At 52.4% G+C, this 141,248-nt stretch overlaps 1 protein-coding gene and 1 pseudogene across 4 annotated transcripts; one reads left to right on the top strand and one right to left on the bottom strand.

The window, feature by feature from the left end:
- Positions 1-57,181: 57,181 nt before the first annotated feature.
- Positions 57,182-57,878, bottom strand: LOC307109328 (small ribosomal subunit protein uS15-like; annotated as a pseudogene). The gene is made up of 2 exons: positions 57,584-57,878; positions 57,182-57,370 (listed from the first exon to the last, which is right to left on the bottom strand). The product of its transcript is annotated as a small ribosomal subunit protein uS15-like (transcript).
- Positions 57,879-69,469: 11,591 nt separating this feature from the next.
- Positions 69,470-120,912, top strand: CD82 (CD82 molecule). Of its 3 annotated transcripts, XM_079787927.1 has the most exons (11): positions 69,470-69,598; positions 91,705-91,772; positions 96,819-96,945; positions 97,104-97,185; positions 101,698-101,770; positions 106,928-107,052; positions 107,174-107,248; positions 116,266-116,367; positions 118,938-119,159; positions 119,428-119,511; positions 120,039-120,912. In XM_079787927.1, the coding sequence occupies exons 4-11, from the start codon at positions 97,123-97,125 to the stop codon at positions 120,114-120,116; spliced, it is 822 nt and encodes a 273-aa protein (XP_079644053.1). In that variant the 5' UTR covers positions 69,470-69,598; positions 91,705-91,772; positions 96,819-96,945; positions 97,104-97,122; the 3' UTR covers positions 120,117-120,912. The 3 variants fall into 3 exon arrangements, with proteins under 3 accessions (XP_079644053.1, XP_079644054.1, XP_079644055.1); XM_079787928.1 differs by lacking the exon at positions 96,819-96,945 and having other exon boundaries at positions 69,476-69,598; XM_079787929.1 differs by lacking the exons at positions 91,705-91,772; positions 96,819-96,945 and having other exon boundaries at positions 69,537-69,598.
- Positions 120,913-141,248: the final 20,336 nt, after the last annotated feature.

The raw sequence follows: 141,248 nt of genomic DNA on the forward strand, positions 1-141,248 counted from the left end.
AATGGCAGAGTGTGTGGATTCAAACCCAGGTCTGTGGACATCAGAGCCTGGGCTCTCAACCACTTGAAGAAAGAGATTGTGGCCTGGCCAGTGTGGCTCAGCGGCTGAGCATCAACCTATGAACCAGGAGGTCACAGTTCGATTCTCAGTCAGGACACATGCCTGGGTTGCAGGCTCCATCCCCTGTAGGAGGTGTGCAGGAGGCATCTGATCAATGATTCTCTCTTAACATTGATTTTTCTATCTCTCTCTACCTCTCCCTTCCTCTCTGAAATCAATAAAAATATATTATTTTTTTTAAAAAAGAGCTTGTGGTAGGCTGACTGAGGACCCCCCGAAGTTGTCCATGGCCTAATCCCCAGAACCTGTGAATATGCTGCCTTCCATGGCAAAGGGGAGCTTGCAGAATCATTAAATAAGGATCTGGAGATGGGGAGGTTATTCTGGATTATCGGGGTGGGCCTTGTTACAAGAGTCTTTCTAAGAGAGAAGGATGTTCGGACAGAGGCAGAGGTCAGACAGGGGAGAAGGTGCTACACCCCTGGCTTAGAGGATGGAGGAAGGAGGAGCCGCTGGAAGCTGGTGAAGGCAAGGAAACAGATTCTCCCCAAAAGGCAGCAGCCCTCCGACACCTTGTTAGCCCAGTGAGGCTGACTTTGGACTGCTGATCTCCAGAAATGTAAGAAAATAAGTAGATTTATGTTGTTTTAAGGCACCAAGTTTGTGGCCATTTGTTATGGCAGCAGTAGGAAACTCTATGGAGCCACAAAAAGATTTATAGTAGCCTTCCCCCCTCCCCCGCCCCTGCTCTTCTTCGAGGGGAGATAATTTCCAAGAATCCCAGAGAATGCCTGAAACTGAAGATAATAGCGAACCCTATATATACTGTTTTTTCTTATACATACATACCTATGATAAAGTTTAATTTATAAATTAGGCACCAGCGGAGAGTAACAGCAATAACTAACAGCTCAGGCTCTCTGTGCCAGAGATGGGCTCTAGGAAGTGGCCTTGGCTTGAATCCATGATACTTATCTCTTCCTACAACTTTCCATGGGGTCATGGTTGGAGGAAGTGTACCAAGGAATAGTTAACATGATGGACATCTTCTGTGATCCCATTGCCTTGTTCTCACATCTGTGAAAATAGCCTATTTGTCAGGTGGCACTCCCATCTGCTCTGCCATGCACAGAAGCACCAAGGCCTGGCCAACCCCTCTTCATCCTTCAAAACAAAGCTGGCTGACTGCAGCATGGCATCCAGAATTGCATGCTGGGTTGAGAAAACGGATGCAATCCACACAAAGACTGTAGTTTAGTTCATAGGATTGTACCAATGTTAATTTCTCAGTGGTAGGAAGTGGAGCATGGTTATGTAAGGTTAACAGGAGAAGCTGGAGGAAGAGTATATAGAAACTCTCTGTACTACCTTTACAATCCTATCTAATAAAGATGGAATATGCAAATTATCGTTACACCGTGAAGTGTAACGACCAACCACGTAACAACAGGATCACGGATCAGCAGGAGGGTGGGGCAGTGAGCTACAAGCGGGTGGCAGAGAGCTACAGGAGGGGGCAGGGCAGCAAGCTATGGGGGGGGGGGGGCAGGGGGAGCTACAGGAGGGCAGGGCAGTGGGCAGAGAGCTACTGGAGGGCGGCCACGAGCTACTGGCAAGCTACTGGTGCATGGATTTGTGCGCGGGGCTATTAGTTTTTCTATAATTGTAAAACTATTTCAAAATTAAGTTTATTTAAAATAAGACAATTACCATGAGTGGAAGCTCCCGAAGTGAGTAGGTGTTCCTTCCAGGTACCCCTGCGTTCTTTCCCCCCTCTTCCCCCCCCCCGCGCCCCCCCCCCCCCCCGATACCATGACCTTTCCCTTTGGACTAGAAGCTCATGGGCCTTATTGCATTTCTGTACTCATCACAGAGCATGTACAATGCACCAGTCACTATGTTAAACACTTGATATGCTTTCCATATAGTAACTCCTTTAATCTTCACAGCAACCCTGAAGAGTTCCAGCAGTCTGGCTTCAGAATTTACATCTGAAACCCTCTGGCATATGCCCTGAGGGCTGGGCATATCTTTGGCATCAGGTTAGCATCCCAGCTCTGGCACCTGCCAGCTGTGTGACCCTGGGCAGGTTACTCAACCTCTCTGAGCTCACTTCCCTCATTTGTGAAATGAAGAGAAGAATGGAAACTATTTTCCAAGGAGGAAATGAGACATGTAAAGCGCTTAACATGGTGCCATACACACAGCAACCATGGTGATGCTGGTCAGTGGTAACCCTGGGGATAATGATAAAGGCAGTAAATGGTAACTATGTGATGATACATATGATGGGAATGATGATGATGATGATGATGGTGATGATGATTTAGTGCATGCTGCCTGGGTGAACAATGCAGGAGGAAAAGGGAACTCTTACCAGTTTCTGGAAGAATCCAGACATGATAACCTGGGTGTCAGAGGAAGAGTAAATGGCAGCATCAGGTAAGGGAGCATCAGTCCAGAGGCCAGAGAGGAAAATGGGAGAGAGGAGCCCAGTTGCAAGGGCCAGCGGAGAGTGGGGTAGAGAAAATGACCCCACGCAGAGACCAGACACAGACACAGACAGAGACCTTCCGCTTCTTCCAGAAGGTGGACGTTCCCACCACGGCCTCTGGCGCTGCTCTGAGCCTGGGAAACACCGAGCAAATCAGGCAGAGGCCCTGGGCAACCCTGCCTCTCCCCCTGCTAGAAGGGCTTGGTCTGTTTTTTGTTCCACAATTAGAAACGGGCTCTTGTCCCTGTCTGAGCAGGGAGCTTTTGTGTGACAGGAGGAGGAAGAGCCAGGCGACTCCAGAGAGGAGCCCCCCAATGCTACATGCTCTGTGTTTCCCCCACTGCGCCCGCCAGAGCCCAGGCGGGCGGGCGTGGGGGACTTGGAAGCCCTCGCCACCCAGTGAGCAAGGCCCCAGAGTCCCAGCCCCACCCCCAGAGGTGGCGGCTGTCAGCGCAAGGAGCAGAGCATTCCGAGGCACAAGAATAGCCCGACCACAAGACAGGGAGGCGCTGTCTCTGAAGCACGGCCCTCCTCCCAGGAGCAGAATAGACCACATGTTGGGAGGCCCCGAGGTTTCCTGGAACTGCTAGGAGCAGAGGCCGTACCCAGGTAGACCAGTTTCCCTTGCAGCGTCCCGATGCCCTGTTCACAGGTGGGCGCATTCATGAAGGGGCCCAGGTCTGTGCTTGCTCCGGTTCCGTTAGAGACACCCTCCCCTGCAGCTGATGTAGGTGACAAGAAAGTGCCCTTCATGTGACCACCCATCCGAACAAAGTCCACACTTTTCTTGTATGTGAGACCCTGGGCCACAAGTAAGTGTTGACAGAGCCTGGATCCCACTGTGAACCACAGACACAGACACAGACACAGCTCTGTCCCACATCCTCGTGCATTTCATTGTTCCGTGTTAAATACCAAGCAAGCGCCTTTGTGTCTGGAGGGAGTGGGATGACAGACAGGACAGGCCCTTGCTCTCACGGGGTTTACATCTAGGAGGGAGAAGAGAAAATGAACCAGGAAGTGAAGGAAGATAGCAGATGCTTTCAGGTACTGGTAAGTGGTACAAAGACCGTAAACATGTTTACAAAGACCATACACGTGGTTATGGGATGGAGATACCTGGGCCTGGGCGCGTGGGGCAGGTGCTTCAGTCTGGTGGTTTGGGAAGCTGCTTGGAGGAGGTGACAGTGGCGTGGAGTCCTCAGAGGTGATAAACAGGCAGCTATGCAAACATCTGGGTGAACAGTGTTTCGAGCACAAAACTCATCAAACTGAGCAAGCAGGGAAGGGCAGAGTGGCCGGAACAGAGTGTGAGCAGGCGAAAGTACCAGATGGACTTGGTGGGATAGCAATGGCTGGGTTGCCTAGATGTGGAGCATTATAAGTCATGTCTGTGTGTGTGTGTGGGGGGGTGGGGGGACCTGGAGTAGATTCTAAATGGACTAGGAAGCCACTAGCAAGCTGTAAAGAGGCATGATGTGATCTGGCTTTTTAAAAAATATATTTTTATTTTTATTGATTTCAGAGAGGAAGGGAGAGAGAGAGAGATAGAAACATCAATGATGAGAGAGAATCAAAGATTGTCTGCCTCCTGCACGTCCCCTACTGGGGATTGAGCCCGCAACCCAGGCATGTGCTCTTGACCAGAATTGAACCTGAGACCCTGCAGTCCACAGGCCGACGCTCTATCCACTGAGCCAAACCAGCTAGAGCCTGGCTTTTGTTTTCAAGCGCCCACTCGAGCAGTGGGAGGCAAGTGGGTTGCAGGGTGGCAGTGGGAAGAAGCAGGGAGATCTGGCAGGTGTGTTTCAGTTCAAGCCAGAGAGGATGGGGGCTTGGACAGGAGAGAGAGCAGTGGGCAGAGTCAGGCTGTATCCTGGAAGGTTGCGCTGCCGGGAGCTGCTGATGTACGATGTGATGGAAAGTAGAGGATGAAGATCTGAGGCCTGAGCAGCTGGACGAATGATGATGTCCACTTGCTGCAGGGGTTGGGGTCAGAGAGTGCCACCTTCAACAGCAAGCGGATGTCAGGGGGTTGGGCAGAACTCACGTTCTCACAGAGTTCAGGAAGGTGTTCCGGGGTCACGGAGCTGCTGCAAGGTGGTGGGGAGATTGTGGGAGGAATCAGATCTCAATTCAAACACAACGACTCCTTTTTTACCCACTACTTTGTAGACAAAATGTTTTTCACTGAATCAGAAAAACAGAACAACAGTTTAGCCTGGTAGTTAAGGCTGTAGCCGCTGACACCCATGCTCATAGCAACGTGATTCACAGTAGCCAAAGGGGGAAACAACCCAGATGTCCACCAACAGATGAATGGGTAAACGAAAGGAAGTACCAGTCCCCCACAAAGAGGAGTGAAATTCTACGCTACAACCTAGATGGACCATGAAGCTAAATGAAACCAGCCAAATATTTGTCCCCAGAAGGACAAATAGTATATGATTCCGCTTATATGAGGTACCTAAAATAGGCAAACTCATAAAGACAGACAGGAGAATTGATGTAATAAGGGACTGGGGGAAAGAGAAGGGGAGTTATTTAATGGGTCTAGACCAGTGGTCGGCAAACTCATTAGTCAACAGAGCCAAATATCAACAGTACCACGATGGAAACTTCTTTTGAGAGCCAAATTTTTTAAACTTAAACTTCTTCTAATGCCACTTCTTCAAAATAGACTCAACCAGGCCGTGGTATTTTGTGAAAGAGCCACACTCAAGGGGCCAAAGAGCTGCATGTGGCTCATGAGCCGCAGTTTGCCGACCATGGGTCTAGACATTTTGTTTGGGATGATAAAAGTTTGAATGTAGACAGTGGTGATGGTTACACCTGATCGTCTGGGTACTTGGCCCCAGGTCCAGGCAGGTCTGCATCCCTAAGAGTGTTCCCAGGTGGAGTCTCACCCAAGTTCACTTCCACCTAGAAGGGTCTTGTCTGAGTCAGCTCGAGCTGCCATAACAGAATACCATAGGCTGGGTGACTGAAACAGTAGACGTTTTTCTGATAGTTCCAGAGACTGGAAGTCCAAGATCAGGTGCTGTTCAACTCTGTTCCTGGTGAGAGCGCTCTCACTGGCTTGCAGACATCGCTTTGTCCTCACAGGGCTCTCTGGTGTCTCCTCTTACAAGAACACTGATCCTATCGAACCAGGGCTCCACCCTTATGACCTTATTTAACCTCAATTGCTTCCTTACTCTAAATACAGCCACACTGGGATTTGGGGGTTCCCACATATGAATTTAGGGGCTGGGAGACACAGTTCAATACATAGCAGGCCTCAACCTCAGTGTGGCCTAACTCAATATGTCCTCCTGATCTCAAATCAGCATCTCCTTACTTCTCTGTTGCACTGGTGGCCCCCTCTTAAAGATAAATAAGGTACATGAGTATATTAAATGCTCTAAGAAGTCCTGCAGCGGAGAGCATCTTGGATTTGTTTAACTCACTGATTCCCAAGAAAAATTCATCACAAAATTCTTGAGTCTAGTAAATACCCTGAAGAACCAGTGTCCCATGAAACCCACATTAGGGACTTGATCTGGGATATTTAAAGCTGCTCGTTCTTGGGAAGTCACTGAAGGACCTGGGGGCAGGGAGCCTGTAAAAGAGGACCCATGGTCATGGTCTCCATATCTCTGAACAGCTGTCACTGGCAGAGGAGGCTGTTTTATACAATGCCCGCCTGTCCCCAACAATGCCTGCCTTACACACCGAGCCCTTCTAACTTACTGGTGAAACTATGAGTTGGGTCAGCTTATTTCTTTCCACCATTTTAGCAACAGGTGCCTCAAATCTTAAAAAGGTGTGCATCCTTTGCTCCAGCAATTCCACTTCCGAAATTTTATCCGAAGGAAATAATGGCACAAACGCACAAAGAGAGAAGACAGACATTCATCAGCTGTTGCTTGTTATCTCGAAAACGGGATATCTGAATTGCCAGGATTCAGGACTGGTCAACAAAATTGCAGCACACCCCCTACCAGCCACTGAACACGTGACATGGTAAGGAAAACACATAGGAAGACATGGTGGGGAGCAGGCTACAAAACAGAATATGAACCCACTTTTATTAAAATATCTGTATTAGTGCTTCTTCAACTAGCTACGCTGAAGGACCCCTTTTCGGTTGGTTTCCAATCTGTTCTAAGTCGGTGCTTTTGTGAAACACAGTGAATAAAAATGTGGTGGCCAGGTCAGATTGCTGTACACGTCTCTAAAGGCTTACTCTCCTTTTCCATACTTATCTCTTCCTGCCCCAGGAGCACACAGTACCCAGACCACACTTGGAATTGCCTTGCTTTGTATCTTATACAAAAGCCTGGGGAGAAATGCAATACTGGGTCAAGACTGTTTTTCTCTAAATACTGAGTTAGGGGTAATAATTCATTTTTTCTTCTTATCTGTACTTCAGCATCGCGACGATGACTGCATTCTTGAGCAATACGATAGAGCTGCAAGTGTCCGAGGTGGGGCTGGATGAGCAGTGAATAAGGAGGTTGTACAGGCTGTTCTGGCGCCGGGTGGGAAGCTGGGAGCAGAAGGCCAGGGCGGCTGCCTGTGTAGGAGGAGACAGCGGTGGGTCAGCAGTTTTCTGCAGGAGGCAGAGCCGGCAGAGGCAGAAGGCTCTGGTTGTCTTCGGAGTCTAGAGCATCGTCCCCGGCCCCCATCCCTGCTGTCCCCAACACTCCATCTCCATCCCTGGGCACTGAACTCTCTGGCCATCCTTTCCCTGGCCAGGCAGGCCTCGCCCTGGGAAACACAGAGCAGCATGCGTGTGCATCACCTGCACTGCACCCCGCTGCCAGGCCAGCGCCAACACCCCAGACATCACGTCAGCGCATCCCCACCGGAGGCTGAGCCGTGGAGGAGGCAGCCTGAATTCAGGCCCCTGCCAAGGCCCCAGGCACCGTCTGCTGGCTCCTCAGCTCCGGCTCCTCCGGGTAGTTTTCCCAGGGACCTCCACCCTGCTGGCTGCCAGCCCCGGAGGAGGGAAGGAAGGCAGGGGCAGCACAGTTGTGGTTAGCGTGGGGGGGGGGGGGAGGGTGGGAAAAGCTCTCTCCCCACCATTCCTGCCGGGTATAGGCAGTGCCGTCCCCTAAGACAGGAATGTGGCTTTGTTGTTGTTGTTTCCTAAAGAGAAGAAAGGGCAGCGATGAGTTTCCAGACGCCAAGGATCCGGAAGAATGTAAACCGCTGCTGGGATGACAAGGCCTTCGCCTCCCTTAGTACCCAGGCCCCAAGGATGCCTGAGGGCCAGGGGGACCTCGGCAAACAAAGTTGCCACTCATTCTGGCCTCAAAACGGAGGGCAGGGTGACCTTGAGTGACTGCTGGCCTCTTGGGGCCTCCTCAAGGTCGGGCACATCATGACAGACAGGGCACAGATCTGAGAATTAAGATGCTTTCAGAGTTCGCACCAACTCTGTTTTGCAGGTGAGGAACCTGAGGCTCAGAGCAAGGCAGTGGTTGGATTGCCCAAGGCCACAGAGCTGGGGAGTGGCAGGCCAGGCTGACTCGGAGATGTCCCTCTCTCAGACAGGATGCTGTGTGTCTGAAGACAGTCAAGCCAGTAAGTCTCATTCTGGTTTGCACCCACATCCCCATCCAGACACCCTGGGCCCATCAGGGGCTCTAACACCTGGCATGTAGCTGGTGCTTCTTCCTAGCCTCCAGCCCTGTTGTCAGGTGCCGGGAAGCCAGTCGTCAATGTGCCCATTGTAATAATTTAGGACGTTTCCATCCCAGAAAGATTAGCATTTTCAGAGTGGACTCTGGGGAACCCCAAATCTTCAAGGCCCGAAGGAATAACTGCCTAAGAGTGGAATTTCGGACACGGTGGCAGGCCTGTAATTGTGGGGTCCTTCCCGGGGTTCTTCAGATTGTCCTCTACCATGTGTCTATCCAGCCCTCCCCGCACTGGCCGGCCTTGAGCTGGATCAGGAAACCTGGATTCTTCCCTGAGATCTGACTCCCACTAGCAGTGAGACATTGGATATCTCCTACCATCTCTGAGCCGCTGGAAACCAAGGAGGGTGTACGAGAAAGTGGCCCAGAGTTCATCTGTTCCAGAATCACACGTGAGGGATGTGACAATTGCAGGTGCCTGTGCCCCACCCAGCCCTAATGGACGAGCCTGTCTGGAGGGTGGCCGCTGGGAATCTGCCTTTAGAACAGGTTCCTCAAGGGATTCTAACAGCCACTGAGGTTTGACAATCACTGGCATAGAGGATGTCCAAGGTCAGTTTCAGGCTCTGCATGTGACCCTAAGGTGGGTAAGCATTGTGTCTCTCTGCCTGCCTCCCGACCTCTACCCCACTTTAGCAGCAGGACAGTGGTGGGTGACAGCAGGCGCCTGGGTGGAGCAGGAGCTCTGTGCTGGGCCTCCAGGCTGGATCTCTGCTCCAGGGCTGGCTGGGCCCGGCCCCAAGTCCAGAAGGCCATGTGGGCTGCAGCCTGGGTGGAGCCATTGCTTCAGCCCACATTGTCCTCCTGGTCTGCTCTAGACCCTTCCCTGCACCACAGCTCTGACCAGGGGCGCCTGCCATCCCCGCTCTGCAGAGCTTGCCATAGGCCTGGGTCTCTCTTGCCCACACTTAGCGCTGCTAAGCCAACCCCGTCCTCCTTCAGAGGTGCTTCTGGATGATGTTGGGGACAAGGGCCAGGTATGGGACTAGGAGCCAGATAAGGGTGAGAGGCTGAGGCTGGGCCAACCCATCTGTCCTAAACCTGGGAAAACAAGTGGAATCCAGAGTGCTGGCTGGATTACTGGAGTAACCTAGAATTTAAATCAAATTCTTGGAAAGACATCAGCAACAAGTGAAGTGAGGGGGGAAAAAAACCCCACACTTTATAAAAGAGGATTTATAGAGTGATCCCATATTTTATATATGTGCATTTCAATCAGCAGTATATGTGTGAATCTACATATTCATATGGACCCAGAGTTGGGCCCAAATTGGCCGTAAGGCATGGTCTTCCACAAGCCTTTCCTAACTTCAGACACCGGGGGTCTTCAGGGCTCCCTTCACTTCAGACCAGCTAGTTACAAACTCAGAGGCCCCTGTGGATTCCCTCAGGTTTGATAATTCACTAGAAACAGTAACAGAACATAGGAAAGCTCTGTAATGATAATTTCTGTTTTATTACGGCAAAAGGACACAAATTAGGAGAGACATGGTGCTAAGCCTGGGAGAGTTCCAGACACAAAGCACCCGGTTCCCAGGACCACATTCCCCTTTGACATGTGGCAAAGAGTACTACCAACCAGGAATTTCAACAGAGCCTAGGTGTCCAACGTTTTTAATGAGGCTTCATTACATAGACATGATTGATTGAGCTCAGTCACCATGCCCCTCCCCTTCCCAGAGGTGGGACTAATATCATGGGGCTCAAAGCCCCAACCTTCTAATCCCATGACTGGTTTTTCAGATGTGGCCAGCCGCCATCCTGAGCCATCCTGTTAGCATAACCTATCAGGTGTGGTCCCAGGAGACATCAGGAATATTAAGGGGACTTTTATTACTCTGAAAATTCCAAGGACTTAGAGATTGCCTCCCAGGAACTGGTGACTTAGGCCGGCCTCATGCTTTCTTACACAAAATGTATATGACATAGAAAAAGGAATGGAAGGAAAGCCCTCAAAATTTGAATAGGGGTTCTCTCAGGATGCTGAAGTTCAGGTTGTGGCAGACATCATGTGACAGGTTCACCAGAACCCACCTCTCTTTTCCTGACACAGTTAGACTACATTTCCCAGCCTCCCTTGCAGTCCGATGTGGCCATGTGATGAGATTCTGGCCAATGAAATGTGAGCAGAAATAATGCTTGCCATTTCCAAGCCTAACCCATAAAACCCACTTCACAATCTTTACTCTCTTGTTTCCCCAACCACTGGTTAGAGACAAAGCCCCCCGAGCCCTAGAGGATGATGGAGCCACAAGATACAAGGATTCTGAGTCCCTGAATCATCAAGAGAAAGGCTATGCAGCAAATATTGTCACTAGAGCAATGAGCAGAAATAACTATTGCATGAGCAGAAATAATCTAGTATATTAAGCCACTGAAATTTGGAGGTTGTTTATTAACAACAGGTGGTCTGTCCTAATGAGTGCATTGGCAATGTTCTTTCCCCCCTTATGCTAATTTTCTTAACATTCTATAATAAATACTTATTATTTTTGTAAAAAGAAAGCAAACATCAAAGTTATTCTTTTTAATGACAACATACAAAAAAATTAAATTAGATGGTTAGAGAGGAGGGTGCCTGAATAATTTAAAAATGCTTTTGAAGAAAATTTTAATAGAAACATTTGATAGCACAGGAAAAATCTTTGTTCTTCTGGATCCCTGAAATCCAAAGGGTTCCTCCTTCTCCCAAAGACCCACCAGCAAGCCTTGAAGTAGCTTTTCTCATTGATCCTTGCCAGGGTTAAGGACATGCTCCTCCAAGGGATCTGTTCCCAGCCTGCTACTTGAGTGGCATTCCCTAAAGCTACTTCTACTCCTACCCAGTGTTCTCTGCTTGGGTCACTGTCTTGCTCAGCAACCCCGCTGGCAGGTGCCTTAGCGATTATAAAGTCTTAGCCTCCATCATACATTGTATGTGGTTAGACTGAGGCCCAGGGATCCAGAAGGGAACTAGGCTAGGACCCAGGCTTCTCTTCTTCCACAGTGTTTCATCCAAGGTGAGTCCTTGGGTGTAGACAACAGTTTGAGCTCCATAGGCCTTCTCACCAACCTCATTGCCTTGACATTTTCACCACGAGGGTGTTTCCTTGTCTTCTGCTGAATCTGCTGTGGTTTCACAGAGTAGCCAGACCCATGTCTGGGGCCAGTTCCCACCCTCCACCCCTACAACCAAACAGGACTTCTCCAGGGCCTGGGCCCCTGAAGGTCTATTTCCTGGGGATATATGTTCAGGTCACTTCTAAAGACACCTTGCTAAGGACCCCTGTTTCCCATTTTTCATCTATGAGGTGGCTTGTCCTAGACATACTTTTTATTATCAACAAACACAGGATCTGTATTAGTTAAGGTTCTCCAGAGAAACAGAACCAGTAAAGTGTGTGTGTGGAGAGGGGGGAGGGAGGGAGGGAGAGAGAGAGAGAGAGAGAGAGAGAGAGAGAGAGAGAGAGAGAGAGAGAGGAAATTGACTCAAGATTATGGGGGTTGAGAAATTCAAAATCTGCAGGGTTGGTCAGCAAGCGAGACCTAGGGACTAGCCAAGTCCGAAGGCCATCTGCTAGCAGAATTTCCTCTCGTTTGGGTGGGGTTAGTCTTTTGTTTATTCAGGCCTTTAACTGATTGGATGAGGCCCACCCATATTTAGAGGGCTATCTGCTTTACCCAAAGTCCACTGATTTAAGTGTTAATGTCATCCAAAAGCACCTTTACAGAAACATCAGGAATAATATTTGACCAAATATCTGGGCACCGTGGCCAATCAAGTTGACACATACTAGTAACTATCACAAGATCCTTGAAAGCCCAGCCTTTAGGTTAGTTTTTCTTGACAATAAGCCCTCATACCCCAGGAGAGCTCAGGCCATGGTAACCATATGAAGCAGCCACCTGCTGAGCACTACAATTTAATCCTCACAGCATCCGAATAATCATTGCCACCACCACCACCATCATCACCATCCTCCCCACTTTACAGAGCAAGTGCCCAAAGTTTAGAGAAGCTTAGAGACTCATGCACGATTACATAGCTGGGAATGAGAGGAAGCTGGATTTGAACTCAGATATGGAACTTAAATCCATGTACTTTCCATTATGCCAATCTGTCTCTCTTCAAGCAAACACAAAAATCATTTCCAACAAGGCATGGCACTGCTCTGGGCATTAATAGGTATTAACTCATTAAATTCCTACAGTAGCCCTATGACATCAGTACCTCTAGCACCCCATTTATCAAAGGAGAAAAATGTAGCACAGTGAAGTGGGGCAGTAGGCACTGCAGAGTGCTGAGGTCTGATCCCGGCAGTCTGACCCCAGGGCCCACAGCTGACCTCTGCCTCATCCTGCCTCTCTGTGGTACCCCTCTGTCCTCCATCCCACATAGACTTTTTCTTCCTAAAAAATGTTTTAGCCCTAGCTGGTTTGGCTCAGTGGATAAAGTGTTGGCCTGTGGACTGAAGAGTCCCGGGTATTTTTTCCAGTCAAGGGCACATGCCTGGGTTGCGGGCTCGATCCCCATTAGGGGGTGTGCAGGAGACAGCCAATCAATGATTCTCTCTCATCCTTGATGTCTCTCTCTCTCTCTCTCCCTCTCCCTTCCTCTCTGAAATCAATAAAAATATATTTTAAACAAAGAATTAAAAATATATATACTTGGTGAATATCATTTTTTATTAAATTTATTGGGGCAACATTGGCTAATAAGATCATAGATGTCAAGTGTACATGTCTATGGTACATGATCTGTACATTGCATTGTGGAAAGAAATTTCATGGAAAAGAAGAATCTAGAAATTGTTAAGCTCCAGCTCTCTGCATCCCCCTGAACTCTGAGCCCGAGTCTCTGAAACATGTGCTTGTTGGTCACTGTGGCACCAGCTCCGTGGGGATCTGCCTGTTGTCCCCTGTCGGTTCCCTATCCTCAGAGTCTACATGCTGACCCCTCATGGAACAGTGTCCCCCACTCTGCCAATTTCCCCCAGACAATTAAAGGTGACTAAGAGTAACCATGTTTTGAGAGCCAATGCTGGGCCAAGTGTGGGGTTAGGTTTATGTGCATGGACTTCTGGAGCCCCAGCAGTGCTGTGAGGCAGGCACCGTATCATTCCCATTACACAGATGAGGCGACTGAGGCACAGAGCCATCAGGTGATGTGGTCAAGGCTGTGCATCTACCAAGTGTGGCCCACTTCAGGTCTGACTGGCTTGACAGCTGGAGCTGGTCCGGGTGCTAGCCGGTCAGTATTTTAGGAGACATCGACTGAGGTCCCACTAGGAACCTGGCCTCAGCACGTGCAGGGAACCCAGATACGGGTGAGATGTAGGCCCTGCCCTCCTCTGGCTCACTGTCTGGCCAGGCAGCACAAAAATATCTTTCCTGACAAGCACCCCGCTCTCCGGACCCCACGTTGCAATCCCTGGCCGGCCTTCACCTTCCCACTCTGTAGTCTAGCCTCCCAGCCTCCAGGCTGCTGCCCAGTGCCAAGGCCTGGCCTCCCCGGAGGGTGGTGGCATCTGGTTCTGCTTTGCCTGGGAAAACAGCTCCGTTTACAAATATTTGGACTGTGGAGCTTCTCTCCCCACTCAGCCTCACTTGGGCCTCAAGATGAAGCCTTCCTGTAAGGGACCTGACTGAGAGGAGGCTCCAAGCCGGGAAAGGGAGGCCTCTGTTTAAGTCATCATTTTCCTTCACGGACACTGCACTCCCAAGCTCCCCTGGAGCAGGGCTGCCAGTGGTCTGGAGCCCTGAGGCGGGCAGTGTGTCCAGATAACAGGGCTAAAGTGACAGCACGCCATGCTGAGACCTCGGGCCCTGCCTGTGACACCTCAACAGTAGCCTTCTACTCCTCTTTCCTATAACTCCCCTCCTGGGTTTCCCCTGTACTCCCCTCCCCCCCCCCCCCCCCCCCCCCCGCGCCCTCCAGTCCTGGCAGCCGTGCTAGCCTTTCTGGAGCGCTGTGGCCTGGAAAGCAAGTGACCTGGGAACAAGGCTCTGGCTGTACGGAGACCAGGATGGTTCTTCCAGGGGGAAGTGCCAGGTATTGCGAGGGCAGGAGTCCCAGCCAAGAAGTCTCCTCTGAGGACCCACAGACGAGGCAGAGCAGTTCCACGTTGCCAAGAGACATGATTCATTCACTTGCCAATTACTGAGTTCCTACTCAGTGCCAGCTCTGAGCTAAGACCTGGGGTACCTCAATTCCTCCTCCTAGGACCTCCCTGCCTAGTGGGAAAATGGAGGGAAATCACACTGATGGGTAGGAATTAAAAACTAAGGGAAGTGTTGAGAAGAGCTGGATTCTATGAGGCTTGAAATGAAAAATCAGATGGGAGTCCTGGGAGGACTCCCTGGAGGAGGTGATGCTCAACTGTGTTCTGTCATACGAGTAGGAGTTCACCAAGAGAGGGGGCAGAGGAGTAAAGATCCCAGGTTTGGATGAGCAGGGAGTTTGGGAGGAAAGGAATGAAGTCCCAGTCAGTGGGAGGACAGAGATGAGGGGGCAGGTCATGGGGGATGGGCTGGAAATCCTGGAGGAGAGGCCGATCAGGCCGGGCCTGAAAAGCATGTTAAAGGTCTGTGTCCTGGCCACTGAGGGCCAACCCGTGTCTTCCGTGTGCCTATGGGCCACTTGCCTAATGGCCAGAGTGTCTAATGCCCGTCCCTCCCTGGAATCGTTGGCATGCATATAGACTTTTTATTACCGTACTTTCCAGCATATAAGACGACTGGGTGTATAAGATTTTCCTGGGTTAAAAAGTCGTTTTATACGCCGGAAAATATGGTATATTGGACTATATTGATGGGATTAGATATAATGGATTAGATATATTGGACTACCGTATTTTCTGGCGTATAAAACGACTTTTTAACCCAGGAAAATCTTATACACCCAATCATTTTATAAGCCAGAAAATACGGTATTTCTTTTACTCCTCTTTGTCTATTCTTTTGGTATTTTTTTAAAGTAATGTTAACTTATTGAGTAACAAAAATTGCTGAAAAAGAGTAAAATGTTTCCACAACAGTTTTTAAAATCCTATAATTTATAAAAGTTTACTTACAAAGCTACCATTGGGTCTAACATTTAAGAGCAGGCAGACTCGGGTTCGAATCTCAGGTCTGTCCTTCATAATCTGAGTGTCACTTCCCCTCTCCGAAATTCTTTTCTCGTCTGGAAAATGGGAAAGTATCTATTTCACAGTGTCACTGATGAATTAACGAAGCTAATGATATGAGCAAATGGTGAGCACATTGTGTCCCATTAACGATAGTAATCCTTGTTGTCATTATATTCATGAACTTTTCATTTCCTCTCACCAAAAACCTGCTCCGTCCTCTGTGTTTCTCCTCTTAGACCACAGCCTCGCCGTTTGTCTAGTATTGTTCAAGCTAAAATCCCAGGAGTCGCCTTTGACACTTCACTTTCTTTTCTCCCAAGGGCTGACCCATGTCCAGATGGTACCACATCCTAAATCTGTCCCTTAAGGGCCGTGTCTCTGCATTTCCACCACTTCCTCTCCTTCCAATTCTCCATCATCACACCCTTGGCTCACTGCACTGCTTCCTGAGTGGTCTCCCACTTGCCCCTGTCCCCCAACACCCCACTTCATTCTCCACACAATGGCCTAGTAACCCCCAGATCCTCACAGCTCTGGCTCTTAACATTCAGGTATAATTTAATTTCATCTCCTCAGAAAAGAATCCTGACTAACTGTCCTAAGTCACTCCTCCCCGCCTCTCACTTTCTATCCCTTTATACAGCATTTCTCACCATTTGAAATTATTTTATTCATTCGTTTGTTTACTTGTTAGTGTCTAGAATGTAAGATTTTTTTAGGGTAAAATCTCATTTATCACTATATCCTCAGCACCTAGTAAGGGCTCGGTAAATATTTATTTGTTCAGTGAAGGAATTAATATCAATACTGTTCATACAAAATTAATTTGGAAATGCCTCAAATGTCACCTCCTCTCTGAAGCCGTCTCTGATTTCCCAGGGCACTTTGTGCCTGGTGACAGATAGACATACAGACGCTGGCCAGCTGACCGGTGGTTGAACTGGTTTTAGGTGAGTTGGTCCAGAGCTGCTGAGAGGAGCTGTAGGGTTTTTCTGAGAGAATAGCTCAGCCCTGTTGCCTTAGAGGCCTGGAAACCCCGCCCAGGAACAGGCTGGCCCCTGGGTCAGGGAGCAAGAGGTCAGGATCAAAAACCAGCGACAATTTTCAAAAGAGGAAGAAAACTTGGCCCATCAACCACAACGTAATGAGATGAGAGAGCCACCCAGAGACTATTTTCATTTGGAAAAATGAGATCTTCCAGGGCTTGGTCGTAACATGTCAGTGTCAGCTTGCTGCCCCGTAACTCATCTCCGCGCCCTGTCCTTGGAACCTGCCCACATGGCTCTGCTCGGCCGGTCCAGTGTCCTCAGGCTGCCTAGAAAGCTGGGAGTCCATGACCTCCTGGGCTGGGGGCCGGGTCGAAGGAAATGCAAAAAAGAGAAGGCAAACCCTGTGGTGAATCTGAACTTGGGAATCAGAGGTTATTCTGCAGCTTAGTCTAAAGAGCAGATTTGTACTGAGTTAACCCATAATGCTCTATTCACTATGGGCAATGGACTCTGGAGTCATTGGATTCTATCAACTATAAGCTGTATGACCATGGGCAACTCACTTAACTTTTCTGGGCCTCAGTTTCTCTACGTGTAAAATGGGGCTAATAATACCCACCTCAAAGGAATGCCTTGAAGATTAAATGAGAGAATGTGTGTGCGTGTGTGTGTGTGTGTTTAGGACAGTGTCTAGCACACAGTTAGTACTCTGTCAGTGTCCGCTTTTATTATTATACTTTATCCACACTGATTGATTTTCTGCAGTACAACATCAGAGTTCAACATAACCAAGTTGCACTTCAAGGAATTGAAGATTCATTTTACCTCATTGTCAATTCAAAAGTCAGTACTGTTGGATTCTTGTCAACTAACCTCAAAGTTTTCTGTCCTAATGTAGATTGTGAGAAAGAAAACATCCTATATAATAAAAGGGTAATATGCAAATTGACCTTAAAGGTGGAATGACCAGAACAACCGCTCGACCAGTTACTATGAGGCACACTGACCACCTCTCTGTCTCTTTCCCCGGCCGGCAGGCTCTGATCGCCCAATGGTGAATGGAAAACTGGGGGTGGGTGGGAGATGCGGGTGGCTCCAGGCCAAGGCCCCTGCCCCACCAGTCACCCCACACACAGAGGGCAACCTGCGGCGGAGGCGGGGCCAGTGAGCAGGCAGAATGGCCAACCTCTTGGTTCCTACCCCTCCCTCCCCCCCCCCCCCCCCCCCCCCGGCCAGCAGGCTCTGGTCACCCGATGGGGAACAGGAAACTGGGGTGGGGGTGGGAGGGGGTGGGGCGTGGCTGGCTGTGGGCAGCCGGGAAAGATGACCCTGATCACAGGCTAGGCCTAGGGACTGTACCCAAGCATGAATTTTGGGCACTGGGCCTCTAGTACTTGATATGATAGGCCAGCCAGGACTAAGCCACACTGTGCCTCCAACCTCTCTCACCCCATTTTTGTTTTTAGAGAATCACCTTTCTGAAGCATAGATCTGGGAGGCTGGAAAGAGAAGATAACGAATGAAAAAAACTGTTATAAAAAATAAGACAGCTTGCTATAGTGCCTAGTTACAAAAAGTATACAAAAATCAGTAGCTTTCTTATACAGCAACAATAACCAGTACAATGGAGACAAAGAGCCTGTTTACCAAGGCAACAATAATAACAATGACAACGAATAAAATATTGGGAGTAAATTTGACAAGAAATGTGCAGGTTCACATGAAAAAATATATCTCTACATGTAGCATAGAGAGAAAGACTCGAATAAATAGATATGTATCTTGTTCTTATCTAGAAGGATTCAAAATTATTCAATTGTCAATTCTCCTAAAATGTATTGAAAATTTCAACCCAATTTCAATCAAAATTCCAGTGTGATTATTTTTGAAGATTGTCAGAGTTTTCTAAGTTTTATCTGGAAGAATGTATAGGAGAGAATAAAAATCTGGGGCAAAAAAAAAAAAATGAGAAAAGAGGGAGAAGTTCTACTAGCAGATTATTGAAACCTAAAGATAGAATAATATAGATGCTTTGATATGGGATCAAAAATAGGCAGATCAATATAATAGAGAAGAAAGTTCAACTTAATACGGCAACCTAGTAACTAGAAGACACGCTTCTAGTCATGTATTATTTAATAGATGATGTGGGCAACTGGCTGGCCATTTGGGGGCAGGGGGAGGGTGAAGAGATGGATTCAAGTTTCTCTCACCAGAATAAACTCCAGATGGAATAAAATCCAAATGTAAAAACCCAAACCATAAAAATATTAGAAAAAAAACTATGGAAGAATATTTTATAAGGATAAAGCCTTTCTAAGTGGCAAATGAGACCCAGAAGCCATAATGGAAAAGATAGGCAGTTTGAGGTTTTACAGATTTTATAGTAAAATACATTGCAGATAAAGTTGAAAGACAAGCTTCACTTGGGGAAAAATATGACAGAGATACATTTACTATTCATAAGATAGAAATAGCTGCTACACATCAGTGAGGGGGGAAAGCAAGGAATATGAACAGCATTCAAAAAGATGATCAACTTCTCTAGTAATAAAAGAATTGAAAACTACAATGAAATGTATCCCCCACCTCCCCGCCCCATCATATTGACAGTTTTCAAAGATCAGATACTCAAAGCTGGCGAAGAGGTTGGAAAATAGGCATTTTCATACACTGCTGCTAGAAGTATAAATGGTTCAAGCTTTTTGGAAAGAAATTTGACAACATCAATCAACATTTTAAATGTGCAAAATGTGTAGAATACATTTCTATTCGTTCGGGGGTCTTTTATACATCTCTTCATGTGAACAAAATTGTGGTGTAATGGATGCTGTGCTGGATGACCCAGATCCTCCTTCAGCTACGAAGAGGGTTGACAGCTGAGAGCTCAGAGCTGAGTACCACGCCATGTCAAGGATTGCACCCCCGGGACTGTTTCTTGGCAGAAAAGAAACATCTTGCCCAAAGGGCAGCCTGAATCCAATGAATGGTTAATGGAGGTCTATAAACACCTAAGCCTCTTGCCCCACTTTGGGGTAACCACAGGTTCCAGAACTCCCTGTGGGATTGGCCGAGGCTCTTGTTGTGTCTGCAGTGCAGCCCAACTTCTTTCTGTGCCCAAACATGCTCCCTTCTCTGCCTGGCAGATGTTGAGGCTGAGAGCATCTTCCAGTAAACCTTCCACAAGCAAGTGTCTGTTTCAGAGTCTGGTTCCCAGGGAATCGGACCTGTGATATTTGGTGCTATGAGTGATCCAAGAAGACAGACTTCAAAGTGGGGTTTTGGAGCTGGATTATCTGCTGCCAGACTGACACTGAGGGCCCCCTCACTGTTGGTATGTGGAGCACTGATCATCATGAGAACACTGTAGCCGTGAAGTTACTAGTCTTTGACTGGTGGTGAACTGGGAGGGCTTGTGCGTAGAAGAGAACAGATGGTTTGGACCATGTAACAAGAGTTTGGTAAGTATGGGGAAAGTAGTCATTCTAGGAACAATGGAATCAAAAGAATGTAGCAATAGATGCTTTGGAGATAGACAAGGAAAGGCTAAGGGTGTTTAACCATCAAGGAAAGGCTAATTGTGAAAGCCAGAAGGTCTCTTTTGTAGTTTGAAAAGAGACTCTAATCTCTGGAGGCCAGGAGGCAAGAACAACTGAACATCAGGTGCAGGACTGACTAGCTCCAGGAAAACAGCTTCTATGAAAGGGCAGAGTTTTGTAAAGGAGTAGGGGCTATGACAAGGGGCTATCTGGATCGATACACTTGAAAATCGTCTGTCCCCAGATGACCTTGGATCTTTGGGCGCTGCTTGAAGGCAATGCAGAGGCGTCTGACTTACAAGGCAATATACTGTATATCTCCCTTACGATGTGCCCCTACCTTCTCTCCTGCCTGTCAGACCAATAACTGGGATTCATTCACAGCATAACTTAGGTGGAGAGGTACATGGCAGGTAATGGAGGAAAGGTACTCTACTCGGAAGTTATAGCCAACCAGAGTTGGTTAAGAGAAAATGACATCCAATCAACCAGGGTATTTCTTAAATTAGGAATGAATGATCAGGAGTCTGAGAGTCGCCACCCTAATAAAAAGCCGCAATTCTTTGACCAGTTTCTGATCCTGAGTCAGTTTTTAGACCTAGACCCCTCTGGTTGGAGAAGAGGCTGGGTCTCCAGGAGGAAGGAGCCTGCAGCACTGTGGCAGGTGAACTTAATAAGGATTTCTCCAGCCCGGTTTACTTGGATAACTGGACACTGGGGAAAGGATAGTCCTAAACATTTTGAGGGCCATTAGACCCAGGGCGTGCGTTGACATCGATACCGAAAGCATTATCATGGGCTTTCTGTTAGAATGGAGACATGTGGGAGCCAGGCCAGCCCAGTGGGTCTATTTGGTCTATGGACTTATTCAGATCATTTGCCCAAAACCCCAAATTTATCACTGGAATGTCTTTACTTAGAAGTTGGCAAAACGCATTGGTTGCTTAGCATGTGGAGTGCGATCCAAGTGTAAACTTTGGAAACTGCTTCCCTCGCCCCAGCAAAAGCAGTAAATAAAAAACAGTATTGTATCCCAGAGTTGGGGTGAGGGATGGAGAATGGCAGCAATCAGTGCCACTCTTAAAGTTCCAAAGGATGCATAAAAGGTGGTCGCCGTCATGTTTCCATTTAATTCATCAGTCTGGCCCCTATAAAAGCCAGGCAGAATCTGGAGGAGGACAAGAGACCCCTTCAAACTTAAGTAGTAGCCTCTCTTGTAGCTACTGTGTCTGATGCGGTTTCTTTGTTGGAGCAGATTAATATGGTCTCCAGGTATAGTATATATGACCAGCCCTTTCACCAGAGAGACCTACAGCCATTTACTTGGGTAACTGAACACTGAATGTGTTTTTCCCCACATCTAGCAGACAGGAGGATCAGAAACAGTTTGCATTCACTTGGAAGGAACAACAGTGCACATTTACTGTCATGCCCCAGGGCTATGTTAATTCTCCCACCCTCTGTCACAATATCATCTGAAGGTAACGGACAATGCAGACATTCTACAGAACATTGCATTAGTCTACTGTGCTGATGACATCATTTTAATCAGACTAGATGAACAAGAAGTAGCAAATATACTGGAAGCCTTGGGGCAACATGTGCTCAAGAGGTGGGAGGTAGTTGTAGAAGGTTCACGAGCCACATTAATAAATTTTGGGGGTCCAGTTTGGTCATGATCTAGAGCATTCCAAGAAACTCCCTCTGACTTTGATTCCTCCTGCCTTCTTATAAGGACCCTTGTGATTATCTTGAGCCCACCTCAATAATCCAGGGACATCTCCCCATCTTAAAATCCTTAAGTTAACCACTTCTTCAATTTCCCCTTTGCCAAGTAAGGTAACCTATTCACAGGCTCTGGGGGACTGAAATGTGGACAACAACTTTGAGGGGGAGAGCATCATTCTGTCTTCCACAGTGGTAACTCTGACAGCCACAGTGATCAAGACAGCAACACATGAACTGTAGGGTCTTATAGTTCTTTCACACACTATGCTTTGAAACCTGGTATGCTTGTCCGCCAGTCTTGGCTAGGACAGAGAGCAGAGCAAAGCCATGTTAATTTAGAGCCATCCAAAGGCTAATAGCTTGGTGAGAGCTGAGGTTTGATAATGGTGGTCACGCTGGGCAGGGATATTAGCCCTGGGTCGCTGCACAGGTGGGGGATGGAGAGGGTGCAACGCAGAAGCTGACAGGATAGCACTGTTGTGTTGGTAAGACAGCACCAATGGTCAGCCTTCAAGCAGGGTCCATAGTGGACCCAGCCACCTTGCCAGCACAGTGAGAATGCAGGAGAAACTGCTGCTTCTGAGAGCCAGAACTGCAGAGCCTAGCTCCATGGTCGGCAAACTGCGGCTCGCGAGCCACATGCGGCTCTTTGGCTCCTTGAGTGTGGCTCTTCCACAAAATACCACGGCCTGTGCGAGTCTATTTTGAAGAAGTGGCATTAGAAGAAGTTTAAGTTTAAAAAATTTGGCTCTCAAAAGAAATCTCAATCTTTATACTGTTGATATTTGGCTCTGTTGACTAATGAGTTTGCCGACCACTGGCCTAGCTCGTCTCTCAGGGCCTCACTCCATAGCTGGAAGACGAGGTGATAATATGAATTCTCCCTCGTGAGCATCCATGAATGATGGGCATAAAGGGCATCATCACCTGGTGCAGGCACATAGTATGTGCTCAGGGAATGCTGAGGCAGTGGCAGCCATCTGTCCACTTCCAGAATGCAGTCATTTCTGGCAAACAGCAGTCAATCCAGGGACTACATTTCCTAGACCCCCTTGCATCTGAGTGTGGTCATGTTACTGGTTCTAATAGATGGAATATAGGCAAAAGTGATTGTTCCTCCCACACTGGGCCCATACAATCCCTCCCCGCGGGCCTCTACACTCTCTCTTCCTTGTCTCTTAGTCTGCTGACTGAAATGTTAATGACCTTTGATCATAGAGGGTGAAGCTGGCAGAGACTCCATCCGCCTTGGGTCCATGATAATATACAGTGAGCATCTCCCTGGGGCCTGCTGCCATGTAGACTTTACATAGATGAAAAATGAACATCTACATGTTAAACCAACCACTAAGCTCTCAGGACTTAAATCTGTCTGTAAAATCAACCAACCTGACCTTCCCTGATCCAGTTGTCGATGGTTACTCTGGTTATGCTGAAAATGCAACCCAAGGAACAAAACTGTCATGAAGTTCAGAGAAAAAAAATCAACAAATCTGAAAATAGAAGGATGGGACCGTGCATTTATAATAACCCTCAGGTGCCAGGACTGACCCTGGGGGCACAGTTTGGGGGCATGCAGGCTAGGTGCTGTACCTGGGACAAATGGACTCATTCAACACGGCAGCTCCAAATCATTCACTTCCCTTGGTTTTTATCACTGATTCCTAGGAGACAGGTACCAAGTTTACGTCCATCTTTACAGAGGAGCCTCTGTAAAATCCTCACGGAGATGTTCTGTGGTTTGCTTACACTTGCACAGCCGGAGAGCAGGAGGGCTGGGATTCGAGTCCAGGGTACCTGATGCCAAACCATGCTCTCAGCCCTGGGCCAGCCTCCCTCCACAATAGGCTGGTGGGAGCTAAGTGGATTGCAGACTCAGGAGATTCTTAGTTTCAATGATGAACAATTGCCCAGGAGGTGGATAAAGCCATCATATTAAGATGCTTATAATCAGATTTGTATATCAGCAAGGAAGGTCCTCAGGAGAGGGCTCTAATTTATTATTCCGGGGCCAAGAAGTCTTCCAAAATTTGGGTTAGGAGACAGAAAGAGCAGTGGCCTGGCCTGTTCCCCCCTCTCACTTCTTCTGTCTGGCCAACATCATCATGTTTCTGGCATTTTTTATTCTTGGCTCTTTATCTCAAACAAAACAAGGAGGCTTATTTACTATATTTCAGATTTAGAGATTTATGGGTTCACTGTCAAAAAATCTTACGGGGATTAGGACAAGAGTGAACTCTCATTACAAATGTCAATATCTTTGGGTCCCAGAGGCCCCAAGGTCCATCTAAAAGAGTCTGTGTTTCATAAGCAAGTGTCAATAATGTGGCATATTCCTACCTGTATCCATTATCTATTGCCACAATAATGCTGGGTTACAGCCACAGAGGCTTGGATGCATACAATGAGAAATGTGTGTTTGGCTCAAGGGTCTGTAGGGTTCTGCTGACCTGGGCGGGGCTTGGCTGTCCTGGGCTGGACCCGCTCCTGCATCTGCAGCCAGTCATGGGGTGTCTGGGCAGCTCCATGCCGGTGGATCTGCATACATGTCTGGAGCTGGCTGGCTCTCCACTGATCCGGGATGGCTTCGTCTGAGCTGCCCGGGCTGACTCAGCTCTGCGGCACAGGTCGCATCTTCCCACAGGGGGTCCTCGTCTTCTGGCAGGTGCAGAGGAGCAAGAGACAGGAAGTGGGAACATGCAAGTGCTTTTGGAAGCAGGTGCTGGCGTCATGTCTGCTAACAGATATGACATTGGTCAAAGCAAGTCACAGTCAGAGAGGAAGGGCACAAAAGGTAGAGGGCGAGCATGTAGGGAGGGTCAAGAACTTGGCAGTGGGGGGAGGAAGAGGAAGCGTCACTGCCACCCATCTACCACAACACCTATCACTACTGTGCATTCAACACGTTCACCACGAGCCACGTCTTGCGCCAGGCTCTGTAGTCCTGTCATCCTGACCCTGATTTAGGGCCTCAGAGAGGTGCGGCAACTTGCCCAGAGTCCCACAACTAGTGAACCGCAGAGATGAGATTAGAATTCCAGGCCTGCGGACAGCGGTAAGTGATCTGTCCACACCAGCACATGGTTTGGATATACACTGAGTGGCCAGATTATTATGATCTCTGAACACATAATAATCTGGCCACTCAGTATATATATACTTATATTAGAGGCCCGGTGCATGAATTCGTGCATGGGTGGGGTCTGGCCAGCCTGGCCAGGGGGAGGGGACATGGGCGGTTGGCCGGCCTGGCTGCTGGTCGAACTCCTGGTCGAGGGGACAATTTGCATATTAGCCTTTTATTATATAGGATATACACTGAGTGGCCTGATTATTATGTGTTCAGAGATCATAATAATCTGGCCACTCAGTATAAATACTTTAATGCTAATTTTTAAGATGATCAGACCACAACTGCTTAAATTTCTAACTTAAGCAGAGCATCAGTGTAGGAGTTGGAGCCTTTGTTGGTTTGTTAGTGCGAATATAAAATTTCAATATGAGATGATTACACTCCAATAACAAGAATAACAGTAACAGTAATAAATAACTTAGCAAGGACGTATTACGTGACAAACACTGCACTAAGAACTTTCCATATATTACACCTCATTTAGGCCCCACAATTACCTTATATACAGGTATTATTTCTCCCTAGTTTTTACAGAGCAGCGAGGAGAAGCAGATCCGGGCTCCAACACAAGTAGGTGATGTCAGAACTTACGCTTCTAACCATCTTGCTGAATGGCTCCCTTTCTCTGTTATTAAGTAGAATTGAACGTGCTTGGGGCTCACTTTGGGGACAGTGAGCCTTGGCCCCCGGAGCCTCTCCCTCTCCGCTTTTGCAGCGCCCCTCTTCATCTCAGGTGGTTGATCTGCCCGGGGAAGGGGTGAGGGCCTGGGCGGAGGGGGAGTCTCCAGAGCTGCAGCCCCGAAATGGTGCTGAGAGGGCAGGCGGGGTGGGGGTGTTCCTGCACTCGCAGTGAGCAGACGCTGGCTACAGGGACCCGGCTTCCTGGCAGTGTAGACTCCAAGATGGATGGCCGTGGCCTTCAGGGCTGAACAACCTCTTCTCAGGCCTTTGATGCTGAAAGCAGAACAAATGTGAGCCGGCCGCCCGGCCACAGCTGCCTCTCATTAGAGCCTGCTTCCTCCAGCCCAGGACAAGGTGGACCCGCGAGGTAAGCCGGGGCAAACGCCAGATGTGTCCGCCACAGCTGGCTGCAAAACCTTGCTCTTGACTTCTCGCCCCCAGACCTACTTCCCTGCCCCCCCCCCGCCCCGTGCCCCCGTCCCACCCAACCTCCCCTTGGTTCTTCAAGTGAGAGTCTGAAGTCTGGATGGGTCTCCTCTCCCTGCTACAACCGCTTTCCATCACACATCCAATCCATCAGCAAAGCCCATCAGCTCTACTTTCAAGATATGTCTTCTGTCTAACCAATCTCTCCATCTGCGCTGACATCCCCAGGCACAGGCTATCGCTCCTGGACAATTGCAGTAGCCTCCTGTTTTGCTTTGAAATTTTCATAAATTTTGAATTTATACGTTGGAGTTCGAAGTGGGATCTTATTTGGAAATAGGGTCATTGCAGATGTAATTCATTATGATGAGGCCATTGTGGAGTAGGGTGAGCCCCAATCCAATAGGGCTGGTGTCCCTATAGAAAGGGAAAATTCGGACACAGACATGCGCACGGGGAGAAGGCCATGTGAAGGTCAGGGTGAAGCGTCCATAAGCCAGGAATGCCAAAGATGCCTGCAAAGCACCGGAAGCTCGGGAAAAGGCACCAAGTAGATCGTCCCTCACAGGATCTGCATTCCCCAGCCTCCAGAACTGTGAGACGATGAATTTCTATTGTCCAAGCCGCCCAGCCTGTGGTTCATTGCTGCTGCAGCCCCAGCAAAGGAATATACCTCTGATCCCGATTCTCTGCTTTCTCTCTTGCCTCTCTCCCCTCCCATGCACATTACACTCCACAGAAAAAGGGCATTTTAGAAGTCAAGTCTGGACCGTGTAATTTTCCTGCATTGAACTACGCAATAGCTTGCCATGCCCTGCAAGGCCCTGGAAGACCCGGCCCTGTTGAGTTCTCTGACTTCCTCTCTTCAGCTCTCTCCCCAGACCACTACACGTCACTCACACCAGCCTTGGTGTCAGTCATGCCGAGTCCTTCCAGCTGAGGGCCTTTGCACATGCTATGCTTCTCACCCCTCCCCCAAGCCTTTGCATGGTCACCTTGTCCAAAGAGCTATGGAGACACAGACACCAATGACGTCACTATGATGGGGAGGAAGACACCCATAGAGAAAGGGGAGGGGCAGGCAAGGAAACTGATGGAAGGCTCAGGGGTCTGAGCCCAGCTCTGGGAGTGGAGGTTAGTTCTCCAGGGATTTGGTTTGTTCTCCAGGGATGTTCAAGTTTTGATGTGAAGACCCAGACTCTCATCCTGATTTTTCTCTAGGGACTTGTGTAGCCTTTGATGGGTCTCTGGTATCATGTTGTGGGCCTCAGTTTACCCATCTGTAAAATGGATCTGTACATGACCTCATTTAATGATCCTGACAGCAGTGTAAGGGACATGCTATCTTGACAATAGGTGCTATTGGTATCCTCATTTGTTAGAGGGGAAACTGAGGCTGAAGCCAATGAAACAACTTGCCCAAGATCACCCACCATGAGGAATGGCAGAGCTGAGGGATTTAAACCAGAGTCTCCCCGGCTCCAGAATGCACATCTTTGGTCTTGGTGCTACAGTGCCAAGAGCTGGGCCCTGAGTATCCACATCTGTAAAATGGGCAGGTGTCGGTGCACGCACTGTTCTGAGGGGTCCAATGCATCCACCTGGTGTAATTCCATGAGCCTTTCCAAAAGGTGAAGTCCATCTAGATTTAGTGCGAGGTGGAAAAGCACCCACCAAGCGCACACACCACAGGTAACGTGCACGTAAAACATACCATGCGCCCTCTGCTGTGCAGCTCAAGCAGGAAGAAACCCCAAAGCTACACAAGCCACACCCTGTGGGCTCTCCCCAAAGCCAGTGGCCACTGCTTTAGAGGAGAGGGAGACAGCACTGGGGTAACCTGTTCCCATGAGGACTTCATGTTTTCAACTTTATAGCAGCTCTGTGTTTTTAAAAAACGAGTCTAAGCAAGATCACACAATCGAAGTGCTTGGAGCAAAGTTTTAGTCTACTGTACATCAATTGCTTGCCAGCACTGCATATTATAAATGGGAGTCCCCCGATACAGCTGACCTGTCACCTGAGAATGGCAGCTGTGACGCCCTGGCCAGCCTGTGTAGGGTGCCAGGCTCTGGGCTGACACTCACACACCTGCTTCTGGTTGACCCTCAGACAACCTTCTGAGGTAGACGCAACATTCCTGTACTCATTCTACAGGAAGGGAAACTGAGCTGCAGCACCCGGATCAGGGAGCCCACGCTGTCCATCACACCAGGACCATGGCAGGCTGATAAGTGACACCTTAGTTAATAGATTTTTCTACAACTTTCTCAACCCTTTGACACTCCCCATCTTTCACTTGTGCCTTTAAATAGTCGCTAGCTATTGTCCCCAGGGATGCGGCACAATCAGCCTTGAAAGAACAGAAATTCTGAGATTTCATAATTCGCTGAGATTTAGGTGATTAGTTATGCAATTTGGGAAGAGGGTTTGTTTCGGGAAAGGCAGAGTTTGGGGGAGGTAGCAGGAGGCTTTGACTCAGAATCGGGGCTCTGCCAGCATTGGGCGGAATCTGGAGGTGAGAATAACAGTCCCCTATACATTGGGAGATGGACAGGCAGACGGAGCAGGGAAACCTGCCCAGGGAAACGGAGGCAGGCCTGGAGCGCAGCCCTTTGTCCCCAGGTATGACAATGGCCCCAGGAGGACCTGTGCCAAGATCCCCTGAGCTAGATGTGCGGGGTCTCCCATGGCCCCAGAGTGGGGTGGACAGCCTCTAGGTGGGTGTCTAGAGACACCACCCCACTGCCTCTGTGGGACTCAAGTTGGCTAAACGACAGAACACAGACAGACGGTGGCCCCAAGTGGGTCCCATTGGGAAGTGTTGTGAACCCCAAGTATCAAGAGCTGCAAGGAGAGGCCCTCGGAGGCCCAGCTGCCTCCTCGGGCACCAGCCTGAGGAAGTGACCTCTGAGGGCCACATTGAAGGGATGGAAGGACGGGGCAGTGGCCCCCAGCGGGGTCATCCTGCCTCAGCAAAAGCCTGGAAATCGCGTTGCTGTGAGTGTCTGCCTGGATGTGACGACGTTTTATTGCATCAGCAGAATGAGGCTTCTGAACACAAATGAAAGTTCGTGGCAGAAAAATAGAGAGTTGACACGTATTTGCACACCTGAGCCTATCACCTGTAACCTGTATACCTGTGCTATTGTTGCCCTCACACGGTGAGTTGGCTCCTGCTAGAATGTCCAGTTCCCTGTGCTCACATGTGCGTGCACTCTCAGGAATGTCTCCCTGACTGTGTGGTAGGCAGGACATGGCTCCCCAAATAGGCCCCTGTCCTAATTTCCAGGACCTGTGATATGTGGCGAGATGGGAGAATGAAGGCTCGTCTGGCAAAGGGCACCTCCCAAATTCCAGTCCCCACCGGGCAGGGCCTTCTTCGTGTTCTCTGAGGCAGGACCAGTTGCCCGAACCCTGGGCCAGAGCGGGAGCGCCCTGACTGTGATGGCTCAGATGTGGGCTGGGCAGGAAAGGGGCCGGGCAGGGGCCTCCTGAAGGGAGCAGAGTGTGTCACACCTCGTAAAACCATGGCACCGAGTGCAGAGAGGGACTGCCCCCGGCGCTTTCATCTCCCGTCAATAAAGTGTTATCAGCGCTGAGCTGGGTTTTCAGCTCTTAATTCCAGATGTGGCCCGAGGCCCATCCCCAGCTCAGGGCGATGCTGGGCCGGGTGAAGGAGAGGGACAAAAGGCCTTGAGGGACTGTGTCCTGGGGTCCCAGGAGCCTGGCCAGTGGTGGAATGTCCTGATGCAGAGATTCCTGCCCCGTGAGATGCTGGTGCCTCAAGAGTCTGTCTGTCCCCACTGAGATGTGGGCGCAGACACACCCTGGACTGGGTGCTAGGAGGCTGGGACCCCAGGGCTGTCCTTGATCTGAACCGTGAGATTGGGATAGGCAGTTTCCTTGTTGGGCCTCAATAGTCTTGGCAAAATGAAGCTTTGCTCCAGTTCCTTTGTTCTTTAGTGCCCATGCAGTAAGCCCACAGTGCAGCTGACTCCTGTCTGGTCTTGGCGATGCAGATGGACAAAGAGCCGGGCTCTCTACTCTTGTAACGTACCCATCCTGGGGGGAAGCAGCAGTAAATCCCAGGTAAACACATAAAGGAGCAACAAACCCAAACCGTGAGAAAGGCTGTGCAAGAAAGGAAGTAGGACGATATGACAGAGGACGGACACCTCGGGGAAGGGTCTTGGTGGGAAAGGTGGTCAGGACACCGTCTCTGAAGAGGGGATGCTTGAGTGGAGCCCGGTGGGAAGATGTAGAGGAAGAGCATTCCAGGCAGAAGAGACAGGGAATGCCAAGTCTCCGAGTGGGAACAAGCTTGGAGCCTCAGAACAGAAAAGCCACTGTTGCCGGCATGGAGTGAGAGGGAGAGGGCAGGAGGGGAGGACAGTCCCATAGTCAGGGGTCCAAGTTCCTAATCTTGATTAGGGCCTGGCCAGGTCCATGACAGAGAAATCTAGAGGTATGTAGTCCGGGGCTGGTGTGGCTCTACACTGTCACGTCCCCAGCTCGTCCACGTTGCTGCTGCTCTACATTCTCAGCATGTGACGCACTCCTCATTGTCCATGTGGCTGCTTGAGCTCCAGACATCAAGTCCACCTTCCAGTTATACAGAAAGAGGGAGAAAAACAAACGAGAGCAGACCATTTCCTGTTCTGGGCACTGGGCACTAGTCGAACACAGCATTTCTGCTTACGTCTTGTTAGCAGGAATGCTGGGAAGTGTGTTCTGTATTTCAGGTGGTTACATGCCCCACTAAGAGCCGGAGTTTATATTACTCAGGAGGAAGAGGAAAATGGGTATTGAGGTAAACAAGTGACAATTCTACCACCTGCCTACAACGTAGGGCGTTCTCATCCAGAGCCCCCCCTGCTGGTTCCATAACTCATACCCACATCCAGTGATAAACGAATCCCGAATCCCTCTCCCCATAAACCTAGTCTTCCCCATCTCAGGAACTGGCACTATCCTTCCTCTCTCTCTCTCTCTCTCTCTCTCTCTCTCTCTCTCTCTCTCTCTCTCTCTCTTCCTGCCACATTGGACTACTTTCAAAGTCACCAAACACTCCAAGTTCCTTCCTGTCGCCGGGCCTTTGCACATGCAGTTTCCTCTGCAGGAGTGCTTCTCTCATGGTTAAATCCTGCGTAAGAGGGCCCTCTTACCACCCTACCCTCGATGCCATTATTTGCTCCCATGCACCTGTATGTCTCACACATAACATGTTTATCACAATTAATCAGTTGTTCCATGTCTGCTCTCCTGCCAGAACATCCACTCCTGGGGCAGGGAATGTAGCACATTTACAGTGTGTGTGTGTGTGTGGCGGGGGGGGGGGGGGGGGGGTTGGATTCCAATAAACATTGGTTCAATGAGTGCATTCAACTTCTCTGTCAATCCCTGAGCCCAGCCCTGCACCAGCGGATGCTGCTCAATCCTGAAAAGGGACACACGCAAACATCTGGGAGTTGAGAAACTATGTGTTAATGGTGGGGCTCCGTTTGTATGGGCTGCTCACTGCGTAATAAACCTTATGTCTCCTTAAAGGGGCCTTAATGGTTTCATGAAGTGCTGGGTCAGCCACAGGATTAGACCTCACTTGAGACCTCCAACAGAGAATTTCAGAAGGCAAGAGAGGGAGGGGTGGTCAAGGGCCTGGGAGGGGGAGCAGGGGTCTCAGCAGGGTTTGTGGGAAGCCAGGGTGGTCTACAGTGAGCTCCCAGAGGCAGGCAGCATCTGGGAGACCAGAAGCCCGACCGCAAACAAGATGTCTTTTTAGGCCTCTTTTAAGGAGCAAGTCTCTTGAGCTCTTAGAGTATTTTTCACTGAAATGTATATGTGATCAGAGTGGTAAAGATGGGCTTCGGATCAGGGGCCCAGCTGTGGACTCACCCATGCACCACCTGATTGCAACAGTGGGCATGTTGCTTCCACTCTCTGGGCCTGCCTCAGTTTCTCCATCTGTGAAAAGGGGGTGATTGAATGAATATCCTTGCAATTAGCTCTCATGTTGACAAAACTATGAGCTCTTGACTATCTCTGAAAAAACCGTACAAGATGTATTTAGGTGTGAAATCTATTAGTCAGGTTAGGCTAGGCTGTGCTGTGATGACTGATAAACCCTGACGCCTCAGCAGCTTAGCACATAAAGTCTGCTGTGTGTTAGCTGCATCATCTGTAACACGTGGCCAGCAAGGACCTGGGGCAAGGGAGAAAAAGTCTAGGAAGGGGCGCTGCTGGCTCTCACTGCCTCTGCCTGGAAGGGACACCCAAAATTTCCATTCATAGTCCACTGGCTGAAGGAGCCCTATGGCCCCACCCCAGCTGCAAGGGAGTCTGGGAGATGGGAGGAGCACTTGGAATATTTGGTGGTCCCAACTGCCTCTGACATTCCGTGACGTCATGGTGGGGTGATGAGCCTTTGTTGCAACACGTAGGCATTGAGCACCTTCCCGATGCTCCCCGAAGCTGGGCTTCATTCCCTGAACTGTGCTTTGCTCCCATTCTCATGCCAGCTGACACTCAGAGACCCTGACCTCTCATCCATACCTGCCACTCCTCAGCTGAGCATCCAGCTCCTCAGAAACATCTGGAATCCCAGTGGGAGACCTGGAGCTGGCCACAGATGGTGCCTCGCCAATTCTGGGGCATCCTTGGTATGACTAAGGGGACATCTGTTCTCCCTTTGGAGCATGGTCCAAGTGAGTGAAAAAGGAGAGTGGTTGTTCAACTGGAGAGAAACATTTGAAATATTTAACTTGCTATGCCTGTCATTCATTCTTCCACCACACAGCCCATCCACCCATCCAGTCAGTTACCCAAGAGCCATTTCACACCAGACACTGGATGACACTTTGGAGGGTAGTGTCCCTAAAATATGCCAAGTACCACTGAGGGCACAAAAGCACAGTAGAGAGGACTTTTCTTCGGGAACAAGGCTAACTGGCTCGCTGAGACTCATAACAAGAAAGTAACCGTAACGATGATGAGATGTGGAGACCACAGCGGTAGCTGCCATTTCCTGAGTGGTTGTGTGCCAGGCACTGGGGCACTGTGAGGAGTGCTCAGGGATGGTGGTGGCATGAACCAGTCCTCCCATGTGACTGAGGCATTGTTCCTCGTGGCATCACCTCCAAGCCTGGTTCCAGCACTCATCTGCTTGAATGAGCCACATGTGGTTTCCGTTGCTTGCCACCAGGAGCTCTGAGTAGTTAGTGTCAACCAGCAGGGAAATGCCCCAGCACACATGGGGAGGAATCCAACAGTCTTCAAAGGTGCCATCTTTTCTTTCCCCTCTGCCTCTGCCTGGGTCCAAAGCCGCACCATCTCCCCCGGGATTATTAAGACGGCCACCCACGTGGTCTCCCTGGCGGCTCCTCACATCCTGCACACAGCCACCAGAAGGTGCAATCTAACATGGACACTGACCCACCCTCGCCCTCAAAGTGGACATGTGGCCACTAAGGACAAAGAACCCCGCCTCCACCAGGCCTTCCAGGCCCCTCGGATCCGCCACCACTTGCCTGTGGCCTCAGCCCCAGTCCCTGCCTTCTCTTGGCCACCTCTGGACTGTACCATCGACCCCCAGCCTCAGAGCCTGTATTCACACTGTCCTGCCCAGCAAGTAGTTGTTGAATGCTGAGCCCTGTGCTGGTCTTACAGCATCCACAGTCTCTGGTAGATATCAAGCTCCCTGCAAATGGTTATTGAAGGGACTGAACTAAAATTAGATGGGCCCTGGAGTGTCATCTCATTCAGAGGTCTCAAGAAGGTGGCCATGGGCTGGATGCAATCAGCATGGTTTAACATTTTAGTGAACTAGCTGCCAGCATTTTTAAAAGGGGGAATTCCACGTAGAAATGAATCCCACTTTCTGACTTCTCTTTAACCAGCAGAAGAGCAGCCCTCGCCCCCTTCCCGGGACCAATTCTGACCATCATCCGGTTGGCTGGAGCTGAGTGGTGGCCACTTCTTACAAACACTGAATGCTCTCTATTTTCTTTGCTTTTCTTTTTCTTTTCTTTCTTTCTTTTTCTTTTTTTTTTTTTTACAACTCCTACCAAGCCCACTCCCTTCATTTATGCAAAATCTGTCCTGGGCCCCTGTAGGCACCAACATTTTCAGCCCCTGATCAGTTTGAGACCTTATTTCACTGGTGGACATAGATGCCCTGCGAGGGGCGGGTGCGCCACTGCATTTAGTGGCAAAGCTGCGGCAGGAGCCAAGGCCCCTGGGTGCTTGCTTGGCTCCACCATCTGCCTCATGTTCTCCACGCATCCTTCCCGGTACATAGAATCGGCCCTGCGCACACCCCACACATGCTTGGAATCTCCGTTTTGGATTTGCCTTAAGCTCCTTTTGCTACAAGGTTGGGATGTTTTAGAGCCTCCTAAGTCTACACGGGCTCTTCCCATTACCACCCCCAACAAGGCCCCCGGTGCCCCTGAGCTGGGCGTCCAGAGCCGCATCCATCACGGACACTGGGCTGTCAGCACGGCCACGCGCCCCCCTCAAAGGCCTGGATCCAGAACGGATTTATCCCAGGGGGACCTTGTTATGCTTTTATGTCTTCAGTTCATTAGATTTTCTGTCAGCAGCATAAATCAGGGCTGGACCCTCTTCTCACACACGCGCGGATGGGAAGACACCAGGAACAGATAGAAAACGCACAGAGGGCTCAATGCGGCACACTGGTGACTTTACCCCCCTATATTAATTCCTTTGTTTTATAACCAAAAATATATCTCAGGGAGATCCTTTAGAGGGTCGGGGTGGAGGAGGGGAGAATGAATGGGGAAACTGAGGCTGAAATTATTGCTTTCCCCATAATCCTACCAGATTGCCCCTATTTTTCCCCAATGCCATATTCAAAAATTCTTTCCTTTTAGGGTGTGCTTGAAGATTGATTTAGTAAAGATTAAATTTCTTAGCTGCTGACAGACAATCTGGACAAGATGAGTATACACTTGATTTTCTTATATTGAATTTTAAAATATCTGAAAACTATCCCCTTTTATTCTGCTCTAGCGTGACTAAGGAGAGTTATCTTTAAAATTTAACAGAACTATCACATTAAACCGTCAGTAGCTCCCCACTGCAATAATTTCGAAATCCAAACTCCCTACCAGGGTCTTGCAGACCCCCTGTGGTCTGGTCCCTTCCTTCTCTCTCACCTCACCTTACACAATCTTTGCAGTATACATTGCAAAAATGCTTTTCTCTCGTTCACTTATTCATTCATTCGTTAGCCAAATGTTTAATGAGCACTGGCTGGTGCCAGCTACTTTGAGAAGCCCTGAATGTGCAGTAGAAAACAGAGAAATTTCCTGCCTTTACAGAGGTTACATTTTAGTGCAGGAAAGGCAATATTACAAATAAACATACATGTCAAGTTGCGACAAGTATATTAAAAGAAAGCAGAGATAAGGGCTAGAGAGGGAAAGGGAGCTGTTTCAGATGGGGTGGCCCAAGGAGATCTCTTTGAAGCCTTGTCTTTTGGGCAGAGACCAGAGTGAAATGAGGGAGTGAATCACTGGGGTAAAGGGAGGAGGAAGGGTCCTCCAGGGAGAGATAACAGCGAGTGCCAAGGCCCTGTGGTGGGAGTGTGCAAGGTGTGTTCAAGCAAGGGCAAAAAGGCTCCTATGTCAGGCAAAGGCTGGGATTCGAGTGAAGTTGGAAGAGGTGGCCAGAAGCCAACTCATTCAGGGCCCCTGGGCCATGACAGGGACTCTGGATATATCTGTGTGTGGGAGAAGCTCTGGGTATTTCATGGGGAAGTGACATGCTCATCTGTATGTTTTCAAAGGATCGCTCTCTGTGCTATTCTCCCGTGGGATAGACCATGACAGTGCCCGAGTGGGTCCTGGAGCTATGCAGGTGGAGCCTGAGCTGGGGCAGGAGAGGCTGGAGAGGGAGGTGCGGGTGGAGGTTTGTGGCAGCAGGAGACTGAAGACTCCAGCTTCATGCCTTGGGTGTTTGTTTGGGGCACTCACATCACACCTCTGCTACATTTTTGTAGTATTGTCACCTCCATTGAGCCATTCCACTCTCCAGAAACCCCCATGGGCCTGGAACCTCATCTCACACTCTGACTCTACCTCCCGCATAGTTCTGTGCATCTGAAAGGGTATTCGGTCCACACCAGCATGAAGTTGGACTAGACGGAAGAAATGCCTTTCTAAGAATAGAAGATGAAAGAGAAGAACTTTTGTTCCTCATAGTCCCAAATTCAGTCCCATGTCAGGGCTTTTGAAGCAGCTACTGCTTTAGAACGTGGGCCTCCCTCCCCCTAGCACCATGGTCGGCAAACTGCAGCTCGCGAGCCACATGCGGCTCTTTGGCCCCTTGAGTGTGGCTCTTCCACAAAATACCATAGCCTGGGCGGATCTATTTTGAAGAAGTGGCATTAGAAGTTTAAGTTTAAAAAAATTGGCTCTCAAAAGAAATTTCAATCGTTGTACTGTTGATATTTGGCTTTGTTGACTAATGAGTTTGCCGACCACTGCCCTAGCACCTTCACCCAGAGCCTCAGCCCCATCCTCCTTTAGAGTAGGGGTGTGCTCCCTCCCCATATTCATATGTTGAAGCCCTAACCCCCAATGTAATTTATCTGAAGACTAGTGTCCCAGTGCACAGATTCGTGCACATTGAAAGGAAATTAATTAGAAGAAATATTTTAATATCGATAATCTCCCTTTCGCTATAATAGAAGGGTCAACCAAATTCACGATCAATAATGACAGATCAAAACACACGCATGCAATTGGCGCCAGCGAGAGCTTTATATGTATTACGCATGTGCAAGTCAACTTAGCACATTATATATAATAAACTTGCTTAATTAGACCTGCTTTCTGATTTAGCTAAACGTTTTCCAGCCCAGTGAAGCACCCCAACTTCTCTTTCAAGTAATTGTCAGCAACATAGCAGTAAATATCAACATGAAGCAGATTATTATTGTAGATCATGCAGGGAGAACAAAGGGTAAAATATTTAACTGTAGCATTGTTTGACTATATTCTGTGCAGTGAGAAAACCTGAAGTCATTTTCAAGGCCCACCATTTCTTACTTGTTTTCAGTCGGGTCAAGTTTCTAATCTTTCTAAATCTCCATTGTCTTGTTAATGAAAAGAAAATAAGATTCTACTGAGTCTCCTATGTACCTACTCCAGGACTTCTGTGAGGATCAAATGAGATGAGGCATGGGAAAATGCTTCACAAACATTTGGTTGAAGTGTAAAATGTTTGCACCTGGCTATAAAGTAAGTTGTGTTCCTGGGCTGAAGAAAATCCAAGGCTAGCCACTAGGCAGAGGAAGCCGGGTATTGCTACATGACATCATTACCCAGTGCCCACAGTGACCGTTTCTCTGCTGGGCTGGGCTGTGGACCACATTTTGCACCATGGGGTCTTGGCAGTGTTGGCTGAGATTTAGTGGGGTGGTGGTGGGGCCTGTGTCCCATTTGGGGGAAGCCAAATGTTGGTTTGTTGGTGCCAGGTCCATGGTGCTGTTTCTTTTTAAATGGCCAGTGCGCATTATGGCAGCTCCCGCATTGACCATCATAGCTATCAGTTGGATGGTCGGACGGACACTTAGGCTTTTATATATATTGATAGGGTTTTTAGGAAGTAATTAAGGTTAAATGAAGCCATAAGGATGGTTTCCTAATCTGGTAGGATAAGTGGCCTTTTAGGAAAGGAGAGAACTCTGTCTCCCCACTCATGTGCACACAAACCATGTGAGGTCACAGGGAGAAGGTGGCTGTCTGCAAGCCAGGAAGAGAGCTCTCACCAGGAACCAAGTGGCCAACATCTTGATCTTGGACTTCTGAGCCTCTAGAAGTGTGAGAAATACATGTCTGTTGTTTAGCCACATTTTCTCTGTGTTCCACACGGGCTCTTCTTGCCCACTCTACTTTGGAGACATTGTTTTAGAACTCAATCTTTGTTCTTCAGGAAGGCATCCTCTGATCTACAACTCATTTGTTCGTTCATTCATTCATTCATTCATTTACTGAACAAATATTCATAAAGGACCTACCAAGGACCAAGTATAAGTAGACATGGTTCTGTTCGTGAAGGCACCAATCCAGTCTTGGCAGGCCTTCCTGTAATGCACTTTCCTCTGTAATTCGCTGTAATTAATTAAGTGTTTAATTACCTGTTTACAAGACATCTGCCTTTCCTACCAGATGACACAGGCTGTGAGGACAGAGGTTGTGAGGACAGAAACCATGACTGGCCTCATTCACTGTTGCATCTTCAGTGCTTGGTGCATAGTAGGCACTCAGTAATTAGTGAATGGGTGCGTGATGAATGATGAGTGATGAATGAATGAATGAATGAATGAACAAAAAGTGAATGACTGAGTTTACTCCCTCTTTTCCTCAGGTCAGTCCTGCCATGGAGAAATGTTAACGTTGTTCAGGGGCAGGCAGACTGGTCAGAGTGGAGCAAGGGGGAGAGATTTGCGAGCAGGGCCAGGTTAGCAGTGGTTTTATTACATCCCATTAAGCATATGGTCATGATTATAATAAGCGCATGAGTTATGGCGAGTGACATATGTTCCTTAAAATAAGAGAGAGAGGAGGAGGAGGAGAAAAAGAAGCACAGCAAGCCCCCAGAAGCTGCCTGCTGGCTGGGCAGAAAAGAGGGCCTGAGAGTAGGCCTGCTCTGCCCCCTGCTATTTAACCCCTTCCCATCCTGGGTGGGTCAGGCTGGGAGAGAGGGATATTCGGAGACCAGTCAGGGCCTGGGCATCCTCAAGAGGATCTTGCGCACTTGTCTGAGCACCACCAGAGGATAGGGATGTGGTCAGCTCCATTTGATGGGGGGGTGTGTAAAGGTTAGGAGGACCAAGGGGATACAGGAGGAAGGAGAAAGAAAGGAAAAATTAAAGGAAGGAAGGAGGAAGCGAGTGAGGGAGGGGAGGAGGAGCCTGAAGGTTCTCAATGTTCATTCATTCATTCATTCATTCAACAACTGGCATCTCTTTGGCACAAAGCATGGTGTAGCAGGTAAGCCCCAGGCTAGGGTCAGGACACCGGGTTTGCTCCCTAGTCTTGGCCATGCACATCCTGTGTGGCCTTGGGTGAGTCTCTTTCCTTCTCTGTGTCTCATTTGCAAAAAGAAGTGTTCACTCAAGTCTCTCCTGGCTCTGATTTTGTGGGGGCTGCAAGTCTCAGGATAAGGAGCCCAGAGACGCCTATCTCCTGCCCCAGCCTCAGGAAGGTCTGCACCCAGCCCTCAGCTGGACAGGGCCTAAGAGATCATCTAATCACCTTCCTTCTCACCCATTTTACAGGTGTGGAAATGGAGGCCTGGGGGTCTGTGCTGCCTAACGATGAACTCTCCAGGTCTCCTTCACGTCCTTTCCTTCCTCCTCCTCGCCCCAAGGTCAAAGGGGATTCTAACCAGAGAGTCAAAGACGTGAATATCTTCAGCCCATCGTCTGCGACAGACAAAATCCCCACATCTGGGCAGCAGCAGCAGACAAGGCCCCTGTCCTGGGAAGCTTCACCTCCCCCGGCAGCCAGGCCGTGGCTCTCGGCTCCAGGAGCAGGCATCGCGACTGCGATGGAGGGTGTGGGAGCTGGACCGCAGACCCTCGGGTGTCAGAAATGCCAGGCCCCCTCTCTGAAAATGTGCCCAGGAGCCAGATCACCTGGAGACTTGCTCCTGGACTCATTGAAGTGATTTCACACCCTCTTTCCAGACGAGGAGATGTGGTTTGCTCAAACTCTCCCAGCAGCAGGTGGCAGAGCCGGGCCGAGATCCAGGTCTGCCTGGCTCCAAAGCCCACGCGCGGGTCCCCCTCCGTAAGGCCTCTACCTCTGCTCAGTAGAGGCCTGGCCTCGACTCCGCCATTGTGACCGCGGGCAAGTCACGTCACTTCCATAACTCTCGCCTTCCTCAGCTGGATGTGACCACACTCAGAGGCCGACAGGAGGGGCGTCAGGGCATCGCGGACACAGAGCCGGTGCACAGGGTTCGGCGCTGTACTGAATGAGGGCTTCCTAGCCTTTTCCCCAAGGAAGGTGGCTTTTACTATCCTGTGCTTTGACAGATCTTGTCTCTTGAACAAACTCTGTTTTGAAAGTAATAATGAACCTGTCTCCCTGTTCTTCTGCCTCGAATGTGCCTGTGGCCGTCCTCTGAGGTGGCAGTCATGATCGCACTGGGCCGTGGGAATTCCAGTCGCCTTCAGACCGGCTCTGTCCGTCCGGCCGGGATTCCCTGAGAGGGGCTGTACGGGCCTCAGAACTGCGGGGACTGTGGGATGACACCCACCACTATCACCTCTCTCTGGATCCCGGGTAGAGAGCCTCTGGGAGGTTGACTGTGAGGGTAAACGCAGTCACACGCCTTCTGGGCCCGCACAGTCCCAGGAAGTTTCCCTGGGCTACTCCCCAGGCTCTTTGCTTGTCCTCCCTCTGCACGGGAGGAGCTGAGACTGGAGACATCAACAGCTCCCCGAGGTCACGGGCTGGGATGTGGAGAGACTGGGCTGAAGCCCTGTGTCATTCCAAAATGACCCCTCTGAACCCAAAATGACCCTCTGAACGACTAGTAAGTCCCCTCCCCAGGCCTGAGAGATTGGGCAGGGGGCCTGAGGCAGCGTGTGCCCGCCTGCAGGACTTCCCAGTTCAGCCGCGGGCATGGACATGACCTCATCAGCCCAGACCCGCAGGGCAGCCACGCAAAGGCTCCCCCAGGCCTCGTGTGCTTGGCCAAAGGCTGGCCACTGGTACCCGCAGCAGAGCCAGGCAGCCAGGGAAGCCCTGAGCTGAAGGGCTCCCCTCTCCGTGCCTCAGTTTCCCCCGCTGCAGAACGCAGGCACTAATGTTTCAAAGGGCTGCTGTCAGGCTGCCAAGGGATGGGAGAGGCCCAGGCGCCCGGCGGGCGTGGCCTGTGACTAAGATGCATCGCCCTCAGCTGCAGGCCTTCTCTGCGCTGCCAGGTGGGGACGGGAGAGGAAGCCGGAGGAGGATCGCATTCTGGGGGCCTGTCCTGAGAACGGGGGCCGCCCCGCAGAGTGATGGCCACAGGGGGACAAACCTGAAGATAAATAAGAACAGTCCGCGTGAGCCGGGGCTCATCTTAACACTAAGCAGAGAGGCCTGGGGCTGGACTTGAAAGCCCGTGGCCGAGATGGATGGGCTGCTGCCGAGGCGGGGGCAGCTGGGCGTGGGGGATGAGTGATGGGGTGCCGGGGCGCTCAGTCACCGCCAGCCAGAGATGCCGGCCTCTGTCCGGCCGCCAGGACATATGCGGGGGCCTGCCCCTCCCGCCACCCTGCCCGAGGATTTATGGCTTCGTTAAGGCCCGGAGAGGGGCTGAGGCCAGGCCTGCGGTGGGAGAGTTTGATGTCAGCTGGCTGCCCCGCTGGATTTCCGCCCTGCGCAATAGAGGGGAAGCCGGGCCAGGCCCCACGGGGCTGCGGTGGCTCAGGGTCACGCACAGAGGGGGCGTCAGGCCTGGCCTCCTTCCTCTGTTGTCTGGCCCCTGAGGACTTCTGGGTAGAGCGCCTCCAGGCGACTCCCTCAGTGGCCCATCCTCAGCCAACGCATGTCCCGGGCTTCTCCAGCCTCCTTGCCTTTTACCCACGCAGGTTCCTCTGCCTGGAGTGCAGGAGCCTGTAAAAGTGCCACCCATCTTTGCAGCCTTGGCATCTGTGCCACCTGCTCTATGGGGCTTTCTCCTCAGGATCCTGCCCCACTCCTCGCCTTACCAACCTCGTTCCACAGTCATTCGGTATGTCCCCATAACCATGCGCTTGAGGGCAGGCAGCCCATTTTTCTCCATCTTGACAACTCCCAGAATTTACTCCATGATGTTAACCAAACTGCCATTTGTTGGGTTTTCCTGCATGCCAGCAGCTGAGCGATGTGTTTTACTGTTTCGCTAGTTACTGTTTTCATCCGTGTTACAGGCATGGGAACGCGGCTCAGAGCCTCGTTAGTCAGGAGGCAAATGGAGTCACCTGGTTCCAGAGCACAAGTGCTCGGCTGTTCAGCTAAGCGGCGCCCGGGAGAAAGAATCAGCAAACGCCAGGCAAGTTTCCTCTTTTTGCTCTGAGCCTACCACCCAGTGCCCACCCTCTGCGTTTGAACCGTAATGTGGCGTCACACATATTCTCCCATTTGACCCCCATAGCAATCCTGTGAGGTCAGTGGTACTGTGATCATCTCATTTTACACGCTGAAAAAAAAGTGAGGTCCGGAGAGGGGTCATGCCTCGCAGGCTCCCAGCCAGTGGGCGCTGAGCCAGGGATATACACGTTCTGCCCTCTCCCCACCACCCCTCGGCGAGTCCCACACCTCCTCCCTCCCAGGCCCGTCCCAGCTCAGGAGGGCCACACCTGGCGATTGCCAAGACTCTGCAGGTGGACTCTTGGCCTCTCCACTGGGGGATCAGAGGAGCTCCCCAAAGCCCAGGCCCTCACTCACAACCCCACTCTGGGAGGGGTCTGTCCCTTTGGTAGAATAAAGCCCCTGGCAGCCAGCCAGCCTCTCCCGAGCCCAGGGTGGTCCCAAGGGGCCCTGCCCTCCTGCCCACCTACAGCCCTCTGTGCTGGGGTTGGAGGTACCCACCACATTCCCCTTCCTGTCCAGGCCTGCGGCTCCAGAGTCAGCACAGCTGTTAGGAAGCAGCCTTCTCCCACCACCTCGGCGTCCCTGTGGGGGCTCCGAGCGCTGCAAGTGGGGGTGTGGATGACGGCCCATCGAGGCAGTCTGGGAGAAGCTGGAGCAAGGCCAGCTGGTCCCCTCTCCAGCTTTCTCCCTTGGTCCTCCAGCTCCCCAGCCTTGCTGCTTGCTGGCTCTCTTAACTGCCTATTTCGGGTCCAGACATTTAATGAGTTGGGATTCTCAACACCTGACTCAAAAGATCAGTCAAGCCCCACCGCTTCACTCACCATTTGGAAGGGGGGGGGGGGGGGCTTCGAGGAGGAAACTGATATTTCTGCAACCTCTTCAGGCCTGGAGTGAGATTAGAACCTGATCCTGCAAAGATTTTCTGCCTCTGTCATTCATTCATTCATTCATTCACCCATTCACCTACTGAGTGCAAGGCACTGTTTGTTGAGCACATACTACATGCGAGGCACTGTTCTAAGCATGGAGACACCCTCGCGAACAAGACAGGCAAATGTTTTGTTTTCATGGCGCAACAGTCCAGTGGGAAAGACAGACATCAAAGAGATCACAAGAGAATAATGAATGCATGCTGGGATAAATTACTTCCCTCACAGCTCTGCTCAAGTGTCACCTTCTCAGAGACTTTCCTTGGCCCCCCAAATCTAAAATGCCACCCATTTCATTTCCACCCCTTTCTTTTCTTTTCTTTTTTTAAATACTTCATTGATTTCAGAGAGGAAGGGTCAGGGAGAGAGAGATAGAAATATCAATGATGAGAGAATCATTGATCAGCTGCCTCCTGCACGCCCCCGACCTGGGCATGTGCCCTGACCAGGAATCAAATGGTGACCTCCTGGCGATGCTCAACCACGGAGCCACGCCAGCCAGGCTCCATCCCCTTTCTTGATACTGGATAGCAGTATGAGTATTTGGTATTGAATTGTGCATTTCTCGGTTTATTTTCTCTCTCTCCCACTAGAATGTAAGCACCACGAAAGCGGAGATGATGACTGTTTTGTGCTCAATCTCCAGCCCCTGGCAGGCGGTAAATGCTTAGTAAATACCTGTAGAATGAGGAAGGAAGGAAGGAAGGAAGGAAGGAAGGAAGGAAGGAAGGAAGGAAGGAAGGAAGAGGGATAATAGCACGTGCAGAGCGCAGGATGCCAATGAGAACCGATAAGACCCCGTGGCTGCCTCAAGGGCACATTGAAGGTGACCCATTTTCCAGGGAGTCTTGGGTGGCACCACAGAGGGCTCTGGGTCTCTGAGTTAAATCCTGGACCTGAGTGATCTTGGGCAAAGACTTAACCTCACTTACCTGCAGTTTCTTCATCAGTAAAGTGGAAATGAGAACAGCATCTACTTCGTGGGGTTACTGTGAGGACACAAGGAATGACAGCTGTGAGTTCTTTAGGTGGTGGGGGCTTAATACATGCTGGCTATTGGGAAATTAGCCATGGAAAATTAGGCTAAGGCGTTTAGGACTTTAAAGAAGTGGTTCCTGGTTAGCTTTGATCTGGGAATGATGGGGTACAAAGTGGGAAGAACTAGTTCATTCTCAGCCTCTGCCTCAAACAAATCATCCGCCTCCCAGCCTCAGTGTCCCCATCTGTTCAAGGAGGCGTCCGCCAGCTTCTCTCAACAGCTGAGGGTCCCTCCCCCAGCCCATCCCAAGCCAAGCTCCCTGCTCTCCGAGGCCTTCACTCCCCATCTGAGATCTCAGGCCCGCGCACAGCCAGGCCTTCACCTCCTGCACAAATACTTTGCACCTTCCCCCAGCCCAGATGTCCTGGAGTCTTGCCTCTCTGGCTCTCTCTGGGCCTGCCCTCTGTCCCCACCGGCTCCTAGCCAGAAAGTGAGGACCCCTTTCCATGCCCCCAGCACCTGTTGCAGGGACTGGTCGGCCCTGAAAAGCCCCCACATTCCCAGCTCTCACCCATCCATGCCCTTGGCAGCAGGAGGTCACCCCCAAACTTTCAGTAATTAATCTGAGGGGGGCTGACTCCCAAGGAGGGTTGGGGGCTTCTCTAATCTTAGAAAGGACTCTATTTCTAAGAGAACGCCCCCACCTCCTACTGTAGGGGAGACATGCCCCAGGTAAGCACGCGCACACACACACACACACACACACACACACACACACACACACACTGTGAAGCTTTCCCTGGAGACAGGGAGGAGTTTCAGAAACCCAGGACAGTGGGAAGGGGGTCGCTGAGGGGGCAGGCTCTGGCAGTGGGCCCAGAACTGTGGTTTCAGATGCTGCCTCAGCCTTGGGGCTGGAGGGAAGCTGGGGAGGGAGGAGGGATAAGAGGAAGCGCTGAGTCTGCAGCTGAGCCAGGAAGAAACATTTCCCAGGGCAGAGGCGGTCCTGGGACGTACACCAGGGCGAGGTGACCTGGGTCTCCTACTTCGGGGGCTCTGGGGAAGTCACTGCCCTTCTCTCGGCCTATTCCTGCCTCTGCAAAACGGTGGTTCCCGGTGGCAGGTAGCATGGAGCCAGGCACAGAGCAGGCCCCTCGGGACTGAAGCTACACCTTGCTGGGCCTTCATCTCCTCATCCTGGAAATGGGGATGACGACCTTACCTCGCAGAACTGCCACGAGGTGGAGAAACGTGTATGGAGGGCGTGTGCTGCAGTGCCTGGGAAACACACCCCTTCCCAGGGAGCCAGGCCCCTCAGTAGGGCCATTGCTCACGGATCTGTCCCTCATAGCACTGAGCCCCTGTTCTTGCCTATGTATTTATGTGATGGTTCGGTGAATGCCCTTCTTCCCCGCTAGATTATAAACCTTTTGAAGGCAGGGACCTGGATGTGGCACATAGTAGGGGCTTCTATTCAATCCAGTCAGGAAGCCAGAACTCAGGCAGGTATTTCAACAGAGGGGACTTAGTGCAGGGAACTCCTTCTGTGGGGGTTGGAATTGCTGACTGGCCTGAATGGTATTAGGGGGCAACTCAGAGACCAGCAGCAGCAGGAAGCTTCCACATCTCCAGGACTAGAGGGAACAGGGAGGGCGTGATGACATCAGAGCCCAGGGGCCAAGGTCAGTGGGGACCCTGGAACCAGAGTCAGGCGGGGACCTGGGCTGAGGGCCTGTCCCCAGGACCTGGACCCAAGGCGGTGGCCTAGTCATTGCCCAGATCCCACCAAAAGAGGGGGTGGATAACTCCCCTGGCCCCTCCCATTGGCCAAGGCTGACAGGAAGCTGGTTGGCAAAGGGTCCTGGGAGATGCGGTTTGGCAGGTGTCAGCCCTAGGACGCAGAGTAGGACAAAGGAAGAACAGGGGACAGATCTGAGTTGAACAGACACATGGGAGGCCCAAGCCTCAATTTATTATCCATTCACAAGTGCATATACATCTAGTATTCACTAGGCACTGGGCACTGTTCTAAGATTTTCCCTGAGACACACTTAGTGAATAAGCATGTGTTTAAAGAATAAACAGCAGGCACTCAATAAATGCTGCCCATCCTTGTTGATGGTGCTGCGGTTGTCAGACTTGCTGGGATTCTGGAATTTTCCTGTGGACACTCCAGGACCTCCACCCGGGCCCTGGCCTCCCGGGACCCACGCCCCAGGCTCTCCTGGGCAGAGAGGAAGGGCAAGGGGTGCTGGCCCTGGAGCCCGAGCCCCTGTGGACACCCCCCCCCCCCCCCCCCCCCCCCGCCCGCATCTCAGCATCTCAGCCCCGGCTCCACGGGGAGCCCTGCGGCCTTTCCCTGCCTGTCAGTCAAACCCAGCGCTTGGAAGTTCAAGCGTGGCCAAAAGGAAGCAGATTTCAAAACACACCTCTGCTCGCTGCTTCCCTCCCACCCCCTCGTGGCCTCTGCTCCAGGCTCCCCGGGGGCTCCCCTGCCCTGGCCTGTCCCAGGCAGAGCTGAAACCAGACGGTTCTGAGGCTGAGGTGAGGGTGGAGGGGGAGGGGGAGGGGGAGGGGATGGCTGTGGAGAGGGAGGGAGGGAGAGGTACCAGCCAGTGTTCACTGGGTCCGTGCCTCTCCGGGGACTGCTCCTGGGGGTGGAGGAGGAATCTGGGTCAGATCAGGGCCACAGCTGTCCCTTCTCCAGTGAGGAGGGGTCCTGGGGGTGGCAGGGAAAGGGGCCGGACCCCTCAAAGTCTAAGGGGCTGAGGGTCTTGTTATCACTCTGTCCCTGCACTAGCACAAGCCTCGGCTTCTAGAAGATTCTCCAAAGCGTCTGTTGAATAAATGAGAAGTCAATTCCCACCAAGGAGAAGCTGGCCTAACTTTGACACTGAAGGTAAAAGCAGGGATAGGGCTGGAGGGACTCCTGGCTGCCCCACAAGAACCAGAGCCCAGGCCACCTCTGTCGTCTGTCCGCTTCCTCCCACTCTCTCTCTCAGCAGTGGGGTTTGGGTCTGCGTCCCGACTCTGTACCTTCTGGCTGGGTGACACCGGACAGGCCGGTGGCCTCGGCAAGCCTCGCTTTCCCACCTGTGGTACCGGAGACCAGCCCCCTCCACAGTGGCTGAAGGAGGCCCCGCAGGCAATGACCTTGGGGAGCTGGGGAATGAGCCAGAAGGTCAAGGCGGACCTTGAGGGGGGAGTCTGCCCTTCCTGGTTGGCTGGTTCGCGTTTGACTGTTTCTTCTCCCCAGCACTCCCGCCCTGCTCAAAGCCCAACCACGAAAGCGGGGACAGGCAGGCCCACACTGTTCACTTCATGGCAGGGTTGTTTTCCATTTGGAAAAACTCTCTCTCCACGAGGTGCCTGAAATTTTGAAGAAGTGCGTTAACAGATCGATGATGTCTTTATTGTCAGGACACTTCCTGAATGAGAAATAAAAGGCTCTGCTGAAGTCAATACAGTGACATGGGGCGGGACGGTTCCTTTCCCGGGATGAAAGCCCTGCTTTGGTGGCTCGCTCGGAGGGGGTGGGGCCAAACGTTCTGAAGCTCAGAAGATTCCTCTGAACACTCAGGAGCCCAGCTTCCCTCCGGCCCCTGGATGCCCACGGTGTGCCCACCTCTGGCCCTTGCCTACTCCATCCTCCCCTGTTCTGTGAACTGGGAGAAGACAAACTCAGCCCTTGCCCGCCCCCCCCCCCCCCCGCCCCTGCAGAGTGCCACTTCCCTTCTCCAGGCCCTGCCAGCCCGCACCCTCAGCTTCATGGTCCCAGTGCCCCCACCCCACCCCCACCTTGTTGATCTTTTTGAGTCTGAAGTCTATGATTCATTAGAAGAGGCAGATGGCAGGGTGGACTGGAAACGTCTGGGCTTGAGTCGCTGTAGTCTCTTCGCTGCTGTGTGACCTTGAGTAAGCGACTTTACCTCTCTGAGCTTCGGTTAGTTCCCTCAGCAGCGATAGAAACACCGACACAGGGCCTGGTAGCTTCTGCTGCTACCGAGTCACTTCCCTGGTCTTGTTATCACGGGGGAAGAAGCAGGTTGCGGGGAGAAGAAGCCTATGGGATATTGGCAGCAGAAGGAAACAAACGAAGGGGATGGTGACACCTACTATGTGTCAAGCATACAGTTTTACAGACTCAGAGAGGTCAAATTACTTGCCCAAGGTCACACAGCTAACAGATTCAGATCCATACCTGGGTCCCTCAGGTTCCCAGCTCACGCTGAGTTGACTCCACCCTTGAGAATTCCTCCCCCAAAGCTGTCACAGAGTGAGTCTGCACTGGTGGGGGCTCCAAGAGTGGGGGAAGGAGGGAGGGAGGGAGGTGGGATCCAGGCAGAGGCTCCCACAGCAGCGGCCCTCCCTCCGGCAGCCGCTGCGTGTGTGATGGGGAATCTGCGCCCCTGTCAGTCATGTTCTGGGCGGTCCTGCTTTCCCCAGGGACGTCCCAAGTGTCCTGGGAACACCTTGTTGACTCCCACACCCGAATGAGGTCTGCCTCCCAGGGTCCCAGTGTTTCTGACTCCATTTCTTATCTCCTATAGATGGATTTGCCTTTACATCCCAACCCCCTGCCACTCTGAGCTTCTGTGTTCCATTTCTCTCTGCCACCTTGGTCCCCACGAGGACCCCAGAACAGGAAGCTGGGGACAGCCAAGTTCACAGGCCCACTTCCCCTGCACTGTTGTCAGGGACACTGGGAGGGACTCCCATGATTTGGGACTCCCGGGGCGGGGGGGGGGGGGGGGGGGGGAGGGGGGGAGGAGCGAGGAGGGGGTTGGCTGGATGGGGAGGAAAGCCGCAGTCACCCCTGACTGGTCACAGGGTCTGGGCGCAGGGAGGGGACCCTCGGGCCAAAGTTGCACCGCAGCCAAGGACAAGGGAGGCTCAGATCTCAGGCTCTGCAGCACCTTCTCTCACCGCAGGCAGCCTGGGAAGAAGCCAAGGTATCAGATCCCTTTGCTACGAGTCCCTCCCACTGCTGTGCTCTTTGAATGAACGGCTGCCCCTCCCTGCGCCTGGTTCTTCCTACGTGAGCCCCCTCCCTCCCCACCCTTTCTCTAGTTTCAATGTCCGAATCTTTCCGCTGAAATAGGACTACCTCCTGATGCTCTCCCCTCAGGCAGCCCCCGCTCGTCTGCAGTGAGACGCCAGCTACCCCAAGGAGGGCAGGCCCTGCGTGCTGCGTGCGCTCCCTTCCTCCTGAGCCATCCTCCCAGCTCCGCTGAGGAGGCGGCCTGGGCCTCTGGGCAACGGCCAGCCCTGGGGACAAACGGGCTCCACTGCACCAGCCAGCGGCCTCAGGCCCGTGTCCTGGGGCGCGCAGCGATGACCAGCCTGGTCCATGGGGCTGCTGGGGGGACATAACCTGAGCTGCCATGGCCCGAGCCACCCCTCCTCATGCCCAGCCATGCCCAGGGCTGAGCAAGCGCCAAAAGACCAGCCTTTGGTTTCAGACCCAGTCGCTGAGTCTCTGGGTGGCCCCGGGGGACACGACTCTACCTCTTTGTGACTTGATTTCCCCAGCTGAGCAATGACAGTGTCCCTCCCCTCCACCCCACCCATCTCTCTCATGGCCCAGACACTCCAAGGAGCCTGCAGGAGAGGGTTTCAATGGCTGTTGCCTGGGCAGGGGTGGTGGGGGGTGAGTTGAGGGGGTGGGGAGGAGAATAGTCAGCCGGCCTGGCTTGGAGGCCCAAGGAGGGTGAGGAGGTGGGGAGGAGGCCATGGGGCAGCCCCGCCCACTGCAGGCACATGTGCAGTCGCATCTGGAAGAGCCGGGCCCCACCCACACACATGGTCCTGCAGCCAGACCTCCAGCACGCCCCCACCCCGCTGGCTGCCTTCCCTGCCACCCCCGGATTTGTACCCATAATCTGCATATTTAGCAGTTCACCACATTGCAGGCCAAACCATAAATCCTCCTCCTCCTCCTCCTCCGGGGGCTGGGAAAGAGCTCCCCATGCCCTGCAGCACCCCGAGGCCTGGCTTCTGAGAGCCCGCTCCCCAAGCCTCCCGGCGGGCAGGGGTGTCGGCTCTGTCCTCAGGTGTCCCCCGGCTTCCAGGGGCTGAGCCAGGCAGCTTAGAAGTCAGAGTAATAAAATAATTGGGGGAGAAATACAAGGGAATAAGAACAATTTCCTTTGACCTGCAGGACGCTCCGTGAGATGACCTGGGCAGCACCTTTCTCCCCGTCGTGCAGAGGGGTCACCTGAGGCTCAGGTCAGTCCCCCGTCATTCAGGGTCCACTCAGCAGCAAAGCCAGGCGAGGCTGCCGGGTCTCAAAGGCCTGGCCAAGGCAAGTGAAGTGCTAGCCCTCGAGTCTGGAAGCAGCTGGAAACTATGGGCGGGTCATAGCGTGCGGAGCCCACACATGGCCTCCAATCCCAGCTCTGCCCAGCCAGTGGTGTGGCCAGGGTCCTGGGCTTGACCCTCTGACACAGGTTCCATCCCCCCTCGCTCCTGGGCCCTCTCTAGCCTCCTGATTCAGCCCCCAGCCTCCGCCTTCCCTGCCCCAGCCCCACAGAGGCAGGGTCTTCACTGTCCCTGATTCTCTTCAATGCAATGCAAATGGACAGCCTTAGAACGCTGCTACCAAGAAGCATGCACAGCAGACATCCTGGTGCCCTTAAGCCGTCCTTGAACCTGATCTCTACGCTGACATGCCAGCCATTCGCTGTTCTGAGCTCCCTCCGTGTAAGGACCGGCCGCTCAGTGAGCACCCTGACCTAGCCCTTCGGAGAGGGAGGAAGGCGATGAAGATGCTGAAGACGGTCCGTGAGCAGTAGAGGCTGTGCTCCATCCAGAGATGTCGGATTCAGGGCCTGAGGGGAGGAAGGAATCCTCTCGCTTTCTGCTTAAGCGGCTCCTGCAGCTCAGTCCACGTGTGGCCTGACCTCTCCCCATCCCAAAGGGCGTGCCCACTCCCAATTTTCACACCCACCGCCTCCTCTGTCCTCTGTCCGGAGGTATCTACTACTCACCGTGGAGATCTACCAACAGGTGACTCCTCCATAGCCTGGCTGTGTGCCATAGGCCGGTCTCTCCCCAGCAGCACCCGGTGCTCGGCCGGGCGGGACATGGGGTTCCAGGTCTTCTCTTCTCTCTTCTACTCATTCCTCTAACAAGCGCCTCATGCCAGGCACTGTTCTGATGAGGGAGATGAAGTCACTTTAAAAATGCCTCAGGCGTATCCTCTCCAGCCCAGGTTTCCCCTGCCCACCCCGCTTCAGTGGCCACTCCTGGGTGAGATAGAAATGTAGAACAAAGATGGAAAACCCACGCCTGGAATCAGAAGACCAAGGTGTAGGCGCTCACCTTGGCATTAACTTGTGTGACCTTGAACGAGTCACTGGACTTTTGGGGGTCAGCTTGCCCAGCTGTCACCTGGGGGGCCCGGACTCCAGCCAGCAGGCAGCCTCGGTCACTCGGGCCCCTCCTTCCTAATTTTTGTCCTGTTCACCAACTCCCCTAACTTTATTAACTGGATATTATTCTTTAAATAAATGTACTTCCCCCAGTGAAATAAATTTGTTTTAAAAGGAAATTTTAAATCGCTTCCACAAATGAAAAACCCAGTATCACTTGCCATCAGAAATAAAAGGTAACCAGAAAAATAAATACAAGGAAGACAAAATCGTGTAATAGCTTCAGTTGGAAACTGTTCCCTGCCAAAGGCTGCCGTCCCAGCGCCCTGCTCTCCTTCCACTCATTCATCTACTCAACGTTCCCCGAGCTCCTTCCCTGGGCCAGGCATGGTTCTGGTTCTGGAGATAAGGAAGTTGAAAAGAAATAGACAACGTTCCTACCTGTTGGAGCTCATGCCCTGGTGGAGAGGGACAGAAAAGAAGTAAAATAAGCACAGTATGGGAGAGGCACATGCTACGGAAGAAAAGAAAAGCAAATGGAGAAGGGGCCATGACCTTACCCAAAATGGCCAGGGAAGGTGTTGATGTGAGTTTGAGCAAAATTCTGAAGGAAGCAAAGGCATGAGCTACGTGAATGGCTAAGAAAAGAGCATTGGGTCAGAGAAAAAAAGCACGTGCAAAGGCCCTGGGGCAGGAGGAGTGTGTTCATGTGTCTGAGAAATCTTGAGGAGCCCAAGGTGTAGTGAACTGGGGGATTGTTGCTCAGCGGGGCCTCCAGGGCTAAAGAAGTCAAAGAAATCAAAGCTTTGAGCTTAGCCCCCGGGGCTGCCCTCAAAGTAGGGAGGCAGACCCCAAAGTCCTCTTTCCAGAAGAATCCAGGCTGGGGGAGGGATTGAGGGAGAGGCCCAGAGCTGGGACCAGGGTGAGGCAAGTTGGTGTCCAGGGCACGGAACTGAATGGAGGAGGCACTCCTGGGAGGGTGGGCACTCGCACACACAGAGAAGCACCTCCTTACATTTTGCTTCCGGGTGTCTGGCTTGCCTCCCCCCCAGTCCTGGCCCTGATCTGGTATCCCACCGTCTAGCTTCACCTAAGGCAGGAGGAACCTACCCACCCCTCACCCTTCCCCGAAGCTCAATGCCTCAGGCTGGCAGAGCTGACACGGCTCATGAACAGTGTGCTGCCTCCTACCCTCTGTGTGATCTGAGGCCAGCTCCGCCCCTCTCAGAGCCTCAGTTTCCCCATCTGTGAAAGTGAAACTACATTAAACTGCCACAGCATCAGGATCACTTGGGACTCATGCAGGGGTGGGGTGGGGGAGCCCTACTTCTTTCAGGTCTCCACTCCACACCTACAAATCAGAATCTCAGGGGGAGGGGCCCAGAAATCTATTTCAAGTTCATGGGCCATTTGCTCTGTGAGCTACTTAGAGCCTTCCAGCTCTGACTGTCTTTGGGTTTGTATACCCCAATTTGGAGAAAAATGCCATTGGTGGGTTCATTCATTCATGTATCCTTCCAAGCAAGCAACACATATTTCTTGAGCGGTGACGGAGGGCCAGGACGTATTCTAGGTTCACAATCCTGTACTCTCAAGGTGCACACACTGGTGGTGGTGGTGGTGGGGGGGCGGGGGAGTGAGACATAGGAAACAGGGCAGGATGGTTTAGATGACAAGAGCTGTGAGGAAAAGACACTGGGGAATGAGACTGGAGGAGGGGCAGGGCTACCTTAGGGTCCTATAAGGATGCCCCCTTGAGAAGAGACATTTGAGCTGGCACCTGGATGACATCTTCAAGGAAAAGGTGCTCCAGGCAGCGCGAACGGCCAGTGCAAGGGTCCTGGGGCAGGAGCAAACCTGGTGCGTGTGAGCAATAGATAGAAGGCCAGTGCAGCAGGAACAGGGTGAGTAGGGAAGAGGAGGAGGTGACAGGGATAGAGAAGAACAGGGGACAGGGCGTGCAGGGTGAACCTGGACACAGTGTTCAGCAGGTTGTAGCAGGATGGGATCTTCTTCAACAGGTGACTCTGATACTGGCTGAGAACAAACTGGAAGGCACAGTAGAATCAGGGAGGCAGCCCCAGATGTTCAATTGAGACGGTCTGGTGGCTGAGCTGGAGGTAACTAAATACTAGCCTGCCTGCTAGCTATGCAGAACACAGGTAATTCCTGCTGTGTCCACAAGATGGCAGAATTCCAGTGAGTACAGGGGAAGCCAGACACCGGGTCAGGCAGGGCGGCCTGTGGGACCGATGGGCGGTACAGTTCCAGGGGGCACCCCTCATGCTGCATTCCACGTGAACAGTGACCACTGGGGGTGTACAGTGCACGGTCTGGCCTGGAGTCTGAATTCTGCTTTGCCTGGTGGTGCTAACCAGTAAGTGGGACTGAGGCAGGCCTAACGTGGCCCCCTGTCCACAGCAACCAGCACCTCTGAAAAGCCCAGACTTAAGTTGGCCTGGCCTGGCTGAAGCCTGTCTCTGCTACATACCAACTGTGCGATCTGGACATGCTGCTTACTCTCTCTGTGCTTCAGCTTCTTCCCCTGTCAAATGGGGCCGGTAATAGCCCCACCCCCCACCCCCCCACCCCCCTCATAGTGTTGCTGGGCAGATTACATCAGCTAATATGCAAAAAGTGCTTGGGATAGGGCCTAGGTCATTGTTAGCTCTCATCACATGCGAGCTTTTTCGTGTAGTGAGAACTCCTTTCTTTGGCAAGTGAGCTGAGAAAGGGTTCAGCGAGTGGGTCGAGAAGGTCCCCATGACCTGGGAGGCCTGGAGCAGATGGTGATGGCTGAGCAGACACTGGACAAGCAGAGGAGAGGGAAGGAGTGGACTCTTGATTTGCATGGAGGCAGGGTCAGGGAGGAACAGCAGCAGCAGCAAAGGTGGGTGTTTGTGGGAGGGTCGAAGGAGCTGGTACCTGGAAGTGAGAGTGTGGTGAGGTGGTGTGGGAGGGGAGAGGCTGGGCAGACTGAAGACCCTTGAATGCTGAGAAGAGAAGCTGTGATTTCTCTCACTCAGAGCCCCTGGGAAAAAATAATAAAATGATTTAACAATAGCATATGTTGTACATAGTCTCTCATTTAATATCCCAAACAAACCTGTTGTTATCAACAACTATTATTACCTCTGTTAGGGATGAATCCCAGGCTGGGGAATTTTTCATTTCAGTTCCACTCAGAGAGGCAGAATCGGTGAGGGGGGGAGGTCTGAGAATGCCCTGACCTTCTCCAGCAAAGGCAGGGGAAAGGCCAACTTAAACACAAACAGAGAAACAAGAAAGCAAGTCCAATGCTTTTCAACGATCAGATAGGGTCCTGTCAGAGCATTATGGCCCCCACTTGGCAGATGAGGAAACTGAGGCCCGGGGGGGGGGGGGGGGAATGGACTCTTCGGTGTTCCCAGCTGGATCTAGAACCCACACCTAAGACTCCACTGCCCATGTGGTCTGCTATGGTGAGGCTTTGCACACCTCTCCCAGTGCCTCCTGCTGAATGCAGCCCCCCTCTCCACCACCCCCCCTCCACCCATCTGCTGGGTCAGCACCATCCTCAGGTATCACCTGCCCCTCCATAGGCTTGGCGGCTTGGCGGCTTGGCTGCTTGGCGGCTTGGCGGCTTGGCGCAGTGTGCAGGCCTGGACGTGCCCACTTTTAGGGACAAGTGCGACACCTTGTGGAAACGTTTGAGCATGGCATCCTGTTAAATGTTACGGGCGTTTTCCTGGAAGGTGCCTGGACACATTCACTCCCTTGCTTCCTTCCTCTGGGTGAATATTTATTGAAGGCCTACCATGTGCCAGGCACAGTCTAAGGCGTTATAAACACAGAACTAAATGTGATCCTTTCCCTAAAGGAACTTTCAGCATAGGAGAGGCATTTCCCTCAAGAAGCTTGCAGCATACAATATTGTTGTATTATGTGACAATCATTGCAATCACCATTATCAGCCACTATCATCAATGTCACCAGTGATGTCATCCATGTCACCACAACTCATCACCATTCTCACCATTACTGTTACCATCTACTATCACCATCCTCATACGACCACTCCCATACCCATTGCCTTATCATCACCATCTTTAACACTGCCACCACCATCCGTGTCACTATTAACAACATCCATTTATGTAGTTCTTCTTTAACGTCATTAATCAGGGGTTTGTCGTTTTCCTCATATAGATTTTATACGTGTTTTTTAGATTTATACCTACATATTTCATTTTGGGGGATGCTAATGGAAATGGTATTGTGTTTTTAATTTCAAATTCCACTTGTTCATTGCTGGTATATAGAAAAGCAACTGACTTCTGTATAGTAATCTTGTATCCTACAACCTATAATTACCTAACAGTTCTAGGAGGTATTTTCATTATTACCCCTCATTTTCTACATAAATGATCGTGTCAACTATGAACAAAGACAGTTTCATTTCTTCCTTATCAATCTGCATACATTTTATTTCCTTTTCTTGTCTTATCGCATTAGCTAGGACTTCCAAAACGGTGTTGAAAAGGAGTGGTGAGAGGGGACATCCTTGCCTTGTACCTGACCTTAGTAAGAAAGTTTCAAATTTCTTACCATTAAGTACAATGTTAGCTGTAGTTTGTGTGCGTGTGCATGCGTGTGTGAGTGTACGTTTGTTAGGTATTCTTTATGAGGTTGGGGAAGTTCCCCTCTATTCCTAGTTTACTGAGAGTTTTTGTCATGCATGAGTGTTGGTTCTTCTTCCTCAGAAATCCAGGCTGGTGGATACTTTTTCTGTCAATTGCTTTTCTGCATCTGTTGATATGATCATGTGATTTTTCTGTTTTCAGCTTATTAATGTGATGGATTACATTAATTGACTTTTGAAAGTTGAACCAGACTTACAGGCCTAGGATAAATCCCACTTGGTCACACTGTATAATTCTTTTTATACATTGCTGGATTTGATTTGCAAATATTTTATTAAGGATTTTTACATCTAGGTTCATGGAGACTATTGGTCTGTAGCTTCCTTATCTTTTCTGTAATGTCTTTGGTTTTGGTGTCACAGTAATGCTGGCCCCCTAGAATGAGTTAGGAATGATTCCCTCTACTTCTACCTCCTTTTACTTTTATTTATGGTGAAATTTAGAACCCACATACACATGTATATGAAAACGTGTATGTCCACCATAAGGACAATATTAAAAACAAATGTCTGTCTACCCAAGCCAGGAATTGTGACCTTGGGATAGTTACTCAGCCTCTTTCTTCTTTTTCCTCATTTTTAAGCTAGCATTAATCATCACAAGCATATTGAACCTCAGGCCTATTTCAAATATCAAATAAATTACAGCATGTTAAAGGTTTAGCACAGTCTCAGGGCATGGGAAGGACCCGTTAATATCAGGTATCACTATGACCAGGTCTTTCATTTTATATATAGAAGTATATGTCTCAGCCTAAAAATCGAATCCATGCCTGAAGTGTTACACAGTGAATTTTGCTTAATGAGGGACTACATTCTTCTGTGTCTACATGGCAAAAATAACGCGTTCCTAACCCACCCCAAGTTCCCAACCAAGTCCCCAATTATTATTTAAACATAAAGTGGCTAAAACACCAATCGCCTAATTACTCAACCCCGAATGGACTCATTGGTGTGCCTGCTTGTCCGCTGGGCACACACTGTGTGGACACAATGGATCAGGGGCTCCTTGGCGGGTGAAGGTTGTCAGTCCACCACTCACCATTTCTCTAGGTTTTTAAAAAACATGTCATGCTCAGGAAATGTGGTAATGCACTTCAGAACCAACAGCACGTTTATGTGTCCTTTACGTTTTTATTCATAAAAATATGTGTGTGTGTGTGTGCCATAGATGGAGGCACATGCGTGGCGCAGTGAACAGCTTTACCCATACTTTTTTTTTCTTTTCTTTTTTTCTAGTTAAACAATGACTTTATTGCTTGAGTACGTAGACATTTTATGCAACCAAGACAGAGGTTGTGGATGGACTTGTGTTTCCAATGAGGGGGGAGGACTCGTTTGGTCTTGTAATATTGAGCCAACTGGTAAATACAACTGGTGAGTAATATAGCCCTCGATCAGAATCAGATGGAATTAGCATTCTTATCCTTTCTGGTCATCTCAAGATGCTTTTGAATAGTAACCACTTTTTTTTTTTTCTCAAATATATTTTTTACTGATTTCAGAGAGGAAGGGAGAGAGACAGATAGAAACATCAATGATGAGAGTCATTGATCGGTTGCCTCCTGCACGCCCCACACTGGGGATTAAGCCTGCAACCCCGGGCATGTGCCCTTGACCAGAATCAAACCCTGGACCCTTCAATCTGCAAGCCGACGCTCTATTCACTGAGCCTAACCAGCTAGGGCTGCCTTCTTAAATAAATGGCAGAGATCCTCAGGAAGATCAGGCACAAGTCCTTTGGACTTCAGAATTCTCAAGATCTTATTGCGTGTTACAAAACATCCTTGTTCGATGCCCTGTGAGTCTCCCGGGATCACAGTAGTTTCTGAGGGAGTCGGACCCTTCTTGGCCAGTTTGTAGGCCTGCTCCTTCTCCTCATCAGATGTCCACTTCAGCCAGGTGGGGGCGCTGCAGCGGGGAGGCAGGGCCCCCTGAGACAGGCCCTTCCTGGGAGCACGCCCGTGCCCCATGGTAGCAGCAGAAATGAGCTCCATTCATGTCTTTCATCACCAAACGTTTCTATTCATAGACTAGAGGCCCGGTGCATGAAATTCGTGCACGGAGGGGGGTTGTCCCTCAGCCCAGCCTGTACCCTCTCCAATCTGGGATCCCTCTCACAATCCAGGACTGCTGGCTCCCAACTGCTTGCCTGCTTGCCTTCCTGATAGCCCCTAACCGCTTCTGCCTGCCAGCCTGATCACCCCCTAACCACTCTGCTGCCAACCTGTTTGCCCCCAACTTCCCTCCTCTGCCGGCCTGGTCACCCCTAACTGCCCTCTCCTGCAGGGTTGATCACCTCCAACGGCCCTCCCTTGCAGGCCTGGTCCCTCTCAACTGCCCTCCCTTGCAGGCCTGGTCCCTCACAACTGCCCTCCCTTGCAGGCCGGGTGCCTCCCAACTGCCCTCTCCTGCTGGCCATCTTGTGGTGGCCATCTTGTGTCCACATGGGGGCAGGATCTTTGACCACATGGGGGCAGCTATATTGTGTGTTGGAGTGATGGTCAATCTGCATATTACTCTTTTATTAGATAGGATTCGGTTTTCTGGGTCTCTTGGCTCACCCTCTTTCTCCACAGGCTTTTCCTCTTTCGTGGAAAACGTTCCCAATGAATAATGTGAGGAGGCGGGAGAGGCGGCACAGGGCCCATCACGCAGCACAGATGATGGGCATGGATCCCCGGGGAGACCCACTGAGGCGCAGCGACGCTGGGTCCACCCACAGCTTGGCCGCGCTCCTGCCATTCTTCTGCTGACTCACGCGAGCAGGCTTTGTGTCCCTTAGAGTGAGTTTGGGGTAAAGATGGCTAAAGTCACGGTGTGTACCCTTTCTTCAGAAGAAATCTTGTTCCCATGTAAACAGAACGGCTGGGAGCGGAGCTGCGGGAAGAGGGCTGGAGCCTGCAGGCCCTCCCCATGGGACCCCCACGCTGGACTCCGGGCGCGCACCCCGCCATGTCAAGGTGTCCATGGCCATCACGCTTCCTGGGAAGCGCGCCGAGCCGGGTTGTTTCCATGTTTCCAGCATCGCACCGGTGGCCCAAGGCCCCGGACTCCGTTTTATGCTCACGTGTCGGAGCTTCCCTCAGCTGGGCCTTTTATGGGCACGGCTCCCCTTTCCCTTTACGTCACGGCCCCCACGTGCAGGTGATAGTGACGTTCTTCCCGTTTCCTCTCACTGTGACTGCTGACAAGGGTCGCCATCGATAGAGGTGCCCTGGATGCTCACTGCACCACCTGGGATGCGTGCGGTGGCCTCCTCCCTGGCCTCCTGTCGTCTAGGCTTGCCTCTCTCAGGCCTGTTCTCAGCAGCAGCCTGAGGAACCTGTTAAAACACAGTCAGATCATCCCGTTTCCCTGCTCAAATCCTTCCCTCTGACTAAAGCCCAAGCCCGTCAGGCCCTCCCTCATGGGGCCTGTGACACCTCTCTGGCCTCCTTTCCTATTACTTTCCCTGCATGCAACCTGTTCCGACCTAGCTCAGCCTCAGGGCCTTTGCACGTGCAACCCCTGTGCCTGGGATGCCCTGTGCCCAGGTATCCTCAAGGGCTCGTTCAGGTCTCTGCTCACATGTCATCTCAGGCTTCCCTGACCTGTTACATGAAACAGCTTTCCTCTTCCAGAAATTCCCTACCCTTTACTCCGCTTCACTCTTCCAATCCACTTACTGCCACCCACCATGTTATATATTATTACTAGAGGCCCAGTGAACGAATTCATGTATGTGGGGAGGGCCTCTCTCAGCCCGGCCTGTACCCTCTCACAGTCCGGGACCCCTTGGGGGATGTCCAGCTGCTGGCTTAGGCCCGCTCCCCACAAGCCGGCAGTCAGACATCCCCTGAGGGGTCCTTAGCGCTGCCACAGAGGCAGGAGAGGCTCTCACCACCACCGCTGCACTCACCAGTCATGAGTCTGGCTTCTGGCTGAGCAGTGCTCCCCCTGTGGGAGTGCACTGACCACCAGGGGGCAGCTCCTGCATTGAGTGTCTGCCCCCTGGTGGTCAGTGCACATCATAGCAACTGGTCATTGTGGTCGTTTGGCAATTTGCATATTAGCCTTTTATTATATAGGATTGTCCATCCTTCACCGGAAGGTAAGAAGCTTCAAGAAGGCAGGGCCCTTGACTGTTTTGCTTTCAACTGTCTCCTCAGTGTGAGAATATTGTCCAGTACACAGAAAGCACTCAACAAGTAATTGTGGGATGAAGGAATGGATTCTAGTCAGATGAGAGTATTAAGCATGATTTCTTGCATTATGTTGTTTTGTAACTGGCGTAGGTGGTAATTCTGCTACCTGGAATGTAGCTAGCAGTGCTGGAGCGGCTGGTGGTAGAATGTCCTTTTGTTCCCAATGATCCACTCCCCATCCCTGTAAGAAGACTAGATAGTCCTGCCCATTGTCATGTGATTGATTAACATGAGAGAGGACACTTCTCTGTCCACTGAGGTGGAGCTCAGCTCTGTAACTTGCCTTAACCAATAGAATGTGGGCAAAAGGGACAGATGCCACAGCTGAGCAGAAGCTTTGAGAGCCATCAAGGGGCTTGGACATTCTTTTTCCTTCTCCCATAAGAAAAGCATATCCCAAATGGGGGCCAATTTTTCATCTTGAATCTAGGAATAAGAAAGACATAAGGAAGGAGAAGACTCTCATCTCACTCATAGCAATCTTTAGTGGTCATTTAACATAAATGAGAAATAACTCTTTGTTCTAAGTCAATGAGATTGTCAGGGTTCTTTGTTACTGCAGCATAACCTCACAAAAACTGACTAATACAGGGCTAAATGGTAGCAGTGGAGAAGTAGTTAAAATAGGTGACCTCTGAAGTCCCTTCCAGGCCCTTATCCTCAACCCTACGGCTCATTCTCAGTAAATGGGACATGAGTCCTGAAAAAGGAGGCATTTTGGGGAGACAGTAGAGCCTATTTATTGCGTTTTGAATTAGACAGTCCTGTCTTGCTCCAAGCTTTGCCACTTGTCAGCCATGAGATCTTATTCAAATTATTTATAAACTCACTGAGCCTTAGTTTCCCACTCCATAAAATGGGGAGGGTAATTTTTCCCACCGCAAGGGGTCAGTGTGAGCATCAGATGAGACAGTGCCCAGCACGCATGTAGCACACACTCCAGCAGTAGGAGCTGTGGTAGACATCTGTCATATTCAAGCTGCCTTGTGTCTTTTAAATAGTAAGTCTTTCCAGATTTGACAAAATTCCTACGTTACAAGTTCTACCACCCAAAGTGCACATGGGAACTCCAACTCCCAGCCTTCCGGCAGCCAGCCCTTTCGGCAAGTGGCCTAGGCTCCTCCAGTCAGACCCTCCGTGCAAGGCTTGTATCGGAGGGAACAGCCCTGCCAGGAGCTCCATGTTTTGTGGTGGTGGCAGAGGTGACCTCCTGGTGGTGGCCTGCCAGGGGTTCCTGGGGGAAATGGGTGTCAGATGGAGGAGGGTGAAGACAGTTGTCTCATTAGGCCAGTTCTGCAGTAATTTGAGACCTTATTCTTGGAAACTGAGCTTTATCCTGACTCTCCAGCAACCCCAACCTTCCTCCCTGCCTCCACCTCCCAATAGCTCAGGGGGCTTTGCAAATGCCTTTTAGTACATTTTTTCTGCATAACCACCAGATTACACTTCCTATGTTTATAATGCCGACTAGACTTAATATTATCTCATCACCATTGTTAAATAAGAGTCATTGGGTCCTTGAGGCCTCCAGACACCCAGGGGGACTGTCGGCTGGCTAGCATTGGCTTGTAAATCCCATACCCCGAGTTTCCTTGGGTGGGGAATCTGCCGTTAGAACCTGCTAAGGAGACCTAATTTCATGTCTACCTTCGCCTGGCCCTCCTGCTACCAGAACCGGGTGGGGACCTTCCCCCTCCCTCCAGCCTTCCTTCTCTCCCCTAGTCTCTCTAGGCTTCTCTTGACTGGCTGCACTGAGTGCTGTGGACACCAGAGGGCGACAAATACCCACTTTGAAGAGAACAGTATGGCGAGTAACGTTTATTTTTTCCACTCTATTTCTGTTGGTGAAAGTAATGACTTGGAGACAACAAACTAGTCTGTCTTAGAGCCCTAACATAGCAAATGTTGTATGTGCATTGCCTGCAGCGTGGTGGAGAGTAGGAACCAAAAGAATGTGGGGTCCCTGTTTTCCTGCGAAGGTCTGTTTGGCATTGCCCCTACTTAGAAAGCTCGCCAATTCAACCAGCATCTGCTGACACCAGGACTGCAAACTCATTGCCCGCAGGGACCAGGCAGGTCACCAAAATGAGAAAAGCAGGTTGGGTGGGCAATAGGGAGTGGTGGGGACTGTGGCCAGCTGGAGGGTGTATATTACGACTGAAGGGGGCACCCACACTCAGCTCCAGCCAGCTGCTGCTCCATGAGAATACACATCAGGCTGTTTGGATTTGTCTGTTTTTCAAAATAAGTTCTACATCTCAATGTTCATTTGAAATTTCCCAATTTTGAAATGCTGGTGACAAATTCAAAACTTTTCAACTCAGTTCTCTGCGTTCTCACCTGTACAGTGAGGAGAATGTCCACACCACGTGTGTTGGGCCACAGGCGTGCACTTGATAGCCCTGGCCTAATTAGGGAAGGATTTCAGCCTGGTTTTGTGCAGCTACACCCAGTGGCAGGTGCAAGGGCTCCCATGCCTGGTCCCCCTTATTTCTTTTTCTTTTTTGTTATTTTCTTCTTTTATTTTTGTTGTTGTTTTTCCTCACCCAAATATATTTTTACATTGATTTTAGGGAAAGTGGAAGGGAGAGGGAAAGACAGAGAGAAACATCGATGTGAGAGAAACTGGTTGCCTCCTGCACAAGCCCTGACCAGGGCCCGGGCTGGGGAGAAGTCTGTACCTTGGGATTGAACTGACCAGAACTGAACTTGGGACCTTTTGGTCCACAGGCTGACCCTCTATCCACTGAGCCAACCGGCTAGGGCGCCTAATCCCCTTCCTGCTGCATCTCCTCGTCCATCTCAGGCACTGAGGAGTATTTTGAGACACAGAGAAAGGGGTGTCCAGAGGAGGCGTCTCTGCTTTCTGTCCCAACAATTCTTCCCTGTGGGAATGAGAGTCATGGTAGGTCAATGAGAAAATAATAGAATTTCTTTATTTTTAAAAATATATTGAATATTTTAAGTAATTTTTAAAAATTTGTCTCTTTCCATGTTGTTTTTATGTATGGTTCGGAATATGCAAAATGGCTAGCAAATTGGTACATACTAGTACATCTCAATTATAAGTAAATAAACTAACATATATTGGGGTGTGGGATCATCACTGTTCGGGGTGCCCAACCCCTGCTAGAGTTAAGCTGATATCCCAAAGTGGAAAACAACAGGTATTACCAGAAATTATGGATGGGGAGACGTCATTTAATAGTTTCAACTATTACCCTAGTGCCACAGTTGTTGTTTTTAAAAGCTTCTTAATATGTAAAGCGCAACAAAATGCTAATTATCCAGATAGTTAAAAATACACAAAGACATTTTTAAAACATCTGGTGCATGGGAACAGCTTATTTTAAAAATGATAACTCCTGCCCTGGCCAGTTTGGCTCAGTGGATAGAGCGTCGGCCTGCAGACTGAAAGGTCCCAGGTTCGATTCCGATCAAGGGCATGTACCTTGGTTCCAGGGATGTGCAGGAGGCAGCTGATCGATGTTACTCTCTCGTCGGTGTTTCTGACTCTCTATCCCTCTCCCTTCCTCTCTGTAAAAAAATCAATAAAATATATATTTTTTTAAATGGTAACTCCTATTGTTATTGTTGTCATCACTACTGCTATTGTGACATGGCAGGGCAACACTGCACAGGCTTATGGGTCAGCGTCCCCACTGCGCCAAAAGCCCCCTGAGGCCAGGGCGGGTGGGATTAACCCCTGGACCTTCAGATGTAGCAGGGGCAGGTGGGAATGATGACCTTCCTTCAGTGACTGAGACTGAAGGAATCAATGGCTCAGTCTCTCTGGTGTGAACTTGGGTCACATCCCAGCTACAACCCAGCTATAATGGGTTCAGAGTTCAGATCCTCCTTCAGTCCTTGGGAGAAGACAGTAAAAGTCATGGTCCTGCTGAGCCCGTTCAAATGCAGAAAAAGACTCCTTAGAAACAGACTTAAGCTTGAGGAACTGCTATTAACCACTTCCTGGCCAGAGACTCAGCAAGAGGACAAAATGTGGGGCAGACTTTTCCCCTGGGGGCCAACATTCTTTTTCTCTCCCCTGAAGGAGCAGGGTCCCTTCTAGGCCCTAAGGGAGGGGGTGGCGTAGGGGGCTCGTTGATCAATGAGAGCCTTTGGGGATGGACCATGTGGCTCACTGTTGGGTGCTCAGAATCTGGGTACCCGTGTCCTGCCCAGCTCGGGCCTTTCTCATGGGGCTCGGTTTCTGCAACAAAACTGGGTTGGCCATCAACTTTCATTTCTCTTCCCTCCATCACTTACTATTTGTGACCTTGGGCAAGTTACGTACCTTCTCGGTGTCTCTATTTCCACATCTGGGAAATTCACCGCCTCATAGGGTCCTTGTTATAAGGACCAAATGAGTGCTATTTAAATTGATAACTTTAAATAAATAAATAAACTTATAACTTTTAAGGAAACAGTGCAGGATGAGAGGAAGAAGGTGCTAACTCTACTCGGAGGAAGGACTCTGAAGAAGGAAGATCCTAAATAACCCAAGTACTGAAGACTCGTTGTCTGCCGTGGGACTTAGGCATTCATGCACGAATGGTTATGTGAGAAATATTGTCTACTTCCCTTCTTTAAATCAGCTTCATTCATATGTACCACAGCCTTTTCTATCCACTCACCCATCAGTGGACCCTGGGGCTCCTTCCACATCGTGGCTATTGTAAATAATGCTGCAATGAACAGAGTGGTGCATACCATTCTTTTGAATTAGTGTTTTGAGTTCCTTCGGATAAATCCCCAGAAGTGGAATCAGCTTACTTCGGACTCTCGGTTCCCATCAGAGGAATTTCTACTCCAGTCCTTCTAACAACCTACTTGGGAGAGGGTGTATTTTCTTGACTGAGGCCCCGGCCAGCAAGAAAAGGTGCAACAATAGTGTCCGTCCTACAAGGTCTTCTTAAACTTTGCCACATCACCCCCCCATCCAGAGAGGGAGTATGTCCTCTCCCCTTGAACTGGGTGGGCCTCGGTGACTGCCTCCACGAATAGAATGCGAAAGAAGCAATGCTACATGATTAAAGTCTAGGTCAGAAAAGGCTACGAGCTTCTACCTTCTTCTCTGCTTGCTCTTGAAACCCAGCTGTCTTGCAATGAGGAAGCCCACGTCGCGTGCAGAGAGGCCTCACGGAGAGGAACTGAGGCCTTGGTCCCCAGCTCTGGCTCAGCACCAGCTTGCTAGCCATCTTAGAAATGGATTCTCAAGCTCCAGCTGAACCAGCTGACATTGCACAGAGCAGAGATAAGCCCTTCCCACCGAATCACCCTAAATTGCAGATTTATGGGCTAAACGATTGGGTGGTTTGTTACCGAGCAATAGGAAACAGATGCAGCACTCTTCCTGCCCCCCTGCCTCCCTCCCTGCGGGCGCCATGAGACCCTGACAGCCATGTTCTTGCCCACAAGAACCTCAGGTCCCCTGCTCCGCAGCTCCTGTGCCACACTTGGTGTGGGGGATCCTCTGAGAAGCTGGGAACCCCATGGACATATCCTTCTGAGGTCTTGCCATCCTACCATCTCCCCTGCCTCCAAGTTGGCCATTTGATATCTTCTCTCAGGGCTTCTAGAGTGGTTCTTCTTGGCCCTTTCCCCACCTCCAGGACTCCCAGCTTCACTTCTGGATGGACTGGAGAATTTCACAAGCGATGCCAGTAGTCTCTCACTAGAGGGGGCTCTGCTCTCTGCCGGCAAAATGCCCAGGTGAGCCATGGCAAAGCATGACTCCTGCTGGAAAGAGGAAATGCTGGGACAACCAGCCCGATTGGATGTCAGTAAAGAACTCACACATCTACTCAGTGACTGTCCCTTAAGCTTCCAATGTGTGTGAGCATTGTGCTAGGTGCTGGGGAGACAAGGACAAATGGCAGTGCCACCCATAGACCTGTGTCCACTCAGCGTCTGCACCCCACCCCATCCCTCTCCTCAATCATGCTTTAGGTATAGAAAACCCTGGAAATCTCTGCCTAGAGAACCCAACACCAGTCTTAGGGCTTACACAAGCACTTTCCCCAGGATCATCCTTCTGAGGGTACAATGTGGCCCTGTGTGCACCCCTAGAAAGTTGACCAAGTACAAACTATAGGCAAGACAGGTGGACAGTTTGGCCACATGGGCTGGGATGTTTATATGCTTGGGTCCTAGGCCACTTGTAACATAGGACAGACATGGGGCTAGGAGGAGAACCAAGATGGGTGGGCTGAGAGCTGGGGTGAGGGCTGACCCACCCCACACTGTCAGTTCCTGCAGAGAATTCCAAGAGTCCAAGAATTCTAAATCTGAACATGGCCTTCTTGGTCATTATCCTATATAATAAAAGCCTAATATGCTAAGTGTCTGACCATTCATTCGGCCAGTCACTATGATGCACACTGACCACCAGGGGGCAGATGCTCCAATGGGTAGGTTAGCTTGCTGCTGGGGTCCGGCTGATTGGGACTGGGTGAGATGGGCCCTCCCGCCATCTCTCCCCGGCCCTGATCGTGCACCGGTGGGGTCCCTCAGCCTGGCCTGCACCCTCTCGCAATCTGGGACCCTTCGGGGGATGTCGGAGAGCCAGTTTCAGCCTGATCCCCACAGGCCAGGCAGAGGGACCCCACCGGTGCACGAATCCATGCACCAGGCCTCTAGTAAAGAATATTTCTCAAGACAGGAGAATAAACATGTTTTATTTTCCAGTCTGTTAAAGGTTTATATGTAAGGTATGTGGGCCTTAATTTGCACTATTAACATGTTAGGGTAGTTCATGTTAGGGAATGGGACCAGTGCCCCAGTGGGGGCGGGTGGCAGGAGTATGGCAGAAATTCCAGAAGCTGCCTGTAGACTGCCCTTCATGTTGCCGCAGCTGCTCCCATCTCTAATCTGGAGTGACAGAAGCAGGAATGAGTAGCAGCTGGGACTAATGTGATCAGATGTCTGTATGGAGGAGGGAGGGGCCAATGGGATCCAGCTGTTTTGCCAACGGCCAATCACCATCACCAACACACCCAGTTTGAGGGGCGGGGACATGAGCACAGTAGAAGAGGAGGGCATTTTATGCCCATTTTGCATGGGTTGGCTGCGAACCCAGCCCAAGACGGAACAGGAAAGTGGTTCTCAGTGTGTCCCTGAACCAGGAGCATCGACATCATCTGGGAGCGGGTCAGGCTCTTGGCCTCTGGCAGGGTAGATGGTGTCCCTCCGTGGGAAGAACAATTTATTATGGAGATTCTATGAAGAAGACTTTTATTGGGAAAATAACATTTGTTGGGCATGTGCAGTGTCCAAGTGTGGGCTAACGCTTCATGAACACTATCGGAGTTGATCCTCAACAGACACTCTCAACATTGGTATTATTACCCCTTTAAGGGCTTATCACAGAAAAGTGAAGTGCTGTGGATGAAAAGAGACTCTACAGAAAGTAACCTCACAGGGTGATCTGATCATAAATTCCTAACTGGCAGGTCATGGTGGGTAGTCACCTGCCAGGCATATAACTTTTTTTAGTAAAAGGTTTATTTTTGCCTTAAGCAAGCTCTGTCCAATGTTCTTGTGCTTCTAAATATACACATCTTTGAAATAATCATAACCATCTTCAAGAGGGCACATAATCTTGTTAACTATACCTTGTAATCCAATCCCCACCTTGCTCTCATCTCACCTTCCTGTAACCTTTCTTACTTCCCACGTAATTTCAAGTGCATAATGGAAACTGCTAACCTGTCCTTTGAAACATTTAAGATCTTGCTTCCCCGAAATTGTCGTCAGTTTTGGCTCATATCATCTCAGAAAAATTCTCTACAGGTTTGGACCTGCCTTGGCTACAAGGTTCCCAGGAGGCTTTCTGGTCTGTATTGTCCGACCACCCTAACTTCTTCTCAAACTTGAGCGGGATTCAAAATCTCCCGAGACCTTGTTAAAACAAATTGTGAGGCTCCTCCGCCAGAATTTCTCATTCAGTAGGGCTGGGATGGGGCCCCAAAACACACATGCCTAGCAAGTTCCCAGGTGCTGCTGCGGTGCAAGGACCATTCTTTGGGAAGGACCATGCTGGCTGAGATCCAGTTTCCTCCTCCACCCATGCAGCATGACGTCCACAGGAGATTCCAATGAGATAATGGGAATGAAAGAGCTTTGTCTACTGCGCAAGTAAATGGTCCTGGTCAGTAACCTGCCAGGGCGGGGGGTGGGGGTGGGGGACCTTCCTGAGGCTGGTCCCTGGGGTCTGAGAATGCAGAGGGCTGGAATGCAGGTGGGGGCACCACAGCCATCTGGAGATCTTTTGCAGCCCATCTTAATTCTGGGCCATTTCTTCTCAAGGGAGAAAGTCACCTTCTGAGGTCTCTGGTCGACGCGACAACCCCTCCTGCCATCCCCCCGCCCCCCTCATCAACCCACGCCTCCTCCCTCACCTCAGTCAGCCTATTGGGCATTGCCCCAACATCTGGCTGGGCCAGGCCACTTCCCCAGGGGCCAGCCAGTCCAGGCAAGCTGGGGCAGCATCAAGCCTATGATTCAGGGCTTGGGGCTGGATCCCTCTCACACCTCCACGACTTCCCTTCCCTCAGCTTCAGGTTGCTCTTGGGTAAAATGGGCGCAATATCGGCATAGAGTTGTGCAAATTCAAGAGCCAGTAGTTTTTACAGCGCTTGGCATAGAGCCCGGCCCCTGGCGAGAGTTCTGTCGGTGGTAGCTGTTAGTATTTTCAAAAAGTGCTTGGGCCCCAAGCCGCCTCCTGATAGAGGTTCGGACTTGGAACGCAAACCGCTCCCACACCGTTCACCGGTCACACCCGGATACACCCGCCCTGGGAGGCCAGCGTGGGGGCCGGAGGCTCGCCCGCCCGCCGGGTTTGGGTTGGCAGGGAAGGACAGAATTTGGTAGGCGCTGCGGAAGGGAGGGGCGTGGCCTCCTCCTAGCGGGCGGGGGCCAGGGTAAGACTGGGAAGGCCGAGGAGGGACAGGCCCTTAGGTAGCTCCGTGAGTGGGGCTTCCCACCCTGCAAGGCTCGAGCGCGGAGCCCCGCCAGGCGGGGAGTCAGGCTTCATCCCGGCGGGCCTGGAAGCTGGAGAGGCACAGAGGACCGCGCTGCGGGGGCGGGCCCGGGGGCGGGCCTCAGCCTCTGCGTGCTGGGGGCGGGGCTTGGCGGTGTAGATTGGGCGGCCGCAGCGAGGCGGGGCAAGGGGCGGGGCAAGGGGCGGGGCCCCGCCCCCAGCAGGGTCCAGGGCGGAGCTGGCCGGTTCGGAGTCGGGGAGGACATGGTGGGCGGAGCCTGATCTGGCTCGCAGCCCGGCTACAACCCAGCAGCGCCCGGGGGCGGGGCCGGCGAACCGGCGTCTGGAAGGCAGGGGGCGTGTCCGGGGCGTGTCCTTGGCGGGGGCGGGGCTTGGCCGAGGCTTCTGCTTTCTCCGAGGACCGCGGGGAGTGGGTGAGCCCTTCTTGCACAGTCGGACGCTGACAGGGTTGCGATCGCGCGACTCCAGGCTTGCTGCGCCGAACAGAAAGCAGAACCAGCAGGTGAGAAGGGGCAGGGGGCCCGGGGGTGCTGGCCGGTAGCAAAGTTAGTTTTTCGCCGCCCCTTCCAGAGCGCGCTTGGGCAGCTTTCTCGGAACAAGTGACAGGTCGGGCCACGAAGGCAGCTGGTGGGTGAGAAGAAGCTGAAGTTCCGGAGTCCTGAACCCCAGTTCTCCAGCTCCGCCATGCACCAGCTGTGTGTCCTTCGGCACATGCCTCCCCTGGGCTCTAGACCTCTCGGGTTCCAGGAAAAGGAGATTGAACCAGCCGAACTTCATGGTCCCGTTGCCCTTTCTCACTAAAACCCCGGAAGGTGAGGGCTGGCAGGTGAGAGCCAAGTGCAGTTCAGCCGCAGACATTCAAATCGCGTTGCTCAGACCGCAGTTTTCTGCCTGAGCAAAGCAACGTCTTCGGGAGCGTGAAGCGAATTGCTTCAAAGGCCACACTAGTTACTCAGATGGGGCTTGAACCCACAAGCCCAGAGGGAATGGAGCTTTCAGTCTCTTCCCCCCCCCCCCCCCCACCCAACTCTGAGAGCCCTGTATGACTTTGGGCCAGAAACTCAAGGGGGTTTTTGTCCACCTCCAAGGGCTTATTTCCCAGGTGAGTTGGCCTGGGGGGCCCAGGGCAAAAAGCAGGGGACAAGTTGTCATCCGGTGAATGGGAAAGATAAGGGGAAACCCGGCCAAACTTTGGATCCAGATTAAGCCCAGGGCCTGGGGTTCTTGCTGCATGCCCAGGGTTAGGTTAGTTCCTGGTTCTGGAGGTTTCTGTCCTTGGTGGTTGTGGGTCCCCTGTGCCAGGGACGTGGTAGTTGGGCAGCCTAAATCAGTGGTCAGGGGCTTGGGCTTTGGGACCAAACTGACTTGGATTGCTCTTCCCTGTAAGCTTCGGTTTCCTCATCTGTAAAATGGGGGTAATGACAGTACCCAATGGTAGTAGCGAGGACTTAATGGAATAATGTGAAAACAGTGCTTAGCAAGGCGCCAGGCTCTCGGTGAGGCCACGCTACATGCCATCAGCTGCTCTGATGTGGATGGGCAGGTGGTGGACTGGCTTCCTGCCTGGGAATGAGCTAGGATTTGGAGGGTCAGAGACTGGCTGCATCCCCTTCTGACCCTGTGTGAGCCAGAAATTGCCACCTGCCACCAGCATCACGTTGTCCATTTCAGGATTGAGGTTCAGATTGTCATCTGAACCAAAGAGCGGCTGAGTTTTCTGTAATATTGCTTGAGGTTGGTTGGGTGTCCAGTTAAATAAGCACAAAAATGTGTTCTGAACACCTACTATCTAGGAGGTGTTGTTTCGGAGGTGAACTAGCCCGACCTGGTCTCTGCCCTCACTTTGAGCTGCTGACAGTGAGGACTCCCCATCCCCACCACGGTCCTTCGGGAGAGGGTAACTCGGATCCAGGGTTCCAGGCCAGATGAGATTTCATGGGTCTGTACTGCTCTGGTGGCTGGAATCCAGCTCTTCTACTGCACACTGGGCTTGGGCGGAGGTATGGGGTAGTGTGGGCACCTGTTATCTGTCTGATCAGAGATGGGCACCGGAGGAGATTGGGAATGCTGTATGCCGGCTGCCAGCATCTCCTGGGGAGATGAGCCCTACACTTTAGAACCAGCTGGGAAATACAATGGGAAGGGTCTGATTGAAGGCTGCATCAAATGGAGGAGGGAGGGAGGGAGGGAGGGAGGGAGGGAGGGAGGGAGGGAGGGAGGGAGAGAGAGAGAGAGAGAGAGAAAGAGAAAGTATGGGGTAGATGTGGTGCTTAGAGGTGAGACACTGGAGAAAGCAGGGCAGGAAATGAGGGCACTTCTTAGCGTTGGTGAGACTTGAGCAGGACTTTCTACCTGGGCTCCCAAGTCCAGATTGGGCTGGAATCAACTTGGGGCTCCAGACTCCCCTCTCCAAGCATTGGACATAAGATTGGAGTTTGGTTGGTGGGGAGGGAGAGGTCAGTAGGTGGTGCCTGTCGGGGGAGATGCTTAGTAAGCATCGCCTGGAAAGTCCTATGCACCACTCTCTTCCCCACATGAATGACCAACAGTGACATCCTCAGTTGCTTCCAGTCTGGGGAGGAACTTAGACAAGGATCCCAGTGCTTCTGCAGGAGATAAATGAAAAAGGTCTAGAGGGATCGTTAGGAAAGCTTCTTGGAAGAGGTGGAGTTTGGGTGGGCCTGACGGATTGGGGGTGGGGGGTGGTTCAGCAGCCACAAGGAAGGCAGTGCTTGGGGCAGCGGAAAATGTCTAGTCAGAGGCACGGAGGTCAGAGTGTTCAGAGAGATTTAAAGAAACTTCTGGGCTGATCAGTCCAGCTGAAGAGTTGGGACTGTGCAGGGATGTGAAGGGGGAACGGTAGGTTGGGTCAACTCGTGGAGGGCCTTGAATGCCAAGGTGAGATATTTGGATTGGATTTGTAGAAAGTGGGAGCCACTGGAGGCTTGTGAGCACGGGAGTGACACCGTCAGAGTGGCACTTCAGGAAAGGCGGGCTGCCAGACATGCCGGAGCGGGTGACCCAGCGGTTAAGGGATAAGGAACTGATGGCTGTGGTGACAGGGAAAGGAGGGGTCTGGGGAGGTGTGGGGATATCTGCAGCTGGGGGTTAGAAAAGGCACCACCAGAGGAGTGGGAGGGACCCGGGTGACATGGGAGAAGTGAGAGTGTCCCTGTGTTTCTTTCTGTTCTCCGCCCAGGCTAGATGACGGTGCATAGCAGGGGCTCAGAAGGTGCTGGACGGGGTGGGCGGGGGAGGTGCTGGGAGGGTGATGGGTGCTACAGAGTGATAGGGAGGAGCCACCCAAGGAGGCCCCGCGTTTGCCATGATGGGAGGCACCTGGGCCAAGTGGCAGAGCTTCAGCCAGTCAGCAGTCAGGGTAGACGGGGAGAAATGCCTGTGGTTCTCCCCCTCATAGCCCTAGCCCAGGGAGGGCCCGGGCCAGAGGTTAGCCAGTGGGGGCACCAGTTTCCTGTGTGGGGGGGTGGATTTGGGTTCCTCCAGGCTCCTCGGAAGTTTCTGCCATGTGGGGCAGTCCCCTCTCTCTTGAGGCCTCAGACTTTTAAGCCACGGAATGGAAGCTTCTCCTCCCCATTTACCCTCCACCCCCAACCCTGGGCCCAACCCATTTTCCCTGAGGACCAGACAGGCCCTCCTGGCACGGGGCCGAGCAGACCCAAGCCTTGAGCGCTCCTTTGGATTTGGAGCTTCTGGGGTCAGCTGGCACCCCCTGGTTTTGGCTTGGCCTTGACCCCCTGCTCCAAACTGTTCTACCCACTCCCTCCACCCCCGGGGGAAGATCAGAGGGGGCGGTTATGATGTCATCAAGTGCATCAAACCCTCAGGAGTTGACTCTGGGGGAGGCAGGAGGGAGGGAAGAGTCTGGGCCCCTTCTTGGAACAAGGCAGGGGTCAGGGGTGAAGAGCTGGTTTCATCTCTGTAGGAAATGCCCTGCCCACCACTTCCGCTCCTCCAAGCCTCAATCCAAGGAGCCAGGAGGGAAGCCCAGAGGTAAACATAAGTGTGTGGGACGTGTGGCTTCCCTCTTCCCTTCGCCCCGATGCTGCCTGTGAGGAGGAGGCCAGCCACAGACCCAGTTGGTGTCTGGGTTTCTGGCTGGTTCCTGCCTCACCCCTGGGGTTCCCCCTACACCGTGGTTTTCCTGTCCGAAGCTGATTCACTCTGTGCTGACATGGAGAAGCAGCTGAGGGGAGGGAAGAGGCCTGTACTCTGGGTCATGAAGTTCATTCCAAGTCCTCAGTTTACAGGCTGTGTGACCTTCTATAAGTACCTTCTCCTCTCTAGGCTTCCCTTCTGCTCTGCTAATGGCCTGTCTACTTGGCTCTCAGAGGGTTCTATAGCCAGGATCTGTCCTTTGTAAAATAGGGTACAGACGCACACGTACACAGCACAGGCTCTCAATACAGAGTGGAAGTGGGTGGCTCCTTTCAGATGTACAATAATCAGTCCCCCCTCCTCACCCTTGCTTATTCCTCCACTAGAAGCACCCTCACCTACCTCCCATCTGGCTGCCGCTTAGGTTCATGGGGTAGCCTGGTTGTGAAGAATTGGACTTGGAGCCACAATCGTGACCCTGCTCGTTCCTCGCTATGTGACTCTGTCTGAGCCTCAGTTTCTGAGTCTGAGAATTGGGGATAATAATGGTAACTCCCTCACAGGGGAACACGAGAAAAAAAACAAAAACGTGTCCATGAAGCTTAGCAGCTTTATACCTAGCACTCAGCGAGAACTCCATCAGGGAGAGCTGTTGTGCTTCCCTGCCCCTGGCCCATCTTTCAAAGCTCGGGCCAGGCTGCTTCTGGAGTCTGCAGGATCATCGCCTGGAGCACCCACCTATGGTACGGGCCCTCTGTGCTCTCCAACATGTGTCTGTGCCACACGGCACTAGTTATATCCCGCTGTGTGGTGCCGCCTGGCTGTGTGGTGCCGCCTGGCTCTTCCTGGTGGTGTCTGGGACTCCCCAACATGACTCTACGCTTCCTGAGGGGAAGTAGGTCTGAACGTCAGTGGCCGACTTTCCCCAACCCACTTCCTCTGTGCTTCTGTACACCCAGTACTCTGCGCTTTGCTGCTGTGTTTTGGCATACTGAGTGAAGCCCCCAGGCCGGGACTGCCCTGCCCGTCTCTGTATCCTTGACTTCTGGCTCAAGGCCTGGCACACAGCAGGCAGTCGGGAAATGATGGTTGGATGAATAAGTGATTCTCCTTGGGGCAGCCCAGCAGGACCCAGCTCGGTGCCAGATCCTTGGCAAAGGCGAAGCCTGGAAGCAGGGTCTGAGTGCCCCTGCCTTGCCCTTCAGGCCTGCCCTCCCCGTTCCTGGAACCTGGGTCCAGGGAGGCGGGAATGGTCTGCTGGCCTGGGGTTGCTCAGTTGGCATTTCAGTTTCCCTTGTGAGGCCTGGCCTTTGGCCTCCTGAGAGGGGAACAACCAGACTTCCTCCAGCCTCAGCCTGTTGAGGGGTCACTCTGGTCCTTAGTGAACCCTGACTCAGCCGGAGAAGGCACCTTCAACTCAGCAGTCATTTGCGGAAGGTGCTTCTGCCCTGTGAGGGCACGGGCTCAGGGTTGGGGGAATGGGAGGCCCATTCCTCCAAGAAGTCCACCCCTGATATTATCCCTCCAGACCACCAAGTGGGACGCTCTGGGAAGCACCTCCCCTCTCCCCTGTCTTCTTTCCCGGTAGTGGGGGCTCCTGCCCCTTTTTTGGGCACCACCCCTGGCTTTCCCTCCTGTGTGAAGGGTGATCCGGGGTGGAAGTTGTTGAGGATCTAGACCTGGGCTCACAGAGCCAATGCAGAGAAGTAGACGGAGTGCTGGAGGCCGGGCTGGAGGAAGCCTGGCTTCAGATCTGGCCTGGGGTCCAAGCTGGCCTTGGCCCAGGAGAGTGGGGAAGGAACCATGGCAATGCCACGGACTCTGGAACCAAGCGGCCTATGAATGATCCCCGCCTCTGCTATTTAGCTGCGGGGCGTGACTTTCGGCAAGTGTTTTAACCTTTCTGTGCCTCAGTCTCGGCATCTAGAATGGAGATGGTAATATACTGGCCTCAGAGCGCTGCTTGAGAACGGTGTGAATTCATGTACGTGAATCATTTATGAAGTGTGCCTGGCACAGAGTAAGTGCTATATGGGTACAAGCTGGTTTTGGTAGGCTGGCTATTATTAATAGGAAGCAGGATTTAAGTCTCTGGGGGGCAGAAAACCTTGGAGAATAGCTTGCGTCTGGAGATCAGGAGAGCTGGGTTCTCATCCCAGCTCATCCTTCACTTGCCATGTGACCTTGGACAAGTTACAGCCCTTCTTGGGCTACAAAATTATAACGATTATGCTGCACGTGGTGTTTGTAAGCGAGGCCCATGCGATGTCACAGTGGCCATCTGCAGGGTTTTATTCTCGAAGGGACTTCTGGGTGCTTGGCCCATTCTGCAGTCATTCTGTAGATGGGCAGGTCCTGGCACTACCGTGGAGACACCACAGGCACAGAATGGCAGAGCTGTCCCAACCCCCACGACTGTACTCCACAAGTAGATGAATCCACTTAAATATGCACATACCTGTGAAATTATAGAGATCAGATTACAGACCTTTATTTTATTTTTTTACTTTCCCCTATTTTCTGAATCTTCTGTAGTGAGTCCATATTATTTTTATGCTTAAGAAAGAAGACACAATAAAGCTATCAAAAATCATTATTATACAGAGTTAAACAAAAATGTCTTATATGAACTTGGGCTCACATTGAGCTTTTTGTTGTTAGTAAAGCATATGTGTTTTCAAAAATGAATATCAGTTTGTCAATCTGCAAAAGACAGAGGGAATGTCTATGGAAGGAGTGGCCTTGGCCACGGGCCTCAGATCCTGGGAGATAAGAGTCTGATATGGACGGGAGTTTCACCAGTTTCCATTGTGGTGGACACGCCCCGAGTGCTGCTTGGTGTTTAGACAACTTTTCAACAAGCTTTTCAACCGTCCTTGACACCAACAGACTTAATTTCCTCACGTCAAAATTGCGGGAAATAATAATACTTAATTCAGGGAGGTGCTATGAGGGTTAAAGAAGCTTAAATATGTTGCGGTTTTCGAAGGAACCCCCTTTTTCTTCCGGAATTTGGAAGCAAGCAAAAAGAAAACTGTTGACAAAGATGGAGTGCCAAACGTCAGCGTCATCACTGAGAAGGCCAGCCGGAGAACGTGGCTGTAGATCCGGGACCCAGAGGGCTTGCTAGCCATCTTCCCTGGCACTGGCAGGGTTACCCGTCCGTCCGGTCCCAGGCGGCGCTGGACAGGTGCCAGCCTCGCTGCAGAAGCAGGTGGCAGCGGCAGAGAGGAGCTCAGGTGATGGAACGCTCCAGCAGGCAGCTGGGCTCTGCCGGAGGCGGGCCCACTGAGCATGCCCAGTGTGCCTTCCAGACGAACCAATCCGATAAGCCACTGTTGGTCCTGGCACGAAGGAGGCGGGGCGAGGCCAGAGGTGTTCTCCCAGTAGAGGTTTCTGGTCAAGGAAAAAATATGTGTTCCCCCTCATAAATATAAGGCACTTTGAACGATGCCGGGTATGCAATGGGCACTCGGTAAGTGTTCATTTGTCGCTGCTGATAATGATAACAAAGAGTAATTCTACTACTGCGGTTGCAAAAATCACTCTCCCACTCACTGTCTTAGGAGATGGAATATTAGAATGTTGTTGCAATGGGACCTGATGAGACATCCTGAATAGAGGAAATAGAAACTCATGGGGAGTGAGGCGCCTTGGTCTGTAGGAGGTTCTGTGGCAAGGGAATGAGTGGGTAGGCCTTAGGTCACTTGGTCATATAGGCAGCTGACCTCCCTGACCTCTGGCCTCTCTGAATATGCAGCAGAAATGTAACTGGGGCAGGAAGGATGTGTCGTCTACGCCCCCCCCCCCAAAAAAAAGCTTCTCAGGTTCCCTTTTTCTCTGTCCCACACCTTGTCATGGAATGGAAGGAGTGGCTTTAACAAATGCTCCAGATATGGCAGGGTCCAGCAGAGGATTTTTGTTTTGTTTTGTTTTGTTTTGTTTTGCCAGGAGACTGTATAACATGGTATCATGTTTATCAAACTTTGTGCATATCAGAAATCCCCACAAGGGGCAGAGGGGTGCAAGCTGCACGTAGGGAACCACTGGGGTTGTACTTACAGCTTGGGCTTCTTTCTGGCTTCTTAGGACTTGCCATTGGCCAGACCTTGGTATGGCCCAGCTCTTCCTCCCACCATCTGCTCACCTTTGGGCAGGTTTTGCAGTCTCTCAGAGCTTGGGTCCGTTACGGTGAAATGGAGAATGATAGTGGTACCTCTCTTGTGGGCTTGCATGAGGATTAAATGAGACAATTAGTGCGGGGCAACAGCTCCGAATGCATCCTCCCTCCAAGCCAAAAGCTAACGAGATTGATAATGATGAGCAAAGGCTGCTCCTGCCACTCCTTTGGGGAAATGGCACAGAGTGAGGCCCTGATCTGGAGGGGAGATTCCCCAGGCTGTTGGGAGCTCTGGGGGTCCGGAGGGCCTTGGGTCTCTGCCGGCTTGGTCCTTGATCAGAATGTTCGAGCCCCATCCTCAACCTGGGTGCTCTTGGCTTAGAGTTGAAGGCCAAGTTGGGTGCTTGTGACTAGACTCACAGGATTGTGGTTTTGTGGGTAGCTCTATGGTTCATTGAGTGAACCCACCTACCAAGTCTGATCCCATGGAAAACATCCAGTTTTTGCTTACATACCTCAAGGCTTGGAGAGTTCACTACCTTTTCTCTCTGGACAGATCTAACTCTTTAAAAATATGGTATAGGATTTAAGCAAACCCACCCTCCCTTCGCTTCCACTCGTTGATCCTGATCATTCTTGTTGGGACCATATGGGATGTGGGATACTCTCTGAGAGGACTAAGTCTCTCTTGTAATCAAGGCCACCCCAGGCCAGTGAATCTGATGTACAAAAGAGATGTTTCTGTTAAAAAAAAAAAGTCATCTCCATAGGAACGAAATGGGCACTTAAAGAATAACTTTCTAATTATTGAAGAAATGGTTTCTGTGGAGAAATTTGCTGGGTGAAGAACAGATGCCGAGAAGGAAATAACCGTTCAGAGATAAGTAGTGTGAACACACACACACACACACACACACACACACACACACACACACACACGATTGGGAGCATACCACATGAACTACTTCCTGTGCTGTGGCATATCAGTTAACATTGTAAGGGAGGATTTTTCCACATTATTTAATCCTCTCCCACGGCATGGTTCTCTGTCCACAGCGTTGTGCCACATGGACCTACTGTGACCCAGTTTAGTGCTCCCCTGCTGTTGCACGTGTAGGCCAGTTTGCATTTTTTATTACTGTCCACATTGCTACAGCGATCACCTAGTCCAGACATACACTCTGTGCTCAACAACCATGGAGTGAATTCCTCCAAGTGGCTTTCTAGTCAGGTGACTAGAAACTGCCCATAAAAAGGTCTGGCCCTCAGACCTTTTTAAACTCAAGGTCTGAGGGCCAGATTCTCAGGGAAAAGCCCTTTCCCTGACACCCACCAGAATGTACCCCCAAATTTAGCTCCAGTCCCCCTGTGGGGAGGGACAGACAGACAGTGCCCCTCATTGCTAGTTAGCAGGCCCACAGAAACGAGACAAGCTCTTGCTGTGTGTGTGTGTGTGTGTGTGTGTGTGTGTGTGTGTGTGTGTGTGAAAGACAGACAGATATGGGGGAGCTTTTTCGCCTCAACTGTAATCTGACTTTTGACCCCCTCTTCAAGAGCCAGTGGTGTCATTAACTAATTATGGGCTCTCTTTACTGTTTAATGACCTCTCTCCATGGTGACTCCTTCCCCGGCAGCCTTCCGGGAGCCAGGGAATGGGGAGCTGAGGCTGTGGGAGGAAGTTTCTCTGGAGTAGGAGTGGGTCATGGATCATGGGGGTGCAGTGCCTCTCACACTGACAGATGCCAGTCTCCTGGAGCATTTGTTGAAGCACAGGTTGTACCCTCAGGTTTTCTGATTGTGTTGGTCTTGGGCGGGGTGGGGGGGGGGGGGCGCCAGCAGGCAACCTGAGAATGTGCATAGCTAACATGCTCCCAGGAGCTGCTGCTGGTCTGGGCACCACACTTTGAGAACCAATGGAGTAGTGGAATGGGGCGCGTGGGGGCAGTGTGGTGAGTTTCAGCTCCTGGTGCTGCTGACAGCAGGAACCTTGCCCTATTTGGTAAAGCCTCATGTGAGGCCTGAACTCACCTTCCCCTACCCCCACCTCATCACCCTCCACCAGTGTGCACTCTGTATATATTTGTGGGCAGGAGGATAAGATGATTATCACTGTCCCTATTTTGCAGAAAGGAAAACTGAGGCTCTGGCAGGGGACCTGATGTGTCCAAGGGTGTGCCCTCAAAGCCAGCAGGAGCACTGATACAGGACCCCTGGCCTTGTCTCCTCCCTGCGCCCTCCCCTCCCCTCCCCAACTCTGGGCTTATTCTGCGCGGGTCCAGGGGAGGAACAGGGGTACCTTCCTTGAACACTGTGCTTCCCCAGGGGACCCCAAGTGAGGGGGCTGGGAAGGCAGGTCTCCTACACTGTCTCCGAGCCTGGGTCTTGCTCTACTTTTTATCTCCCTTCCCCCGCTGCTAGCCATTCAGTAATGTGATCTTCTTCCAAGATCTGGTGTCCTCCTGCCAGTTTATGTTCCCAGTTATAGTTCTGGCCAAGTTTTCCCGGAGGACGGAAAGTTGCTCCTGCCAAGCCTGGGAGCGCCTGGCAGGCAGAGCCGAGGGCGAGGAGAGAACCCTCATCTGTGGAGCATCTAATGTGTGCCAGATCCTGCACTGGGCACTTTGCAGCCACGATGTCAGGTCAGCCTCCCACCAGACCCCCAAGTAGAGGTTATTATCAGTCTCCATTTACTGATGAGGAAACTGAGGGTCCTGGAGCTGAAACTACTTATAAAAGGGGCAGAACTGGGCTTTCAATCCCACACTCCAAGGCAGGGTCCCTGGTCCAGAGTGGCAGCCAATCTTGGACCGAAGGAGCTGGGATGTGGGGAGGCCACCACCCATGCAAAGAGGGTCAGCCCCAGGGGCAGGGCTCCCTGGGATTTGGGGTCTTACAGTGGGACAGCCCTGGCCCAGCCATCAGGAGACCCAGTAAAACCAAGCTCTGCTGCCGTGTGACTGTGTGACTGTGGGCAAGTCACTCCCATGCTTGAGGCCTCCAAATCCTCATTTCTCATAATGATACCTTATGCTTTATAGCTTTTAGCAGTGGACATTTTCTCACATTCTTAGTCCTAAAAGCCTCCCAGCACCTTGTGAAATAGGCAGGGAGGGTGTTATTACCGAGCCCATTTTATAGATGATGACAGAGGCTATGTATGAGTGAGATGCCCAGGATCCTACAGCTAAGGAGGTGCTGGAGCCAGGATTTAAACCATGTTTTCTTTGCTCTCCATCCTGAGCTTGGTCCCTCACCCCACCCTGCCCCCTAACTGAGGAGGGAGAAATCTGGGCTCCTCTCTATTCTCAACCACAGGATTAGGGATCCCAGAGCTCTTATGTGAGCTGGGGAATGGGGGGAAATGTTGGGTGCAAGGGGCCCAGATTTCCAGGAAAGGGTATCCTGAGATTCTTGCTCTGGACCAGGAACCTGGGGAGGCAAGATCGGGTGGTCCAGGCTGTCCCTGTTCCCAGCTCCTGCCCAGACCTGGGCATTTGAGACCCCTGTTGGTGGGGGGAAGTGGGGTTCAGCCCCTCTCCCCCGCTCCCACCTCAGCCCCTGGCTTCCCCTGGAACCTGTACCTGCCCTCCAAATGCAGAATTTTCCAGACTCAGACATCGGTGCCCAGGCCTTGTGGTTCTGCCTGAATGCCCTCACCTCCTCCCCATCTCCTGACTGGACTGAGTCTCCCTCATTCTTCCAGGCCCAGCTCCAGCCACCTTCTTCCCCCGAGAGAGCCTTGGTACTCCGGCCAAGCCAACGCAACTCTCTCTGGTCTGTCCCACAGGTGAATTGGCTCACTGGGTTAGTAACTCCCCAGTGAGGCTGTGAGAGCAAGGGCTGTGGCTGCTGTGGCTGCTGTGGCTGCTGTGGCTTCAAGGCCCCTGTGGGGTCTCCCAGGCTGGCAGAACTCGGAGCACTGGGTCTGCATGGTCTGTGGACAGCTGATGACTTCAGGGTCAGCCTCAGACCTGTGACTCCCATATTTTGTGACCCTGAGTGAGTCACTTATCTTCTCTGACTCTTGGTTTCCTTCTCCTGAAAATGAAGTTATGTGCCTCACTGACCTCTCGGAAGGTTTGCGTAAGACAAAGCACGCAAAATACTACGGCTGAGATGGGTGGGTTCCAGGAGCTCAGGAAGTGGCCACCCCTCCTCGTCCCTGCAGTCAGCTTCATTCCACCGCCACCCACCGAACCCCCTTGAGAGGGGCGACTGCTTGGGCCTGGTCTAAGGCCTGAACTCTATCTGCTCTAGCTAGGGGTGTTCTCGTCCAATAATGGGGGAAGGATTGGGCAGAGGCACAGAATCAGCTCCAAGCAGGCTGTGCAAGTTCCAAGCTGTGACCTTGGGCACAGTACCTCCCTGAGCCCCAGTTGCCAGATCTGTGGGACGGGGTCATATATGTCCTGTGTTCTCAGGATCACACGGGGCTCCCTGGTGGACTTGCATGAGTCCGAGGGGGCATCCAGGAGTACGAGTGGGCTCTGCGTGCCCCTCCCAGGAGCCTGGAGGCTGGCAGAAGTGGCTCATTTACATATCCATTTTCCTGCTGCAAAGCAAACAGTCTACTTTCCCTCTGGACACCCGGAGGCTCACCAGGCTGTTGTGCTCTTGGCTTTGGACCCTGCAGTGCTGGGCCCTCCCCCTGGGAAAACAGCTTGTCTGATCTTTATCCTGTGCAGCCTGGGGACCCAGGCCTGAGGCCCTGCCTGACTCTCTGAGACCAAGGTGTTGTCACCACAGGTCCCTGTGCTAACCCCTGGAACCCTATGCCAGACCACATCCTAGAGCACCAAGCACATTTTCTTTGCATTTTTAAAAAAAATATATTTTTATTGACTTCAGAGAGGAAGGGAGAAGGGGAGAGAGAAACATTAATGATGAGAGAGAATCATTGATCGGCTGCCTCCTGCACGCCTCCCACTGTGGATTGAGCCAGCAACCCAGGCGTGTGCCCTGACTGGGAATTGAACCATGACCTCCTGGTTCATAGGTCGATGCTCAACCACTGAGCCACACCGGCAGGCTCCATTTCTGTCTGTCTGTCTGTCTGTACACCCCCTCCTCCCAACTGACTATGGCCCAGAATCTCTCACGGTGATAATAATCACCCTACTTCCCTATTTTGAGCTAGAGCGTTTTTTTCTCCTCAAACCTCACACCTCCCTGAAAGGAAAGAATGAACTGTTGTTATCCCAGAGAGGGAAGGTCCTGGAGCTGACCTGTTTGCCCAGGGTCACAGCTGAAAGGGGCTTTCCACCCCAAACTCCAAGGCAGAGTCCCCTGGTCCAGAGTGGCAGTGGGGGTCTTGGACCAAAGGAGCTGGGATGTGGGGGAGGCATCCAAGGCCCACAGCTGGGCCTCATGACCTCTCCACCCCCCACCCCCACCCCAACTCTCAGCAGGTGCTCACATTCTTGGCTAAATGTCTTGGGGGGGGGGGGGGATGCCCTTGAAGAGTAGGAAATGGATTGAGAGGAAGTGAGGGTGGCAGAGACCTAGATCTCCAGGGTGGAGGGTCCTAGATGCTCACTCTGCTTTGGGGGCTGGCACAGGGACCACCCCCATTGCACAGATGGGGAAGCTGAGGTTTAGGGAAGGGGCGTGATGACGAGGTAGACCTGGCTGGGCAGGGCCCCTTTCTTCTTTCCTCCCCAGGGCCCTGAGGGCTCCATTTCGGGGGATTTCATGGGGCGCTTGGGACCTCGGTGCTCATTTCAGCGTGGCTGCTGCTGGCTGAGGGCAAGTCCCTCTCCCTGCTTCAGCTCCCTTGGTGCCTGTGAATGACTGCAGTAGCCCGTGGGAAAGACCCAGCCTTCTCTGGAATCTCCGTGGGGGAGGGGGTCTCCTTCCAAGGCACTGCCCAGTGCTCACAGGATCTGGGCGAGGCCAGGGCTGAGAAGAATGGGCTGGGGAGGGGCTGGGCCACTATTGATGGCTGGTGGGGGAAGGGTGTTGTGGGTAAGACCAGAGGGTCCTGATCCCTCAAGGAGGCCGCTTCTCTTGGCTACAGAAGAGGATGAGAGAGAGCATTTGGGGTGGTCTGGGAGGCGGACCTGGGCTGGGCTGGTTCCCAGGGTGGGGCTTTGCCTGGGTCAGCAGGGCTGCATTCCTGAGCAGGTTTTGCCTCGGGCTTCCCTGGGGGCTTTCCATGGAGACCAAAGGGCCTGGATGCATGAGGTTCCTGCACCTGGGATCCGTCTCTCCCTGCCCTTCTTCCTGTCATTCTGTTTGTCTTTGTCTCTTTGTCATATTCTCTTATCTCTTTGTCTCTGCCTCACTCACTCACTCCTTGCCATCTCCCCCTCTCTTTTTACCTCCCACCAATGCCCTCACCCCCCTCAGTTTCCCTCTGGATCTAGAGCGTCTCAGGAGGGTCTAGCAGGCTGAGGCCCGAGGCCAGGCCCAGCTCCCCAGAATCCCAGAGGACCCGAGAGCCCAGGGCTGTCTCTCCTGGGACAGGGAGCCCCGACAGGCTGTGCTGGTCTGTTATCCCTTTCCTGCACCAACTGCCCGGTGTCTGGTTAAATGGCCATCACCCTGCCTGGGACTTGGGGTTTGGGCTTTATGTGCCGTGTGGATGCTGTGGCCTTTCATCCTATGCTCAGAGGGCCTGGGACCCTGCAGTTGACTGCAAGTGGATTCCTCTGGGCCACTCCTCCCTGGAGCGGCTGCCCGCCATGGGAGGGTGGCTAGGCTGGAGCCGCGCCTGTGTGCTGGGTGAGGTTGCCCTGGACGCTGCATGTTCAGAGAGGCTCTCGGGATGTGAGAGGGAGAGACTTGAGAGATGGTCTCGGAAACAAGGAGAGTCAGGGCAGAGGGGAAGACTCAGAGGAAGCCACTCACAGAGGCAGGGCCATATACAGAAGGGAAGGGACAGGTGAGAGGGAAGACCGAAGGACAGATGGGTGAGCCTCTGGAGAGCCCCGCCCTGCCCTCTCCTTATCTGGGTCTCAGCCAGGAAGACTACACCCACCCACCTTCAGGCTCTTAGAGTTAGAGTTGTCCCCATATTTTCTGTGTTTTTACCCAAGGACCCACAGGTAAGCAGCACATACAGTATGTTTACCGTGTCTCACTCATGCTCTCCCTCTCCCCCCCCTCTCTCCCCCCATCAGGTACCCCTAAAGCCAAAGTGGGGTGTGAACTGTAGCCTTGGGAGGTAGGAAGTATTAGCCCATTTTGTAGATAAAGGAACCGAGGCTTAGAAAAGCTATGTGACAATTAGAGGAGGACAGAGCCAGTGTTTGAACCCACATCCGTCTGATGCCCACCTTAAGTACTCATGCTGAGAGGGTTAGGGCTGCCAGATAGGGCTCTGTGAGGGTCTGCGCAGGAGAATATTCTGGGAAGGCTGCTTGAAGGAGGGCGCATCTCAGCAGACCTGTCTTTTCCTTCCTGAGCCCAGTGCCTGGGGAATTGTGACTGAATTACCAGCCTGCTGCTATGTGGGGTCCCTGATTAGTGTCCCCCTCCCTCTTCCTAACTACCCTGCTGAGAGCCCACACCCAACACCCAGCCTCCGTCTCTGAGGAACCCCAGTTCTGGCCCAGATGTTAACCCTTTGTTAGCCGCCTGCTCCCAGCCGGCCAGGCTCGTGGGTGGGTGTGCAAGCTGGCCCCTGGTGCCGAGTGCAGCCACAGGATGTCTTCAGTTGGTTAGGCTTAGAGGCTGAGCTGTGAAAGCCAGTGAACGTAGGCTGGGCCTTGGTCAGGTTATTTTAGTTCCTATCATTTATAACTTTCTGCCGGCAGCACAGCATGACGGGAAAGCACAGGGGCTCTGCGTTAGATGTTGGGCTTCAACCCCCAGCTCCATCGGCTGTAACCTTGGCCTCGGGCCTCAGTCCCTGATTCTCGGTATCTTCAACTGTAAAATGCTTACCTCATAGGGTCATTAAAGGGAGAGCTGGAGGCTGGGTGGGATGGCCATGCTACTTTATGATGACGTTGGTGTATAATTGCTTGTTTTCATGTCTGTGCTCCTCCGCTGGGCACTCCCGGGGTCAGAGATAGGTCTCATTCATCCGTCCCCTGTGTCCAGCTCGGGGACCACCCAGAGTGGGGATTCAGTGAATGCGAACTCTGAGCAGAGGACGTCCACTCGGGACCCCCTGGGAGGGCTGCCCCTCAGACCGTCCGTCCGTGGGAAGCAGTATTACAAAACAGGGAGGCCCTGGGGCTCCAAAGTCAGAGAGTCTGGAGTGCAGAGCTCAGCTAGGCCACTGTCTCCATGTGACCAGGACAAGTGCCACCTGCCGGAGCCCAGAGGTCCTGCTGATAAAACGGGGACGATGAAGCCATGCTCTTCACCTGGCGGCAGGGAGTGGGGTTAAATGAGATAAGATGTGGGACACAGGCTCCCATGGGGGTGCTTTCCTCTGTCTTTGTTTCACTCACCAGTTCTCCCTCTGTTTCAAGTTCTCGGGCGATGGCAACCTGTTGGGGCAGTTTATAGGAACCTGAGTGTGTCACACATCTCAAGGGGCAGCATATTCTCCCCCTGACGTGGGAGGAGGGGGCTCTGTCTAACATGAGCTCTCCCCAGAGTCCCCTGTCTCTGTCACACGCACATTCTGCGGGTTGGCAGCTGATTATGCCATCTTCTTGGGCAAGCCTTGATATCCCCATTTTACAGATGAGGCTCAGAGTAGGTAGGCAGCTTGTTAAAGGTCACCCAGCTCTACGAGATGGTAGTGGAATTAGGTCTCTCTCAATGCCAAGTCCATAGTATGTGACCTGGTTCACTGTTCTGCCTCCCTCTGTGGCCTGTAGAGCCTCCCTGGGAATCTGGGTTGCAGGGCCCCTGGAATCTGGGACTCCTGGAAAGTCTTTAATCTTATCTAAATTTCCCTTCCAGTTAGGGCCTCCCAACCGATATGCCCAAATGGGTTACAGATGTGTTGAGATTCCCCTTCGCCCTTGGCCGGTCCCCTAAGACCAGGCATAGTTCTGCCTCTCCACCCCAGTGCACTGAACAAATATGTATACTTCTCTCTGTGTGTCACGATGTGAAACCGGTTGGGAAGTACTGATGGCTCTAACCACTGCCCTCCCTGCCCCACCCTACACACTGAACACACACTTTCCCCCTAAGGGTAGGGATTTGTGGTCCTCTCTGGGCCACAGTCTCTTCATCTGAGAAATGGGGACCGATGTAGGTGATGTCGAAGGCCTTTCTGGCACTGTGATCTGAGTGTGTGAGCCTTAGAACCCAGTGCTGGGAGGGAGCAGGGTCTGCATGGGGTCCAAGCAGCCTGCTAAGAAGACCAAAATCATCAAGAAAGGGAGCCACGGAGAAGGAGAGGCCACAGGCAATGACTCTGCCTCATCTTGAGTCTTTAATGCATGAGGGACAGATGGGGAGGCTGAAAGGCTCCACGTGTGTGCTCTTCCCCGCGCTGCCAGAGGGGACCCCTTCTTTTTTTTTTTTTTATTTTGTCAGTGGGTGGGACCAGTGTGTGTAAAGGAAAAAAAATGGCTAAACCGACTTCAGGAACTGTGAGGAGAAAGTTATCCTGCAGTCCGGCGTTGACCTGGGAAAAAGAGTGCTTAGTCAGAGAGGGACAGGTTTAGGATTGTAAGGAGGTGGCGAGATTGAGACACGTGGAGAGAAACGATCCGCTGGGTTGAAAGAGTCAGAAGGAAGAGAAAGGGGTTTGAGAGGGCAAAGAGGGCTTCCAGAGGAGTAAAGCAAGCGGGGAGAGCGAGAGGGTGGGTGGGGAGGGGAAAGCCTGTTCGTAGGGATCTCAAACGCTTTCCAATCCGGTGGCAAAAGGTTAAGCCTACTGGTTAGAAGAAAGCGACGAGATTCCCACGTGTCCTGGTACGGCAGGGTTCGAGAAGTGTTCTGAGCAGGCCAATCGACTCAGAACCATGCCCGCGAGCAGAGCCAGAGCAGGAGTCAGAAGCTCGGGGCTAGGTTACCACTGAGCAGAGCCAGATCAGGAGTCAGAAGCTCAGGGCTAGGTTCGAGGATAGTCCATGCTCACCCAGGGTTCAGCAGCATGATGAAAGATGAAACAGAGGGCCGGAGACCATGGGATACCAGGACACAGGCTTTATTGGAGATCACCCTGCCGGCCGCCTTCCAGAGGGAAAAAGGGAAGAGAGAGAGAGAGAGAGAGAGAGAGAGAGAGAGAGAGAGAGAGAGAAAAGGGGGACCCCTTCTTGATGCTGAAGGCTCTCCAGTCTCATTGCTTGGGTTTCAGAGCAAAGCATGCTGGGAAGGGCCACATCTGTCAGCCTCATCAGGCACACTGAAGGAACACCCTGGCCAGGTTTGGTGGGGCTGATCTTTTCCTTCCTGACAGGAAGCTAAGAGTCAGGCCTCAGAGCTGGGGGAGGGCAGGAGGGCAGGTGGGCAAACAGAGGTATGGAAGGGGAGGGTAGGCAGACCCCACCATCTACCTCATTCCCACAGGCAGCCGGTCGGAAACTCTGAGCAGAGGACGTCCACGGAGACGTCTTTAGAGAGAGAGGGAGAGAGAGGGTAACATCGATGAGGGAGAACCATCTATCAGCTGCCTCTTGCATGCCCCCCACTGGGGCTCAAGCCCACAACCCAGGTATGTGCTCTGACCAGGAATCGAACCAGCAACCTCTCAGTGCATGGGACAATGCTCAATCAACTGAGCCACACAAGCTGGGGCCAGACCTGATTTTTAATCAGGGTTTGGTCACTTACTTGTGTGACCTTAGGCAAGCCACTGAACCTCTGAGTCTCAGTTTTGTCCTCTGTTAAATGGGGGCAATAATATCTCAAGGGTAGGGTGTTAGATTAAATGGGGGACAGTGGGAATGGCATGATACAAACTGTAAAGTGCTGTCCCTCCGGTGCCACAGTCTGGCCAGGGGTGGCTGCTGCCTACATTCCTGTGGTACCCTTGGCCTTCCCCCAAATGCCAGGGTCAGTTCCAGCTCCAGGGTGTTAAGCCCTCAGGAGAATGGGAGCCTATTTCACACGTGGATGGAATCATATGGCAGGAGCCGCTCCTCATGGAGCCTCGAGTTCTGCATCAGGAAGAAGAAAGGAGGCCTTGGGGCTCAGAAATCCCATGATTCCTGGGAGGGTCTGGTCTGCATATGTTTCTTCCAAGCCATGATGGCAGCGGTGGTGGGATTTGCTCACTTGTATTGAGCAACTGACAGTTTTCCCAAAGCTCTTTACACACCTTATCTCAGTCCCCCAACCATCCTACGAGAGGGTCCTGCTAGTGTCCCTGTGTCAGAGATGAGATGTTGGGCTCTGGGAGGTTTAATAACTCCCTTGCTCAAGGTCACAACCCAGCTAGTAGGAAGCAAGAGCTGGGATTCAAACCCAGGTCTTGGAGGAAACTTGAGATCCTAATCACACCGGTGGCCTCACGATTTTTCTGTTTCCCAGAGTAACAGCCTTTTACTTTTGTTTTTCTTTTGTTTTGTTTTAACAAGAACAAAAAACACCCAAACAAACCAAGATCAGAGGTTGAAAAATAAGAGAGTGAAGAGTTCAAAAAGCCAGTCCCTGGAGTCAGCCGTGTTTTCAGGAAACGCATCACCTGTCACATGTGAAAACAAATACAGCCACCTGTGGCCAGCCTCTGCAGGGGTGATCGAGACAAAGTCCAGGCACCGGAGGGCTGGGTGGGCAGGAACGGGCTTGCAGGTGGAGTGCCCGCGGATAGGGCTTCCAAGCAGAGCAGCCAGGCCAGGCTCTCTCGCTCCACTTTCTGCCCAAGGAAGCAGTCTGAGCTCCCACGGGGTCAGTTGTCCAACTCACCAGACTGGCTGGACCTCCAGGCCTGAGACAGGCCCCTGGGCACAGCCCGAGGCTCGGAGCCAGAGGCCCCTCCCCTGTGAGGGCAGAGGCCCTGTTTAGCTTCACCCCCACCCCCTTGCCTCAGAGCAGCGGCAGTCACCCTCTGACCCGGAGCCCTCCAGGCCGGGCACACAGCTGGAGGCTGGTCAAGACTGTCGGTGGAAACTAGCAACTTCCGGAGACTCATCATCATCGTCGTAATTGGTAGCATTTATTTGACATTTCCTGGGTGCCAGGCACTTTACAGATACTAATTCATGTAAGTCTCATCATAACCCATTATTAAGTCCATTTTATAGGTGGGAAAGCTGAGGCACAATGGCGAAGTGGTTGCCCAAGGCCACACGGCTGGTAAGATGCAGCCGATTTGGCATTTCAGGGAGGGAGAGGAGGAGTGGGCTAGGGTGCCAGCACGGTCTGAGCCCTCCTGGGTGCCAGCCTGATAGCAGGTCACCGTCACAGCAGTGTGGGTGGGCGGGTTTGGTGTCCCCATTCGCTGATAAGGAGGTAGCTCTGCAGTGTCTCCCAGGGCTAGGTGGCTGATATGTGGCAGGTCCCGGGAGGGAACCGAGGGTCACTGCGTGGCTGAGTTCAGTTCGGAGACCTTCCGATGCCGAAGGCCTGGTGAGCTGGGACAGGGCCGCGGGTGGAGGGAGAAGAGCTCTGGACCCAGACTCGCCCAGGCCTCCATCACGTGCTCAGCCCTGATTTTCCTGTGTGACCTGCAGGCTCTTGCTCCCTCCGGGCCCCTCTGAAAAATGCACTGATCTCAAAGGTCTTCGCCCCGCAGAGCGGACATTGCTCTGGAGTTGGTGACTCAGGGGGGATGTGCCTCCTGAGGAAGTCGAGGATGGAGCAGAGGTGCCCGGAGCTTTGTGGGAACTCTCCCTGGCCAGGCCCTGCTGCACCGGGATCCCAGGCCTGCCTGCATCCCGCTCGCAGCAGAGGCACCGGGCCGTGCTGCGGATGGGGCCTACGGCAGTGGGTCTCCCACGTTAGAGTCCCCAGGAAAGCTTTAAAAAATCCTGATGCCAGGGCTGTTCCCCGGACCAATTATATCAGCATCTCTGGGAGGGGTCCAGGCACCGGCCAGCCTCAGCGCTCCCAGGGTAATTCCTGTGTGCAGCCATGATTGAGGGCGCTGCTCCACACGAAAGGGAGACAAAGGGGAAGTAAGCACCTCCTGGCTCTCCCTGCTTATGGCCCCCTGGCCAGATGACAGCATCTGCCTGCCCCACTGTGTGTGTCTTTCTTGGGGGACAGTTCACAGCTCCCATTGGCTTTTCTGACCCAAAGGAGATGAAAATCCCACTCTTATGGGAAGCAACCCCCTCCCCACGAGCCAGCCACGCCATTTCTAAGGACCAGAAGCCTCCAGTTGCAGGATCAATGTCGGTTTGTCTTATCTTCTCTAAGAAACCTTTCCTGGCCTCTCCAGCCTGCCCCCGCCCCCCCCCCCCCTTCCAAGTACTTGCTATGTACTGGGCACTGTCCTAGGCTCTGGGGTATCGGGTGAATAAGACAGACTCAGCCCCTCCCCGTAAGGAGCCATACTCTAATGGGGGCTGCAGACACAGTAGTGAACTAAGAGGACAAATGCAGTGAACAGGGCGTGTGACAGGGCCACGTGTCAAAGCTGCCGCTCTGTATAGTCACTGGGGGAGTTCCCCCAAGGTTTTGATGACTTGGTGGGTTAGGGATGGGGGGCAGGCATTGCCATATTTTGGTTCTAATGTGCAGCTGGAGGTGAGGCCCAGTGAGTAGATCAGGTGTTCAGGGAAGGCCTCTGGGAGGAGGGAGCTCAGCCTACAAGGAGGTTAGGAGCCAGCCTGGGGTTTTGGGGGAGGAGTGGTCTTGGGAGACGAGGCCGGTCAAGGGCCTGCGGTGGACAAGGGCCTGTTCTACTGGAACAACAGGAAAGCACGGCCTTTATGGCCTGAGGAATGAACATGTGTGTGTGGGAAGGGGGAGGTGCTGAGGACAGAGGTGGGCAGGGGACACCAGGCAGGGCTCCGGAGGCCACATAGAGCATGGATGTTATAGCAAACCTGTCGGCTGTATCACCATTGTAGGGCTGCAGGGCTGCAGGGTTGGGGAGCAGCAAGATCTGGCCTACATTTTGCAAAGCCCTTCCTGGGGTATGGATAACGGATTGGGAAGGGTAGGAGTGGAACCCGTGACCAGCCAGGGAACAGTACAGGTCCACGGGGAGGTGAGGCGTGGGGCCAGGAGGGGCCCTGGATTGGGCTGTGGGAGGAGGGGAGGAGGCAGAGACCTGCCTGAGGCTCTCAGGTGCTCAGCTGGAGGATAGAAGGGCCATCTTGTCCCCTCCCCTGAATCCTGCGTACTTAGAATCCTGGAGTACTGCCCCTCCTCCCCGCAGGGACCTCAAGACCTCAAGAGCTAGGATATGTTCCACATGGTGTTAAGGGCTATTAAGTGAACAATGGTTTTAAATCAGTGGTGTTTATAGCCAGTGTGGAGTCCTTAACAGCCTAATATATGGTGACTCTTGGAGAGAACTGTTCCTTCCCAAACTTGGTGACAGCAAAACTTTTTGTTCTTAACAGGAATCTCCTAGGACTCGTATTTGGAGGAACTACTCCAGAAACACTGCTCTGGTCCTGTCATTTGACAGGTGAGGAGGGTGGGGTGGGCGTGGGAGGGTAGGAGGGTGGGAGTGGGGACAGTCACCTGTGCTAGGTTTCCTACTGAGTGACCCGTCAGAGCAGGCCTCCGCCCGCACCTCCTAACTCTGGGCCTTGAGGTACAATGCTGCAGGCCCCACCCAGTGTCCCCAAGGCTAGGTGGGGACATCCAAGTTCTAGGGTCAGGGTGGAAGGCTCCTCCTCCTCCTCAGCTGAGGGACAAACCAAACCTCCTCCTCTACAGGTGCAGGGAGCCTTGGGAATGGGTCTGACTTTCAGAGCTGGCCCTGGGTGCTCACCCTACACAACCCCCACTCATCCCTTTGGTGAGGACAAAAGAGGCCTGAAAATAGAGTCTCAGCTGACCCAGGGGCAGTGGGTCTCAACCCCCTTCAGGTGGCTGAGTACTTGAAAGTCCTGGTATTTGATGTGGAAGTTCTTCCCCCTCCCCTTCACCTCTCCATCCATCCATCCCTTCATCCATCCCTCCATTCTTCCATCCATCCATCCATCCATCCATCCATCCCTCTATCCATTCCTCCATCTATCCATCCCTCTGTCTATTCCTCCATCCTCCTAGCTCTCGATCCACCCATGCTCCAGTTGGCAATATTTTTTGGGAGCCTACTTTGTTCTCATAAATAATACATAGTCTTTCCCCTCAAGGTACCACAACCCATAGGGGAGATCGATAAGCGAGTAGAAAATTACTGGACAGCATTCTGAGTTGGAATAGTAGCCTCCATTTATTGAAAGCCTACCAGATACTTTACCCACATCGTCTGAGCAAATCTGCCAAATAGATTTCATTTTCCTCTTTTCACAGATGAGTCAGGTGAGGCTCAGAGAGGTGAATGTCTTTGTCAAAGTCACACAGCTAGGAGGTGATAGGATCCCATTCAAACCCAGGCAGTCTGATGCCAGAGCCTGTTCTGGGAACCGCTCCAGCATCCAGTGCTGCTGGAAGGGAGCAGAGAGGGAGCATCCCTAACCAACGTGTGCTGGCACCCGGGGAGGGGTGGCCGTGGCAGTGGTGATCGGACTGGCTGGAGTAGGGGGGCTCCTGGAGGAGGTGGATGTCTGAGGTGAGACTGAAGGATGAGAGGAATTAATAATATATTAGCATAATAATTTCACTGTACAAACTGGTTTGGCATAAAATGATATATATGGTCAATTTAAATCAGGCGTCCTCAAACTACGGCCCGCGGGCCACATGCGGATGTTTTTGCCATTTTGTTTTTTTACTTCAAAATAAGATATGTGCAGTGTGCATAGGAATTTGTTCATAGTGGTTTTTTTAAAACTATAGTCTGGCCCTCCAACGGTCTGAGGGACAGTGAACTGGCCCCCTGTTTAAAAAGTTTGAGGACCCCTGGTTTAAATGATAGATGCTTAGAAATGGTCAATTTACCTGCTATAAAGCCTAACACAAAATCAGTACCTTCTTCCTCCTACCGCTCACACAGCTGTCAGGGACTGTTCTGGAATTTCCCCAATAAAATGTGCTTGTTTTGTTAAGACATTCTCATAGGAAAGCATGGGCAGACCCTCCAGTGTTTGCAGAAAGTGTATACAAGGAAGCATAACGCCGGGAGAGGCTCTCTGCTTAATTTCATCTGCAAATGAGACGCTCACCCTCACTCCTTCCAAAAGTCCCAGTATAGATGCTTAGCCAGCTCCGCTCACCGAGTCCTGACTGCCAGCTGTGACCTCACTGTCTTCATAACAGGGGCTTCCCCTGTAGAGCCCCACTCTACAGGTGAAGAGAATGAGGGCCCGGGAGTCCTTCCCTGTGGCCATGGACTGGCAGAGCCAGGGTTTGCACCTTGTCCGGGGATCCTGTGTCACCACCATTTGCTCCCCTGCACCAGGGACCGGCCAACATTTTCCATAGGGGGCCGGGCAGTAAGTGTGTCGGGCTCTGTGGGCTGAGGGTCTGCTGCAGCTTTGCCCCCTTTGCCCCCACAGCGCCATAGCAGCCTCCGACTAGACACACGAGAGGGTGTGGCTGTGTGCCAACCCACTTTATTTATGGACATCGACATTTCAGTTCCATGTGTTACAAATACTCTACTTTTTATTTTTTCCCAACCATTTAAATATGTAAAAATCTGTTCTTACTTTGTAAGCCATACAAACATAGGGGTGGGGGCTGGATTTGATCCGCCGGCCTGGCAGGCCACACCCCCTGTCCTACCCTAGCCCTTATTCATATCTGTGAATGAGGAGACTGAGGCTCAGACCCCTCAGCATGAGCAGGTGGAGCTAGAATGGAACCCCAAGCCCTCTGATTCCAACTTTGGAGTCTCCTGGGGGCCTGGTGGTGGTGGTGGGCTCCCTAAAGTTGATGCCACACGCCATCGTGGGGCGACATGGGTGTGTTCCCAGCCTGCGCTGACCCCCTGCCCTTCATGGAACCACACATCTCCTGTCGGGCGTGGAGAGCCCTGCTCCCTGTGGCTTAAAGGGAAATGTCTCGGCAGAAAGATTCTGCATCCTGGATCCTGGCCCACGAGCCCAGGAGCCACCCACCCCAGACTCTGGTTCTCAGCACCTTCTCCTCTCTCAGGCGATGCCCAGGTAGACTCTGCACCTACCCCGGTTGGCCAAGCTGCCCGCCAGTCAAGGGGCTGCCTGGCTCCAGCTCCAGCGTCTAAACCCAACCAGCTGCCTCCTGGAGAGGAGGGGGCGGCCCAAGGGCTCAGCGGCCTGGGCCCTGCCTTGGCCAGTCAAGCTCCTTTACCCCCCTGTGCTCTGTGCCTTAGCTTGATCGTAGGATGTTGAAAGGCTTTGCCCAACGCTTGGTACAATTTGTGTGAGTGACCAAGAGACCAGTGAAGTGACCCGGGGGCTGGAGTATTGGGGATGCCAGCCCAGCAGCCTCTGCCTCCTTCTTGCCCTCCAAACCAGAGCGCCTTTGAGCAGTCAGTCACCTTGGTCCTCACCACCTGCGTGGTCAACGGAATCCCAGCATCCCCAGATACAGCGGCAACCACTCCCTGCAGACCGCATTTCATGGCGGAAAGATCTCGAGCTGCTTAAGGAGCTGTGTGACTTGGGCACGTGACTGCACCTGCCTGAGCCTGTCCTACCCCCTCCCCAGGATAGGAATACCCTCCTCACCTTCCCACCTTCCGGGCAGGTTGTGAGGCTTAAAAGGATGGCCGAGGCCAATGGCTGTTCACAGGCAGTCCCTCCTGCTTACTGGGCAGGCCTGCGATTCACTCTTGTCTAAAAGCTGCCCCATCCCAGCCCGGCCGGTGTGGCTCAGTGGTTGAGTGTCAACCCATGAACCAGAAGGTCCCAGTTTGATTCCCCATCAGGGCACACGCCTGGATTGCGGGCTTGATCCCCAGTGTGGGGTGTGCAGGAGGCCGCTGATCAATGATTCTCTCAAATCATTGATGTTTCTAGCCCCTCTCCCCCCCCCCCCCCGCTCCGCCCCTTTTTCACTCTCTGAAATCAATGGAAAAGAAAAAACATTTAAAAAAATGTTTAAAAGCTGCCGGGAACACCTGGCCCGAGAGGAGGATGTGGGAGCCGGAAAGTGTACAAACTCCCTTCCCAGGCTCCGAGGCCGCTGCCGTTGCCAAAGGGCTGTTTCCACACTTCTCCAGTTTCACAAGAACCGACTGGCACCGCCGCTCTGCCTCTGGGCCCCTCCACCCTGGGACGTGGTTACTGAAAAGCTCTTCTGGTGAAATTCCGACTATTTTATCTACCGGCCGTTTGGCTGAGCCTGTGTCAGCCCGTGGGGCGGGCATCACGTGTCATTTACTGGGAGAAAACCCAGGCAGGCCAGCCGGTCCCAGGAGGGGAGAAACGCACGCCTCCCTCCATGGGAGGACCTTGCCTCGCTGGCTGTTTGTTCCCTGCGAGTGTGTGCAGTGCCTGTGGGGTGTCAGGCGCTGTGCTGGGAGGGGACGGAGGAAAACAGTAGCTCTCCTGTATGCAGACTGCACCCCCCCACAGCCCCCCCGCAGGCCTACTCTCAGATCTCTGTGTCTCCTGACATGGGGGTGGCCAGCCTGTTTTCTCCCCCTGGGTCCTGGGGGGGGGGGGGGGGCGTCCCCAGGCAGAGTTGCTAAGGCTGGACTTTCATGGTTCCTAAGTCACTGCCCTCTTTCCATTTCTCAGACCCAGACCGTGGGCCCCCGTGGCTGGGAAGAGCCATTTCGTCTAATTTCTCCAAGGAGCACTTGAACCCCCCATGTCTTGACTCAGACTGTGTTTCCATGAGACTTGTGATGGGGCGCTCACCACCAACCAGGCAGCCTTTTCCCTTCTTTCGGGGGCTTTGCTTCATGGGCCCAAATCTGACCCCTAGAAAGGCAGCTAGCTAAAGACAGGGATGTCAGAAAACTGAACTGGGCCCCTTGGCGCGGTGAGCCCTCCCCCTGTCCCCCTCCCCCGTCCCTGGCTGGAAGTGTATAAAGTTGAAGCCGAGCTTCCACTTGGCAGGGATGATGGAACATTGTTATTATGTCCAGAGCACATGAGGGACCTCCACATGGACAGGGGAGATTCCCATGACTTAGGATGCCCTTCACCCTGCAAGGGCCTCTGGGCCCCTATTCTCTCTGCTCTGTGCCCTCCCCTCCCCCCCGCCCCCGCTTTCATAGGGTGGTGGGAACATGGCTGGGTCTGGTGCCTGCTTCCCCCACCCCCAGCCTGGCTCTAGCCATGCAGCTGCCCTGGCCAGCTGTCCCAGCCCTAGCTGCCTGGCTCTGGTTCCGTCATTCCTGAGTTGTCTGGCCTGGGGGAGGGCACAGGGGCAGCCAGCTTGCAGCTTCCCCCTTCCGCCCCAGTCCTGCCCTGGCCTGGGGTCCTGAGTAAAGGGTCACAGCATGCTCAAGCGTGGTGTGTGTTGTTCAGAAGCATGAACGGTGTCGGAGGGGATCTGAAAATGCGTGGGACAAGCCACAGGTCTCACCCTCTGGGTGTCCAGCAGTCACTCACTAACTCCCTGGACTTCCATGAGCCCATCTGGGCAAGTCTCAGACCCTGAGGTTCTCCATATAATTTTCCTCCAGGCCTGGCCCCAGTAGAGTGGCTGACTCAGACCCTGACTGCCAAGCAACTAACAGCTGAAACTACTCAGGACCATACCTCCCAGCTGTGTGGCTTTGGACCAGTCATCTAACCTCTCCGGGCCTCAAGGTGCCGTAAAACGGGACCTCCTGTTAGTACTACCTCCTGGGGTTGTTGTGAGGATTTGGGGCCAGCAGATGGTCGGCGCCCACTAGCATTGGTTCTCCCTCCCTCCTGCCCCACCCAGTCCCACCCTACGCTGACCTACCTGCCTCCTCTCTCCACAGGGAGCTCCAGGGCCGCAGGATGGGGTCAGCCTGTGTCAAAGTCACCAAATACTTCCTCTTCCTCTTCAACTTGCTCTTCTTTGTAAGTATGGCCAGCGCTGCTTGACTGTCTCCAACAGGACTCTTGTCCCTGGTGCATCCCAGCCTGAGACCCTTCAGAGCTGCCAGGCCTGGGGACGGTGGTGAGGGTGAGGCGTGGTAGGTGCGGGCCGAGGGCAGACCATTCCAAATGGAACCGGCTCGGGGTGGGGAGGAGATTCCTGGCATGCCCAGTTGGCTCCATGCAGAGCCCTGGACTCCTGGCCCAGCGTCCCCTCTCCTGGAGCACTGAGGCCAGGCCAGGCTGCCAGGTCTGGAGCCTGGTTTCGGGGAAGGAAGCCCTCTGGGCATCCCCTAAATTCTTGTCATCTGGGAACTGTGTGTGAGGGGGTGTCTCTGGAATCCTTCTTGTCCCACCCTGACCACCACCTTCCTCTGCCGCTCTGAGAACCTGCCGTTACAGTGCTGGGTCTCTGCTGCCCTCACCACACTCCCACCGCACTGAGGAGGATGTGCCCGAGTCCCAGGGGATGTGAGGAGGCTGGGCTCTGGGCCAGGGGAGGCACAGTTCCCTTCCCCCAGACCCATCCTGGCAGGCATCAGCAGGTCCCTGAGCCAGGGGACGCCCAGATGTGAGCTCCATGCACATCTGGACCTGGTTTTTCTGGGGCCTTGGTTCTCTTCACTGGCCTGGCACCGACTGAATCCTCTGACTTGGAGTTGCCAGGATGATGGTGTGTGTGTGTGAGAGAGAGTGTGTATGAGTGTGTGTGAGAAAGAGTGTATGAGTGTGTGTGTGAAAGAGTGTATGAGTAGGTGTGAGAGAGAGTGTATGAGTAGGTGTGAGAGAGAGAGAGTGTATGAGTGTGTGTGAGAAACAGTGTATGAGTGTGTGTGTATGTGAAAGAGTGTATAAGTAGGTGTGAGAGAGTATGTATGAGTGTATGTGTGTGTGAGAGAGTGTATGAGTAGGTGTGAGAGAGAGAGTGTATGAGTGTGTGTGAGAAAGAGTGTATGAGTGTGTGTGTGTGTGTGTGAAAGAGTATGAGTAGGTGTGAGAGAGTATGTATGAGTGTATGTGTGTGAGAGAGTGTATGAGTAGGTGTGAGAGAGAGTGTATGAGTGTGTGTGAGAGAGTGTATGTGAGAGAGAGTGTATGAGTAGGTGTGAGAGAGTGTATGAGTAGGTGTGTGAGAGAGAGTGTATGAGTAGGTGTGTGTGTTGAGAGTATATGAGTAGGAGTGAGTGTGTGAGGGAGAGAGAATGTGTGCACAAGAACGTATGTATGAGTGTGTGTGTGATGGGGTGGGGGTGAGGGTGACCTAGAGGGGCCGTCACAGCCCAGACTGGTGCTGGAGGCTGCGGCCTCTCCATGCTGGTTCACCCCGTGCTGTTAAAACCAGGTTCTGCAATAGGATGTTTCTTATGAACTAATTTTATTTTTAAAAATTGTACACATGCATGAACATTTTTAAGAGGAGAAAAAATACCTCTGAATGTTAATGTTGGATACCTGGGAATTTGGGGTTTATTCTTTGTGCCTCTGCATTTTTCAAATTTTCTACAATAGATATGAATTACTTGTGGGGGAGGGGAGGAATTGCTTTATATTACAAGTTACCTAGGATTATGGAAGGTTTAGAAAGTAAAGAATCATTCTAAATTCCTCCTCATAACTTTAACTCAACACACAGATACTTACAAGTGAGTTCCTGGCATATGTAAGCTCACACGTGTCACACATGTACATGTACATGCACATGCACATGGACCACCCTGGCTCCAGCCCCCCCTCCCTCCTGAGGACCACGCTGAGGCCCTCCACTGATGGCAGCCAGGCGGGGAAGCCACCCGGGCAGGGCCTGGGCACCTGGGCTTCCCCAGCTTGGCAGTCCGGCCCTCCTGGCTGGCCCAGGTCAGTGGAAAGCAGCTGCCCAAGCAGCCGGAGCCAAGCCTTCCCTGGCAGGCAGGAGGCTCCCTGGTTTCTAGGGCCCATGGGGGACAGGGTGGGAGTGCTGTGGCTCCATCCCTGGGGGCTCTAGGCACAGGAGAGAGGGGTCTAGACTATATCCTAGATCAGTGATGGCAAACGTATGACTCGCGTGTCAGCACTGACACGCGTAGCCATTTCTGATGACACGTGGCCGCTGAGGCGGCCGCATGCCGAGGATGAAACATTTGCTGCTCCTGAGGATGAAACATTTGCGAAATAATGTTTTTTCCTCAAAGTGACACACTACCCGAGTTATGCTCAGTTTTATGGTGAAGTTTGACACACCAAGCTCAAATGGTGGCCCATCACTGTCCTAGATGGTGACGCGGCTTGGGGTTCAGGACGGTAGACCCCCTCTCCCCATGCAGTGGGAGGGAGGGTAGAGACTTTGTGGAGAGAGGCCTCGGGCTTGATGGTTTTGGCCGACTGTCCTTTCCTGTTCTGCGAGGCAGCCCCATGCAGCCAGGGACTGGAAAATTCTCTCTGGCCAGAGCCAGGGGCTGCTCTTGGGGCTTGGCTCCCTCCCAGCTCCTCCAGGGGGCTGGCGGGAGTCAGCTGTTAACTGCCTGTGTGCTGGGGCCAGAATGGCCCCTCAGGATGAGGGGGTGTGGTGGGGAGGGAAGCTTTTATCACAGAGGACGAGAAGGAAAGGAGAGAGCTGGAGGCAACAGTGTGTGTTCGCAGTTCACTCACCCACCAGATGTGTATTTGACACCTCTGTGCATCTACACCCTGTGGGGGTGCCGGGTACACACTAACCAGCAGAAGAGCCGGTCATGGGGCTTACGTCCGGGCGGTGGTGGGCTCCAAACAAAGACTTACTCAAACGGGTGAGGAACTCGCAGTTGTAGGTTCTGGGAAGGAAGGATGCCGCCCTAGGAGAGCGGATAAGGCGCCTGACCTCAGCTGGGCCTTCAGCAAGGCTTCCCGGAGTTCCGTGTGGCTGGGGAGGGCGGGTGGCTGCGGCGGGAACTGAGGCCCAGCGGGGAATGGGACAGAGGCTGCCTCTCCAGGGCACACCCGCAGGCTTCCCAGAGCGATCCTAATCTTTGTTTTATGCGCAGTGGGAAGCAGTTACGTGAGCGGACTTGTGGTTTGGAAATATGGCTCTGGCTGCCGTGTATGCTCACACATGCACACGTGTACACGTGTACGTTTTTGCCTACACCCTCCTGACCCCAGACTCCTCATAAAGTGCCCCATCAGCTTTTCTGACATCAGAGAACCCTGAGGCTGCTGGTGCGGGCTTCTGGGGAAGAACACTGACTGTCAGGACCCCAGCTCCTGGAGAGGCATGGGAGGTGTGGGGGGTGGGATTCTGGCAGGGCTGGGGTGGGGGGCCGTTAATGTGGGGTGTGTCCCAGGGCCCCAGTCTTGGTTCTCAGAGAAAGGGGGTACCGTGGTGCCTCCCCCATTCTGGTCAGCCACCTGGCCCGGCCTCCTTTCTGGCAGCAGCGTGACCTGGTGGCTGACCTGCCATACCTGCGGGTCAGGCTGCAGTCATGGGGCCGGCAGAGAAACGGACAGGGCCGCACCAGGGACTTCCCTCGGGTTTCTCCGGGAGAGCCGAGGAGCTTAGCCGGGCAGCCCGGGATTTACTCTGTTTGGGATTACATTCGCCCAGAGGGAATTTTCTGCCCTGCCTCTCATCCCTCTTTGGAAGGGTGCCTCTCCCCACCCTGCCCTGCCCTCTGAGCACAGGCGGTGGGTGAGACAGGGACTCCCTCGCCCTCGTGGGTTTGAGGTGACAGGAACAGATCTTGGGCCCAACTGGGGTGCTTGCCCAGCTGTGCTGTGAGGTTTGGGGTGGGGAGGGCAGGGATTCAGGAGTCTTTGGGAACCTAACTGCCAGGGTCTGTAAAGCCCTCCCCCCCTCCTCCCAGTAAGCTGTGCAGTCTGAGGCACCCCCACTCCTTGTCAAAAGGGAAAATCGGCCCTGGCAGGTGTGGCTCAGTTTGTTGGGTGTCGTCCCATGCACCGAAAGGTTGCTGGTTCGATTCCAGCAGGTCAGGGCACATGCCCGGGTTGCAGGCTCCATCCCTGGTAGGGCATTGCAGAAGGAGGAAGCTGATGGATATTTCTCTCTCACATCAATGTCTCTCTCCCTCTCCCTTTCTTTTTCTAAAAATCAATAGAAGTATTTTTTTAAAGGGAAAAATCAGTAATACTGAGACACTCTTTATTTAGGAGTTATTTTGTTCATCATGGATTTTTTTGCATTAATTTTGTTTGTTTTTAAAATAATTGCTGTAAACTCTTATTTATCTTGGTGAGTCTTTTGGTATCTCCTTAATTTTTAACACCTGAAGCAAATGCCCCATTCGCCCTCCTCAGGGTCCCAGCTCTGGTCTTTAGTGACACAATGGTCCTGCTGTCTGGGTTGCTGGGGTTCACTGAGACTTGGGGTTCGGGGCCTGAGGCCACTTTGACATCCTGGGTTGGGCAAGGATAGCAGTGGCTCCCCTGTATCCCCCTGGCCTGGGCTACAGGGACAGCTGGGCAGGGTTATCTCCTCCACCTGCTCTCCGTCCCCGCATTAACCCGCCCCGCTTCTTCTTCCAGATCCTGGGCGGAGTGATCCTGGGCTTCGGGGTGTGGATCCTGGCCGACAGGAGCAGCTTCATCTCTGTGCTGCGTAAGGATCCCTGCTTCCCCCGCCCTGCCGGCCCTGGAGGGGAGGGCCAGGCGCAGGCAGGGCTGGCCCTCAAGGACTCCAGCTCCAGAGCTGCTGGTCACTTTCCCGGCTGACCTCTGGCCCTGCCCAGTCCTGCCGCTGACGGCTGCGGGGGTTCGGGAAGGAATTTCTCTCCCTCCCCAAACAAAGCGCTGTTGTCTGGAGAACACTGGGGGGTGGGGAGGCTTGTTCTCCCATCCTGGCCCCTTCCCTCCGCCCTGACCTTGAGAAAGCCTCTTACATTCTCCACTGGCCGTTCAGCAACGTGTGGGCAGCCTCCCGCCCCTTCCCAGCTCAGAGAGACGGAGGAAAGCCAGGAATGGCAGGTTGTCGGGTGTTGATGAGGTGCCTGCTGTGTGCCTGGCACTGCCTAGGTGGGCTGGGCACGTGCACTGAGGAGGAAGGCACCAGATACCACTTCTGTTGTTGGTGCTCACAGGCCTAAGCATGTTGCATACATCAATTGTCTGAATCCCACAACAGCTCTGCGAGGTAGGAACTGTGCTATTCCTGCCTCACAGATGAAGAAATGAGGTCCAAAGGACTCCCGTCCCTTGCTCAGGTTCACACAGCGTATGAGGGATAGGTGTGGGGCGTGAGCTCGGAGAGCGTTGGTCCTAAACGCTGCACAGGGTGAGAGAGCCACAACACAGAAGGCCCTTCTCTCACTATTTAGAAGCAGGAAGAAAGACACCCAAGATGATAAGAGCCATTCCCAGTCTACTCGCAGTCTCCTCCAGGAAGTCCACCAGGCTTGCTGCACTGACCTCTCATGGATGCCTGTGGTGGGAGGGAAGCTGAGCACATGGCCCCAAGTAGCCCAGTGATGCCGCTCCCATCAGCGAGTGTGTCATCCTTGGCTCACTTCCCCTCCCAGCAGCTGTGGAGGTAGCAGGTTTGGACTCAGGCCCACGACAGCTGCTTGGTTTGAATAAAGCAGAACCGGGCTGGGATGGGTGATGGAGGGGCACACACCTGTCACCGTGGCCCCAGGGGGCAAGGCCTTCTCCCCTCAGAGGGTGAGGGGAGCAAGGATGAGCCACCCTCCAGCCACATCAGATTCGACCTGGGGCTGTCAGTCTTTCCTCCTACTTGGGGGACAGCAGATTGCTCCCCTATTCTGGGGCTAGGGTCCGGGTTTCCTGTCTCAGCCGGGTGCTCACAATCCCGTGCCCTCCCAAGGGGGGGACCTATCCTCCTTGGCCTTAACTAAGCCCAGGCTCACTACTTCCTGGGCCATGGCTCATACCCAGTAGGCACCGTGCCACAGGGCAAAGTCTTGAGGCCCAGCCCACCCACCGCATTTCTGCCCTCTGCACCCCGCCCCAGGGCTCCAGGCACTGCCCGCGGCTCCTCCCGCCTCCTCCTGCTTCCTCCCTGTTCAAGTCTGAGAATCTCAAGCTGGCCAGACTTTAGAGGCTCCTGGATGCACACTGTGTGTGTTTTACCAATACCAGGCCTAGGACCCACCCCAAGGGTGTGGGTGGGGCCTGGAGCACCGTGGTTTTTACAAAGCTCCCCAGGTGGTTCCCCAGGCAGCCAGGGTTCAGAAACACTGATCTGCCAGCCCAGTCACCCTACCCTGGGGTAAACTGAGCCTGGCAAGGGGAAAACGACTTGCTAAGTCACATCGCAAGTAAGGATGGGAGCTGTTAACCCAGGGCTCCTGACCCACTGTGTGCAGGCTGTGTGACACAGCGCTTCTCTCACCTCATGGAATCCTCCCCGCATTACTATCCACGTTTCACAGTGGAGGGAACTGAGCACAGGGAGGGAAGTAACTTATCTGAGGGCACACGGCCAGAAGGTGGAGAGCCGGGGCGTGAGCCAGGTGGCACGGCTCCTGACCCCCCACTTCCCGAACCCTGGCAGTTCTGCGGACACCGCGGGTTCACAGGGTTCACACAGTGAGCGGGAGCAAGCCCCGGGGTACGAGTGCAGGTTCTGGATGCAGGCTCCTCTGGTTCCCAGCCCGGCTCTGCTGCCTGTGAGCTCCGAGATCCTGGGGACATGACTTCTCCTCTCTGTGCCTCTTTGTCTGTAAAATAGAAGCAATAGACTGTACCTCATGAGGTTATGGCGAGAAATTAAATGAGTTAACGTTCAAAAACAGTTTAGAAAACGAAGTGATTGTTAAAGATTAATATTTATAACGATGGTTGTATTTTTTATAATAATTATAATTGGTAAAGAATAGCATTAATAATGCCACCTAATCCTTATAACATCTTCAGGAAGCGGGACTTGGTTCCTTTTGGCAGAGAAAGAAATAGAGGCCAGGGAAATGGGTGCAGCACAAGACCGCCCGGAGTCTGCATTTCCGATGCGCTCCATAAGGACTCGCACCGTCAGGGACGTGCCGGTCAAGTGCCCAGAGGCTGTGGGCAGCAGAGCTGGGATTAGAGCTCCCTCCTTGTGGTCCCCAGTCCCTTTCGGTTTGGCCACTTCCCTCGCCCTCGCTGGTACCTGCTTGGCCCAGTAAGATCAACAGATGGGTCTCCCTGGAATAGTCACGGGTCCCCTCCTCAGCCAGTTGCTCAGATAGGGGCTGGCCTGAGCCCTGGGTGAGGACAGGGACTGGTCTTGAGGAAATGTTCTGAGAAACCAGGACCCCGAGGCTCAGCTGCCTCCCAGGGGCGGAGCCTGAGTTGGGGTCTCAGCCCTGGGCCTGGCCTGCTGGCCACCTCGGCCGGCTGCCTCTCAGCCTCTCTGGGCCCCGGGCCCTTAGGGGCCAATCAGACTGTGAGCCCACCCCCGCGGGGCTGTGGAGGAGGTGAAGCAGGATGATGGGTAAAGGGCCTGGCTGGGGCTGCCACACACCAGCAGTGCCAGTTCCTTTGTTCTAGGAGTCGTCGCTGGGATGATCTGTCCGAACCCAAGCCCAGGAAGTGTAGGGAAAGTGAAATTTGTGGGCTCCTGCTGCCCATGGAGATTGCCCAGAGCCAGGGTGGCGAGGGCCTGGGACCAAAGGAAGCCCCACCCTCCCCCAGCAGGGCTCTGCCCGGATTCCTGGGGGCCTGTGAGGAGCTAGACAGACACAGCCCTGCCCTGGCACCCTGAGAGTGGGGTGGGCGGGCCAGGCTCTTCCTGAGTTCCAGAACATTCTGTCTGCCACCAGGAAGTGGAGCTGGATCAGGCCCTCCTCCCACCCACACTCCAGCTGTGTGGTTATTCCTTAAGGGCACTAACCCCCTCGGTGGCCTCCCAGGCCCCCAGGGGCAGGCCTGTGTTCTCCCTGGGCCAGCTCCGACTGTGCCCCAGGCCTGTGGAAGCACATCGAACATGCAGATCCAGGCAGTCTTGTGCTGCACCCAGGAATCAGTATCTCTGGGAAGTTCCTCCAATCGCTAGGGTGGTCTCCAGCCTCTGCTCCCAGCGGCCTCCTGGGAGTGAGCCCTCAGCCCCTGCCTGTGGGGGCACATTTACCCTGGCCTCTTGGTGTGTCCCAGCCTCAGGCTAGTGGGTACCTCACGCCTACAGGCCAGAGGTGGACATGCGCTCTGCCCTGTGTGATCTGTTGGGCTTCTTGGGAAATGCCGGTCAAATGCCTGCACAGAACTGCCCATCCCCACCCACAGGGGCGGGCTCTGTCTGCCCATGGCCCTGGGGAGGGACTCTTGCCATCGCCTGTCACACTCCTCTCTCACTCACGCTGGTCCGTTCTTTCTCCCCTTCTTGCCGTTCTTCAAATACGTCAAGCTTACTCCTTCCTCAGGCCTTTGCACCTGCTGTTCCCTCTGCCTGGAATGCTTTTCCCTTCACCTGAGGTCTTCACTTGACTGACCTCTCCTTTCTCGTCTCAGCTCCGATGTCACCTGCTCAGACCAGCCTTCCCCACACTGCAACCCACTCCCTGCTCCGTAGTTCTCTACGTTAGCCGGCTGAGCACCTCCATGGCCCTTTATGCAGCCAGAAGATTGTATTGTTTTCTTGTTGTCCCCACCCCCCTCTGCCCCCCGCCCCACATACTGTCAGCTCCTGGGTGTGGGAACCTCTGCCGTCTGACTCTGCATCCCCAGCAGCCAGCACAGTATCTGGCAGGTGTGAGCACCTGGTCAACATTGGTTGGCTGAATGAATGAACAAGTGCCATCCCCGTGCCAGGACATGTGCTCCGTGCATTGGTGGAAAGAGCGTCCTTAAAAGTCCGCACATTTCCAAATCCCAGCTCTGGTCTGTGCTGGTGCAGCTCTCTGAGCCTCCGTTTCCTCAGCTGGAAGTGGCTGTGCCAAGTTATGTCAGAGATGGAGGTGGCCTGTGTGAAGCCCCTGAGGCACAGGGAGTGGGCAAGAGAGGCTGGTGTTTATTACTATCTTACCTAATAAAAGAGAAACATGCAAATTAACCATCACTCCGCTACGTTCACAGCCAATCAGAGTGACTATGCAAATCAACCCAACAAAGATGGAGGTTAATTTGCATATGCAGGCGCAGAGCAGTGTGAAGCCTGCTATGAGGGGAAGGAGGGCGGTGGAGGGAGCTACTGGAGTGGTGCTCCAGACAGAAGCGAGGACTTGCCGGCTCTGGGCAGACCAGGAGCGGGGACTTCCTGGCTCCGGGGTCGACAGGGAGCGGGGACTTGCTGGCTCCTGGGCGGCTGAGAGTGAAGCCAGGGGCCTATTCTTGCACGGATATCGTGCAACGGGCCTCTAGTATTACTATATATGGATGAGGAGGAAGGCAGGCAGTGGTGTCTGTGGGCCCAACAGGACCAGCCAGTCGGTGGTTCGTTAATTCAGCAGCTGTTCACTGATCCTTTTGCTGTGCCAGACACGGCTGGGGATCTGGGAGCAGGAGCAAACCCGAGTCCCTGCCCTCCTGCAGCTCCCATTCTTGTGGGGCGGCAGACAGGAGCAAGGAGATTCGTCAAAGGTCATCTTCTCACTCCTGGTCAGTGCTGAGGAGATCAAGTAAAGCAGGGATGGGGGTTAGGATAGATTGGGGGAGGCACATCCAGGCAGCTTCCAAAGGGGGCGAGGAACAGGTTCCTTGCTGGGAGGCTGACCCAGCACCCCGACTCCAAGGAAGGTCCCGGACCTTCGGGCCCTGCCCCTGATTCTGTACTTCCTGAGAGCGAGACAGCCAGGCTGGATGGAACACCCTCCTTTCCATCCCCCAGAGGCCTCCTCCCCCTCGCTCAACGTGGGCGCCTACATCTTCATCGGCGTGGGGGCCGTCACCATGCTCATGGGCTTCCTGGGCTGCGTCGGCGCGGTGAACGAGGTCCGCTGCCTGCTGGGGATGGTGAGTACCGCCCCCTCTGCCTGCCCTGCCCTGAGTCCTGCCCGGCCCGGGCTGGGTGGGGGGCACCTGTGGGGGGATGTGGTGAGGGCTTCTAGCTAACCTGCCTGCTCTGTGTCCCCAGTACTTCGTCTTCCTCCTCCTGATCCTCATCGCCCAGGTGGCTGCTGGCGTCCTCTTCTATTTCAACATGGACAAGGTACGCACCCCTCCCTCGGTCCCCAACCGGCATTGGATGGCCATGTGGGGGGTCGGCCCGGGGGTGGGGGTAGGCTAGAAGCCTCAGCTGTGCCAGATGAGCCCAGTGGGTGCAGGCAGCCTCCCTGTGGTTACACCGCGGACCCTTAGCCTGGAAGGCGGGGTCTTTGGGCAGAGTCCCTCTTGGACCAGGATCCCCCTCCACCCCACCTCGTTCTAGGCCTTAGCCACTGTGCGCAAGCCTCTTGCCTCACACTGCCCGTTTCACCCTCTGTAAACTGGGGACAAGAATGAAATCTAACTCTTTGGGTTGTTGGGAGCGTTCAGTGAGTTATGTTAGTGCTTGGCGTGGTAAGGACTCAATAAAAGTTTCCATTAATGTTAAGGCTCCTTAGCAACTGTTAAATCCATGCCACGCCCCCACAGAGGAGGCCCAGGGCGGAGACTGTCAATAAAAACACCAGCCCTGCGCCAGAGGGGAGGTGCGCAGCTTTGAGGAAGAGAACTTGAGACTTACTGGGCTTCAGATCTAAGGACGCTGGTGGACGTAGCCAGCAGTCAAGTGTGGAAGCTCAGGGACCGTGGTCCTGGCGGTCTCTTCAGCATCCTCATTGTGACGGCTTTTCTACAGCATACCCCTCACCTTGTGGTCCCAAGGGGGCTGCCACCGCCCCATCTTGTGCTGCTGTGGCCAGATCAGGGGAAGAAGAGCGAGGCCCCTAAAAATGTGCCCCCGATTGCGTTACAGAGGCACCCCTGGCTTTCAGGGTGGCTGAGAAAGTATCTGGCTTTCCGACTCGAAAGACAGGGACACAAGGAGCCGGGAGTGGCTGCTGGGTGAGCCAGTCAATGGTGGTAATCACAGTTATTTAAGGAACACCTACTATGTGCACATGGTAACTTCTAGAAGCTTTACACACACAGTGTCTCCTCACAGCAGCTCTGTACAGTAAGTGTTACGTTGTCAGACAGGGAAGCAGATGCTCAGAGAGATGAATAGTAGTAGCAACATCAGCAATAGTCACAGTGGCCTCCACCATCCCTCCATTGGGTCAGCACAAACCAATGCTGGGTCAGTGTTGGCCACTTTACATTCATTCTTTCACTGACCCCACCACGCTCTCCCAAGTGTGAGAATCCCGTCCTACAGGTGAGGGCGTGAGGGCACCCAGCAGGTCAATGGCCAGAGCAGGGAGAGTTCAGGCTCCAGGACTCCAGGAGGAGTTCACGGGGCCCAGCTGGGCCGGCGCCTGCCTTCCTCCAGGGCTACAGTTCTGGTCCACTGAGCAGGTGCAGAGCCGGCAGCCATGTGGGCTCCTGCATCTTACCATTTGAAGGTCAAGTTACCTCCAATCCCTCTTAGAAGGAAGCTGAGAAAACATGACACCATCAACAGCTAACACTTAGAGCACGCCTGGAACTGAATGTGGTGCACTTGCTGCATTTAATATGCGATCCTCACAGAAATTCCATGAGATCATGGATAGGAAAACCCTCATGTTCACATATGGAAGCTGAGGCACAGAGAGGTTAAGCAACTTGGCCAAAGGTCACACAGCTAGTAAATGGCAGAGCCGAGATTCAAACCCCAGCAACCTGGCTTCTGGGTTCACGCGGGTGAAATTTTTCCCTGTGGTGGTTCCTACCTAAATCTGCTTTACTTATTTACAATCCACACCCAGCCTGTTTCCCAGGAGTACTGGCCCTGATTTCCTACAGAAAACCAAACTGGAGAGATCAGAATGCACACTGAGAGAGAGAGGAAGACCACTGCTCCTGAAGCCATGGGATGAGAGTCTCATGTAACTGAGGGCTAACTTGGACACTGAGCTTCCTGGCAGTCAAGGAAAAAAGGGGAAAGAGTTTCCGTAGATGAAAGGAAGCTTGTTTGGCCATCACACAGGAAGCAAATGCTTAGGGCAGGGACTATCCTTTTCCAGAGACAGGGTTTTGGGATCAGTACCTGGGGCTTTTCTGGGACCCAGTCAGTTGCACATTATCATCAGGTTAGATCAGAACTGGGCTCCCAGGAGGTGGTTCCTATGACTCAGAAGCTAGTCAGCTCTGCAGGGTGTCGGGCAGTCCACCTTCTCACCCTGTGTGTTTCCCCATCTCACAGTAATAAAGGTGGTGCCCATCTGTGGACACCAACCACATGCTAGGAGCTGACTTCATAACTTGACACACGTTTCAGTTTCTCAAGCATTTTCCACTTTAGGAAACTGAGGCCCAGAAAAGCGAAGTGACTTTTGGTCACGGCACCCACAGGTTGGAGGTGTCAGAGTGGAGATTTCCCTCCGCTTCCTCTGCCTCGAGGCCCACGCCTCCCCCTACACCACGCCGCCTGCCCACAGGATGGTACAGTCTCTGCTTGGCTGACGACCCGGAGCTACACCTCCGAGGTGTCCCCAGCTCCAGAGCAGGGCTTGGGGGGAGGATCGCCCCTCCTGACTCCAGGCTAGACTCTGTCCCCTTCTTTGCCTCCTTCACCACCCACGGGCTCGACACCCCTCTCCCCTGGTCCCAGCCCCCTCCCCTTGGCCCACCTCCTCTCTGGAAGGCAAGGGAAATTTTCTGGCTTTTCTGGGGAAGTTCTGGCGCCATCCTATCGCCCAAGTTGGAATGAATGATTTATTTTTTCTTTCCCGACACATTGTAAATCCCAGCTAAAGACTAAACATGCCCTTGATGGTGTTTATTCCTGCAGATGAGGCCCAGCTGGGGAGGGGGGGCTGGGAGCCTGAAGGAAAGGCCTGTTCCAAGGCGGGGGGCTTCTCCCCCCTCTCCAGGGCAGGTGGGAGGGACGGAACCCCTGGGCTGCCATCTGTCTTTCCTGCCCCTCGTTTCCAGCGGCCACTGTTTCCAGGGCAGAGCCGAGGGCAGCTGGGTCCTTGGACAAGGCATGTGGGCTCTCCGGCCTTGGGTTCCTCGATTATAAATCAGGGATAAACCTGCCTGGCCCCCACCCCCACCCAGGCGCACCGACTGCAACGCGTTTATAAAACACCGAGTGGTGGCCCAGCCTGACTCCAGAGTAAACCACCCATGTTGGAACCTCTGCGCCGAGACCCTCAGCACATGACTTAGCCTCTCTGGGCCTCAGTTGCCTTGCGTGTCAAATGGCAATAAGCAGTTGTCTGCAATTCTGAAACCCCAAACCATTTTGAAATTGCTCCCCTGGAAAAAAAAAAATTGCAGCTCATTTGGTGGCAAAATGGACCCGAACCAAAGTGGGGTTCTTTGTGGCCTTTGTGTACCCCATTCAGGTGTCCCCCGGGAAATGTGAATGGGAGAGACTTTGGGCTGTGACACAGCCTGATTCCTTTGTGAAACTGGGGGACCTCAATGCTGGAGCACGTGGGCCCCAAGAGCCACCTTATAGGCCGTGGCGAGGGTGAAGGGCGCTGACATGTGGGAGGGGCTCAGTGTAGTACTGGCCCCAGCAGATGTTCGCTGGCATCATTGCAAGTGTTATTGCTGCTGTCACCATTATTAACTTCATTGATGCCTAATAAGGACTCAATAAATGGCAGCTGTTCCTGTTGTTGTTGGTATCAATATTGATATTAGCAAGGACTATGGGACCGGAAGTGTGAGGTTGAGATTCCCCTGGCTGCTTCCTCGCCTGACTGTTTATCCAGCCTCCATTTAGTGGGCAAAGGGCAGGTCTGGGATTCAGGGACCCTGTGTTGTAGGGTGGGCTCTGTCACTGATTGCTGTGTGTGTTTAGACAGGTTACCTAGCCTCTCTGAGCCTCAGGTGACCTGACAGTCTGGGGTTCTGACGTGTTCCCTGCAGGCAGTGGAGCGTGGGAGGTCAGGAGGAAGGAAGTGGGCTGATAGTGCTGCCTATGACGTGCGGGGCACCGGGCTGACTGCACTCACGCAGTGCACACTTCTAACCTGCCCAGCAGCCTGCACAGATGACGTTGTTATACCAAGGGCTGAGGAGAAGGCCTGGGGGATGAGAGCTTGACAGGGGAGGGGCTCGCATGGTCTGGGTGGGAGCTGGGGGTGGGGGGTCAGGACACTGTCTGAGCTGACTGCCCTGGGGTCCTCAGAGAGTGTGGTCAGGAGAGCTGTGCTCCTTCCTTCTCTCTCCTCGAGAAGCCCACATAGGCACCGGGCACACGTCCTAAGCACAGGCAGTGAAGCGGGTTCCTTGGGGACAATGTGAGTCTGGGAGATGCCTGCTCGCGGAGATGAAACTTCCTGGGGAACTGGAGACAGCTGGAGCAGGGCAGGGAGAGGGCGCCCTTTCTCTCTGCTTTAGGGAAGGAAGTATCCAGGCTGCCCCTCTGGGAAGGGATCACAGGGAAAGTGGAACAAAGACTTGTAGCACCTGCCGGGTGCCGGGCTGCATGGGTGGCTCCAGCGCAGGGCCTGCCCTCAGCACCTTCCAAGGTGACTGGGGACATGGTGTGGCCTCCTGCTGAACTCGAGGTCTCTGGTTGTTTGGATTGCCGTGGAATTTCAGGAAAGACCCCGGTGGTCATTAAGAGTCAACATGCCATCCCTCCACATTAGCCACTGCAAAGGGTGCTCGTTTCTCTCAGGACACCGGGTGACGCCTGGAAGCATTCAGCAACATGGCCCGTGGAACCCAGGGAGAAGACAGGAGAATGTAGCCGTTACATTGTGTCTGGGGCACCCATTCTAAGGGGATTTGACAGGTTAGAGCAGGGGTTGGGAACGTTTTTTCTGCCAAGGGCCCTTAATATAATTCACTTTATATAAATTTACTAGAGGCTTGGTGCATGAAATTCATGCACGGGTAGGGTCCCTAGGCCTGGCCAGTGATCAGGGCCGATCAAGGGCCTTCCTTCATTCCATACCACCCCCTGGTGGTCAGCGCACATCATAGCAAGCAATCAAACTCCTGGTCTCCCTGTTGAACTCCCAAGGGGACACTTTGCATATTAGCCTTTTATACATATAGATGTTGCTATGAAAAAAAGCTCCTAGATTTATTGAATTTCTAGTCCCACCAGCAGTTGCCTTAGCAGGGCAAGACCAAATGATTTCGTGGGCCTTATATGGCCTGTGGGCAGGATGTCTCCCACCTCTGAGTTAGTATAAAGAGTGTGGCGAGGAGTCTGGACACCATCTCTAAGGGTGACCAGAGGAACCTAGAAACTTCCCCTGGAAAGAAGGGGGTAAGGGGAGACGTGGTCTGGTCTTGAATATCTGAAACATCATTGTCTTGGGAGAGAGAGATTTGATCTGTTCCCCATTGAGGAAAAGGGAGGATGAGAACTAACACAAATGGTGGAAATCATTTGGGCTCAACTTAAAATGAATTGCTTCTGTCAAGAGGCCCTCAACCCTGTAGTGTGTGCTGTTTTGTGTGGTATTGAGTTCCCCATCAAGGGGAGCATTTAAGTAGAACCTGGAAAAGTACGAGAAGGATTCTTACACGTAGATGATACGCTGGACTCAAAGTTCTCTTCTAACTTAGCCTCTCTGTGAAAAGTCACACTACAGGGTGACATAAAAGCACAGCATTGGTGGGGTAAGGCGGGGAGGTGTTGATCCGGGGGACGGTGGAGACAGAGAGTGGCTTGTTGTGGTTAAGATCTCGGGGTTCTGGAGCTGCACACATCAGGTTACAGCCATATCTTTGCTGCCTGCAGCTGTGTGACCTTGGGAAGTGGTTCTGACCCTGGGGGCCTCCGTCTGCTCTCCTGGAAATGGGAGGATGGTATTGGGCAGGACCAGAGCTGGCTTCTTAGGCACGTGACCTGAGCAGTCACGCAGCGTCCCGCACTTAGAAGGGTCCTGGGCTCGGCCTGCTGCTCTGCTGCTTCGAAATTCTTAGTCCTTTGTGAGCGAGGGCCCTGCATTTCCATCTCGCACTGGCCATAAAGATGCGGTTCTTCCTGGGCAGGACTCGATCGCCTGTGGCAGTGACCCACGGAGAGTAGCCAGCTGGCCGCAGGCTCAGCTGGGCCCAGGCATCCCGAGGCTGCCAGCAGGTCTCTCCTCTCCCTCCTCCACTTCCTCTCCTCCATCGGCTCCCTTCTCAGGCGGGCTGTCCCCAGTGGAGCCCAAGGTGGCGGCCCTCCTCCCGTCAGATTAGTAGAAAGAGAGAGCCTATGTGTGTGGCCGTGGGACTCATACTCATCCCTAAGCACCCGCTGTTCCAACGATGTGGAAGGCATTAAAGTGGCAGCCTGGGTCTTTGCCTGCCCATAGCAGCAGGGATGTGGGGTCGGGGGAGGCCTGTCAGGCACGTACATAGATGGATTGAGGGGTGCTGACCCTTAAGGAAAGGAGCTGTTATTTCAAGAAGAAGGGAGAATGGGTGCAGGGCAGTCAGGAACCACAGAGGCAGCCTGCGGAGGCGAAGCGAGATGGTGAGCATCCTCTCACTCTATCTCCCTGCTCCTCCTCGTCTCAGGAGCCGCCTGGTTGCCAGGGTGAGCTCCCTGGGCTCCCAACACAGCCTTGGGATTGGGATCCCAAGACACCAGCTGCCAGCTGAACCAGCCCCTACAGCCGTGGTCCCTGTGGCTCAGCTGTGGCCTTCAGCCACATTCTGGGCTGGAGGATGGTATGGTGTTTCCATGGAAACCACCCCGTGTCAGTGGAAAGCACGCAGTTTCCATCACCTTCTCATTTCAGGAGGGCCTGAAACAGGGAAGTCCGGGCTGCTGTGGCAACCACACCGGGGTGTAAATAGAGCCTGGGTCAGTGGGGGAAGGCCGTGAGAGGATGTGGGAGAGGTGGCTTTCCAAGCAAATGCCTCTGGGGAACCCCCTCCTTTCCACACCTCAGAGATCATCCGTTCCCTGGGGCAGAGGTGGGGAGCAGAGATGGTGGGGGCAGAAAGATACAAGATCTGCAGGTGGACAGCCCCAGCTATGTGGCAGAGGCCAACCACTAGGCTTCTCTGGGCCCTTCTTAAAGGCGCTATGACCCACTTCAAGGTATAGCCATATGGTTAAAATGCCAGTAGAGCTGAATGGGTAAAAGCTTGGGTTTTTGAATCAGTTCAAACCTCAGCTGTTGTACTTGTTGGCTGTGTGACTTTGAGGAAGTTAACGAAGCTCTCTGAGCCTCGTTTTCTATATCTCTAAAATGAGGGAGCAAGGTTAGTACCCAGATGATAGGTCTGCTCTGCGGATTGAAGTGAGATGCTGCATGCAAAGTGCTTAACTCAGCAGTGGTGCAAAGCAAGCATTCAGTCCATGTTAGCCACTGGGCTGGTTGTTACTGACCAGGAAGCGTTGTAAACTGTAGAGAGCTCTGGGGAGTAAACAAGAAGCGACACGCGAAGAGTTTTATCAGGAGGGAGAGGGCAGAGCGAGTCCTCGGGCTGGTTTCCCCAGGTTAGTGACGGAGGCCCAGGCGCCAGGGCCGCAGGTCCATCCGGAGGATGTGGTTTCTCTAAACACAGCAGGCGCGGCTGCCTGTGGGCGCTGGCGGAAGTCCCACGCACAGGATTCGGAGCCAGGCTGCGAAAGCCCCTGCCTGGAAGCACCTGTCCCCTCTCCCTAATCCCCTTTTCTCATAGCTGAGGGGCAGGTGTGCAGCTGTCCTCAGTGCCCCTGGCCTCTCGGGCCCCTCGCCCTGGGGTGACCACAACCAGCCTGTGCATGCTGAGCCGGGCCTTGGCAAGGTCCACGGGAGAGGCCAGGTGGGGCCAGGCCAGGGCTGGCTCCGGGGCCCCGTCCACATGGGGCCGTTCTAGTCACTGGGGAAAGCCCTGTCCTCAGCCACCTGGGCTGGCTTCGGTTTGCTTCCCTTCGCTCACCTGACCCGTTCCTGAAAAGCTGCTGTAGTGAGGTCCTCAGTTCAGGACCCCAGTGAGAGGCCTTTGGGGTGAATTCTTTTGATCCTGCACCCCTCATCTGCCTTATTTGTAAATCAGTGCTTCTCTGTGCATTTAGTGAAAAGCGGGTGTGTTTTTATCTTCTTCATTGTGGGCCTCTGAATTCCTGAGCATGGCGACCAGCACTGCCAGGATGTGGATTCTGTGGGGCCCAGGGCAGGCATGAGGGTGGACAGGGTGCGTGCATGACGACTGTGGGTGCGTGCAGATAGAGGTGGTTATAAGGACCTCTGGGTGCGTGCATGAGTACTGTGGGGTGCATGCAGATAGAGGTGGTTATGAGGACCTGGGGGGGTGTGCATGAGGACTTCAGGGTGCGTGCAGATAGAGGTGGTTATGAGAACTGTGGGGTGCATGCATGAGGACTTCGGGGTGCCTGCAGATAGCAGCGGTTCTGCACATGTTCTTTATTGTGGACACTGCACATCTACTCTGGCCAGGCTCACAGACACAATCCCTGCTCCCACGGAGCTGACGTTCTCGGGGGGGGGGGGGGGGGGATGATAAATCCTGGAAACAAATGATCATGTCATGACGATGCTATGGAGAAAATACAAGACAAGGAGGGCCTGGGAGGGACACTATCCTGTAGGGTGGTCCAGGAAGGCCTGTCTGAGGAGGTGACATTTGGGCAGAGCCCTGAAGGACGTAAAGAAGGGAGTCATGTTGATGTTTAGGGGAAGAGGATTCCAGGCAGAGTGACAGCGAGTGCAAAGGCCCTGAGGCAGGAGTGAGCCCAGCACAGAGACTGCTAGGAGACTGGTGGAATAGAAGCAGAGGAGGCAAGAACAGAAGGAACGAGGCCTGGGGAGAGCAGGGGACAGATGAGGCAGGGCCTTGTGGGCATTGAGAGGATGCTGGCATTTGTCCTGAGAGCTGCAGGGAGCGACTGGGAGGTTTTCAGCAGTGACATGGAAAGATTCACATTTAAAGGGGCCTGCGGCTGCTGAGTGCCGAATAGACTGCAGGGCAGGAGTGGTTGGTCCTGGCTGCACTGGGCATAGCGTGGTGACCGACAGGAAGTGCCAGGAAAGTGGTTGGAATGGACAATGAAAAGCTGTGGCACCGTGAGCATGTCCCCGGGCTTGGGGGCGAGGGAGGGGGAGAGGCGGTTTAAGTCGATGTGACCAGAGGTGGGCGTGGGTTTCCAGAAATCAGACCTGACCCTGGCTCTCCTCTCTGCAGGTGAAGCAGGAGATGGGCAGCATCGTGACCAAGCTCATCCGGGACTACAAAGATGGGCAGGAGGACAGCCTGCAGCAGGGCTGGGACTACGTGCAGGCGCAGGTAAGCTGGGTGGGGAGGGGTGGCCAGCGTGAGGTTCCGGGCCTGTGGGTATCTGTGTGTCTGGGTCTGGTAGTCCGTGTGCCTGTATGCACCTGACAGAATAGGTTAGCGAGTTTGTGCATCTGATGGGGGGACGGGGGGGGCGGGGCTCCTGGCACCTCAGGCACCAGCACAGCTCCTTTCTCAGGGGCCCCGGGTCTTGGAGGCTGTCCCATGGCTCACAGTGCTCCCACCTGTGGCCAGAGAGCAGGGGGTCAGCTCTCGGCCCTCTCACCACAAGCCAGGCTGGCCAGTGTTGGGAGCTCTACCCTGGAGGTTAAGAAACGGGGTGCCAAGTCTGAATGGAGGCTACCTCTAGGGAGGAGCCCGTGGGAACTTCTGGGGTAAAAGGGATGTTCTAATCATTGATCCAGGTGGTTATGCCGGCATGCAGATAAAACTCACAGATTGAATTTGTGTACTTTAGTGTATGTGTGTTCCACCTCAATTAAAGTGGGAGAGGCGGAGACCAATGACTGACAGAATGAAGGACTACGTGACAGACAGACTGGCATGCTGACTGAATGACTGATGGAATAACTGACTGACTGAATGACTGACTGACTGACTGAATGAATGGCCATCTGACTGGGCTCCCAGCCTGCCTTGGTGGTGAGCCATCATCACATACACATCAGCTCAGTGATCAGGTCCCAGCGTCCCCCTCTCTCGTGTGCCCTTGGCCAGGACCCCTCCTCTGGGCTGCAGCCTCCTCCTCTCTCCTGAGGACGCTGGGCACAGCAATCACGTAGGACCTGCTGGCACCGACTGGCAGGAGCGTCTGGAGACTGAGGAGGGACTTTGTCCCGGAGACGTGGGCACAGTCTTCTGAGCTGCGAAAAGGGGAGGGTGGTGTTTTCTGGCCTGAGTGCCTCTCGGATTTCCTGGTGAGGACCAGGTGGGGCCAGGTAGGAGGGCCTGGGTCACCTGGAGGGCTGGGTGCACACAGGAGACTGTTGTCATCACACCCTTAGTTTGACCCACAATTCCTGAGATGCTTTGCTCAGATTGGAGGGAGTCGCTGTCCCAGGATAAACAAGTGCCACCTTTCAAGGAGCCTGGGGGGAGGGGGGGAGCAGTGAGTCCCTTGGGAGCTGAGGAGCATCCCACCGGGGGAGATAGTTGACTGGTTGGGGGTTCCCTGCAGCTGGGTTCCCTGATTCTGATGTCTGTCAGACCCCACTTGGGAAGGTGGTTAAGAACGTAGACTGTGAGTCAGGCTCCTGACGACTGGGATACTAACTCGGCCCCTTCCTGGCCAGACCTTCTCTGAGCCTCAGTTTCCTCATCTATAAAATGTGGCTATTGATCCATACTCATTTGGATAGTTACAATATCATTCGTGGGATAAACTTTCAAAGCCCGTGGCTTTATGTGCTGGTTAGGCAGCACTTAGCACTTATGTGGTGTTTTATTCGCCATGCACAACCACTGAGACACAGGGTGGGTGGGGATAGACCTCGGCACGAGTCAGGGCAGGAGGTCCTGGAGAGGCGGGCTCCGCCTGGTGCAGTTAATGGCCAAGGAAAGCCACCCCCTTTTGTGGGAGGATCTCCGAAGTGCCAACTTTTCTGCCAGAGAGAAGGCAGACAGGCAACTGCAACATAAAAAGTACAACCTGAAGCCCCAGAACACCCGAGATGCTTGGCACGCCCCCTGCTGGCGACCGGGCTGCTTGGCAGGGACTCATCACTGAGACGGGAAGGAAGCAGGTTGAGGAACTGACCATGTGCTGGGCACGGTGGCACGCAGCGCACCCAGCTCACCCATGCAACTCATTTAGTCCTCCCAGGGATCCTAGCATATGGTTATTGCCATCCCATTCTCCAGGGGAGGAGTCGAGCCCAGAGAAAGGCAGCGGCTTGCCCATGCACAGGGCAGGGCCAGGATTTGAAAGGAGCCCTACCCCCACTCTGCTCGGCCTTCCTGGGGTATTTCCGGCACGGGCCCAGCCCCTGGCAGTGGAATTGGCCTTTCCTGAGCAATTACTGTGCTCTCCAGACCTGTGCTGGGCGCTCCGCCTGCCTCGTCCCGTTTAGTCCTAGTAGCAAGGAGTTAGACAACGTATTACCCCATTGTGCAGATGAGGAAACTGAGGCCAGTACTTTGACCAAAGTTGAGCAGCTGGTAGGTGGCAGAGCTGGGATTTGAACTCAGGAGCCTGACTCCAGACCCCACCCTCTTAGCCGAATGCCATCTGCCCTCCTACTTGTCCCCACACCTGTGTTCTGCCTTTCAACCTGAACTTCCCTCTTGCTCCGCTTCATATTTTTGCTGGTCCTGATTTTTACCTTCCTACTGTTTAGCAGTTTATGGTATGTGTTTCCCGAAAGCCCCTTTACATTCTTCGTGGCTCACAGAAGCCAAAGCGAAACTTAAATTAAAAAAACTCAAGTCCTGGAGGTGTGGCTGGGACCGGGGAGACCTAGAGGTAGCAGATCTGAGCCTCTTCCCAGGCGGCCCCACCTCTGCCAGGAGGGCAGCCCGCCGGAGGGGCATGGGCATGAGCATCCTGTCCCCTCTCCGCCCAGGGCAAGTGCTGTGGCTGGGTCAGCTTTTACAACTGGACAGAAAATGCCGAGCTCATGAATCGCACCGCCGTCACCTACCCCTGCTCCTGCGAGAAGAAGGGGAAGGACGAGAGCCCGCTCGTGAAGAAGGGCTTCTGCGAGGCGTCCGACGTCAACGGGACCCTGGGTGGCAACGAGACCCAGGGTGGCAACAGCCCCGAGCAGTGGCCCGTGTACCAGGAGGTACGTAGAGGGCTGTGGGGTCGAGGGGCTGGGCTCGGAGACACCCAGGCTCGCCTGGGCTCCCGCTCCATCCTCTCCCCTTCCTTCACTTAGTTGTTCCTGCCTTGGACCCATTTGTCTGCCTGTCATTGGTACCTTCTTCACCTATTCACTAATATGTCTATTCAAGATGCACACAGACCCCTCTGGGCCGGGGTGCCCCCAGCGGTGCTGCGTGATGGGGTGAGGCGCGGGCCGTGGGTGACGTGGCTGTGCTCTTCCCTCACAGGGCTGCATGGAGAAGGTGCAGTCGTGGCTGCAGGACAACCTGGGCACCATCCTAGGCGTGTGTGTGGGCGTCGCTGTCATTGAGGTCCGTGTCCCCTCCCTGCAGCCCTCCCCATGCTCTGTCCCCGTGGGTTGTCCCTGCTGTGCTGATGTCCTGGGGGAGGCCCTGTGGCAAGGCTGGCCTGAGCACTGTCCCGCCCTGGCCCTCTGCCCCCTGAATCTCAGGCTGGTCCGAGGCCACGGCTGAGGAATCTCTCTCTCTCTCTCTCTTTCTCTCTCTCTCTCTCAGTCTTTTATTGATTTCAGAGAGGAAGGGAGAGGGAGAGAGAGAGATAGAAACATCAATGATGGGAGAGAATCATCGATAGGCTGCCTCCTGCACGTCCCCCCCCAGCCCACCCTGGGGATGGAGCCTGTAACCTGGGCATGTGCCCTGCCCGGGAATGGAACCATGGTCTGCTTCATAGGTTGATGCTCACCCACGGAGCCATGCCGTCGGGCGAGGGTCCTCTTACTCCCTGTGTGTGTGGACCTGGACCGTGGGGTGCTGCCCCAGGGCCTCTGGGGGCTGGGCAGCCCGCCCCCGCTGACTCCCGCCCTCTCCCTCAACAGCTCCTGGGGATGCTCCTGTCCATCTGCTTGTGCCGGAACGTGCACTCCGAAGACTACAGCAAGGTCCCCAAGTACTGAGGCAGCTGCTGTCCCCACCTCCCTGCCTGTCCCCCGACCTCAGGGCTCCCAGGGTGTCCCTGGCTCCCTCCGCCCGGCCCGCCTCCCACCTCACTGCCAAGGCCCCTGTGCGCCCTGGGCTGCTGGCAGTGAGGGGCTGTCTGGGGCCTGGACCCCTCCCTGCCTTTCTGCCTTCAGCCTTGAGCCCGGCTGCGCTGTGGCTCCTCGGCTCGCTGCCCGCCAGGGTTCTCGGAGCAACTCAACGAAAACCCCCCCTGCAGCATTTCTGCGCAGGTGGGCTGGGTTTCTACCTGCCTCGGGGGATGTATATATTGTAAGGGGGCAAGTGTATTAAAAATGGGGGTGGGGGGGTCGATAAGGCACCCTGGGCTGTCAGGGGACTACCCACTGCGTGGGTCCACTGTTTTTCCACTCTAAGGCTTATACCTTGGCTTTCATATTTTCATTAAAGGTTGTGGGAAAGGGTAGGCTTTACCAGACGTTAGGGACAGCCCCCCTCCCCAGGCCTGACCCAGCCCCACCCAGGCAGCTCCGATCTGCCTGGGCCACCTCGTGGGAGCAAAGCCGAGATGGGCCGGGCTGCAGGGGGCTTGGCCTGGCCCCGGGGCTGCTTAGGGAATCAGAGGGGTACGTCCCCGGGGTGCGGCACAGAGCTGGCCCTGCGTTCGCCGGGACCTGAGCTGTCCAGGAGTGGGTGGGGGAGGCTGCGCTTTGCAGGGTGAGGAGGGCTCCGTGCGCCGCTCTGTAAAGCACGCTGCAGATCTGAAGACTGACTATTAAAGAGGATTTGTAAGAATCTGGTCTGACTTGGGGATGCTGCGTCCTGGGCCCGGGAGGACGAGAGGGGAGAGAGAGAGGGTGTGAGTGGAGTGGCTGGGTCTGCAGGGAAGCGTGGTGGCACCCACTACTGTCCCCTGGGCAGGGACCCTTTCTCGGCATCTCTGGCCCCCTCTTCAGCCCCGTGCCTTGGTCCATTCGCCTAGCTGCCCATGTGGCTGGAATTTGACTTGCATATGGAAACAGATGTAGATTGTACCTCTAGGTTCCTGCCTCTGAGACCAGGTGGCCCCAGAAGGTACAGAAAGTGGGCTGGTGAGGGAGGGGCCAGGGAGGCCGCAGGACAAGTCTGGCCTCTGTCTGAGCATCTGGTTTTGACAAAGGAAGGAAGCATTTTTGTATTAAAGAAATGTGATGGCGCAAGATGTGCAGAATTCAGGAGCTTTCACAATGCAATGTGGACCTTGAAGGAAGCTCTCACTTGTACACAGAGGGAGACCCAGCACGCCCCCGGCCTGGCTGCATGAGCCTGCACAGCGGCTGTAAGGCATGTCACGGGAGGTCCCTCTCCGCTGAGATGGGTGTGGAAGTCAGGGGAAAGGTTGACATAGGAGGGCACTTGCCCCACCATCTCCTCCTCTCCAACTTCTTGGGGCCCTGGAAGAGGCAGAGGGTTTGGGGGAGAGCGACTTGCCTCCCTACAGTAGGGCAGGAAGGGCAACGGATGGGAAGTATTCCAGAAGAATCCACCAGGTGGCGCTGCTGCCCCAGCCTAGGAACCCGGAGTTGTCCCTGTTACTGCAGGTCCCTCACCAGCCCCAGGCCTGCGGTCTCTCCTTCCAGTGGGAGCACTGGCGAAATGCAGATTCCAGGGCCCGGGAATTCTGATGCTGCCGTTCTGAGCCGGGAAAAGGAATCTGCATTGTTATCAGCCCTCGGAGGTGGTTACTAAATCACAGTACTTTTAGATTCTCAGGCCCTGATTCAATGTAGCCACCGATGTACCCCAAAGAGAGATGGAGAGTTCACAGCAGACATCACTGATTGATCACTGTTCTCTTCTTAGCCCAGATGCTCCCAACCATTCTTATGGCCACCACTCGCAGCAGCCTCAGAATCCTGCTCAGCTCAGCACGAGCCATCAACCAGGTTGAATTGCAACACGAAAGCAGCCGCCACCCTTGAGCCCCAGTTGTTTAGTTGAACCATACAGGGTTGGGCAAACCCCATGTATAATTTTGCCTCTGAGCTTCCCAGCGGCCAAAGCAAAAAAAAGGAACTATTGTCAGTTATACGGCTCTCCTTCCCCAAGGCTTCCTCATGCTTAGCGACTAGGAAGGGTGTGGCTGGCTGGAATCTAGAATTCAAACCACCCTCCAACACACAAACCTCAATAGCCCTTCATGACCAAAGCAAAAAGAGCCTACTGTGTGACCTTGTGTCGGTTATTGTCAGTGAGGAAAGGAGTTGTGCCTCTGCCAAGGAGGAACCAGGAAGACCCAGTGGATGCACGTGAAACAGTTGGGCGACGATTTCACATACCGTGGTGCTTAGGTAGCGCTCGCTCCATCCTAGTCCCACTCACACATGTTAACCGACTTGCTCACTGCCGTCCTATGAGGCGCATGCTCATGGTTATCCCCGTTTTAGAGATAAGACAATGAAGACAGGTTCGATAATTTCCTCAACATCCCATCCTTGGTAGGAGGCGCTGGGAGCCACCCCCTAGCCATTTGGTTGCAGACCAGGGGACTCTGGGGCTTCAGCTGGACTTGGGGCTGTGTGGGGTGGGGAGGGCACTCAGGGGTCCCTCTGTGCGCATGCGGCAATTCCACATCACTAGATTTTGGGAGGGGGTGCAACCGCCCATCCCTTTTGCCCTGAGAAGGCCTGGCTCCTGGGTTGGGCAGACCTGAGTTCCAAGGGAGGCTCTGGTGTCTTGTAGCCACGGGGCCCCTGGCACACCCCTCTCTTTTCTCCTCTGTACTGGGATTTTGTCGTGGTTATGTGAAGCTCAGGTGACATGGAGGCACCTGGCCCCCAGGAGCCCTGAACCAGAGTGATCTGACCCTAATTAATTAGGGTCCCTTGCCTTGGCCCACCTCATAGTGCCCCCAGCTGAGCAGACATCTGCGGTCTCTGCCTGAGACCGTGGCAGTGGAGGGCAGTGGGAGCCATACAGAGGGCAAGGGTCCGCAGGCGGCGGGGACTGACGAGCACAGGGCCCTCTGGGCAGGTGTCAGGAGAGCCTGGGCTGCCAGATGGTGGAGCTTAACTGCCCTTCAGGCCACCTGCGGGTGGGAGCCCCCAGCATGACACTGGGGAGAAGTAGGCATGAACCAGGCTTGGGGTTTCCAGACAGGGGCTCTGCCCAGCCATCTCTCAGGGCTCCATCAGGGCCTGTTCCCCCCATGCCGATTTCACTTTCCGGCCTGGGTGGTGGGAAGAAGGGGTGCCGGGATGGTCTGGGAAGCTGAGAGGCCCCTCTCCAAAGAGCAGCAGCAGATGGTAGCTGGCCAAGAATGGAGCATGAAATGAGTGAGCCCAGGGCTCTGGGGCTTAGGCTGGGCACCTTGAGAAGGTGGGGGCAAGGGAGACCCGAGCTAACCTTGTCCTGGCCCCCTGCTGACCTCCAACTTAAATGGGACCAGCTGAGAGGGATCAACGGCAGGTCCCCTCGGTGGCCTTGGCCACCTCCCTCTCAGGGCACGGAGGGGAGGAGAGAGGCCGGGCCGTGTCATCATGGTGGAGTCCCCCCCCCCCCCCCCCGCCGCCCCGCAGCTTCCCCCTCGGGGAGGGCACAGGGGCCTTCTCAGGATGGCTTGTCCTAAATGCCATGTATTAGGAGCCAGGGGACCTGGTTTGCAATCTAGCTCCACCTCCGTCTTCCTGCGCAGCCCTGGCCACATAGCGAGGGGGTGGGCTCGAAACCTTGTTTGCAAAAGACGTCAGAGGGGACTGAGAGAAGGCAGCAGTTACTGAGGGGGAGGGCTCAGTCCCCCAGCCTGCCTCCTCTGGCGGGTCCACCCCGATGGCAAGGCCCAGGCCTCCCAGCCGGCAAGTGCCAGCGCCAGGACTGGAACCACACGGCCCTGACTCAAGGCACCCTCAGTCCTCCCACCGCCCAGGTGTCCTCGGACAGCCCCACAGCTGTGCTGTGTTGTCAGACCATGGCCCTGACTTTTGTGGAATCTGGTCACCAAACACCGACCCGTGGGGCCCCTTCCTGCGTTCTCCTGGGGCGGACCCCGCGTCAGCCTGAAGTTCCGCACGGAAGGGACAGTCCGGCTTCCCCAACTCCTGGGGGCCCTAGAGCCCGTCATCGGTCTGGAGACCGCCTGGGGCTTCTAGCTTCCCTCTCTGAGCTGCTGGGTGAGCTGAGCTGCTCTCAGGCCTCCTGTGGGGATGGAGGTCACCCCCAGGCTGCTCTCTCTCCCCGCAATGTCCAAGCATATGAGCCCCACAGTGGCCTGGCTGCTGAACCAGGAGGCAAGGTACCCCTGGGCAGTGCCCACCCACAGCTCCCTGGGGCCAGGCAGGAGACAGGTGGGTGCCAGCTTGCTCTCTGGTCCTTTGGGGAGCCAGTGTCGGTGTCCTAGGAGTGTCTAGGAAGCTGGACTCAGGGGGTGCAGTCTGGCATGGACACTGACCAGTGGGAATGAAAGCCAGACTTGAGCTGGAATAGGGGCCTGCTCTGTGGACTGGTGGGAGGTGCAGGGCCGCCTAGGGGTTGGCCTGGGGGCACTGTCAGTCAATCAGTAAAGAAATACTACAACATTTTAGTAATTGGCGTGGCTGTGTGGGTACCACTGAATGTCAGTACACACACACACACACACACACACACACATACAGGCCCTGAGCCCCTGAGAGCTCAGTCCATTTCCAGGTGTGAGAGATTAAGCCACGGTGGCCAGTGGTGGGTAGGAAAGGCAGAATGTCTGCCAGCCTAGAATGTTCCAGGCCTGCGCTGGGAGAGCACCTGGCCACCCATCCCAATCCTGCCAGTGTCCTAGCAGAGCCTCCACCAGCTTCTGCCACGGGGTCTCCAGGTGAGCAGGTCCCCAGGCTGAGGAGCAGCAGGGTGAAGGGGGACACTCGTGACATGAGGGTGTTGTGCACCAGGGCATCTCTGGGGCCAGGATGACCACCGCCTCCTTCCCCTGAAGAGGGACAGAGACCTGAGTGGCCAAGCTACCTCAGGGCCAATATCTGGCTGCCCCCGGGGGTCTTTGGAACCTGTGGGTTAAGGTTCATTCATTCATTCATTCATTCATCCTGTGCATACTTAATGGACACCTACCAGTTGGTGGGAATTGCAGTTAACTTGGCTCAGGGACTCCTCCGCTTGCCTAGCCCCAGGCTATAGGATGATGGAGGATAGTCCAAAGCCCCGCCCTTACCTCCCAGGCCTTTCCCCTAATGAGAGCAGCCTGGGGCTCCCCTTCCTGAAGCACCTGGGTTGACAGGAGCCAGCAACTGGGTTTTCGTGCCCAGATTCTAGATGCCAAAACTGAGGCTCAGAGAGGGGGAGCGGAGGTCCCTAGCCTTGGCCCACCTCCTAGTCAACTCAGCTGAGCTGACAGGCACCTCCACCAGCTGCCAAGGGGGTGGGGCCTCATGATCAGGCAGAAGTGGGCACCTGAACAAGGGGGCAGGGGCAAGTGAGCAGCCGGAAGTGGGCACCTGAACAAGGGGGCAGGGGCAAGTGAGCAGCCGGAAGTGGGCACCTGAACAGGGGGGCATCGGGGCTTGTGATCAGCAAGAAGGGGGCACAGCCTCAGGTGAGCACCTGAACAGGAGGGCAGGGCTTGTGATCAGCTGAAAGTGGGAACAGCTAGAAGTAAGCACGTGAACAGGGGGCAGGGGCATATGATCAGCCGGAAGTGGACACCTGAACAGAGGGGTGGGGCTCCTGATCAGCAGGAAATGGGCAGGGGGGCGGGGGCACCTGATTATGTGAAAGATGATCCTCAAGAATGGAGGAGGGCCCACAGGAAGATTGAAGGGTTGTGGCCAGGAGCCCCCAGAAGCTGAAGAGGCAGGAAGGACCCTCCCCTGAAGCCCTTGGAGGGAACACAGCCCCAGACATCCAGATTTCAGATTCTGGCCCCATAACGGGAGAGCATGTGTTCCTGTTTCTTTAAGCCAGTCTGTTTTATCAGAGCAGCAGCCTCTGGTAATATTCCCCTACTTGCCCCTCCTTTTGGGGCTTGACCAGGTTCTGGGGACAGCAGGGGCTCACAGGGAGATTCATCCCTGTGTCTGTGCCTCAGTCCTTTCTCCCCGCTCCCCACCCCCCCCCCGTACCCCCTGGGGCTCCTTGGCAGTGACTGTGCAGTGGGCACACCAGGGCAGGCTGCGCCAGTGTTGCAGGCTTTGAGAGCACAGTGGCGAAGACGCTGTATGGCAGCTGTGCTCTGGTGAATGCGGGGAGTCTGGCACACTCCTCTGTACATACCTGTACCATGACATACATGCACACACAGGTCACACATGCACACAGCTGCCAACTCCTGACAGCATGGGCCATGCTGAGTGTTGCTGGGGACCCCCGGGGCCCATCCCGGGCCTCTGGCATCCTGTGGAAGGAAGCTGAATAATGAACATTGAGTGGAACAAACAGGATAGAGGGTGGAAGTGCCCATCACTCAGCCCCCCACCCCCCAGCCACACTGCGCAATTAGCCTTTCCCACGGTAAACCCCTTCCCAGCTGAAATGAAAGAAACTCAAAACCGCGGTTGGCAGAGTGGCATCACCTGTCTAGTGTCATCTGTGAGAAGGGACTGGAGTTCCTACCTCCAGGGTTACCGTGGAGCAAGTGAGGGGATGTGCTCCCGGCACTGATTCCCAGTGCAGCCCGTCCCAGGACCGCTCCCCTGCTCCCTGGGATCCCTCCCTCGGTGCTGCCACCCCCTGGACAGGACCGGGCAGGCCAGGCAGGTGTGTCTGTGCCTCCAGGTCAGGGACTGCTGGCTGGTCCAGAGTCTGGCCAGGAAGGAATCAGTGCCCAGCCCCCTGCCCGGTGGGGCGAAGCCTCCTGGCTTCTGGGGAAGGTGCAGCCAGGTAGGATGGGCCGCTAGAGGACACCTGACCTGGGAAGCCCACTCCCACCCGCAGCTGACCCCTCTGAAGTCATTTCCCCAGCATCTGCCGTCCGGCCTGGAGCAACGTCAGGCCCGGAGCCAAGCCAGTCACCCCACCCCCTAATGTTCCCCGAGATGCTTCTAGCAGCACCCTCTGCAGACAGAAATGGGCTTCCTGCAGGATGCGGGGGTGGGTGGGGGTGGCAGGAACAGCTGGACGTGCAGAGGGGGGGGCTGGGGAGGATGGGAGGTGGGAACAGCCTCCCGGGATGCTGGGGCTGGGGGTGTGGGAAGGGGAAGTGGTGTCAGCTGACGGCGGTGCAGGGGTCTAGCCTCTGCCCCTGCATCACACACCTGGTGAGCCCAGCTTGCGGCGTCCAGGGTGACAGCAACCCTGTGATCCCGGCAGCCAATCCTCTTGGTCCTCTTGGACACACAGAATTGTGAGCGAAATCCATCGTGGTTCTTTAGGCCCCCAAACTTGGGGGTAGTCATTACACGGCAGTAGCTAACTGGTACAATGATGACCTTCGATAGTAATAATGATAGCATCACCTGCAGAGGGCCTACTGTACGCCAGGCCCAGGCCCATGCTCTCATACGACACAGATGACCTCATTTCATCTTCCCAGCTGCTCTGAGAATTGGTACTGGGACCCTCACTTTATAGACAAAAAACAACAACAGAGGCTTGGAGGGGACATGGGCCTCATCTAAGGCTGCCTGACAGGAAGAGGCCGAGCCAAGGTTAGAACCTAAAGTCTGTCTTCTTGGAGTCAGTTCTGAATCTCCTTCCCAGACCAGCCTCAATGTCAGAGAGAGCTTGTGGGAGTGTAATGTATTCTGCACACAGGGGCTGACGTCATTGAGAATGTTCTCAGCCTTCCCTGCCCCAAGAATTATGCCGGAGCTCACCCTGCTGTTCTCTCACCCCAGCCCGTGCCTCTAAAGAAAGAAAGACGAAGGCAGCGATGTCGGGGCCGGTCATTTCTTTTTTATGCCGCCTCCTATTTAATCAGCCGATATTTATTGGGAGCCTGTGCCCATTTCCACAGTGGTCTTCCTTTTGTGACATTTCCTGGATCCCTTGCATGCCAGGCCGTCACCCAGTGCACACCGAGGTAGTTAGGATCATCCCCTCTTTACAGATGGGGAAACGGAGGCCCCAGAGAGGGGACGTGACCACCTGAGGCCACCTAACTAGTAAGTGGTCGAGACAGAATTAGTCCCAGGTTTGGCTGAGTTTAGGGAGGGCCTCTCCTTACTCTATCACCACAGCTGTGGCTTTTTAAAAAGGGATTTTGAAATTTCCCCTGGGTCCTGTGTGTGGCATGTTGGGCCTGGGAGGCTGAGAGGAGAAAGAAAGGGGAGTGGGGGTGCTGGAAGGTGTCCCTGACTCTAAGAGCTGGTTTGCTCCCTGCCGTGATGATGCCCAGGCCTCAATGATGCCCAGGAGTTATGCTGTGAGTGGCAGCAGGTGAAGGAGGAGGTGGCGTGTGCTGGAGGGGCAGAGAGAGAAGCACAGGCTGCATCCTGCTCCCCGGTGTCCATAGCTGACAAGCCACATCCATCCTTCATCCCCACCCATCTCCCCGGCCCTCTGCTTAGCTGCTGGACCACAGCCATCTTCCACCACCAGGCACTGGGCACGGCGCCCCTCATCTCCTGGCTGCACTGTTTTCAAATGGGAATGCAGGGTCCGTCGGGCTATCTCTTGCTCCCAGGGCGATCACACCCCTGGGGTGGCGGGGTAGCCACAGACCTACCAAAAGTTCCCAGAGCCCAGCCCAGGTGCCCTGGCCCGTCAGAATCTAGCTGCCAGGAGCCTTTGTGTGGCCTGGGAGCCCAGCAGATGTTCCGTGAGAGCAGGAAGGTGCCCAGGTGAGAGGCGGGGGGAGGCCTCGCATCCCACACATGGCTGCCCTCCTCCGGGACAGCCTGCCAAACCCCCTGCACTGGAGCTGAGAAACCTTAGTCACTCCCATCTCTGGCCCTCCGTCCCCTCATCGTTCCATCGGAGAGGATGCTCAGAGCCACGTACCAGCAGACACTGAAAACCAACGTTTCCTGTCAGCACTTTGCACACATTATCTTAATTATTTCCCCCAAACAACACGAAGATCTAAGAATTCTCAGTGTCATCTTCATTCTAACTGATGAGGCTTAGCCTGCCCAGGGTCACACAGCTGGTGAGTGGGTGGCTACAGGGCATGTGAATCTAGCCACCCCCGCTCCCAACCCTGGGGCTCAGACTCACGGCTGCAGGCCTCCTTGGTGTGTGTGTGGGGGGGGGGGGCAGGGGGGGAGACAAGATTTACAAATGCCTGGACCACACCTGCCAGACTCATCAGCTGCTGGTCAGGTGGGTCTCCCACACTTGTTTGCCTGGTGTCTTAGAGTAAGTAGCCAGCCCCAAACTCCCCTAGTGCTCTGACCTTCTCTCAGAAAGGAGTCCTGCTCTTCCAGCCCCACCCCCCCACACACACACACAAATTCTCCCTCTGTTCTCCTGCCTAACCTTGCTCCCCCTTGGATCAACCTTCAGGCGGCTTCCCTGACCACGCCCCCAATGATATCAGGGTTTTGCTATGCCCCCCCCCCCCCGCATGGTTCCCTCCTCTAGCACTGCCTCCGGTCCGCACACAAGGGCCATGGGTTCAAATCCAAGCTCTGCCCTCCTGAGCTAAGTGACCATCAGCAAGTGAGTTAACCTTTTAGCTCCTCCTCCCAAAAGTGGGCATACTGCCGGTCCCAGCCTCACACTGACTAAATGAGTTGGCAGCTGGGCAGGCTTGGAACGTCTGCCTGAGGGAGCAAGCTCTCCTGCCTGGTTCCAGGCACTGTTCTCCCCACGGGGGCTCTCCTGGCAGAAAATTGTAATTGCTGGTTAGGGTTTGGGTCTTCTGGGCTGAACTCTAAGTTCCTTGAGGGCAGGGAAGGTTTCTGGCTTGTTCCTTGCCCTGCCCCCAGCTTGGAACACTGTGCCTGACACATTAAAGGCATTTAATACATATTTTTTGGATGGATGGATGGATGGATGGATGGATGGATGAGTGGATGGATGGATGAGTGGATGGATGGATGGATGGATGGATGGATGGATGGATGGATGAATATAAAGGATCCCTTTATCGGTGCCAGAGTGAAATAAGGTGATGCAGAAAAGAACTTGGGCTACCGTCCTGCTAGCAGTGCCCCATGCTTGCTGTATGTAACAATTATTGGAGCCTCTTAGAAATCTAGGCTCCTGGGCCCACCCTGGAGGATCTGGCTCCTTGAGGGTGAGGGGCTCTAGGAACCTGTGAAGAATCAACAGCATTCCTACATACAGTCAGGAGCCCTACAGGTGAAGAGCAGGATGAGGGCCTAGGGACGAGGAGCAAGGACACGTGCTGGGTGGAGGAAGGTCAAACCCCCCTCAGCTCACTGCCTGCAGAGGAGAGCCAGGGCAGGGTACTAACTCTAAACCAAGTTCACAGTTGTGAGTGACTACCACCTGGGACCAGGGGCTAATTGGACTCGTGTTTGCAACTTAAAGTGACCTAAGCATTTTTGTCACCAAACAGAGGTCAGAACACTGTAGGGCTGCCTAGTTCTCACCCAGGCACGGGGAAGAGCTTCCTCCAGTGAATGTGCCACAAACAGATGTCGGGAGACAAGAATCAAGTTGCTTTCCTCTCCCAGCCCATGAGGCCAGCTCATCCAAAGCACCAGTGCCAGTCAGTCACCACAGGTAGGAATCTAGTTCCTTGAAGGCAGGCCCTGTCCAACCCAGCTTTGTCCCTCCGGCCCCTGGCCCCTGGCCCCTGTAGATGTTCACTTCCTCCCTTGCTGCCACCTGACCCTGGTTGTTCCGAAGGGGCAGCATCAGGCACCTGTGAGAGGTTAGCGGAAGGTCTCACAGAAGTGGGCGGAGATCCCGGCCATCCCTGCTGACATCTACAAGTGTCAGTCACATAAATGAGACAGTGCACCACGCAGTGAAGAAATCAGGCCACCAGACAGTCAGGCACCGATCAAGGGACAGCTGGCCACTAGACTTGCTAGTTACACAGACAGAGAGACAGACAGACCACTGACAATCATCCACATCCATCTGATATGGACACTGCTTTCTAGAGTCTCCTCCCAGGACTCTGAAATTGTCTCTCCTCTACTGGAGGCCCCTCCCCAGGAGGCCAGGTCCCGGGTGCTCCTGGCACAGTGCCCGCTCCTGATCACCGACTTGGCAGCCTCCTAGCTGCCGGCTCCAGCACTGCCCCTCCTCCCTCCTCTCTCCCTCCCAAGGTGGGAGCTTCAGGCTCTGCCAAAGCATTACTAAGAGTGGGGTTGACGTCACCCTCCCTGGTCCCACCCCTCCCCAGGCCCCGCTTACCTTTCACCCTTGGCTGCCCCTGAGAATATGACACATCCTGGGTGGGGGAGGGGCCGTCCCTGGGACAGACACTGACGGTCCTTGGCCCCAGGCTAGCACACTCCGACCACCCTGCCTCCCCCAGCTGCAGGCTGCTCTGCCTGGCTGAAGCAGCTGTGCTCCCAGAGACCACGCTGGACAGATCCAAACGCACACACAGGCTCCTCCACTCACCAGCTGGGTACCTACCTGGGCCTCCTCTCTAAAATGAGGATAATAATCAGACCTGCCTCAGAGGGCCAGTGTGAGGCTTAAATGAGGTCATGTCCATCAGCACTCTGCCCCAGGGAGGGGAACTTGGGTCCATTTTGATTGCCTGTGGGATGTTCACTCCGGAGATACACCTATACACACCACTACCACCAAAAACAGAATAAGAGTAGGGAGGGTGCATGGTCCACTAAATTTGAGGAATGATGCCAAAAACCTTCCCAACATACTCCCCATCTACCCAACCCCACCTCAGCCTTTCACAATGAACACTCCAAGTTTTCATTCGTGTTTTTATTATAAAAATAGCACATGATTACTGTCAAAAGCCACCATGGAGACAAATATAAAGCTGTAGAGCAGTGGTTCTCAACCTTTCTAATGCCGTGACCCTTTAATACAGTTCCTCATGTTGTGGTGACCCCCAACCATAAAATTATTTTCGTTGCTACTTCATAACTGTAATTTTGCTACTGTTATGAATCATAATGTAAATATCTGTGTTTTTCGATGATCTTAGGCGACTGAGTGTGGGTTGCGACCCACAGGTTGAGAACTGCTGCTGTAGAGCCGCCTAAGACCATCGGAAAACACAGATATGTACATTATGATTCATTAAAATTAGTAGCAAAATTACAGTTATGAAGTAGCAACGAAAATAATTTTATGGTTTGGGGTCACCAAAACATGAGGAACTGTATTAAAGGGTTGCAGCATTAGAAAGGTTGAGAACCACTGCTAGAGGAAGCTCCTCAATTCACTTAAAAATGTGAACAAGTAACAAGAGTCCAACAAACTAGATAGATTTGGAAATTGATCAAGTACAGCTTCTAGAAATGAAAAATACAACCCTTGAAATTGCAGAATTCAAAGCCAAAGAGGAGATTATATAAAGCTGAAGACATAATTAGTAAAACATGAGCTAGAGCTGCAGAAATTATTCTGAATGCAGCTCAAAGAGAAAAGAGTTGGGGAATGTAGAGGACAAGTGAAAAGAGGTATGATCATCTAACATGTTTCATTAGAATACTGGACAGAGAGGAGAGGAGTGTAGGGAAGAGGAAATATATGAGGAGATCATAATAACATTTTCAAGAGTTGTGGAAAGATAGCAAAGCTTACATGCAGAAAACCCAATAATTCTTAAGTGCTAAAAGTTAAAAGAGCCACACCTATACACATTACAGTAAACCAGCAGAACTAAGTGTGTGTGTGTGTGTGTGTGTGTGTGTGTGAGAGAGAGAGAGAGAGAGAGAGAGAGAGAGAGAGAGAGAGAATGAAAGCAGTCAGAGAGACAAAAGTCACCTCTAATGGAATGGCATTTAAGCAGATGGCTGACTTCTCAAGAGCAATGATTCAATCCAGAAGACAGCCGAATGATTTTTTAGTATACTTAAAATTTATATAGCTGAAATAAAATAGTTGTTAACCTAGAATTCTCTAATGGATCTATTTTTCAAGAACAAAAATGTAATAACACTGATTGGATTTACCACCAACAGACCTCACTAAAGGACATTCCTCCTAAAGTCAAGAGTAAGACGTCTCCTCTCACCACTTCTGTTTAACATTGTGCCAGAGCAGTTAGGCAAGAAAAAGAAATTAAAGGCATGCAGATTGGAAAGGAAGAAGTACAACTATATTTTCAGATGAGCATGTTCTTGCACATAGAAAATCCTAAGGCATCAACTAAAAAACTATTAGAACCAATAAGCAAATTCAGTAAGGTTGCAGTACAAGATCAATGTACAAAAAAATAATTGTATTTTTATATGTTAACAATGAATAATAAAAAAATGGACTTAAGAAGATTCCATTTACAATAACATCAAAAAGAATAAAATACTTGGAAATACCTTTAACAAAAGAAGGGCAAATTGTACTCTGAAAATAACAAAATAAATAAATCAAGGAAGACCTAAACAGGCAGATATCTCCTATTCATTAATTTGAAAACTTAACATTGTTAAGATGGTAATGCATTCCAAATTGATTTACAAATTCAATGAAAACTCTATTAAAGCTCTAGCTGGTTGTTTTACAGAAATAGCCCTCATCTTAAAATTGAGTTGGTCCTAAAATTCATATGGAAATTTAAGGGTCCAAGAATAGCTAAGACAAACTTGAAGAACAACAAAATTGGAAGGCTCATACCTCCTCATTTTAAAACTTACTACAGACTTAACTAAAAGACGATATAGTACTGGCATAAGGATAGACATATAGATCAATGGAACAGAATTGAGAAACCAGAAATAAACTAGTACATTAATGCAAAAGCGTGCCAAGACAATTCAATGAGGGGAAATAGTCTTTTCAGCAAATGGTGCTAGGACAACTCCATATTCACATGCAAAATAAAGATGTTGGAACCCCTTCCTTAAAGCACACATGAAAATTAACTCGAAATGGACCCTAAACCTAAAGTAAGAGCTAAAACTATAAAAACCTTAGAAGAAAACATAGGCGTAAGTCTTAGTGACCTTGAGTTAGGAAGAGCCTTCTTAGATATAATACCAAAAGCACAGCAGCCAAAGAAATAATAGGTAAGTTGGACTTCATCAACATTTAAAACTTGTGTGCTTCAAAGGACACCATTAAGATAGTGAACAAACAAATACTGAATGGGAGAATATATTTTGAAATCATCTATCTGGTAAGAGCTAGAATACATAAAGAACTATTACAATTCCATATTAAAAAGACAAATAGCCTAATTAAAAAATAGGCAAAGGGTTTACACATACATTTGTCTAAAGGACATATATAAACGGCCAATAAGTACAAGAACACATAGGTATATGCCCTGCATATTTAGCTATCAAAGAAATAAAAATCAAAACTACAATAAGTACCCACTTCACACCCACTAGGATGGTTATCATAAAAAACTATTTTTTTAAAAGGAAAGAATAAAGAAAGAAAATATCAAGTATTGGCAAGGACATGGGGAAGTTGGAACCCTCAGACATTGCTGATAGAAATATAGTTTGGAAAACAGTTTGACAGTTCCTCAAAGTATTAAACATGGGGTTCCATATGACCCAGCAATTCTGCTTGCTCCTAGGTATATACCCAAGAGAAATAAAAGCATCCATCCATATAAAAAATTATATATAAATGTTCATAGCTGCATTATTCATTTAAAAAGTGAAAAACCACCAGATGTCCTTTGGCTGACGAATGGATAAATAAAATGTAGTATATTCATACAAGGGAACATTATTTGGCAATAAAAAGGAATGAAGTACGAATACATGTACAATTGTGAGGAACCTTGAAAGCATTATGCTAAGTGAAAGAAACCAATCGCAAAAAAAAACAAAAAACACGTACTGCATGATTCAACTTAGGTGAATTGTCCAGAATAGCAAATCTAAAAAGACAGAAAAAAAAGTTAGTGGGTGCCTAGGCCTGGGGGGTTTCGGGGGGAAATATGAAGTGACTACTAGTGATTATGAGATTTCTTATTGGGACGATGAAAATGTTGGGAACCCGATCATGGTGATGGCTGCATAACTCTGTGCCTATACTAAAAACCATCACATTGTACCATTAAAATGATGAATTATGTGGCAGACGAATTATAGCTCAATAAAGCTGCTTTTAAAAAAATGTACTCTAGGTAGAAGAAAAATACCTCAGAGTTGGAAGGCCTGAGATTCGAGGAAGAATGCTGAGCAAAGATGATGGTAAATGTGTGCTTAAATTCAAAACACAGTGACTGTAATGCATTGGTAATAATGTCTAATGTGGGGGAGTCTGATACAACAAAAGGGAACTTTCTTAGCTTTGCTATGCTAAGTCAGAATGTGAAAATATTAAGGGTAACAACCAGGAGAATAAAGAAAGAAAATAAAACTGCTTAACTAGTAAAGGGGGAAATGAAACTCAATATACATAGAAATTTGAACAGTGTCTTATTACTGTTCATATGAGCAGGTCCCAGAGTAGAGGTCCACAGAGGAGGCAGCTCACCCCAAGCAGACAATCTTCCCAGAGCTAGATTTGGGGACACTGGTGGGTCACATTACTTATTGTTGCTATTGTTTGTTTTTCTTCTGTTAACATGTTTTTTTCAATGAGGATCAAATTCATTTAATTCAAAGTGAGACACGAAGGAAAAGAAACAGAAAAAGCTGTTCAAATAGAAAACACAAAATAAGATGGTGGGAATAAAACCAGATATTACAATCAGTGTAAATGGACTAAATGTTCTGGTGAGAAGACTAAATTTTCAGACTAAATTAAAAATTAAATTTCAGCTCTAAGCCAGTTATTATTTTTTTTATCTGTGAGCCTACGTTTGCTTGTCGTTGGTTTGTTTGCTGTTCTTTTTAAATAGCAGCTCAATTTAGATGTGACTCACATATCACACAATTGACCAATTTGAGGTGTACAGGTCCAGGTTTTTAGCATGTGCACCGAGTTGTGTAACTGTCAGCATGAGGACAGTTTCATCACTCCAAGAAGATACTCCATGCCCATTAGCTCTCCCCATTTCCCTCAGACTTCCTCAGTCCTAGGTTCCACTACTTTCTACTTTGTCTCTAGAGTTTTCCCTACTCTGGACACGTCATTGAACGAAATCACGCAAGATATGGTGCTGAGTGACTGGCTTCTTTCACTTTGCCTACCCTTCCCAAGGTTGTAGCATGGCTCAATACTTCATTCTTTTTTATTGCCAAGCGACAGTCCACTGTAAGGAATATTATCTGTCCATTTTATTTGTCCATTCATCAGTGAAAGGACAGTTGGGCTATTTTTACCTTCTGAATTTTATGAATGATGTTGCTATGAATATTCATGTACAGCCATTAGGTGATTTTGTCGTTGTGCGAGCATCACAGAGCGCACTTCCACACACCTGGATGGTACAGCCTGCTGCCCACCTGGGCTGTGTGGGCCAGCCTACTGCTCCTAGGCCACGGGCCTCTGCAGCACGTTACTGGACAAAACAACCCGAGATTAAATCAAGCGCAAGAGGACATGGTGCAATCCAGACACGCAGTTACCACGAGATGCATGAGGTTGTTGCAGGTACTTACCTCATAGCAGATGTATAAAGGAAGAGCACACCATAAAATAATGACTAAAAGCTTAGTATAGTAAATACACAACCCAGTGGCATAGCCATTTATTATCACTATCAAGTATTATGTCCTGTCCATAATTTCACGTGTTGACTTTCACACGGCTGGCAGCGCAGTGGGTTTGTTTACACCAGCAGCACCACAAACACGTGAGGAATGCGTTGCCCTATGATGTTATGACGGTTACGGCATCCCAGCTCCATTACAATCTTGTGAGATCATTGTCATATATGCGGTCCATCATTGACTAAAACGTTGTTAGGCAGTGCATGACTGTACATGTTTCTGTGGGGTTGTGTTTTATTTTTCATATGTTTTGTGTGAATGTCTGTTTTCTAGGACTGGAATTGCTGGGTCACACGGTAACTCTATGTTTAACCTTTTGAAGAACCAACAGAGTGGCTGTACCATTTTTTATATTCTCTTTAGCAATATGTGAGGGTTCTAATTTCTCCACCTCCTCTCCAACACTTGTTATTATCTGACTTTTTTTTTATTATAGCCATTAAGTTGATAAGGTATCATGACCAAGTAGTGTTTTATTAAAGAACATAAGAGTGGCTTCCCATTTAAAAATCCATCACTATAATTCACATTTTAACAGACTAAAAAATAGAGGTCATTTGGTCACCGAAATGGAAGCAATAAAAGCATTTGTCAAATTCAACATCCATTCCTGATTTAAAACAGAATCAAAACAAAACAAAACCTTTCAACAATAGAATAGAAGGGAACTTCCTCAATATGACAAACAGTAACTATAAAAAAACTACAACCATCATTATGCTTAACAATGAAAGACTGAATGTTTTCCCTCTAAAATTGGGAGCAAGTCAAAGATGTCCACTGACCCTCCTTCAATTCATGGCCAGAAACCTCCAGTGCATTTAGGCAAAAACAAAACAAACATCCTGATAAGAAAGGAAGAAGTAAAACTGTCTTTAGTTTGCAGATGACGTGATGATCTACGCAACAAATACTCTGGAATCTACAAAAATACTGTTATAACTAATTAGTGAGTTAAGAAAGGTGACAAGATATAAGACCAATATACAAAATTTGATACTACTCGCAATAGGGAATTGAAACAAAAATTAGCACTTACAAGCATATCAAGTAATATGAAATACTTAGGGACACATCTGAGAAAAGATGTGAAAAGACTGTACCTGAAACTATAAACACTGCCGGGAGAAGTTAAAGAGACCTACATCAGTGAAGAGATACACTATGTTCATGGACTGGGAGGCTCCATGTTGTTAAGGTGTCAGTTCTCCCCAGATGGATCTGCAGATTCAACTCAATCCCAATCAAAGTCTTGGCACGCTATTTTCTGTACACACTGACAAGCTAATTCCAAAATGTACCTGGACATGCAGAGAACCTAGAACAGCGAAAAGCATTTTGAGAAAGAAGAACAAAGTTGGAGGGCTTGCACTACCTCAGTGAGTATAAAGCTACAGTAATCAAATCAGTGTGCTACTAGCATCAAAATAGATGAATGGATTAAAGAAAAAAAATGAAGAGTCTGTACTAGACCCACACACATGCATGGTTAATTGATTTTGAACAAAGGTACAAAGGCAATTCAGTGGAGAAGGATAGTTCTCAAGAATTTAGCTAAGCTTCCATGGTATCGCTGCCTTGGTGTCCATTTTGTTTGGCCAAGTGCCTTCAAGGGCCTTAACCTGACACTAGCCCCTCCTGCAAGAGCATGCCCGAGAGAACAGCCTGTGGGCTCACAACTTCCTCAACAGCCTTTGTGACCAACAGTCTCCCCCACCTCCCAGGGCCTTCCCCTGCGTGCCCCTTAGGTAAGACCCTCGGAGAGTTTACCAAGTCCTGCTTTTCATATTTGAATTGGTAATCCGGCCTTAGCCCAGGAACTCAAATCACTCCACCCATAGACCCTAACAAAGGCATGTGCCCCCATTCCTATTGCTCTCTATCTGCACTCTTCCTTGACCTCCACATGGGGCCCCTCAAGGCATGTGGTGTACTTCCTCCAAGACCTGGGGATAATAAACTTCCCTATTTCCATGTCTCTTGTGGTCTGTTATTGAACCTTGACTCACCCTGTGCTCCACTTAACACCTGTTCATTAAACAAAGTTATAACAACAGTCTTGTCAATACAAGATGCTGAAACAATTGGATGTTCATATTTAAAAAAACAACTTTGTTCCATACCTCACACCATACACAAAAAATTAACTCAGAATGAACAATAGACCTAAATGTAAAACATAAAATTATAAAACTGTGGAAGAAAACATAACAGAAGATATGTGTGACATTGGACCAATAAAGAAAAAAACTGTAAATCTGGACTTAATCAAAATTAAGAACTTTTGCTCTTTCAAAGACATTGTAAGAGAATAAAAAGACAAATCACAAGCAAGAAAAAATACGTTTGCCAATTTCTTATCTGATGAGGAATTTCTATCCAAATTACATAAAGAACACTTAAAACTCAACAAATAAAAATTTAAAAAGGGCAAAAAAATTGTACAGACACTTCACCAAGAAAGATATACCATACAGATGTCAAATAGCACATGAAAAGATACTCAACATCATTAGCCAGATAAGGAAATGCTAATTAAAACCACAAGGAGATACCGTTATCCACCATTAGAATGTCTAATGTGAAAAAGTCAATCCTACCAAGTGTGTGAGGATATGTGAGAACGCTCAGACACAGTTGGTGGGAATGTAAAATGATACAGCCACTTTGGAAAAGTTTGGCAGTCTCTTGAAAAGTCAAATATACACCAGTCATACAACCTAGCCATTCCACCTCTATTTACCCAGAAGAAGTAAAAGCATATGTTTCATTAAAAAGTTTGTACACTAATGTTCATGGCAGCTTTATTTATAGTAGCCCAGACTAAAAACAACCCAAATGGCCATCAAAATGTGAAAAAATAAACAAATGGTGGTATATCCATATAACGAAATATTACTCAGCAACGAAAAGGAATGAATTGTTGATAACACAACAACTAAATAATTATACTGAGTGAAAGAAGCCAGACAAAGCAGTGTATGCATTATATGGCCCATTTCACAAAAATCTAGAAAATGCAAACAAATGTGCAGAGACATAAAGCAAATCAGTAGTTACCTGGAGGGAAGGTGAAGGATGGGGCATGAGGAAACTTTTGAAGGATGATAGATATATTCTGTCCTGAAAGCAGTCATGGTCTCACAGTGTATACATATGTCAAAGTCATCAACACGTGTGCTTTGCATATGTAAAGTTAGTTTATGTCAATTATACAGCAATTAAGCTGCTAAAATAATCAGAAGATAGTATGAGCTTTCTCCAAATACATATTAAAAATTATGGGACACACCCTAGCTGGTTTGACTCAATGGATAGAGCATTGGCTTGAGGACTGAAGAGTCCCAGGTTTGATTCCGGTCAAGGGCACATGCCCGGGTTATGGGCTCTATCCCCAATAGGGAGCGTGCAGGAGGCAGCCAATCAATGATTCTCTCTCATCATTGATGTTTCTATCGTTCTCTCTCTCTCTCCCCACCTTCCTCTCTGAAATGTTTTTTTTTTTTAATTATGGGACATAAATAAATTCTTAGAAAAATAAAACTTGAAAATGGCCACCAGAAGAAATATGATGAAAAACAGTGTCCTCTAAAGTTATGTGTGTGGGGCCCCAGAATAGTCCCACAAAGGACACTGACTCCAAAGTTTCAGACTTTTCAGAGTTGAAAACACCAGCCTCAGACAACTTTACAAACAAGTTCTACCAAACAGTCAGGTTTCAGATCATTCCAATCCTGCACAAAATGCTCCAGAGATCAAAGCAGAGAAGATAGCCCCCAGCTCATTTTTATGAGGCGAGGAAAACCTTGGTGGCCAAGCCAGACTCAGCACGATGGAGAAGGAAGCTGCTTCACTCGTGGACACCGAGACGAAACTCATGTGAGCAAACAGACTCTCCTAATGAATAAGAATGACCGCACATCATGACGTGTTCAGTTTATCCCAGGAATGCAGTCAGTTTGACTTTGGAAAATGGACTGGAGTCCTTCACCACATCAGACAAGTCAAAGGACAGAACGTGTGTAATCATCTCAACTGATGCAGAAAAGAATGCAATACATGTCAACATCCATTCATGAAAAAAGTCTTAGGAACCTAGGGAGAGAAGAAATGCTGTTAGTCTAATAAGTGATACCTTTCAGAGCACACACATTATAAAGCCGGAGAAATGATTGAAAACTTTAACATCGGGCATAAGACAAACATGCCACTTCCAGTCAGTGTTGTATTGGGGTCCCAGCCAGCACAGTAAGACAGAAAATAAGATAAAATAAAATTTTTTAAAGCTTGAAGGATATAAATATTGGAAAGGAAGAAGAAATAATAACTACTTGCACAGGATGGTGGGCAACCTAAAGGAACTCACTGATGTAGTGTTAGGAATAACAGAAGAATTTAGCAAAGTTGCCGGATAAAAAATCGACATAGAAAAATCCACTATGTTTCTGTGCCCCAGTACAAACAATTCAAAAACGAAAATAAGAA

The sequence above is a fragment of the Cnephaeus nilssonii genome, assembly GCF_951640355.1.
Source record: "Cnephaeus nilssonii genome assembly, chromosome: 13".
Classification (NCBI taxonomy): domain Eukaryota; kingdom Metazoa; phylum Chordata; class Mammalia; order Chiroptera; family Vespertilionidae; genus Cnephaeus; species Cnephaeus nilssonii.

What these genes read in the sequence shown, in the direction of transcription:
- CD82 (XM_079787927.1), top strand. Translation starts at nt 97,123, where the DNA reads ATGGGGTCAGCCTGTGTCAAAGTCACCAAATACTTCCTCTTCCTCTTC. An exon ending in TCCGCTGCCTGCTGGGGATG is followed by an intron (nt 107,053 to 107,173) that starts GTGAGTACCGCC and finishes CTGTGTCCCCAG; the next exon opens with TACTTCGTCTTCCTCCTCCT. An exon ending in TGGGCGTCGCTGTCATTGAG is followed by an intron (nt 119,512 to 120,038) that starts GTCCGTGTCCCC and finishes CTCCCTCAACAG; the next exon opens with CTCCTGGGGATGCTCCTGTC.